Source organism: Camelus ferus, chromosome X (genome assembly GCF_009834535.1).
Source record: "Camelus ferus isolate YT-003-E chromosome X, BCGSAC_Cfer_1.0, whole genome shotgun sequence".
Taxonomy (NCBI): domain Eukaryota; kingdom Metazoa; phylum Chordata; class Mammalia; order Artiodactyla; family Camelidae; genus Camelus; species Camelus ferus.
This window is the reverse complement of record NC_045732.1, coordinates 24,429,704-24,553,143: the sequence shown is the minus strand read 5'-3', so window position 1 is coordinate 24,553,143 and position 123,440 is coordinate 24,429,704. Positions and strand designations below refer to the sequence as shown.

Sequence of the window (123,440 nt, the reverse complement as noted above, 5' to 3'; positions counted from 1 at the left end):
ACAGTCATGTGTGTGAAGTGAGTAAAATTTGGTCAGTTTTTTACTGTATGTCTTACTATAGGCAATTTCATTATCAATATATAGTGAATTTTTTTTACTTAACCAAATTTCTTTTTCTGTCATGAAAATCAGTAATTTGTAGGTCTTTGCACAACTGTGAAGTTTAAGTACACTAATTTCTCTTATTAATTTTACTGTGAGCCATTAAGTATAAAGAAAGTTCACTAAAGCAGTGCTCTAACTTCTCATCTGTTCCCTTAAATCCTTTTTAGAGCAAAAGCATAGATTTATTACATACATGTATAGATGTACAACATTAAGAAAGGTTTTTAAAAAGTTTTACAGCCGAATAAATTAATACGTTGAGTTATTCAGGGGCTCATGATGTGAGTACACGTACATACAGGCACAGACACAAATGTGCACACACTTACATACACAATACATGTATCAGTTCATTCTAATGCAAAGTTTGTTTTTGGTTTGTACTTTTCTTAGTCCAACTTTATTTAATGTATTCCATATAGACATGTCTAATAAATCTTCCTCATTGATGTAAGGGCCTGCTTTCATATCATTATAGTAAGCAATACGAGTCCTTCCCATTTTCTGCCACAGGGTGTATACATATAAATAAAGCATGGTGAATTAACTAGGGCTGAATCACCCTCTGATCTCAGCTGCATTAACATTTATGTCACAGCCCTGATAGAAATGTCTGCCTGTTTATACATAGGCATAACTTTACTCCAATACCTCAAGTTCATTAGGGCTGTTTCCAAGTTAGTTGCAGTGTCAATTTCTTTTTGCTAGAGGACTAACAGTAACAAGTACTAGGCAATTTGTTCAGGAAAAGTTTTTAGCTAGCCAAAAATAAAGTTCTGCCTGGATTTTGTATCATTTTCTTTGTGTTGCTTAAGAACTAACTTTTATAGTTACAACTTGGTAATAAGCAGTAGTTTTATTTAAAAAAAATAAGAGTGAATGGCAGTGTAAATGGCAGCCTCACTTTGTAATTAGTTAAGTACATAAGACAGCTTGCTGATTCAGTCCAGAGAATGTTTTTTACTGCTTTTGACATAATTCAAATAATAAGAATAAAGTTCTCTTCATTTGAACAAGCCCGATCTAGACATTTGCGTACCAGTACAGAAGTGTAGTATACTATAGTATAAAAATACAGTATTTTTGCTGAGCTGAAGCTAGAATTAACATTAGTTTTATAAGCTCATCTCCATCTGAAAAGACTCAATACGTCAATTAAAAATGTTATTTTCATCCCTCTTGATATAATCAGTTTATTCTGTGGATTTAAGAATTCAGTCTTGGCACTTGTCATAAAATTAAATTATATCTGGTTTGATAGCATTCATGGCACTGTTTAGGATAGAACTGGATTTAAGAACTAGGAAGAAATAAAGTTAATGATACACAAGAAATGTTGCATTTACATTCATAGTCATGTTCTAGAACATGAGCTTTTCTAACAGAAATTTCATAGCCAGTCAGTGAAATTATTGTAAAATAAACAAGGTTGATCTTAACCAATCCTAAGTGGAATATTTCTACCAAAATTCCACTCTTATGGGCCCAATCCCCTGGGTTGTGTGAGTAATCCTATGTGAGAGTAACAGTTTTAGGGATCCCGTAAATTATTAGATTTTTCTCTTCAGAATCCTTCAGAAGAAAAAAATTAATTTGCCATCACCTTAAATCTCATTCTTAAACTCTGTATATGATTAGGTTTCTCCACCCTCTCCACAGGAAGTGTTGCTGATGTATAATGAAATTTTGATACTTCCATTTAGAATGAGCTCCATGAATGTATCTTTTTTACTATTAAATAGCATACATAAAGTTTAGATACTGAGAGTAATTATTTTCATTAAGGTGTATTTTAAATTAATAACAAGCTGTTTGAAATTCTTACAATATCAGTTTGTATAGTGCTGATTTGGTTCTTAAGCTCACATTACCTTCACAGAGGTGGTAGTTCTTAAACACATCTTTGTTTTTAAGCAGTGCAGATATTGTTGTGAATGAATTAGGTAAACTGACAGAAGAAAGGTATGTCATTAGCATTGTTAACATTATGCCTATTGTCTTGAGTACTAAAAGCAATTAACATGCTGAGATGATTTCTTTTATATGACATAGTATGGTGAAAATGGACTAGAGCACAATTTAGAAGATCAACGGCCCATGTCTAGCTGTGTAACCTTTAGACAAGTCATTTAACCTCTCTGAGCCTTTGCATTTTTTTCTGGAAAAATAGGAAAAATTAAAAATTGCCCTATAAACCTCCAAGTTTGGAAATATCAGAAAATATCTTATATGGGAAGGATATTATTACTGTTTGAGACCCTCTCTGCCATTTTACCACCCTCACACTTTCCTACATCCTTCTCCTTTACCCTTTCTTTAGAGATGAAAAAGGAAACCTTCCTTGTGAAGACCTCAGAGGACATATGGTGGGCAAGCCAGTACATAAAGGATCTGAATCTCCAAATTCATTTCTGGATCAGGAATATCGAAAGAGGTTTAATATTGTTGAAGAAGATGCTGTCTTATATTGCTATGAATATGAAAAGGGAAGATCAAGTAGTCAAGGAAGACGAGAAAGCACCCCAACTTATGGTAAGAGTTCTTCTCTCATGTTGATATAAGAACATATGTCTGGCATGGGAATCTTAACTTCTTTTCCTAGACTTTTGGGTTGTGGAAATTACTTGATAGCTTTTGAATCTTTATGATCTATCTGTGTCTGTCATGTGCTTCCAAGTGGAATCTCAACAGTATGAGGCATATCATTAAAAATTATTCTAACTTTTCCCAAGATAAGCAAGAATAGTAGGTAACATTTTAGCTCATTAATGATTTTTCAAAACCTTTTTGAATCACATGTAATTTTGTGTATCAGGTGTTGCCAAATTGGAATAGTTCAAGGGGTTCCCCCAGTTTTTTTAATGAACACTTACTGTTGATATGACTTATTTAAAATAAAATTTCCTTATATCTAATGTATTAAAAATATTTAGATGGATTTTTCCAAGGAAAATCTCATCTCAATTTTTATTTTTTGTAAGAAGCTGCAAAATTTGAGTGGATTTTAAATAGGAAGGACATACTATATCTAAAGCAAAGATGGGCCTAGAGCTACCGTGTCACAGAATTTTTTATCTTTAACTCCTGTTTTTCCATGCATGACCAAGAAAGTAACCCAGTCACAAATACTTTAAATTGACATAGTGTAGCTGAAAGATTTGCAGATACAGTTGCCTAAAGTAGTAAAACCTATGGACCTGTTGCAAGAGTGCATGGATTTAATTGGAATTCTGTGCTTATTCCTTTTCAGTTTGGGGGGAGGGAAAGGATCCTTGCTGATTAGTCCAGACTCATTCAGTGGGAGCTGAGCAGAAGGAAAGTTGTTTTTAGCTTTCTCTTTCCTCCTGCCTCCCTTACTTGTCCACCGTGGTCATGTGCCTCCCTCCTGTGGTCCCAAAAGATTGGTCATCATGTACCTTATTACCCATGCCTTATTTCCCCATAGCTCTTTGGTAATAGTTATGTATGAAAAATTTTGACCAAAATGACCCTAAAGAATAGGAACCATACATGTCTTGTTTTGTGTCATTCTCTGTACATGTGCTGTTTTATCATAAGTAATGATATTTTTTAGCATAGCTCCACTGTTGTACTACTCTGGTGGCGCTTATGTTGAACTGTCATAAGTGAAGGCATTTGCACCTTTGCTTTTCTCTGCTATTATATTGTAAACCTCTGCAGTATGGAGGCCTGCCATCTTTGTTATCTCTGCCTCTGCCCCATCACACAAGGTTTTTATTTTTGTTCACTCATTCTACAAGCACTTATTGACTACCTATTGTTGGATAGGCAGTAATGTATATCAACTCTTCTTTTTTATGTCCCAGAATTTTCTGGCTATTTTCTACTTGTGTTGAAGTAAATAAGAATGTTTAATTTAAGGGGAAATTATAATCATCAGATGAAGTGGATTATTAATAACTTTATAAAAAATAGCTTATAGGGTCTTAGTTAAATGTCTGTGAATTGTTAGTTCCTTCAGACTACAGTTTAAAGCACGTAGTGCTGTCATGTTCCACAAATCATATCTCTTCCAATAAGATAGATTACTATTTAAATTTTAGAGAATTTAGATATCCTATAGATACTTGATATATTTTTATAAACAAGTTAGGAGAAAAGAAATATATATATGTATATATATGTTTAAAAGAAAGCTAAGGAAGTTTAAAAAGTACTTTACTTTTGATCCTGAAGGTTTTTTTTTTAACTTTTGAACTTGAAATATAGTTTGAACCTTCAATAGAGATACTTACAGATACTTCAGTGTAGATTTCCTAGCACACCTTGAAAGTTGTTCCAGGTAACTAGCAGTTTAATATATTTACCTTTTTTAAATCAGATCTTAAGTAGTAAAACCTACCTGTCACATACATGAATCTGTAGCCATAATTTTCCCAAAGATTAATTCATTTGTTAACCTCATTCAGCTAATATTTGTTGTGTACATAAAGTCAGCCAGGCACTGAAGATGTAAAGATGAATAAAATGTAAATCCTCTGTGGAATGCAGTCATACCCCAGAGGGAAAAAACAAAGAGATGCAGTGCAGCCACTTTAGATAAGTAGGATGGTGTGAACAAAGTGCTCCAGTAGCCCAGGAGCTGAGGCTCCAGAGTCTTCTTGGGAAGTCACACATCAATGCTGAGTTTATGCTGAGTTTTAAATGATGAATACTCATCAACTGGGATTTCTAAATGCTAGTTATCCCCACCAAATACCTGGCACCTTCTCAAACCTTCATCTAAAATCTGAGCATTAAGTTAAATCTCCAAGTCTCCCTAAAGGCCCCAATACGAATAACTTCAAACCTTAGAAAGCAAGAATGGATAACAACTTCTTTATTTAACCTATAAAATGGCCCCATCACATGGAACCCCAAGTGTGACAGCATTCTCTTGGATTTAAAAATAATAATGAACATACTTGCTCCTATTGAAGTATATTGCAAAAAATACTGAAGTTACAAAAAAGTTCACATTTGATATTTTCTGAAAATGATAGTAATTTAAATTGTTAGCACTTGTGTGATTGCTTCAAATGCAATATGTAAGTCCTTTAGCCTTACAATGTTCAACTCTGTTCTTAGTTGCAAATACCCTTATCTTCAAGTATGTGAACTTAGCTATCATTACTACCTATTAACTTCCCAGATTACCTGTTTGGTCAAAAAGATTTAGAATTAAGATTATAAGAGTCTAGGTAGGATTTTGAGAAGCAAAGGAAAAACATGATACAGTTTTTAGTGTGTGCTTTTGGTTTCATTCATTTTAAACTTAGGTATATAAGATGAAAATATTTAGGGAATCTCTGTTATTAGACACAATGGTAAAGAAACAGATGTAAAGAAAAATTCCTGAAAATATCCTAATTGTGAGCTTTAAAATATATTGATTAATCAAGGTTCTTATTTTATATCATGGACCCACTATTTGTGGCTAAGAGTGAATTAAAGAATGGTTATTTTCCCTATGCTATGAGACAAATATATGGATAGAGAGTGGAAAGCCCATCTAGAAAGAAAGTAAATGATACCTGTTGGCCTTTTATATATGCCAGGCACTCTTCTAAGCTTTTAAAAGGCATTAACCCATTTAATCCTGACAACAACTCTGTAAGGTAGATACTAATAGAATCCTTATTTTACAGATGAGTTAAATAACTTACCCAACTAGAAAGTGGTGAAGCTAGGATTAAGTACCCATGAATATTTGTTGAATCTACCAGTTCTGGCTAACTAAATATTATGAAAATAATTTGGTAAATTGTAGGAAAATAATTCTAAAAATTGCATTACTCCTTCCAAATTCAAGCATTTGATTTCAGGCAAGCAGAACTAGGTCTGATTTGTATGTTCTTTTATATTTTTTATATTTACTGGTACTGTAATAAACATGCATTTACATAGACATGGCCCTGACACACTTTAGGAGAACATAGCTAAATTGAGGGGTAAAGTTAGCAACAAAATGTTATGTCTTTATCAGAGAGCATAAGATAGGTTTCACTGTCCTAAAAAGATAAACAAGAGTGATTTTTCAGAACACAGATACAGTAGGGAAGGCAACCTAGATAGGTGATTGCTACCATTGGGTTTATCATCAGCCGTACTTGGTAGTCCTGTCTGCCACCTCATTACTCCAGTGTGACCTTAGGAATGTTACTCTAGGCCTTAGTTTTCTCATTTGTTAAATGAAGTTGATAAATATCTGCCTCATAGACTTTTTTGAGAATTTATGACAACACACTGTAAATTGCCTAGAAAGTCCCCAATATGTGCTAGATATCTCTATTCACTGTTGTCATTATTATATAAAGACATTAATGTTGCTAAGAGAATAAATCTTAAGGGTTTTCACCACACAAAAAAAGGATAACTATTTGATATGATAGATGTGATAAATATCTTGACTGTGGTTATTCATTTCACAATGTATACATATAATGTCAAATCATCATGTTGTGTGCCTTAAAATATACAACTTTCATTTGTCAATTATACCTCAATAAAGCTGAGAAAAACAATAAAAGAGCTGAACTATCTCAACATGTAAATAATAATAATAATATCAGCCATTTAAAATTCTTTGAAGAGTAAGATAGAGTGAATAAACAGAAAGTTCAGAGGAAAAAGCTTCAATGTGAAAATAAAAGAGGGGGAAAGGATAGCATTAAATCACTTTAACTATTTGGTCTCATTTGCTCATTCTTCAAAGGCAAAGGTTCAGATTTGATGAGATCAGTTGCTTGGCAACTTTTCAGAATGATAATATTTCCCATCAGCTTTCCCTTTTCACTGTTCACAGACTCCTTCCCCTTGCTCTTCCATCACAGCACATTTCTATGTGTAGAAACCTGCTAAAAGGTAGACACGGTTGGCTGAGTCCCTTTGTAGTCATGAATGGTCAGATTTTATACGAATAGGAGGAAAACATATTTTTTACAATAATATTATAGAATAGTATTTGTTTGACAGAATTTGGACCTTTTCTGATTTATTGAAAATCCAGCACCTGACAAAAAGCACATGAATGAATGTAAGGCTGATATTTTACAAGTGCTCCTCATAAATGTTATTTGTACACAGTGTGCATTGAAAAAATTAATTTCTGTAACATTATACGTGAACATTTTCCACTTGAGTAGTTGGGACAAAAGAAAACCAAATACCATGTCCCTTTTATCCACATGAATAGCAAATGGGTTGAAGTGACTCACAGCAGCATGATGAAGGACCTATGGGCAGTGATAATATAAACTAAGTTTCATCAGTGTGAGGTGAGGATATAGCCTGTAGGTTGCAGGGTCTCTCATCATATTTCAACATCACCTTTCTCTGTCTTACAACTTCATTCTATCTTTTGGGGCATTGAATTATAATAAACAGCATTATTTCAAACATTTCTTAAAGGTATTCACATTTCTTTATTTCCAAATACAAGCCTGTTCTCTTTTCTGTGATTTTTGAATATAAATTATCTTCCTTATCGGGTAAAAGTTCAGCTGTCATTCATCAGCTATGCTAGAGAGAAAAGAAAATGGGATTCTAACCACAGGAATTTTCTGTGTTCAAGTAAAATGTACTACTTCCAAAGCAGAACTAACCATAGAAATAGAAGTTAGTGAGTCAAAAATGCAGAATTATGAGATATGTACTATACTCATAGGAATTGTTATTCCTTTGGACTTATTTAGTACATTTCATAAAGACAGCATGTTGGTTAGCTTCACAAAATAATTTTGAATATCAAGCTAATGGTGATATGAGACCATGTAACCGTTGGAAAAGTAGTTCAGCAGTATTTTGGCATAGAAATAGAAAATAGTCTGTTCCTAATGTAAAAATTAGAGTAATCACCTAGGGAAGGCACTCTTCCTTAGTTTGTATAATTTTACTGATAGAAATAGCAGAGCATGAGTTTTGAGGTCAGCTAGACCTGAATTTGGTGCCTAGCTTTGGCCTTTAATAATGGATTGACCTTGAACTTGAGTCTTAGCCTCACCATGCTTTTGTTTCCTTATCTGTAAAATAGGATAGCAATACTACTCATAGTGTTTTTATGAGGATTAAATAAGATAATATATGTCAAGTGCTGAGCACTGATCTGCCTCATAGGAAGTACTCAATAAATGGTGCCTAAATAGCATAATCAACTACTGCTGCTCGTAAACAGTGATGTCCCAAAGACTGTCAAGTGCTGATCAATCAAATTAACACTTCCTCCTTTCCTGTGGAGGGATTTAATAAAGAACAAAAGGATTGGAAGTATTCCTTCATTTTGGTCCCTCTACCTACCCAATAACCAGCCATTTAAATCATAGCAATTAAAAGAAATATAAATAGAGTTTGCTTGTTTCTTTTGGTTTGGTTTTGAAAAGTAGAAAGAGGAGTATTTAGATAACTCCTAACACTAGAAACTGCCCTGATCCAAGTCTTCTTTTAAATTCCATTACTAAAATCACTAGCTCATGTGCTGGGCTGAAGGGGGCCTCATTATAACCTTTTCAGCATCAGAATTTTAAAAACAATTTAAACTCCACGCCTTGCTCTTCCATCACAGCACATTTCTATGTGTAGAAACCTGCTAAAAGGTAGACACGGTTGGCTGAGTCCCTTTGTAGTCATGAATGGTCAGATTTTATACGAATAGGAGGAAAACATATTTTTTACAATAATATTATAGAATAGTATTTGTTTGACAGAATTTGTTTGACAAAAACAATTTAAACTCCACGCCTTTTTAAAGTTTAATATTAGGTGCTTAAAAAAAGGATAGAGAAAATAATACATGAAATAAATTAAATAGTTGGAGACTTTCAAAGAAATGAAACCTGGCACGAAAAGATCGTTGGGAAAGAATTGAAGGAACTAAGTAATAGATAAAACAGTAAGTTTAAGAAAAAGGAACTTTTAATAAAGTTCCAGAATGTTAATATGTGGATAAAATGGAAGGATTAGCAAACCAAATAAACAAAGCTGATGCAACGATTAGAGGGGGAGAAAACTCTTCTAATGAATTAACAGAAAGAAATGAGCTAGTTTAAATAGCACTTCCCTTAAAGACAAAATGGGAAAGCCAAGAATAGGAACAGTCTAACTCAATGATTCTTAACTGGGGTCAGTGTTGCCTCCTAGGGGACATTTGACAATTTCTGGGGACATTGTAGTTTTCATAAATGGAGGTGGAGGTGCTACTGGTATCTAGTGAGTAGAGACCCAGGATGCTACTAAACATCATACAATGAATAGGACAGCCCCCAACAATAATGATTCAGTCCAAAATGTCAAGAATGCTGCTGTTGAGAAACCCTAGTTAAATTAAGAAGAATCAGTTGCAGACATATTGTATACAGAAGCAGATATATATGACTACAAAATCAAAGAGCCCTTGTATGACATAAGGCCAATTGCCTCTTTTTTTTTAATTCAAAGAATCTGGGAACTTACTGCTCTGGAAAGATAGACCTGCACTTTTTCACACTTAGCATATTCTCTGGGCAGAAGTAGTATAAAGTTGTGAGTATCTGGGATGACCTACCCTGCTCTACAATAGAAAACCTAATCATGACATCCTCCGGAGCAGGAGGGAACCCACTGTCCCTAGTTGAAATCAGAAAGCATTTTCCCCTATGGGAAAAATTGTAGTAAATGGCAGCTAAGTGAAATTTAAATAGAGTGGTTAATGTTAGTTTTCAAATCATAGTGTGGCTTTAAGTAATCCAGCACTTTCCTAAATATGTTTTTCAGATCACTAGTTCTGAAAGAGAATCTTTGTAAAAGAAAGAGGTTATGTGGTTAAATAAGATTGGGAAGCTCTGCATATTTTATCCACCTCTTGGAGATTAATAAGTATAGATAAGCATACTAAAGGCTTTGAAAATCTTGTTGAACTTGAGTTAACTTATTGTTTCCCAAATATATTTGTACATTGCATCTTCTTTGGTTTTGGTCACAAAATACTTATTAACCTCTCAATGGAACTAATGCTTGATGGAATGTATTTTGGAAAAGGTTGAAATAGACTTTAACAACCCATATACCAATGATAAAATTTGTTTTAAGTTACAAACAGCTGACTTAACAGATAAGCATTTGGAAAAGATTCTATTCTTAAGTTGAAGCCTGCCCTAGCAGACAGCTTGTTGAATGTCATCTTCATTTTTATCTTACAAGAAAGCCATTTTCTAGAGTAAATCTTAATTGTGATAAAAGTTCAAACTGAAGTAATAACTGCTAACTGAGAAGAAGACTGCATGGTGTTCTATACTCCAGGCTCCTTGTAGAATTACTGGTGTAACTGCAAAACAGTTTGCCAGAAATCACGGAGGAAATAGATCCCTGGGGTTAGAAAATGTCAAGTGTTATATCCAATCTTGTTAAGAGAGACGAGTAAAAATTATACACTGATTACCTTAATGACTGGAGAGTTAGAGCAAATAATTAAAACAATAGGCAGCCATTTAAAAGGATACATATGACAACCTAGCATTGCTTTATAAATAACACATCATGTCAAATCAATTTATTTTCCATCTTTGTTAAGGGATGGACAACAAACACAGTTACATCCATAGTTTATGTTCTGATCGTCCATTAGTTCTTTACCTAGCCTTTAAGAATTTCTTGCAAGAGTTGCAAACTGGCTGGGAAGATACTTAAAAAAAAAAGCAATAATCATACTTGTCTGTGAATTATTTTTGAAGAAAAATTAATTGAATTTTTGTGTAATGCAATGGTCTTGAATTCATTACTGAGGCAATTTGTAGTGAAAAGAGTACTGAGATAGAAGTTGAGAGTCTATGTTCACAGGCTGACTTTAGCAGTGATTATCAGTGAAATTCTAAGAAATTAACTTTGGTGTGTTTGAAGTTTTTCATCTCTACCTTTCTTGCTAGCTTCGTTGACTAATATGATCCCATGGAGAAAAATATTGTGAAAGGAGTTATAAAGTTATAAGATGTCATTTTGTTTATTTCATGTGAGTGTCTTCAAATGATGGTCTTAATCATTGTCCTTTTTGCTTTTCATGAGAAAGGGTGACTGTCTTACACATTTTGATAACATTTTGAAGACTCTACTAAGATTAAAAAAAAATAGATTGCTTCAATTTGTAGTTACTTAACTTGAAAATGGGGTATTTTTAACCAAGTAATATTTACATGCCCATGTAATCTTTCTTTCCCACAACTATATTTCTGAGCACAGGAAGAGGCAAAATCATTTTAGCATAGCTCTTTTTTTACTCACCAGAGCCTTCAGAGGAGAATCCAGAACTCTTTTGCTATTTAGGCAGTATTTAAACCATCTGAATCCTGCTCAATCCTCCCACACCTCTCTAAATGCAGAATTGTCTTTGCACAGTGGCAACATTTCAGCTGAAAAAAAAAAATCTGTCTTTCTTAACCCCAGTGTGTATAGCACATTTGCTCTCTTAGTAGAATGTAATTTGGTTCAAAATTTAATTAGCCTTGGAATCTAATGTTTAAAGTTCCCTATAATTTTTGATGCAGTTCAAAATTTTCTCCTCCAACAATTTTTGTTACTCCTCATTTAAAGTCTAGATCACTTTTAGGAAGCAATAGGAAAATTCACAAGCAGATGTAGCTTATTCTTTGAAATGAGATTTTAATTATTTTTGTTCTTCCTTAATGCAACTGAAAAGATTCAAGTTAATAGTCATTGGGTTTGTGTTTGGTTTATACTATTATAAGGCATTAAAGCCAGTACTTAAATAATCATCACATTGCAATGTTTACAAGCCATTTTTTTCCCAAACTCTTTTATCCAGAAATGAAATTTTAAAAATATGACCCTAGAAATCAAAGTGTCCATTCTTACTTATTTTATTAGATCCAGATATGTTGCCTTTATACTTAAAAAAATTACTGACTTTCCATTTAATTGAGTTTTACTCCTCTATAAGTGTGTGATTCTCTACCTCAAATAACCTCAGGATGTTTTCCTAGAAATGTAGTCAACCATCCGAAAGTAATTTTTCTATCTGGTATGTGGGGAGTCTGATGGGTGTATGTGGCATGCTTATAGCTTAACATTCCTTACTACACTCATTTTCATCAAAATGTTGGCTAAAATATTCAGAACAGATGTGTACATGTGTGTGTACGTATATATATTTTTTCTCCTCAGACTCTAGAGAAAGTTTTTTTTGTGAGCATTTAACAGGTACGTCAGACGTTGAGAAATTTCTCTGCAGTCTTTTTTTTTTTCCAACTCTTTGGCAACTGTAATAGAAAAAATTCTTTCTCAGGTGCTGTTTATCACCCTGGAGCTTAATATTTGGTGACAGTTTTTTTTAAAAGGTTAGGGGAATACAATTGGAAAAGGCAGCAATTCAGTAATATTTCAATAGACATCATGGGTAGCTTATTACGTGAAGGTTTCTAGGTAAGAAATCAGGAGGCAGGACTTCTAGTTTTGGCTTGATTACCAAACTGCTCTGTAAGGCTCAATTTGTTAGAACAATAAAGGGGTCAATCAAGTTCTTTAGAAGGAAGCCAGGGAGGGAGGGGTAAGGAAGGGAGGGGAACGTAAGAGGGAGAGGAATGGAAAGTTGACAGGAAGGAAGCAGAAGGAAACTTTGAAAATAGAAACTGATAGTATAGTTTAGACTCTTTTCAGTCCGGTATATGAGGAAGGCCCCCTGTTAACTTTTTTAACAAGTAATCAGTCAACAAACATTGAGCTGTTACTATGTTTAAGGCACTGTGCTGAGTGCTGGAGATACCATGGTAAAAACAACAGAGATTCCTGTTCCCTTGTGAAATTTACATTCTAGAATGGGGACACAATTCAAGCAAATAATTTAATAAATACTTACTTGATTATAACTGGCATGCTGTGGGAAAAAATTGCAAGAGAAAATAAGAACAATACAGAGAAACCCAACCTAAATAAGGTCAAGGAGAGTATCCCTAAGGAAATGACATTTTTACTTAGTTTTGAAGGATGCATGTGAGTTTAGGAAGAAGAGACAAAAATCACAGGAAGACAGAGTCCTGGGTGCCAGGTAAGGAAAGTGTTTCAAGAAGAGAGTAATCCCCTGTGTCAATTGTTGCAAATAGACCAGAAAAGTCAAGGGTTCTGAGAATTGTCTATTGGATTTAGCAACATGGAAGCACTAGTGACCTTGAGAATAGTAGTTTTGGTGGCGTTGAGGGGGCAAGAGCTTAATTGGAGAAGGTTCAGGAGAAAGGAGGAGATTCCACATTATTTGTCTTTCTGTGGCTTATTTCACTTAGCATAATGTCCTTTAGTTTCATCCATGTCTTCACAAATGTCAGGATTTCCTTCTTTTCATGGCAGAGTAATAGTCCATTGTATACATATACTACATTTTCTTTATCTATTCATCTATTGATGGACACTTGGGTTCTTTCCAGATCTTAGCTATTGTGAATAATGCTGCAATGAACATGGGAGTGCAGATACCTCTTTGAGATACTGATTTCATTTCCTTTGGATGTATACCCAGAAGTAGGGTTGCTGAATCCTATAGAAGTTCTATTTTTAATTTTTTGAGGCACTTCCAGTATGTTTTCCATTATATACTTGAAATTTGCAAAGACAGTAGATCTTAAGTGTTCTTACCACACATACATGCACGCACACAGACACACACACAGGTGGTAACTATGCTAGGTGAAGGATGTGGTAACTTGATTGCGGTAATCATTTCACAAAGTGTATATATTTATATCTATATTAAATATATTTAAAGTCACATTGCACACCTTAAAAATCATGTTGTACAGCCTTAATGTATAACATTTTTATTTTGTCAGTCATACCTCAATAGAGCTAGGGAAAAAAAGAGAAGGAAGAGAGAAATTGGAGACTGAGAAAAGAAATGAAACTTTAGGAGTTTCTCTGTGAAGAATTTCAGAGAAATAAAGTGGTAGTTGGGTGGGTGAAGAGAGGTTCTTTTTTTTAAGATTGAAGAAATTGCAGTATATTTCTATGCTAATGGGAATCATTGGGTAGAAAGGGAAAAATTGATGCTATAGGAGAAAGTAAGGGAGGATTGCTCAAAAGATGCTCTTGAGTAAGAAAGAGGGAGTAGGATCCAGTGAACAACCCAGTAATTTGGGATATCCCTAATGTCTACCATCCTTTCATTCGAGCATTCAAAAGAAATTTAATGACTACTTGGTCTGGGTCGGAATCTTTGCCAGGAACTTTCATAACAAAGATATGTAAGACCTAGTTCCTGCCAAAAAGTAGAAAAACCTATAAACAGATAGCTACAATATAGTATAATTAAGGATCATATATACCAAAGACACTAAGAAATAGCTAAGGAAGCTCAAGAGAGTAGGCAGTTACCTCTGCCAAAGAACATTGTAACATTTGTAATAGCACTGAAAATGCTTTATTATCTAAGGAAGAAGTTGGTTTATTTTCAAGCAATTCTGTACACTAGTATTAAAACATAGCAATTTAACATTAAAACAGATTGTTAAATCATTATAAGGAACTCCATCATTGTCAGTAGTCTTTAATTTCATATTCTCTTTGTGTTTAATTACAGCTAAATATAGTTCATCATTTTTAAAAAGCTACTTGCCATTAATTTCAGAATAAAATTCAAAATCCAAAAGTATTTATCTTGGACCTCTTCCACATTTATTAGAATACAGTAAGAAACACAGGGCACAATTCCTGCCACTATAGAGACCCCAGTTAGAAAGCTCCAGATGTGCAGCAGATATGAAAAGTCAAGTAACACAAGAATAATTTAACTATGGGACTCTGGCACAGAGATATCACAAAGCTTATGATAGCATGTTATATGAACTCTATGATTAATAAATGTTTTATCCCTAGAGGAATAAAAATTACTCTAAGAGGAAGCAGTCAGCAAAAATTTTAAATGGGCTTTTTATCTTCATGTTTTTACTATATTTTTGACTATTATTAATTTTCATTATGAATTAGTAAATATAAGCATTACCACCTAAAGAGATACCTTAAATTTTTCCAGATTATTTCTCACAGATTTATTATTACTTTTTGTACAATTACATAGGAATGAGTCAGATGTGTTTAATAAGCCCTAAAAGGTCATACAAGCATAAAAATACTTTACATGTATTAATAATAGTGTACATTTGATTAAAATCTAACAATGATGCTTGTAGAACTTTTTCTTACCAGCAACACTACAGCGTCAAGCCATAAAGTTCTTTTTCCATTTGAACTTTGCTGTCTTATGAAATTAAAATGCAGCTATACACATGCAGTGGCAAACATTTCCAAGCTGCAATCAAAGATCTATATTTTTGGAGTTAGAAATAATTTAAGCCATTGTCTATTTTTCAGTTTGCCAAAGACTGCTTTTTATATAAGAATGTTACACTGTGTTATTACTTTAGCTATTTTATTAGATCTGTTTCAATATCGTAGCATAATAAAAAATTTATAAAAGCAATGTTTATAAGCAACATTATTTGTTGTAACTAAATAAATAATGCACTTTACGTTTAAGAATACTTACTTTGATTTGCATTGCTAAAATTCATAGTTTTATAACTAGTAAAAGCAAAAGCTTCATGTCCTATAAAAGTAAATTTTAGTTAGGACTTTATCTCAGTTTTTTGGTCTACTTCAATATATTGTCCTCAATTTTGTATCAGTAATATACAGTATACGTCTGTTTAAAAAGATCACTGTATAAAAAAATCAGTGTTTAAATCTGTAAATATTTTCCCATGGTTAATGATATAACTAGATATATCAAAGGCTTAATTACATTCCTCAATGACTTAGTTCCATGGGAATCTTAGAGAAGATGACCTGAAATATAATGAATACAATTATTTATTTCACATTCTATGTGTGAAGTGTTTCTTGTTGGTTTTTATGTACATATATTTGACTCCAGAAAACAATCAATTCTTCGAAAAGTTTCAAACTATTTTCTTTTATAGAGAGAGCAAGTAAAACAGCTGCTTATTTATTGGATTTTTCCGTTCTCAAAAGACTTTCTTGGTGACGTATGGAAACAGTTTTAGAACAGTTAATTGTTTCAGTTTCAGTGCCCATGCTGAAATGAAGTTTATCTTAAAAAACCAGATTCTAAAGAAGTAAGTTGTAGATATTTTTACAATATAGAATTCATAGCATTGAAAATCTGGAGAGCTGATTCTGCAAAGCAGTTGAACATACATAACAAAAGGAGACCTTTCCTGAAACCTTTACGCCACCTGTATAGGCAGTCTGTATTGACCTGCGTCGGCTCACCCAGATTCCCTCTGCAAAATTGCATAGATATACCCCATGAGAATTTTGGAAAATGGGGTGATTAAAGTTGTTTGCACACCTTGAAAGGAAGTCATTAAATAACACTCCATTTTTTGGCTCATTATTAATTTTATCATGTCTGGTTCATCCTCAGACTTTCAAATAGCTTAGGAAAATTACTAAGTAAACTATATCAGCATACATAATAAAATGCCATAAGGTTGGCACATTTTCCTTAAGAACACAATGGGAAAGATGTAACTTAACAGATTTTTTTTAAACTACCTGGAATGTTCATAGCAATCTGATTGAGAAATTTATCTGGGCGAGGAAGAAAGTGAAGAGAGTGTATGGTGACCTAAAGGTGTTGGAAAGTGGGAAGATGGGTAGATAAAGGAAGAAGGATTGTTGGACTTGAAGTGCTGTAGGGAGTGTGCTGAAAATACAGAAGGTGGTAGTTGGAAAGTGAGGGTATTGAGAGGGATTACAGCTTTTACAAGTGATGAGATTAAACATAAGACCATAAGAATGGGTGGAGGAGGGAACATCAAGAAACTGAGAGTCCAGACTATGGGAAGGTGAATTCACCAAAAATCATGGCAGAGGTAGTATTTGAGTGCTTAGGTTTGAACCCTGCTACTACACACTTACCAACTGAGTGTCCTTGGGCAAGTTACATAACCTGTCCCAGGTTATTCATCTGGTAAAATGAAAGTAATAGTATATTTCTCATAATTATGAGAATTAAACAATTTAATACATATAAAACCCTTAGATAGTATGTGGCATATGTTAGTACTATTATGATAATCATAATCATCATTATTATTATGATCTAGTCTCCTGTGAGTCTTTACTTTTCATTCATTCCAAACTTACTAGGCAACTATTAAACGTCAAGCATTGTGCTAGGTATCCTTTTTAAACTTTTGTATGGTTTTCTTTTGGCTGTTTTGTGCTTCAGAAATTTCAAGTTGGTCAGAAATAGTACATTGCAGCCTCACCAAAAAGTTATCCTTAAAGTCTATGCCATGAGTTCTGCTTGCTAAATGCTGTTAAATAAGAATACAGACCCAGAGGGAAATGGGACAGACCAAACTAGTGATTACTTGGATCTGGAAACTAGAGTTTACAACAGCAAAAGTGATGCTTGGGGCAGACCCAGTTATAGGCCAGAAAAGCAAATCTAGCCATACTGCTGAAGCATGGTGGTATCCAAAATGTAGGAGTTAGGAGGCAGTGAAGATGGGAAATTAGTATTGTAGTGTTCCAACATGAAACAATGGGTTACTGTTCTGGCAGGCAGGTTAAACACAAGGGGCTACTATCTTGGAGATTGGCTATCAAGATTAAGACTCTTGGGCATTGGAGAATAAGATAGAGATCCAGTTATTGAAAATGATGTCACTAAAATAATGATCCTCTTTGTAAAGGACCACACTCTTAATTAAAATCTGGGGCTCCAAAGAGAGCAAACCTAAGCTGTTCTTTATTATTTATAAAAAGTGCCTTAAGTTTGCATTATAACCTGGCCAATTGCCACAGGCAGTTTCACCTTCTGGCTCAAAACACACATTTTTCATCTACACAAATGCCAACCATAATGTTGCATATGAGTGAGTGTGTTTTGCAGACTGTAGCTAAAAGTCAGTTTAAGTTTGAGCGGACATGGGGAAGAAAAACAATGTGATGTGAATTTTGTTCTCTGTGTTTAGGCAAGCTACGACCTATATCTATGCCAGTGGAATATAATTGGGTGGGGGACTATGAAGATCCAAATAAGATGAAGAGAGATAGTAGAAGAGGTAAGTGTTCTAGAATTTCAGTGTAGGCTGGGTTGTTGAAACAAACAGCAAATTTAAATGTTCTTTAAATAGGATGTTATGGCTTCAGTGGAAAACTTTTCATTCTCTCTTTGTCTTTATGGTACGCCCAAACCAACTCAGACCAATCTTTTAACTATCTTGATCTGTTGTTAAGTAGATATCTTCCCTGAATGCCTTCTCAGGGATTCAGGGTAGATAAGTAACAGTGTAAAAAATTAATATCTGATTGTTATTTGGAAGTTAATATTTGGAAAACAAGGTCAGAAGTGTGAAACTGCATTAAAGAATTAAGTTCAGTGAATAGGAAGACTTTGTGATCAGTCCCCATTGGTCCGCAATGCAACCTCACTACTTTTGTATTAATATAACCTTGAAATGAGTTTTGAAGCACATGGGTAAAAGCTAATAGAAACTGGGCCAGTGAATCTAATGAAAACCACATAGAAATGGAAAAAAAAACTGCTTTGCTTTTTTTTCTCTTCTGTTTGCTGTTCAGGGTTATCTTCTTACTTGGGGGTGGGCTACACTTGAAGTATCTACCAAAAGTAAGTTTTTATGTTCACTTATCCTATTGAGGTGAGCAGTGGAGAGAGCAACAGGAAGTCTCACTACTAAATGGGATTCAACCAAGTGTGAATATGGTGGACCCAGTGGGTCATGCTGCTACTTCCATTTTCTGAAATGAGATCCATAAGGTTGTAGATGGAAATAAAATAAATCAATACAAAGCAAAAAACTCTTCATAGAACCTAAGCTCATTAAGCTTCCTTTATGTTTAACCCATTTGCATGTTATTTCTAGCCAGTGTACAGAATTTATTTAATGCATAGATCCACAGATTACACAGGGATAAGCAAGCATGGATATCTGCTTCTTTAGTCTTAACATTTGTTTTATAGAGTGAGCATTTCTGAAAATGTTGGTAAATATAGGAACATTGACAGATTCCTTTACATCTGTATATTAGCTCCATTTCCCAAACTTCAGTTTCTAACCTCATCTGTTTTATAGAATTAAGAAAAAAATAAAAACAGAAACACTTATGCCACTCTGAGTCACTTTTTTGGGGCTTGATATGATAGTGACATCTTGAGGAAAAAAAGCCCTATGAAGTACTTACTGTAAGTGCTGGCTATCAATTTAAGCTTAGATTTCATAAGCTAAGTTTCCTCACTATTGGTCCAAATGTGGGCTTTAACTTCTACAAGGATGCTCCCTAGCCTACCACAGGTCAGTGTTTGTCATCCTGTGTGTCATTTTAGCAGAGTCTCCCTGGGGGTGCTTGTCAAAAGTTTTATGAGACACATACACAGAACTTTTGATTCAAGTTCTACAGGTGATTCTGATATAATTGGTTCAGACCTAAACTTGGAAAAAGAATCTATAGGCTATCTATTTCTTATTGCCCTATGATCCCAAATAATTAAGATCCACTATATTTTCACTATATATTTATTTTATAAATTAAATCAAGTTACATTTCTGAAATGAAATCTAATAGCACAATTAGGAAAGAATGGGAAGTTGGGAATATTTGCATATTTACATTGGTGTATTTATCTTTTTTTATATAGAAAACTCTCTACTTCGATATATGAGCAATGAAAAAATTGCTCAAGAAGAATACATGTTTCAGAGAAACAGCAAAAAAGACACAGGGAAGAAGTCTAAAAAGAAGGGTGATAAGAGTAGTAGCCCGACTCACTATTCATTGCTACCTAGTTTGCAAATGGACGCATTGAGACAAGACATCATGGGCACGCCTGTGCCGGAGACTACACTATACCATGTAAGTAAAATTTCAAAGACTCTGTAATAACAGTTTTATTGGCAGACTGGCATATAACTCTTTGGGATAAATTCCAAATTACTTATTTTTATCCTCTTGCCAGATTTTTGCAAAAGATCCTAAACTGAGAGTTCATGCCCTTAAAAAAATGATGGCTATTGATTTGTTCTTCAGTTCGTATATTCAATGAGTTTATATGTTATAGCAGGTTACATTTTTAATGAAACAACTTAGTATGCACAGAATTGATGGAAAGTAATAATTAGCTGATTAATCATCAGTGTGATAATACACAGTAAATGAATAGCTATAAAATTCAACATTAAAGAGGATTTTTAATATATTCATGATTTCATTTAAAAATGTGTATCTACTATGCAGTAGACTTGGATCATGGTGCTCGAGGTGAAAATGGGAAGACGTAGCATACTGTTATATGGAAAGAAAGAAACACCAAGAGTCCCAGTACAATTTGGAATGGGTGGGTGCAAGAAGTGTAGAAGGAATGTAGGAGAAGGAGAGTCTTGGCCTTCTTGGGAAGTGAGAAAAGGCTTCAGAATGGGGAGCATTTGGGCAAAGAGTGAAAGATGAGTAGCCGTATTTTTGTGAGAAGACATATGGAGGTGTCCCACAAATGTGTGCAGATAAGACATGTTCCAGGGACTTCATGTGGCTCAGAATTACTTGTTCATAAAAAAATTGAAGGTCGACTATACTTCAGCTGAAAAACACACACACAGAACATTGTAAACTGACTATACATCAATTAAAAATATTGAGGGAAAGCATATGAGAAGGGGTAGTAGATGGGCCTAGAGGGGTAGGTAGGGCTTAGATCGGGAATTTTATGATAAAGTACTTAGGCTCTTGCCTGCAGTGATAAAGAGCTATTGAAGAATTTTGACCTGGGGACTTACGGGATGTGATTGGTCCGTTGGATCTCTCTGGTGCAGAACATAGATCAAGAAGCATGAGGCCAAAGGCAGGGCCATTAAGCCCAGGCAGATGGATGATGAGAAACTAGGACAATGGCATTGTGGAGGCTGAGAATCCTGTTATCCAGGACATTTAATTCACACAATAAACCCATTTTATGACATTTTGGTTAAAAGAGAGTTTTTTGTGCCAGTGGAACTATAGCTTCTTCTTAGGAGCCCTTCAGAAACATGGACTACAGGTTTTTAAGTAACTTGAACAACTATACTTAGTGCTCAAGTATCAAAAAAATTTAATCTGTTACTGCTATCAAAAGTAGACCATCTAGATATACAAGGTGTGAAAGATATAATAACTTATACTTGAATTGTTTTTCTGAGTAAATCTTTTAAATCACCTATTTACTTATTCTGTAGCTCTCTCATAAAACTAAAGTGTAGAAAAACATTTTCATTTATTTTGGGTTGAAGTAGGAGTGTAGTTAGCACTGTTGGGGGCTCTTTCTCTACCCTCTCCTGTCCCCAGTTAAATACTCCCAAGCCTCTTCCTCTCCAAGAGAATAGTATCCATATCAAAAACCTGCTCCTTTAAATAACTGACAAGTCAGATTATTCTTTTTTTCTACAGATATTTGCAGTGATTCTGAAATCCATACTCATGGCTGTATGATAGGGGCCACTTTTGCTATCACTAGTCAGAAATGCTGTCTTAAGGCTAAGCTCCCTCTCTAATCCAGTGTTTCACTCAGAAGTAATAGCCTGAATGGAGATCTAAACATTAGACAGCCGGCCCATTCGAGAGCGAAGATGATAGTGAGAGATCAGGCTAGAGAGGGAAGAAGAGGACACTTTACCTGGAGTGTGTAAACTAGTAAAGAGTTTGAATTTATCGTAAGAGGAGCCGTAAGCCATTGAAGACTCATTTAAACATTCAGCCTGTACCATTCTGCCATGCACATCTGGACAGGAGTATACTGTGCAAAGAGGAGAAGTGGATGAGTCTTGTGTATTTAGAGTTATTAAATTATGGAAGATAGTAAAAAGTGAAACTGGTAATCAGGAATATTGTGTGTTGTTGAGGAGTATAAATTGTTACCATCTTTCTGAAGGGCATTATTTAGTTACATATATCAAGAGCCTGGTCTAGTAACTTCACTTCTAGAAGTTTATTCCAAGAAAGAAATCTGAGGGCCTACTTTTGTCTCCTACTTTTATTCTGTGTCCTGAGTCTGTAACATGGTATTTTCCAGATAGATGATATTTATCTCAACTAACTTTTGACAGAGGGACAGCACAGGGTAAGGAATATTGTTATTCATGGGGGAAGTCTCCCATGTAACACTGGCCCACTAATTTCAGAATGGAAGGCTGAACATTTTCTAACTATTCTGTGGTTTAAGAGAAGCTAAATAATTCTTAGCCCCAAAGTGCATGTTAGATGCCTGTTAACTAACCAGTGTTCAAAAAGAAAGAACTTTCATTGTTGGGTTTTTTATTAGACTCTTTAGTTCCTTTGAGGACATTACTTGCACTTATTTAGTACTTTCACAGTTATCAAGGGAATTTCCACATTTGTTATAGCTTTTGAACCTCACAACTATATTTGCAAATGACGAAACTCAAATTCATTAAGTTAAGTGGTTTACCCAAAGCTGTGTTGCAAAAAAAAAAGTGTCAGAGTAAGGACTAGAACCCAGATCACCTACTCCAGGGGTCTTTCCACTCTCTGTTCGGTCCTCCATGCATAGTAGGCATTGCATACACAAAAAAAATTGTGCTTTAATGACTAAATGAGTGAATTTTCAAAAAGTTTGACTTGAAGAAACATGTGCGCTCATATGTTGATTTTAATAACATTTTCAGTAACTGGATTGATTTCTACCCAGGTTTCTCTGTTGCTCTATGTTACTATTTTTTATTAAGTTCATAAAAACATACAGAGCTGCAGCTGTTATAAAGCACAAGTAGTTACTCAGCGTGATCTATTGCTGAAACTACAGAGTATTATAGTTAAAACTACCTGGACCTTGGAGACAAAATAGCATATACTTAAATGATTGCTTTTTATATTTCACAGGAATTTTTGTTTTATTTTTTATCTGTATATACATACTTATTTAAAATAAAAGGATGTTTCCTTATGTTGATTTTCCTAAAACACCAGATCACTATCAATATGTAATGCAGTCACATTCATGGCAAACCATTAGTCTTCTTTCTTACCATTAATTTTCATTCTTACCAATTATTCCTTTGGATAACACAACTATTTTTGATAAAATGGGACTTAAGCAGAAGAGGACTATAAAGATTGAATACTCAGTTTCATAAGCTGCTATTTCTGCTATAATACTAGCTTCATGTGGTCTGAGTTCCAATTTAAACAAAATCTAGTTGAATTTAATAGAAGGATCATATCAGCAGTAAATACCCTTAAACAGTTTACTAAAGGTGTGTATGTGTGTGTGTGGAGAATATTTCTTCTAAGCAGATATAGATTACAATCCCCGTTAGTCTGTTCTGGAAAGCAGCACAATGAAGATACACAAAGCCAGGCAAATACAGTTTGACTTCAGTGTGACTCATTTCTGCTAGCAATTATAGCAGAAATGTTTATATAATAATAAAGAAGATTTTAAAGTTTATGGTATTATAAAATACATAATTTTAAAAATTAACCCCATGTATCTGTTATTCCAGTTTATGTATTTTTCTTAAATTTATTTGGAAGGAAATTGTTCCCTATGTGCTAACTACCCTGATCATCCACCAGTCTATGCCACCTCTTTTCTTTTTGACATGTTCTTCCCTCTACTGACAGTGTTTCTATCCCTTCTTTTTCCGTGGCTGACTCCTTAACCTGAAATTGCAGAGAGACTTTCCCTGATCACTACCCCCTAAACTAAATCAGTTTCTCCTATTATAGTCTCTTAGCACCCTGTATATTTATTCAAAAACTTTCTTATGGTTTGTAATTGTCTATTTATTTGTGTGATTATCTGCTTAGTGTATTTCTTCACTGTACATGGCAAGGAGGGAATGTCCATGGGAGGGAAAGGATAGTTTCTCCATTTTGTTCAGCACTATGTTTCAATACCTAGTCTAGGTCTGGTACCTTATAAGTGATTAGTAAAAGTGTGATGAATAAATGAAAAAGAGAGAGTGAATGTGACAGGAACATCGTTGCCTTCGTCTGTATCCCTCAGTTGTTGTCCTCAGCCTGCAAAAACAGAGCCACCTCCATATCCTAGACCAGCCCTGCCTGGCACAAGCAGGCCTTCAATTGGAGTGTATTCATAGTGGGAATCACAGGGAACTTATTGCCATAGGCTCCATGTCCCATGTGCCTGGGGAGAGCCTAGGGCTCTGAATGTCCTCTGTCATGTTTGTCTAGTCCACATGACTAAATTCTATTTTCTTTTATCAATTAACTTTCCATTTCACTCCAAAGATTGGAGCCCTGCCCTTATTGGCCCCTCCTCCAAGGTATTTGGCTGATTTACTGATACTGATGACAGACCATGTGGAGCCTAACTCTGACCACCCACCCACTTAAAAGAGTATTGGAAGCACCTAGTAATTTACACTCACCATGTTGGGCTCCCTATCAAAGCAGGTCCCAGTTTGCACCTTTAGTCAAAGTGATATACTTCTCTGCTCCGCAGATGTCACCAGTGCAACAGGATTAGCTCCCCCTCAGGCTCGCCTCTGCTCTAGCTCAGAGCTTCAAGTCCACCTAGTTCTTGCTCTCTTCCTGTCACTGCCCTCTCACTATGGAGATCCCAGTATGCCTGTCAGCCAAGCATGTTATGGTATTTTGCAAGAGTATGAATTTGTTATACCTACTCACCGATTCTGTCTGAAAATGTGGGAGTTGTTAGCTGCCAGAGCCCTCGTCTGACCTGAGAGCACATGAAGAAAAAGCAGACAGCAGTGTCTGTGTGCGTGTGTGTGTTGTGAAATCCAAATGTCGTGATAAAAGCCTTTAGATAAAGAATCATTAGGTTCAGGATTCATTTTTGGCCTTATTATGATATACACATGACACTTTGCTCTCACATTAAAGCTGATGAATTAAATCCATAAACAAAATAATAATTTATTTTAAATCTACATGTGGAGATACCAGAAAGATAAAATGTGATAATGGATACAACATGCAGGTATACTATCATAAACTGAATAATGTAATTTTAGGTGGCTTATTTAAAACAGACTTTAAGTAGATGTTTAAAAATCTGGATAATTCCTTTCATAACATTCCAACATTTGTGTGGCTTGTCTTGGTTAATTTAGGATATAACTTATTTCTGATAAGTACTTTTAGCCATTCTTATCCAATTGTGAAGGGATTTTGGTGGAGGTTCTAGAGGGAAAAGGTGGAGAGCTGCTAAAAGACATCTTATTTTGGAAATTTAACAAGTAAATAAAGATTATGAAACAAAGACTATTCTAAGTACTTTGCAAATTTTAACTCATTTAATCCTCATAAAAAACCTATGAGGAAGGTGCTGGTGTTATCCCTATTTTTACAGTCAAGAAAGCTGAGGCACAGGGATTAATAAGTAGTTAAGTGGTGGAGCTGGGATTTGAACATTGGCAGAGTTTCTCTCTAATGTACCAGAATGGGCAAGACCACCACCAATAGCAAACTTGTTCAGTTTTATGCTGTTATTTCGAGCAAATGGAAGATATCTTAATTTAATGTTTACTCTCGTTACCATTTTATTCCACTTGATCATATTTAAACTCTTTTTCTGCCAACACACAATAACGAGAAAGGAAGGGAAAATACTTTTCTTTGTGAAATATTTAAATCTCAAAGGCTTTCATTTATTTGTTTATTTAAAAAAATTAAACATGTGGAAGTAGTTATCATTTGTCCAAAGTGTTTCAAATTGCCCCTCAAAAAATAACATACTTTAGCAGAAACTCAACGGTAATTCTAGTAGTGCCAGCCATCTTCAAGACCCAATCGAAGTTTTGTGGAATATATTATAAATAATAATAATATTACCACTACTACTAATAATAATAGCTAATGTTTACCTATCGCTTACTAAGTTCCTATGCTAAGAACTTAAATACGTTATCTTATTGAATCCTCAAGTTGACTTTCTGAGGTTGCAACGGTTATTATGTCTATTTTGAAGAAACACAGAGTTTACATTGCTCATAGTCATACAACCAGAAAGTAGCAGACTTGAAATATGAGTCCAAGCAGTCTGGCTCCAAAAGTCACATTTTTAGATGAATAAAGCCATTCCTGGTCATGAGTATTTTACTATCTGTTAGAGAAGCCAGAGATATTATTATCACAAAGGTGAAAAACATGCTATATTGTCAGCCTATAAACACTTATAATGAAATTTATCTGCAGTTATAAAAGTCAATTTGTCTAATATCTGCCTGACTTAGCGGCATTATTTTAGGATCAATGTAACTAAAACAAGAGGGCAGTTAGTTTCAGTGCCTAGATAGCCATCTCTGAGCTAATAGTTGTTTATAATAACCACTTGCTCCACATTTTTACTTTACTCACCTAGATGACAGCCACGGTACAGTATGACATGATGTTTCTCCTCACTGGGGTGCATGCCGACATGCTAGATATCCATTCTAAATATTCTTGTATTCATGTATTCATACTGTATTCTCTGTATTCCTGTGAATTCCTGTTATGTCTAGAGTGTTCATGCCAAATTCATAGTAGCACTGGCAAAGCCCTACATGGGAACAGCCTGGACTGTGACAAGTGTTTCCCATTGGGGCACTTCACTAGAGCAGTGATTCTCAAACTATGGGCTGTCCTTGGCAAACGGCTCCTGGTGGCCGAGCCCTGAGGCAGAAATGGCGGTTTTTCCTTTGATTCTAATGAGAAAATAACATAATTTCATAGGCTTTCATTTTCACTTATGACTGGATATTGCTTACTAGTAACCTACTAAATGACTTTAGAAGGTTATAAATCGAATAGTCATTAAATAATGCATTACTCGAGTTTACTGAGTATTCTGATTTACTGTCTTTCCGAGAAGCCTGATAGCCATGCAACCGACAGTGCAGTTGTGCTCTTATTGCACAAGCCCCAAGTGTAGATGGTTCTGGTTCCCACAGTTTCTGGGAGGGATGCTATATTGGTACATCATCAGGATTTTTTTGTTACCTGTAGTTTTGAGTTGCTGTTTTTTTCATTATATATTATCATGAGACATCATGAGTATCAATTTTAGTTTGTTTCAGGTTGCTTACTCTGCCTTCTATCATGTCATAATTCATATTACCCACAATCTTCTAAAAATGATACTATGAATCGTCCATACTCTACTAGTACTTATACAGTCATATTCTCTTGATATAACCTAGTTAATTGTCCATTGGAAACTGCGGACGAATGGACCTATTTGTCTGTTGGCCTATCTTAGTGGGTCACAATAAAAACCTGTTGAGACCCACTGTCTTAAATATAGATATGTGGTTCTTTAAAAGTAGAAGAAAAGAAAAGAAATCATGGCTTTACTTATCTATAAATATGAAACAGTTTTATGGAATGCAAGTCCATGAAGAAAAGTATGAGGAAAATTCACTTGTGTTTCCTAACCCATTTATACTGATAGTTACTTTTGCAAAAACCGTGAAAAAAAATGTTCCTCCTCCACCACAACAGGTATAAAAAGCGTCCATTTACTGAGAAAACATGACAGCCTTAAATGTATATGCATCAAACAGCAGAGATTCAAAATACTAGAAACAAAGTCCAATGGAACTGAAAAGAGAAGCTGACAGATCTGTCCTTATAGTGGAGATCTTCAACATCCCTCTCTCAGTAGATAGAGCCACTAAACAAAAACTCAGCAAGGGTGTAGAAGTGCTGAATGACTACCCACCGGTGGTATCTAACTGACACCCAAAATCAGAATACACATTCTTTTCAAGTGTGCATGGGACATTCATCAGGATAGACCATATCTTTAGTCATAAGATAAACCTTAATTTTAAAAGAACGAAAATCATGCAAACTATGTTCTCTAACCATAATGGAATCAAACTGGAAATCAATAACAATTAACAAATAAGTTGTCTCCAACCACTTGGAAATTAGACACTTTTAAATAATCCATAGATAAAAAAGGAAATCTCAAGGAAAATTGAACTGAATGAAGATGAAAACACAACATATACTTAGGGGAAATTTTATAACACTAAATGCTTATATCAGAAAAGGAAAAAGGTGTCAAATCAACAAATTAGAAGAACAACAAAAAATAAGCAAGTAGAAGGAAGACATAGAAACGAAATTTGAAAACAGAAAACCAGAAAATCGGTCAAATCAAAAGGTATAGATTTTTTAAAAAATCAAAAAAGAAATTTATAAACTTCTAGCAAGACTGACAAAGAAAAAAGGAGAGAAAACTCAAATTACCAATATCAGGAATGAAAGAGAGGTTATCGCTGCAAACCTCATGGACTTTAGAAGAATAATAAGGAAGTGCTGTGAACAGCTCTGTGCACTTAAGTTTAACAGTTTAGATGAAATGGTCCAATTCCCCAAAATGTACTAGCTACCCAAACTCCCAAGGTGAAGTCGATGATCTAAGTAGTCCTATAACTATTTAAACTAGTAATCATTAAAAGACTTCCAAAAGTAAGTAGAAATACTGAAAAAAGAGCCAAACATATAACACTTTTATATTGGTTAAGTGCAGCAGTAATCCGTTTGGCTTTCATTGTTATGTGGGGCTTTTAAAGTGTTGGCAGTCTGTGAAATAGTTGAAGTATAGGGCTTGTGACTTAATGGAATTCCTAGGAGACTGATTAAATTCATAAATTTTATTGATTGTGAAAATACTATTTTAAAATGTTTGGAAAATGTTTTGTTTTATAAAGTTTTTAAAATTTAATAAATTAAATATTTTGCAAAGCAAATTAAAAGATTCACTGATATGCCCTCACTCTTGAGAGAGATTTCTGCTCACACTGTAAGAAACAAATTATTGAGAAACTGAAGTCAGTCCTTTTGAACCAATGTGGGCCACATTCTGCTAGTTCCTAGTAAGATAATGGCTGCCAGGAAGCAAAACACAGAATCTGGCTTAATTAGTGAGGCATCATGCAAAACAGGACAGAGAAAGATTGAATTAGGAATTTATTAAGTTGAAATTCATTAAATTTAAATCTTATTACAAATTCCTTGTTGCCTTTAAAAAAAATAAAATAAAACATAAATTCTGATGAGAAGCCCTTGGCTTAGTTGCTATGGTCAGTAATTATGAACTATTTGGGGACATACCTGCCTTGATTGGAGAGGCTAAAGAAGCCTCATTCTCTTTCACATTGTAGGCTTGTGTCTCCCAGCCTCAGAAAACTTCCTTAAGTTTTGTTGGCAATAGACCTTTTTTGCTCCCATAATCACCCTACCCATGTTACCTCACCACCTAAATTCATTTAATCAAGCATCTCAAGTTTAATGAAACTCCAGGTACAATTATTTTACCCCTAAAACTGTTTAAAGCCTCTTCTGCTTGAAGGACGATAACGTACATCAAATTATTTTCTTCACTCAACTCCTAAAATACATTACTTCCTTGATGGTTTCAGCATCCTCCAATTCCACAAAACTATAGGCCTAATGATTTGCTGTATGTGCACAAATCTCATCCAAAGACTCTTCTTTATTATCTACATATCTGGTCTCTTGGCCCAGATCTTATGTGAGAATGAAGTTTAAGGCGCAGTTACTGACTTCTGTTACATCCTGGTTTCTTGAAGATAACTGCCCAGAACAATGTTAAATTGTTTGAAGCCTTCATGGATTCTTCTTTGGCTTTTGGATCACAGCAACTGGCAGTGGACCAAAGTGCATGAGCTCAATCTGAACTCTCAGTTCTAAATGATATTGCTAAATCTGTTTCTTAACATCTCTACATGTAACAGGCTAAGTGAAAACAGTTTCCTCGTAGACTTGAACCCAAAGCAATCTGGAATGTTGAGAAACAGATCAGTGTTTCCATCCCTATTCTTTATTTGCAAATGATTTTAGATTAACTAGGTGCAAACTTCCCTGAAGTAGGAAACAGGAGAATAAGTAACCTTCTCCTTGATTTCTTTTATTACTGTAAATTTAGAGTGGCTTCATTAGAGCGCTTGAACCTAATCACCTCCAGGTAAAAGGGTTCAACATTAAAGAAAAGAATTGTCTTTTCTAATATTCAAATGGCCAAGAATAATGTTGTAGTTAATAGAACATGAGCTTTAAGTCAGCTGTATGAACTTAGACACATTTCTGAACCTGTTTCTCATCAGTAAAAAGAAGATAATAATACTTCACTCGGCTATTTCAGAAGTAAATCATACACTTTGTTCCACATACAGTTTGTTCCACTGTGCTGGGCTCAGAGTAACTATTCTTAACACCATATAGAAAAGAAGTGAATTCATTTACTTGGAAGGGAATTTACTTCCTGATGAGCAAATCAGAAAGCCTTCTAGGACTAAAACATCTGTCCTCTTTGAGCATTAATCAATGTGTCGATTAGGGTTCAGTCAGGGAAGCAGAAGCACTAAGTGGCACGGATTAAAGGGCTAGATCTTAGCTGAGCTGGTGAGGACACCTCAGCAGAGCCAGCAGTTATGAAGAAATTCTGGATGTGAAGCCAGGGGGAGAGCAAGATGGACTAGATCCCTTGAGCACAAACTCAAACCCTGCCTCCAACTTCAACAGCAAAGCTGGTACCCTCTGCCTTAGAGATTTGTGGTCTCCTGGTTCATGACTTAGAGGAGCTGAAGGAATTGCAGGCCTGGCTGCTGACTCATACCAGCAAGGTGAGCCAGCAGAAAGGTAGCAGTATGTGTGAGCTGCGGCAATGACTGACCCCGCCTGCTGACCTTCGCAGCAGAACGGCTGCTGCTTCATTTGTCTTCTCTAAAAGTCGCACCGATGTATGTCCTAACTAGCACCATACAGGGAAGGGAATTCTGAGAGAGTTTCAGCTTTGCCAAGTTGATGTGGTCGGTAACTACCACGCTGAGAGTTCCTTTTCTGTGGGCATTGTAGGCACCTATCAGGTAAAGCCTGCTTGAAAATTCTAGTGACAGTCTCTGTGAGGACAAGTTGCAAAGTGAAAAAGCCTAAATGATCATAAATTTGATGTGGACTCAAGGTGCAGCCCACCTCTATGAAGGTATCATCCCTATAGCCCACTTATTTAATTTCCCAAAGCATGTATTAGAAAATATGACTTTAAATTGTTTTTTATCTGTCTTCAATCAAAATATTAACTAATGTAAATTATAATTAGGATAAAATGTCTAATTTACCTAAAGAGTTTTCTACTTAATAAAACGTATTAGGCAATTCATTAAAAAATTTCATACTCTGTTCGAGGAAGAGTACTAGAAAGTTATGTACCTAGACCATGTTATCTCAGCCAATTGTTGAATCTCCTTCTTTTAGTTGCATTTTAACATCATGACTTCAATTTTTATCAGAAGGCTGGTACAAGAAACAGCCATATGAAGTCCACTTCTTTGTTGGCTCATAAAATATTTTTGAGGATATTGTATTTTCTACTCCTTTGTGCCCCCCATATATAGTTTTATAATTGGGTAAGAGCTTTGGCTCCCCATGATGACAATGTATAAAGTATCTGATAGAATGTCTAGTACCATGGTAGTGCAGAAATATTCTTAGCATCCTTCCTTCAACCATACTACCAAAATGTCCTCACCAGGGGGCCAAGAACAAGCGAAGCCTAATCTAGGTGCATTTGAGGCAACCAGTTCTGGAGAGGTGGCAGCAAGCATCAGGCCCTGCAGAAATCTAATTTTTCGTAGCTGAGCTTGCTGTAAATTGCTTTCTTTCTCTTACTCAGTTTTCTCATTTTCACGACGAGCATAGCACTGCAGAGAGGACTATAGAAAATGCCATCTAAATTGACAGCATAATGATAATTTGATTCCTGCTGCAAACACAAATTTTTTTAAAATCTTGCCATCAAGTTCTTTTTTCCCTTCTGTTAGATAGAAGCAATTTTGCTTTTGCAGTCTTAAAATCATGTCCTACTAGATAGTTCAGTATGGAAGAGAAGGAAAAGTATATATGATTTATGTCTCTTGGTTATTTTACTATCATATGAATTGCATATAGTGACTTTTAAAACTTTATAAAATTGACTTTTATTTTTATCCAGCATTCTCTTTGAAAGATTTTCTGTTAAGGAAAAAAATCTCTGAATCAGGAGAACTGCAGCAAAACTAACAGATGTAGAAACATGTGAAGTAGTTGTCTTGGAGAGCTTGTCTTCCCTATAAGAGCAAAATTCTCAGAATAAGAGCTTCATATAAACATACTCTTAGCCATAAAGGTATTTAGGTAAAAGCTAGCATTCTTGGAATGAATTACACTGACATGGCAAGAATTCCATGATGAGAAAATATGTACAATATATCAGAGCAACAAACTTTATCTTAAAAAAATAAAGGTAACCCCAAAAAGGTGTTTAATTTCAGATTCTTTAAAATGAAGCCATTGAGTCAATAACCAGAAATTTTTTCAGTAATTATGATTCAGTCATAAAATTGCTGATGAAATTATCATGCCATATATACTGACTTTATTTGAAATTCTTAGGTTTCTTCAGTAGAGGTGATTCTTTTAGGTTATTTATCTCTCTCTTTTCTTTTACAGAGTATTTATTTCCTTATCATTGAGTAGCCTTCAGGAAGCATATCTGGTTCTCTTAATTTTGTCTGGTCATAAATGTTTCTTTGTCATAAAATTTGGGCAAGCCCACCCTGATTTCTCTGACACCCAGATGTCGTCAGTTTGTGAAACAGAAGTGTCAGGAGCAGGCACTGCCCTAGTTCTGCTTTTCATTTGTTAAAACTTCCTGCCTCTGTCTCATGTTGTACACATTAATCAAGCACCCAAAATAGCTGTACCTAATATGGCTGGTGATGAGTTATTTCCATACATGGTGGAGCTTAAACATAAACTAAGTGCCTTTCAGTGAATAATCTAGCATTAAATGTTAAGACTGACACTGAATACAGGAATATGTAATTCCTAAAACATCAATAATTAGATGTATATTGGTGACTAGCCATTTTTCCCTTCATTTTAAAGTCAGGATCATGTACAGTTAGTGCTCTATGAGATCTTCTAAGAGCATCCGGCCCAAATCTCTAATCTTGCAGATAAGGAAACTGAGGTCAAGATTAGTTTCAGTGACTTGACCACAGTCATAGAGCTGGAATATGGAGAACTAGAAGTCAAGTCTCCTGATTACTACCATGCTATGTTCTACTGATACTGTGCATTCCATTCTTGCTGAAATACAAACACTCAGAGTGTATCACCCCACCTAGTGTGTTGAGAATAGACTGGAGGGGCTGGGGGTAGGTGTGGAAGCAGGAAGGTGAGATAGGATCTGGCTAATTCAGGTGAGAGATGATAGGGGCTTAGCCCTGGGTGCTAAAGTGGAAGAGGTGAGAAGAGCTTGGACTCTGGATATATTTTGAAGGGAGAGTGGACAGAATGTGCTGACAGATTGCCACTGAGGCCATAACTCATAGCCTCGGTGTCTGCACACAGAGGTGGTTGGTAGCTGTTTGATTCATGCTTTTGGTAGAAAATTATATTTCAGGTCCAGTGCTAGGAGTTGAGTATAGTGTGGTAAGCTAAGCAGATGGTCGTAGAAACTAATGAAATGGTTAAAAACCACATCTTGAGAAAATGAATCCAGTAATTTTAAGTCATTGCATAATAATCAGCGGTGTATCGGGTGAAAAATTGCATAACACAATGAATCAGCTCCAAGAGATTTCTCCCGTGTAAAGAATTAGTGGCGAGGCAGGCTTGCCTTATTTGGATCACTGATTTTCTCATCTGTATTGACATAGGGTTTTTTAATTGCACGGAGTTCAATTAACATTGTTAATAGGTTTGGAATAAAATGTGACTGCAGTCCCATCCTTGTCTAACTTGGCTGAGCTTTATTACCTTTCTGTACCTTAGTTTCTATCTCATTTGCAAAATTAAAATGTTGACATGAGCCCTCCTCTCATGAAGATATGATTAATGGTTGCCCCAAAAAAGTTGCAAATCTTTTTTTTTAACCCACAGATCAATATAACTTGCTAATTAAAATAAAATTGACAAAAGCATGAAAATTAGAGATTGAAGTTACTGGTTTGAATTATCTCCATTAATATAAAAGTGTTATCCTTAATATCTGTGTGTTTTATAGAATGTTTCTACTTGGCAGGGTGCTTACATCACATGTCATGGGAAGCTTTCATAAGTGGATGTCTTCCTGTCAGAAGCAGTTTTTCTTTTCTTTCACATGGTTACTATGACTACAGAATACTTGCTTGAGAGGCAGTATTGCAGGAAGTGAGTGGGAGAACAGGTTTAGGAGTTAATAGGCCTGGGTTTGAATTTTGACTCTGCCACTACCTATGTGATTCTGAGCAAGTTGTTTACTCTGTTTTCTCCTCTTTAAAATAGCATTAATGATCGCCACTTAAAAGATTTATTGTAAGGATTAAGATTAATAACATGTAAAGTGCCTCATACTGTGCCTGACACCTAAGCCCTCAGTAAGTGATAATTATGATGAGCCAAGAATGACAGTTCCTGTTTCCCAAAGGTGATGACTCTTCTTACCCTTCCTGACTATTCACCACTTATCATTCTTCTTCCCACCTTACCACTTACCACCCCATTAGGAAAAGAGGAACCACGTTATGGGGTCTTGTGTAAAATTCACTTACCTCCTTCCTTCAGAAATGGATATGCATGATATTCTTTTAAGGAAACATTGACTCTGCCCAACCAAATGAGTTTGACCTTTTCTAGATCCCTCTGTCCATTACTGCGTTTTTGTTCTTACTTGACTGATAATTTATTAGCATGCTTATTTTTGAGTGCATATAGAGCCATTTTCAGTTACTTTAAAATCAGATTAACTATTGACAGAATCCAGAGCAACTTCACCCCACTGTCCTCAAAGACCCAGCATGTGTGCAGTGCCTCATTTTGACACCATTCAGCACAGAGTTTCTCTCATGCACCAGAATGGGCAAGACCACCACCGACAGCAGACTTGTTCAATTCTATGCTGTTACTTCACATAAATGGAAGATTTCTTGATTTAATATTTACTCCCATTACCGTCTTACCCTACCTGCTCATATTTAGACTTTTTTCTGCCAACACACATTGAGAAAGTAAAGGAAAATTCTTTGTGAAATATTTAAATCTCAAAGGCTTTTGTTTATTTATTTTAAAAATTACATATGTGGAAGTAGTTATCTTTTATCCTGAGTGTTTCAAATTGCCAAGCACCTTTTCTCGTGTATAAGAAATAAGCTATTGGTTTGACTAGTCACTGAAGAAATCTTGGAACTTTGCAGAAAATTACAGTAAGAGGAAGTTGCTATATTGCAACAAGAGAGTATTTTGATTGCAAATTTTTCCATAAGTGTGGCAATTTGCAACTTGAGAAGAATTTAATAGTAGCTGAGCTTTCAAAATGTAACACAGAAACTGTCATTTTCTTCCACAATTAAAGTAAGTGCTTCTGAAAGTTTCAGGATAAGAATGACCCAAATTACCCTCCCCCATACTTCCTCATCCCAAAAAGGGGGGAATGGAGTTTGAACAGAACATCTGTGGACAAAATGAAAGACAAATGGTCTTTTCAGGCAAATGTCTGAAAAAGGGATCTTTTATAGCCAAACAGAATACTGTTGCATGCATCGCCATGGTTAAGAGGATCAACAATGCTTTCATAATGGCCTTTTATTTTAGCACATTCTATTTTTATGGATTGAATTGTGATTTGAACACATCCATTCATAATTCATCATATAATTATTTGCATAAATATCTTTTGACACAGATTTAATGCACTCTTGCTGGCCACATCTTGAATTCAAATTTAAACTGTTAAGTGCACTAGGACAATGTCAGTACAAGTAATGCTAAAGGAGGTTGGATAAAAAGGATTTTTTTTCTTATCTGTCAAAAGGAATAGCCTATTAAAGAACAGAACTTTCAGTAATACGCTGGACATGGCTTACTGGAGAAAAGACACCTGGCTTGTTTATTTCCTGCTGAAGGACTTCAGGTTAAAACAGTCAGTATCCTGTGCTCTTTGCTGGTGGTTTGTTCAACTTTCATGCACTCAACCAGTATTTATTTAGTATTTCCTCTGTGGTAGGCCCTGTTCTAGTCAAAGAATAAAACAGTGCATAAAATAGAATTCCTCTTCTTTCATGCAGTTTATATTTGGAGAGAAGGCTGGGAAATAAGAAATATAAGTACTTTTGGTAATGCTAAGTTCTAAGCAGAGAGAAATCAAGCAGAGAAGGAAAACAGGAAGTTTTGAGGACAATCAGGATAACAATTTTAGATAGGGAAGCCTGGGAAGAATTTACTAAAAACAAAGCATTTGAGTAATGATCTGAAGGAGATAAGGAAGCAAGCCACAAGGGTATCTGGGCAAACATTTCAGACAGAGGAAATAGCAAGGGTAAAGGTCCTAAAATGGGACTCTACTTGACATAATCTAGGAACAGCAAATGTGCCTGGAGCAAAGTTAAGAAGGATCAGGGCAAGAAGCGAAGGTGACAAGGCCAGGTCTGAAATTCAGGGCCTTCAAGGTCAGTGGAAGGATTTGGACATTTATTCCAAGTGAGATGAGAAGCCATTGGAGAGTTTTTGTGTGGAGGAATGACATGACTCAAATCATATTTTAACAGGATCACTCTGGCTCTTGTGTTAAAAATAGAAGAGCAGAGGCAGGGAGAACAGTGAGGAGACATTTCAGTAATCCACGTGAGGGCTGCTGGTGGCTGAGGTCAAGGTGGTAGTAGTAGGAATTGTAAGAAAAAGTCATATTGTAAATGTATTTTGAGGACAGAGCTGATACAGCTGCTGGCGGCTTGGCTATGGGATGTAAGAGAAAAGAAAGAGTTAAGGTTGACTACAGTATTCTGAATGTGAGCCACCGTGGAGGGAACATGGAATTGCCATTTACTAAGGTATAGAAGACTAGGAGAGGCACAGGTTTGGTTGACAGGTGGTGGGTATCATGAGCTCAGTTTTGTACGCATTGAATCTGTTGAGTTAGGCATCGTGCAGCTCAGCCAAGAAGTCCTGATTGATTATATGAATTCATGAGATTAGATAGAGTTCTCAGACATTCTTAGAACTTTCACGCATATGCTCACTAGAATAAACAGAAAGTGCTAGTGAGGGCATTCAAAAGATTTTATTGAATGATGATTCAGAATTTAAGGTAAAAAATATGTTTTTTAAGAGAATTGATCTCCACAAATGTTTGCCAAAGGAATCAACTTTTGGTGGTCCCTAAACATTATGGGCTTATACTTTAAATTCACACACACACCCTACCCCAAATACAAAAAAATAACAGTCATGGTCCGAAATGAGATCTAGTCTCAAAGGACCAGAAAAAAGAACAAAATTGTGCAGTAATAAATGGGAACTAAAGCCGTATACATTGTCGAGAAAGAGCTAGAGATGAGTGGGAGTCTATTTATCAGAGAGCAAATGGACCACAGCTATGTCGGGAAACTGAAGATTGATTCACTGGGTGAAACCAACTGGGAAGGCAAGAGCTTTCTCACCCATGAGTAAAGAGGTTAAATAAAGATACAGCCATTGACAAGAGCTGAGACTTGTGTAAAGGGGATTCTTTCCTTACTAAAAGGAAATTACAGGAAATCCACAAAAGCCTTTAAAGTAGATTTTGAAATAACAGGATGATTAAGAACACTGGGTATTCACAAGCACTAATAACAACTAGATATCCTGGATACGTAAAGTATAGTCAGTAAAATAAATACTCTGTAGATAGGATAAACTTCAGACTGGATAAAATCAGAGAAAGAATTAGGAAATTGGAAGACAGCAGAATGAATTCACTGAAAACGCATTGCAGAAATATGAAAGATACATGGATCCTAAATTGAGAGATGCCAACATATGTCTAGAGAAAAAAAAGAGGGACTAGTAAAGAAGACCACATTTGAAGAGATAACATCTGAGAATATTCAGAATTAAAGAAATAATGTCTTCAAGTACAATATAATGAATGCAAAATAGGATTAATTAAAATCAGTTATAATCTAGACACATCATAGAACAATTGCAGAATCTCAGGGATAAAGAGGAAAGTATTTTAAAAGCTACAGAGTGACTAAAACAAATTATAAGAAATGACAGAGTAGCTATAGATGTCTTAAGAGCAACAATAGATGTCAAAAGAAAATAAAGTAATATATTCAAATTGTGGAGGGAAAATTATTTTCAACTCAGAATTCTATACCCAGCTCTTAAATTCTATTATTTAAGAATGAAGGATTTTTATATTTTCAAACATAAAAATCTAAAAGAGTTTGCTACGCATAGACTGCTATGAAAGAACTTCTAAAGGATATACTTTCTTTAAGCATGAACCTGGAAGAAGAATAATCTGAGGCTAATAAGAAAAATACAAAAATAAAATACATTACAAATTTTTGCTCTCATGAGAAAAACATTCATCATCATGAAAGCAAAGATTCCAGGTCTCTTTTTTTTTTTAAGTTGGTCATAATACCTTTTATGATCCGCTGTGTTATCCATTATAGTCGTGTCTGTTCTTAATGTCTTGCTCTTATTAAATATTTCCATTAAAAACTGGAAAAAAGGATACCAATTAAATACCTGTCACTCAGAATGAATAATTCCATAAGTTCTACTAGAAAAGACTGTGTAGGATTATAAATTTGCACCTCAGGGGTATTTAATCACACTTGCTTGATGACATGAGGAAAACTTCAATATCAAGAGCTTATCTGTGTATATGAATAATGAACAATTTCTTATATAAGTTTGTAAGGAATCTTTTGAGAATGAGACTGTTTCAGGGGTCCCCAAATCACCCACATGTTCACTGATTCACTAGGACTCAGAAGACTCAACATATAGTTCTACCCACAGGGAAGATTTGCTCCAGTGACACAGCAAGCGTATACATATACAGCCAGATCAGTAAGGAAAAACGATACCCCTGGAATCTGGAGAAATCCATATGCAGACTTCCTGTGCTCTCTCCTTCTCATGACAGATCATACAGACTGTTCTCCCCCAGCAGCAAAAATGCAGTCACATATGCATAATGTCTCCGCTCAGGGGAGCCCATTAAAGACTCATCACTCAAGGATTTTATTGGATTGCTTACACAGGTATCTTCTGCCTAGCAACTACCTAAATTCCAGACTCCCAAAAAGAAGGCAGGCATTTAGTCCCCAGCTGGGCAAAATAGTCTTACTGCTTAGAGAACCTTCATGTCAGTATAGGGTATTAACTCTTCTGCACAGCAACCTATTTCCTTAAGTGTGGGTTTCATTGTTTTTCCTGTTAACTTTCAAAAGCATATAATTCAGTTAACTTTCATTTTAGAAAATGTCATGTTATTTTCATTGGAAAAATAAGAAAGTCTCTCTTAAGAGAATTCCATTGTAATACTAACATATATACAAAAGACATCTAAAGCTTTGCTTCTTTGAATGATGGATACATCTGTATTTTGTGCCTAGGAGTTCTTAGGTTTCAACAATATGTATACTGATTATATTCTGCAATCACAGTTGGTACGAGAATATCTATTTATAGGGAAAGAAAAGATAATCATGTTAAAAAGAAAACCTGGAGAGCATAAGATATATTTTTGTGTAGATTTTCAAGTAGACCTTCTGGTTCTAAGGAACAATGTGCAAAAAGCATAGGAGGTACATTATATAACAGTTCTTTCAAACTGTCTGTTATCCATGTAGCTTCCTAAAAACAAACCACCCCCATCTTTGTCATTTTTAAAAATAATGAGCTATAAAATTATAATGATTACTTGTGGAAACACAAAAGGGGAAAAAAAAACCCAATCACTAATTTTACAGCCAAACAATTTAGGGAAAATAACTATATGTAAATTAACTATACTTAAGCACACTAGCCTGAGTTATTATTTGAGTTATTATTTTGAAGCAAAGTGCACTCAAGAAAATCAACACAGCATAATGGGTTTTATCTTTTATGCTTTCTCAAAAATTGATTGTGAATTTCTGTAGCCATGGATCCTGCAAAGTTTTATACACAGACACATTCCCACATACATATATGTATTTATATTGCTTTGACAATTGAGTGATTAGTTCTGGGTTACACTAAATGTCAGCAAATTATCTAATCCTTTTCTTTAGGGCTAATATCCATCCATAATATTATATTCATGAGAATTTTGTAAACCATGTACAGAATGTGAAAATTGTTGTATAAGAATGTTATTTTACAAGCAAAGATACTCAATTTAAAAGTATGTCACAGAATACAAATTGATTGTATAAAACCAAGACCAGCGAATTTTATGTAGACAAAACCCAATTGTCCCTTACAGATATACCTTTGTAAAGAAAAAGAAGAATTTGTTACCAGAAATTCATTTTGAAGGATTATCTGTGAATTAAAATTACACATGCTGTCTCTGTACCCTGTTAGTTAGCTAATCATATGAACATAATTAACCTTATTTAGAACAGTGAATAATCTAGTTTAGTAGACTGTCTGACTGGAACCAGTGATTTATAGTCATAAATTAAAGTCTCGACCAGTCAGTACAGTTGTGGATTTTTCTGTTAAGACATTACACTCTTCTGGTCCTTAACATGGAGTAGACTGATAGGTGAGTTTAACTGGGATGGTCTTTTAGCTAGGCAAGTATGATGCAGGGAGCATAGCTCAAGGGAGTGATAATAATGATGTCCCATGGAAACCAAGTGGAAGAAAAGAAAAAAAACGGCACAAAAGGGTGGTAAAGTCAATGAACTGGATGTCTCAGTGGAGATTTTCTAAAAGTTGCTGGCTTGGGGGTATTGTACTATGTAAAATGGAGATAATGGAGGCAGTTGTTGGAGTATGCTTAAGAATAACAAACATAGGGTAATGGGGATGGGTAGCTGAGGAATTAGAGCTGAGGGACTGAGGAGCCAGGGTACTGACATCACATATATGAAGATTAGTTACCAGTAGTAGGGACAGAATAGGTTTGAGAAGAAAATACTGATTCAAGTGCTGAAATTGATAGCAACTGAGGGGGAGAGCCTAAGGAGATCAGTAGGTGATGGTGGTTTATGGAATAGAATGAACTTCAAAGGAACAAGTGATAGTCGTGTTTACTTGATTAATTCATAAGATTTTGGGGAGAATCAAATGAGATATTGCCCGAGAAAGCACAATAAAGTCCTTAAAAAGGTACCCAGTAATACTATACATAGATAAGAGCCTTGATTTTCACCACTACTCTGTGCCCTGGTTTCTCTGCCTGCAAAATCAGGACAAAGATAATATTATCCTCTCTTACTTCAGGAGAGATTAGGAAGTTTAGTGGCATGAGACATAAGAATTTGTTTTGAGTCTTTAGAAAAGGGGTTCAGAGTCATCGTTCAGCTATTGAGAGTTCTGTGCCTCTCGCTGGATATCCGATAGCACCTTGAATGTCAGATAACATTCTTCCCTATCTTTGATTTCAGACATTTCAGCAGTCTTCTCTGCAGCACAAATCAAAGAAGAAAAACAAAGGTAAGAAAAGAAAACGAAGCATTTAGCAGCTTAGTTTGCACTGGGATAATCACCAGCACACTTTACCCAGCCTCTCTTGCCTGAGCCCAGTGTGGTTTGGAAGAGCACAATCCCCTAGCAGAAGAGCTACTAAGACCAGCTTCTCCTTCAGGTCGATTATAATACAAGGTACCTTTTACAGCAAATGGTCTCAACAGGTTTTGAGACTGGGATCGCACACTTGTGATTAAATTATATGTCACTTATGTGGGCAAAAAGGTATTAAAGATTTCCATATTTTTCTATTCTGTTACAATAAGAAAATAAGAATGTTAAAGGTTGTTTAGTACCTAGACTTATTTTTATGATCTATTAGGTTATTTGTCTACCCTCACACCTATACAGAATTTAAAAAGCATTTCTACCCACTATTATCTTTAGGTCCTATAGCTGGCAAGAGCAAAAGACGAATTTCTTGCAAAGATCTTGGCCGTGGTGACTGTGAAGGCTGGCTTTGGAAAAAGAAAGATGCAAAGAGTTATTTTTCACAGAAATGGAAGAAATACTGGTTTGTCCTAAAGGATGCATCCCTATATTGGTATATTAATGAGGAGGTAAGACAAAGCACATTTTGTTTTCTCATCCATTTTCTATCTTTAACCGAAAGAACCACCATTTTTATACTTATATTTTAAAATCATAATAATCACCTTAAGGCTAATTCAGGAGACTTCTAGTATTTTTCAGTCTGCCTTCCTAGAATGAATGCATTGTGCGGTTCTGGGAAGATAGTTGTCTCAGTTATTCTAATGTAGAAACATCTGAAACACAGATAAAGTATAATTAAATTCTCTGTATTATAAAATTCTCTAATCAAAAATACCAAATTAATTCAAACAATAGCTTAACTGAAAGGATTGCACCTGGAAATTTGGTATCGATTTTTAAATGTCTTGCTTTTGTTCGAAGTTTCTAATTTTGTTTCTGTTTGCTTTTCTTGGGAAGTCTTTTAGTAAGTTAATTAATGTCACCTGTATTTGGTTCAGTTTTTCTTAAAGAATAAATGAACTAGCAGACTAGTTTTGAAAATCTGCAAGTATTCATTTCATTTGGCCCATTAGGGGCAGCAGGGGAAAGATATGTAATCCATGCAAATTGCTCTTATGATTTACTATTTCATTTGTAGTATATAGATTTTATAACCAGAGTAATTATATAACCTATCGCATATCACAAGATACACAGAATATACCTTATTTGTTGATATTCCCTTGACTCTACATTTGCCTTGATTCCTTTGCTATAGCCATCTATCAGTTCACCTTAAGTTTTTCTTAAACAACAATTTCTACTGTTAACCTGTTTTTTCCTAAAAATGTACATGGTTTAATACAGTGTGCTGGCTGGATACTTTTTACATGCCAATCAAGTAGTATAAAAAACATAGCATCTGTATGTTTCTCTTTATTTTAAGATCACTTGTAGATTTGTCTACTGTGCAGTATTCTGTCTTTGAACGTTTAATGGGGAGATCATAACTACCCCAAAAGTATTTTAAATTGTTCAGAATTTTAAATTTTAACATTAAAGATATCAAGGGTAACATAACAGAAATCAAAGTTGAGAAAGAGATTTGATACTATTGTATTTATCCCAAGATTGGACGAAAATACTCAAATATTGATAAATATTTTTAAAAGTTATAATATTGCTCTTTTATATAACACACATTTCAGTCACTATCATTAGCGTCAAATTTTTTAATAAGTTTTCAATATATACGTACACACACACTCTAATAGAACTGAGAGTTTCTATTCGTTTTCTTTGAGATAGCAGATGAGTATTTAATCTCACTTGAACTTGATATATAAGGAACCATGAACTGGTACAGCATAGATCAAAGTTTGGGAGAGTAAAAGTCCGAGGAGTTGGCTCATGAACTTCAAAGGGACAAGAACAATTAAAGGGTTTAGCCAAAAATAGTCTTATCCTAGTTGGAATAACTTGTATCTAATGGAAGATTTTGGATAATTCTCCTATCTTGTTTTCCAACTCACATTAGAGAGAGGGATTTTATGGATTTTGTTCAATTTTCCAGGTGAAAAATGACTTTTATATATATAGCCTGTAAAACGAAGTCAGTTATTTGAAAATTAAATTAATCTATTTCATTTTTAAGATCTTGAATACACAAAATAATTATTTAGTTTGGGCTTGATAAGAGATTTTTGGAGGCAGAAAAGGAATTGAATTAGTAAACATCCCTATATTTTACATCTGATCATTTAAAATGATAGAAAATTGTGAATTGCAAATGTGGACTAAAGTTCTTTTATGTTATAAAAAATGTATATATATTCTAATGAGAAATTACTTGCAAAACGTTTCACTTTGAGAATTAAAATATTTTCTATTTTCCTTTTAATATAAAAAGGCTTTTTAAATTTCTATATATATTTTAGTTTGTAATATTCTAAGTGTTCAAAATACACCTTCAATGTAACTATAACAGTTAAGAGTGAAATTCTTATCTCTGAAATGTTAAATTTAGGGAATTAAATGAACAGGTTTATTAGTATAGATATTTAAGGCATAGTTGTATAGTAGCATCAGCATCAAACCTTTGTATATAATACCCTAAACAAGAGTGTTGCCTCTTTAGGATGAAAAAGCAGAAGGATTCATCAGTCTGCCTGAATTTAAAATTGATAGAGCCAGTGAATGCCGCAAGAAATAGTAAGTTGATTTTATTTGGGGAGAGAAGAGAAGGGTTTTTTGGTTTTTTTTTTAATTTCTAGCTTTTAAATTATAGGTTGCTTGTCTAATGCTTTCAAATTGAGGTAATAAGAAAGCAGTTTTGTGGGCAGAAAATTGAATTTTTTACTGATTTCTGTCATCATGGCAGAAGTATTATATATGTGAACTCAGGTTAGATGCTGAGGTAATTTTATCCATAAAAAGTATTTGGTTTTAACTTACTTCCCAATTTGAAATAAAGTAACTGTACTCTGTTTCCTTTTGCAGTGCATTCAAAGCCTGTCATCCTAAAATCAAAAGCTTTTATTTTGCTGCAGAGCATCTTGATGATATGAACAGGTAAAGTGTTACTTAAATTGCAAAATACTTAGAAAGTCGTTTAGAATTGTAAGTTTTCCACATTAATGCTTAGAGAATAATGTCACTGAAGTTTCTAGACCAATCAGTTTAAAATAAAATGAACGCAGCCATAGCTCCATGTAACCATATACCTAATTTTAAAAAATAGCATTTAAAAAGTCAAAATAAATAGACTTTTTGTCAAGTTTACCAAAAATGTGCCAGAATCCATATATAAGCCAAAAAAAAAAAACCAAAAAACTCCACTGTAGAAAAAAAATATATATCTTTTAGAAGTCCATATTGGAAATATGTCTTCAAATTTATTCCCAGGTGAGAAAAAAAAGATACCCACCAAAAATGCTGCCTTTTCCAAGTACTGAGTATTTATGACAGAATATCCATTTCAATAATTCTGGCGTAAGCAAAGTTAATGTATCCTTCTGTCACCTTTCTTGTGTCCCTGGACAGGATTGTACAGCCAAGTGACTAGATGGTACATGGTTATTTGGTAGCTCTGGGAAAATCTCTATATATTTTTTCATCATCTACAACATTATGCTTCATGTTTCCACTTTAGTTCTTATGAGTTTGATCCTTTCTTCTTTTTTCTTCTTCTCCTTTCCCTTTTCTAGATTTGTGGAAATTAGATTTAAAATTTTCCCCTTTACATGTCTTCAGCAGACAATGCATGTTACTTACATATATAATGTGCCAACAGTTAGGGAGAGGCAGCATAGCATAGTGGTTAAGAGCATGGACTTTGAAACCAGGCTGTCCAAATCCCAGCTCTCCCACTTACCAGCTGTGTGGCCTTGGATATAGATCTTAACGTCTCTATGCCAGGTATTGACTCTTTTTTTAAAAATGGAGATAATAACCATTTCCATCCATAGGACTTTTATAAGGAGCAAATAAGTACATACAAAGGGCTTAGAATAGTGCCTGCTAAACTGTAAATAAATGTTTGCCATCAATATATATTCCTTTTGTATACTTTGAGCTTTTACCACATATAACTTTCTTTGTGTATCTGTAAAGAATTAGTATCCATATACTTTAAGCAAAGTTGTGCCACTTCATAAATGCTGTTTGAACACACAAATAGACACTTACTATGCTTTTATAAATAATCTTGTTCTTTGACACTTTGGAGTACAGGCATGGTTTTTCCAAAGCAAGGATGTGAATACAAGGAAAGGGCAAAGAAAAGTGTTGAGAACACTTGATAAAATATTTTATTATTAGTAAGGGAACTGAGCCTTTCATTTAGTTTCCATAATCTTCTCTTGATTTGTATGTTATCATTCTTGAAATTTCACACTAGGCAATCAGAATTTGGGGAGCTTGTTCTCAGAATGAAAATGTTTATGTACTCATGGGGGAGGGATGGTACTCTATTTTCTGTTTTAATAATTTTATAATCCTACTGTTGTGGTTACTCACTATCCATTTTGCCACATATTGAGCTCAATGCCTTGGGATAAATAGGAAAGATTTACATCATGACCAAACAGGAAATAAGTGGTATTTATGAGCGTATCCTCTCTAATAAGCTGGTTCCTCTAGAACACAGTTACCTCCATTCAAAAAATTAAATTAACATAATCTAATCATTCCTTACACTTGCTAATCAGGGTCTTTTTAGGTTTAGAAAATGGCCTGTTCAGCAGTGCATTTTTATGAACTATAAAATCATTCTTGGTCTCCATTTTCTACCCTGTGTTAGCAATAACTTCACAAGTGTATGATGTCAGTACTCTTCCCTGATATTCCGATGGATGTATCTGACTCAGGGTATCAAAGAAGCTAAACCAAACCCATGTTTCATTTTGTTGCTTTTTCTAAGGAATGGGGCAAAGAAAAAATAAATCTGATCAAATATGTCATCTCCACATTGTACATTTAAGAGTGCTTTTTTATGTAAGTCTTGCCATGCTGTACTATAGCCTTCTGAATTAAGTTGTTCTGAAATACTGTATCTTTTTTAAAATTTAAGTATAATGGGTTTTACTATTTTGCTTTGTTTTTTATGTTTTTAATAACCATCTTCCTAATGTCTACTTTCAGTAGGCAAGTTTTTTTTTTTTAAAGTACTTGTTAATAGAAAGGAGAGTCAGTGCTGGCAATATTCACAGAGGATTGGTGATGGGGAGAGACATACTTCAACAATTTTATTATAAATAACCTGATTGTTACCTAACAGCAAGATGATCTAGGTTCTGGTTCATTCTATATGTAATCCTTTGAAGGCCTGTACCCAAGTCTTCAAAAGATGATATCGTTACTAATAATTATAATTATATTATAATAATTACAAATAAATGCCTTATCTGGTTATTTCATAATTTCTAAAGTATTATCATATATTTTTATCGTAGATTTTTTTAAATGTAGTGCTAGTTTTTGGAGTGAAAAAGTAATCCTTTAATTTTGTTCTAAAAAATCTGCGTGTGTGTATATACACATACATACACACACTCATACATACACCCAAATATAAGTACATATACATATACCTAAATATGTATAACAAGGAATATTAAAGTCTCACCTTCTATATTTTGAGTAACTTTAAGTTCGATTGTGAGGTAATTTACAAAAACACTTTTGAGCACCCTACCACCAATCCATCTGTTCCCTCCTCAGAAATGAGCATTGAAACAGTAAAAAAAAAAAAAAACTTTTTTACCAGTCTGTGTGAAATCTGTGGGAAGAAAACAAAATATCATGTTTCTCGAGTATTCTGAGACTTATTTACTGAATTCACTTGGCCTACATATTCCTTATCTTGTCAGCACATATGTCCTTGTAATTGTGAGAACTGACCAACTTTTATTTGGTAATTGTTATTTGTGCATTTCTTCCATAGTTCTTACTCTTTTTTCCCTCTCAGTGCATTATTCTGTGTCAGTTATTGACAACTTCGTTGGAACGTTCACTGTCAGCTCAATCCTATTATCCCTATTTGTTGTCTGTCTGCCTCACAAAGATATAAACATCACAAAGACAGATACTCTTTCATTTATCAGTGTATCCTCAATACCTAGAACATGAGCTGGCACACATAGGCTCTCAATAAGTATTTCTTGACTCATGTCAAGAAATGCATATCTATTTGCTGTTCATAATAGCATATACACACCAAATCATAACTGCAGTAAGTGTTTAGATAAGCATCTTTTGGCTGAGGCCTAAGGACATTTATCTAAGACAGCAACAACTATTGTATAGTATTCAGCCTTTTGTGTCTGTACACACTGGTCCAAGTTTATGCACACAATTTCTGAAGAGTTTGTACCGTGAACAGAAATTTTCCTCCTAAAAGTAGTTTAACTTTTTAATTGTCTTATGAAATTTAGGAATTCTGGAGCTCACTGAAGGGAGGAATTCTGTCTTACTCATTTTTGGACCCCCAAAACATAGCTCATTGTTCAGCATATAGCAGACATTTAATATATGTTGTTGAACTGAAAAATGGAGAAATCCCTTTTTAGTTTCCTGATTCATCTCATAAAGACCTCATTGTTCCTTAGACTTCTGGTAAAATGAAATTTCAATGATGTATTAAAAAGTAATAAATATGAGGTACTGGATTAAAATTCAGTAACAGATGTTCCTGTAGTGGTATCATCATTTTCACCCAAAAAGCACCACTCCAGTCTTTCTGAAGAATGCTTAGATTTGCCTTGTAGTACAAATTTGACCCCTTTTTACTACAAATGACTTACAGACTAGATTTTAATTTTGACCTTTTACTAATGATTAGAATCATTTTTAAAAGGTTATTTGTCATAAAGTTGACTTCTTGACTTACAGTATATAATTTTCTGGATTGTGTGTTTGTATACCATGCTACTGAATTCATTTGACCAATTTTTTTTTCATTTCTGTTCCAGTTCCTTCTTTATTACCCAGACACACTTGAGGTGATAATTACATTGTAGGTTTGGTCAAAATAAAGTTGAGCTTTAAGTGACTTATTCTTAAAACTAAAGCTTAAATTTCCATGGCTATGATTTTGTCCATTAGAGAAACAACTTTCCTCCCTCCCTTTTCAAGATATTCTAAGTATCTGATGCACAGTTAATACCACTTGGCAAAAATGATGAAATATATGAGTCATTTCATAGAATGTCATCTTCCACTTGACAGGGGAGATAAAAATCTCTTAGGAGAAAAAGTGTTCAAACACAATTTTTTTCTTAAAAATGCGTCTCAATCAAATAATTCCACAATTTAACAATATTAGCTATACTAGCAATTCCAAGTGTACTCAACCTAGTTTGGAAGGTGGGTTCTTACTTACTTTCTTATTTGTTAAAATATATGGATCATAGCTCAAGATTGACCTATGGAAAATTGTCATGTTAGTTTAAAGACTTTGTGATTTTGATAATCTGATGCAGTGTAAACAGGTGACATAATGAATACAAGGAGAGACCTGATGGGACAAAAGATGGAGACTGAAACAGTGCTTTGCTTCAGGCATTCCCCTCCATTGGCAATAGCAACACTACTGAAAGAGGACAGAACTAAGATTTATTTTTAAATTACTGTTGTTCATGAAAATAAATTTTCAGGATCTAAACAGAGGTTAAAGTTGTATGTGCTTGTTTTGTTTTTGGAAAACCTCATACCCTTGTATTTAGAGACACATTTCCAAAGTACTACTGAGATGTGGTTCCCCTTGAATCATTAAACTTAAAGGAACTTCATTAAAACTAATATTTCATAGTAAAACTTATTTTGACAAGCAAGGTCCATAATTTTTCCCCTTCTTGGAGCAAAATATATATGATATTGTTTAAATATTTCTAAAGGAGCATTGGTTCTGAAGGAACAGAACAGCAAACATACTTGTAGTGCTTCTACATTTAGAGCAACAGAATTAATAAGGCTTTGGTCATCTCAAAACCCTTTACCTTACAGATACTAACAGGTTTGCCAAGACTTTTCTATTGAAATAGCATCTTCAGTATGAGAACGATTTGTACAACAGCAAATTAAAGCTCATTGAAGACTGTGTGTGAAGAGTAGAAAAAAACACCTTTTATGTAGGATCATTCAGTATATTCTTACACATTTTAAAATAAGTATTTCCAAGAAGTAAAGTATAAGAAATACAGTTACACTGTTACTGAATCTAATATTTGTTTTTTCAGGTGGCTTAACAGAATTAATATGCTGACTGCAGGATATGCAGAAAGAGAGAGGATTAAGCAAGAACAAGGTAAAAGAATACTTTTTTCACTATCGTATCATACCTTTGTTTCTTGCTGTTATCCTATACAGTGATTCACTGCTATCACTTGAGAGAAAATGTATATGTCAGACTATGGTTATTTCTCTTCTGTGTACTTTGAATCCAAACCATAGCATCTTATGGGTAGAGTTTAATAAGTTAAACAGGGAATAAACTGTCAAATTTTGGAGCAGCTAATGTGGAGTTCTCTCCTGTTTGTTGCCATCTCCCTCAGCCTGTTTCCTATGGAGGAAAAAAAAAATCTTAAAAATTAAAAAGCCTAAAATTGGTCCTATATATTGACCCAAGTCCATGTCCTTGGTGGTGAGTTACTTTTTCTACTTTGCATTTTCACATTTAAGTAGTCTTTTAAATGCGAAGAGCTCAGATAAATGATCCCTTCTTCCATAAATTATCTCATTTGGTTATGTTATTCAGTTCTGTTACTGTGTTAATTCTGTGGTCTTATGGAACTTGCCTTGGTATTAACCTCACAATTATGAAACAAAATATCCTCGTGCGGAATTGAAATCTTGACAAAAGTTGTGATCACCTTTATAAAATGTCTTCACATTTCCCAAAGAATGTTTGTTGTACATCCCTTGGAAGCATAGTTTCTTGAAAATTTTGAGACATCCTAAAGTTAAAAGAATTCCACAGGTTGATACACATACAAACATATTTCTAGTTCTGTCTCCAGTGGGCATAGCCTGTTTGTTGATGTGAAAATTCTGAAAACCTTCTGTTTCCTCTCAGAGTAAAACCTCAGAGCAAAACTTTTTAAAACATCTAAAAACTAAAGATTAGAGAGATCTAAAGGAGATACCAGATCCCAAAACCAATCTGTCAGCAAATGTTTAGGTCAGGGGTCAGCAAACTCTGTAAAGAGCCAAATAGTAAATGTTTTAGGCTTTGCAGGCCTTAAGAGTTCTGTTTAAACTATTCAACTTTGCTGTTCCAGTACAAAAGCAGCTGTAGACACATGAGGGGGGTGGAGATTCTGTACTTCAATAAAGCTTTATTTATGGACACTGAGATTGAATTTCATGACATTTTTCACATATTTCTTCTGACTTTTTTTTTTAATCCATTTAAAAAGGTAAAAACCATTCTTGACCCACAAGCTTTATGAAAACAGGCAAAAAGCCTCCTTTGTCCTGCAGGCTATAGTTTACCAACCCCTGGTTTAGAGCCCTGGGGTGAGAGAATGGGGGTGGGTGGAGCACTGAAGGGTGAAGAAATAGAGCAGAAAGATTTCCAAGAAATAGCAAAACATGGTTATTGCCAATGGGAATTTACCATCTTGTTGAGGATCTCAAAAATACACACTTGAAATTGCTTAGGAAAAATTAAAGAGCCACATAAAGTAAATGAGTACTAATTTTTGCACAACATGCAACTGATTAAAAAATTTGTCAAGTGGATGCAAAATTTTTTTTAAAAACCTGAGAAGGAGGCAGAATTAATGAGGAAACACTTGCTAGAGAATTGGTGAGCTTGATGTAGATTTAGCAGTGAAGAGGGAGAGAAGAAATTTTATTAAAGTATTTCTGTGTAAGGCCTTCTGTTAGCACTCTCATTGTATTAAGGTGAAGTAGGCACCCATCCTGCCTGAAATTACATTGAATTCTAGTAGAAAAGACACTCTTAGTACAATCCAGAAAGTAAAACATGGGAAAGTAGAAACCAGGGTCAATGGGAATGAGGCTGGAGAGATTCCTTCCAGGAGGAAAATGGGGAAAGACATAATGTTCATAATGTTGACTCTTTTATCTAAACTGGTTCTCACAGGATGAGAAGGATGTGGAGTCAAGGAGATGATAAAACATTACTGGGAGTAGAAGCAGCATGGATACTTCCACAAATAACGTGGAAACCATCTCCATCAAATCACTATACACAGCAAGTGCTAGCCAGGACAATGAAGTGTCAGGCCAGTTGTTAAGTCACATTTCTTCATTGTTAAAATTATGCTCCCCACTTTCATACTTGAGCTTAAATTGTAGGCCTAAAATTGTAGTAAGAGCTGAATACACACACACGTGCACATACACACACCAGCCTGCCTTTTCAAATTTCTTTAAAATGCATAAAAACTGTTCTTTAAAGGTGCATATAGATTTCTTTCTCCTTTTTTAAGATACAGGAATTAGATGTGTGGGCAATGTACTGATAGGCAAATTAATCTTTAAAAAGGTCAATTTGCATGAATAAGGAACCTTGGATTTTCAGGCTTAACTTCTGTATTTTATCACTCGGCGTTGCTTTGAAGTTGAGCTTGGCCTTGATTTTAGTTGATTTCCTTTCCTTTGTACTTGGTATTATATAAACAAATTTCATTATGGGTGAAAGAACTGGTAAGTTACATTATACATGCAAGTTCCAAAAAGTATTCATTCCATGGATTCATGGTCTGTCATATGAGTATATATTTTAGTGGCTACTGGAGCGTGGTAGACAATCATAGGCAGAAGTTAATAGTTACATTTCAAGTCTCTCTTGCTAATACAGTGCAACTAGAAATCTCTGAAATAATTTGGATTTCCACATGGAGTATACATTCATCAGGCACTGGAACACAGGTCAGAAACATTAGACTTCCTACCTTCTGCAGGACTAGGTCTCAGGGTGTTCTATGTAGAAAACTACTGGGTGCACGTGTCCACAACACCCTTCTATAGAATTGTTTGACATCTGAGTACCATTCTTAATACTGAAGTTAAACTTGATACAAAATATAGCTCTCTGAGGGTTGAGAATATTTCACAAAGATGCAAATGAATAACTGCTAACCACTGTTTCTATTTAAATAGAATACCCAGTGCAGCTTGGAAGTGACTCTTTCATTGACTTAAATAAAAGTTTAGTGAATTGCTGTCTTTAACTACAAAAGTATAAAGGATGTGGGGTTCTTTTTCATTATGCATTGTTTTACTTAGAGAAAACAAGGTTACACTAAATTCTGCCAAGAACATAATTTGGCTAATTGTCTACTAATCAATTTTCTATATTCTTCTAGCTTCAAATCAGACACTCATGACACATTATTTTCAGTCATACATAAGGTCTTTTAAAATTTTAATTACATAAAAATGAATGAAATGCATTGTATTTCTTTGATAGTTCTAGATGAAAGTCAATTTTTTTAAAATTATCCTTTTGTATCAGCATGAGAAGTAAAGTGGAAATTTTCCTCTTCTATTGATGGCACTGTTTATTCATGATTAGTTACTTGTAAAATTGAGTATCACTGGGAGAGATGTGAAAAGTATCCATTTATTTTGTGCTAAATAAAGAGCTAAGAAAAATAAATTAATTTGCTCTTAGAATGAAAATCACACTGGTTTCAGCCTCTGGGAAGCAGTTTGCCTGTAATTTTCCACAAAAATCCATAAAGGCCTGACCAAATTTTCTGTATAGCCTCTTCTCTGGCCTTGCTTTCTCAGAGACACACAGCTTAGTGTGAGAAATGAAGTTAATTTGCAGAGTGGTATTTCAGCCTTTTCTTAGGCAACCCAGGAAAGCTTTAGTTTGTTGGTGCTTTTTAATAAACGAAGAATTGTATCAAATAGTGGGCTAGAATTCTTCCTAATTTAGCCAGGGATAGGAGGGAGATAGAAAAAGTAGAGAGAGAATCTCCCAAATCTGTCACTTGTAGTGATAGCTGTAAAGACATCTTGATAAAATATGTATCATCTCCTTCTCAGTGTGCTGACAGGACCACTTGAGGTGCTGACTCCTTGAAACCCAAGGTCTCAGTGCAAAGGTGAAGGAGAAATTCAGCACAGGTGCCATAGTTTCTGGAAATAGTGAGAAGGGTAAGAACAGAGTGATATTGATAAGCCCACTGCTCGGGAGCAGGTTGAGGGGGGCTTAGTCCCTTCACCTCCAGAAATAATTTCCCAGTAGTATTTCATGCTCCCACGAAACTACCCAACCCAGGCCCCAGAGCTCCAGAATGTACTTTTTGTCGCTGGAACTTGCTATAAGGAAAAGCTAATGTCCAAGAAGATGAACACCAGGCATTTATCTCCTGTGATCTGGGTCAGACTGTCCTGGCATGCTACCTACAAATCCACCCAAGAATATCAGGGATCCTAATATTTACTGAGTGCCTTCAAGGTGCAAGGTGCTTGAGAATATATTACCTCATTTAGTACCCCTCACACACTCTGAAAGGCAGTTATTATTAGCCCCCTCTTACTTACAGATGACAAAACAGACTCAGAGAGCTTAAGTAACCATCGCAAGAGCACAGAAATGGTAATTGGTACAGCTGAGCATTGAACCTACATTTGCCGGAGTATATAGCTCATGTTCTTCCCACCAGTGTTTACTGGATCTATTTCTGGGCAACTGCGTCAATTCATATTTGAGGGGAGATTTAGTATACTGCCCGTCACCGGTGTGACCCAGTGTGAAAACCACATATCAAATTTAAGTTAACTAGTCTTTGCTTATCTTTTAGTCAAGGGGAATAATTAGAGTAGAATTTTCAGAGACCTTGTATTTTGAGGCCCAAATATAATAATCTCCATTACTAAAAAATTTCTGTTCACAATAGCCAGAGTTATAGGGCAGCAGGAGGAGGGGGTGCTCGAAGGATCGTAAATATATGTCACATTAAACTCTCCCACCAAGTCATACAAAAGAGTCCCGGTGACTTAACCCTTCGAGTTTTAGAGCAAGGCAATTTCTTAGTTCAAATCCCAGCTCTTCTGCTCTCTATTTGACACATGGTAAATACTCAATAAATGTTAGCTGTACTTAGTAATATTAATCAGCACTACAAGGAAAATATATAAAAATATTACAATATGGGAATTCCTGGGAGGAGAGGGGTTCCTATAAAAATATGTGCCATAATTTTTTACCGAAATCTGAGTATCAGTTAAGCCTTTTGATGGTTCTTTGATGATTTAGATTTTCATAAGAGTAAGGAACCTTCTGTTTTGATATCTTTTCTCTTCTTTTATCATCTGAAATTCAGATGGGTATCACTTCTTGGTTTTTCCCTGTAAATCACATAAAGAATTAACCCAGCAGTTACAGGGCAGTTGAGATATTAGTAGAACAGATTCTGATTATTGACCTTTGTGCTGTATTTTACTTACTCAACTAATATATCTCTCAGAGTTTTTCCCCTTCCCTCTTGCCTGAGGTCTGCCAAGTCACTTTGTCTAGCGGCTTACATTTTCTACCCTTTTAAGTAGTTCTAGAAGTTTGGAACTTACAGCCCACATCAGCAGATTTGCCCTTTTGCATTTGGCAAGAATCAGGGTTTGCCATGTGTTTCCAAGTAGAGGTGGGAGTATGGTGTTATAGAGAATCATGTCAGCATGACTCTGGAAACAGTGATTGTTAGGTAACCAGTGAACTGAAGCCAGAGAAGAGAACTGGGAACATTATTTTTGGAGCTGTTTGTATCTGTAGAGATCCACAGCAATGTATATAGTTCTTCTTTGAATGTTCATCTTTAGGATAAAATGATATACCTTTAAGAGATATCATGTGACATCATTCATTAATTGAAGCTTCAAGTAGTTTGATCTGGAATCTAAGATTACCCTAAACCTGATTTGGCTCATGCAGCGTCTTAACTCTTTAAAACTGCGGCTATGTGTAATTGCTTGCTTTAAAAGGAGGTTGGAGTTAGGTGATTGTACTCCTCCTTCCTCCTCAAAACCCAGCTGAAAATAAAAGTTGGTGGGCCTGGGGTAGGGAGTGCTGGGGAGCATGGAATTTAAACTTCCTTTTGTTAGCTGGTAGTGTGTGTTCCTGAAAAAAATGGCTAGAAACTTTTAATAGAATGTTGATGTATCTATGTGTGTGAATTTTCAGATTACTGGAGTGAGAGTGACAAGGAAGAAGCAGATACTCCATCAACACCCAAACAGGACAGCCCTCCACCCCCCTACGATACATACCCACGGCCTCCCTCCGTAAGTTGCCAACAGGAATGTACTCAGTATAGCATCAGATTCTTTGATCTGAAACATCCCTTTGTATGTTAAAAAAAAAAATACTTAGTGAATTGCATGGCAGACTTTGGGTTTTTCAGAGGGAAAGAAAATAGGGAGTCTAAAAGCAATAAGAGGGAAAATTTTAAGTATACAAAGAATATTTAATCAGGAGAAACAGTCACCACAGATTCTACACATAATAAATATCTTACCAGTTTTAATAAGAAAACATACCATTTGTGTCAGGGTAGCCTTCATGGAAATATCAACAACAAAAAATTTTTTCTTAGGAAAAGATGTATAAATTGACCTTATCTATTCTACACTAAAAAACTTCACTCCTACGTCTTTTAGTAGCAACTCATAAAAATTAATGTTAAATCTGTATTGAACATGTTTTGGCATGTAGCTTTTTAGACAGTCACGAGGTCTGGTTTAATGTGTATGTGTTTATGTGGTGCTCTTAAGACTTCTTAAACCTACATAAATTACTCTGTGTATAGACTGTACTTTGATCTCTTAGTAGAGTAAACAACTGTTCTGGTTTGCTTGGTACTATCCCACTTTATGCCTATTTCCCATGAGAATTACCAAAAGTGTCTCAATACTGTCCCAGTTTAAGCAATCCATTGCATGGTCGCAGTGCCTTAAGAGTCAATTCGGCCTATCTTGGGACTGAGTCTTCCACATAAGAAATGGAAGCTGGATTTAGGTGACAGTAACAGCCAACCTAATTCTACCTCCATATTACTCCAGGGGATTTTTAACAAGAAAAGTGCTCTGTAAGATGTCGATACAATTCTAGGCCACTTCTTAACCTTGACTGTGCATGAGAATCACCTCTGGAGTGTTTTAGAAATGCAGATGCTCAGGCATATTAAATCACAATATTTGAGACTGCGAACAGCTCATTGGACTGTCCTGTGAACTTTTTGAGAACAGGGACCCTGTTCTGTTCATCTGCACATCCCCATGGCCTAGCACAGCACTGGCACTCATTTATTAAGTGCTCAGTATTTCTGAAATAAATAAATGAAGTAAATGAATGAATACTTTTGGCTAATGACTAAAAGGGAAGTCACATTTTTAATTAAAATGTTTGATGATATATCTCTTACCTAAGGAAAACGGGAGAGAAGTAGAAAAAAATACAGAATTGTTCCTACTTATATGTACATTTCCTTAATAAATGCTACAGTGTACCAAGTAAAGCAGAATGCAAGGATGAACTATAGAAATGAAATAATGAAGTCAGTAACAAGATATAGTTTATGTCATATTTTCCCGCTTTCCCTAAAACATCAGAGTCCGAATAATTCTTTCAAAATATTTATAAAAGTAGAAGGAAGAGAAACTGCAGCTTGACTGAACTGCTCTTTAATCATAGCAACTTGTAAATTTCAAGAAGGAAACTCTTTGCATTTTTATTAGCATATGGGAAGAAAAACTGCCCACAGAACATGCCACTTAAATTTTCCTTTACCCATAGGGGCAAATGCACTTTCACCTTAGTCAGGCTGTTTGTTCCTGGCCACAACCTCAGCCCAATTTGCGATGATCACATTTAACAAATCTGGCACCTGCCAAGAGGAGGCTTGGGCTGGTCTGTGAGCCTACAGAGCTCGAGTAAGGCTTGTCCCGGTAGGGGTGCCTGCAAGTCTTTTACAGCATCCACTTGATACCAGTCCTTTTCCTTGGTTGTGCTCTGTGCTGTAACATATATTCCCAAACTATAAATTCCAAGGATAAAAATATTCCATTTTCCTTTTGTGTTTATGTGACATGAAGTGCCTGTGCCCAAGGCAAATACTAATCCTCATCAGGGTGTAATCATATCCTACATTTTTAACTCTCTAGAAAGTGCCACAGAATTGACAAGACTATAAGAAAGCTTTTCCTTGACACCATAGGAGCAATCATTCACCTGAGAAGAAGAGGAAGCTTTCTGTCCCATTATAGGCACCTTGTTTTCACATCCAAAAGCCTTGCTCTCATCCCCAAAGTCCATAAAATCTGGAAATATGTGTTTGGCAACAATTCTTCAGAATTTCAAATGCATAGAGATTTTAAAACTTTGGGGTTTTTTTCTAGTTGCTGAATATTTCTTACATAGACATTCACATTTTCTTACACTTTGATTGTTGTAAAAGTTAACATTAGTATGTCAGATTTTTCATGAGAACCCAGTATAGCTGCATTTCAGTCATCCACATCTGAGTCTCTTAAAATGTCAGCTGGGGCCTAACTTTGATATGTCTGAAAACTTGACTAGTCATTAACTCGAGTAGTAAATGTTACCTGGTGAAAATTGAGTACATTCCTTGGTGATAAGAGTGGTCTGTTATTTCTGTGGAGACTGATCAGAAGCTCCTTTTCACAGATGAGTTGTGCCAGTCCTTATGTGGAAGCAAAACACAGCCGGCTCTCCTCGACAGAGACCTCTCAGTCGCAGTCCTCCCATGAGGAGTTTCGCCAGGAAGTGACTGGGAGCAGTGTGGTGTCCCCCATTCGCAAGACGGCCAGTCAGCGCCGCTCCTGGCAGGATTTAATCGAGACGCCCCTGACAAGCTCAGGATTACACTATCTTCAGACTCTGCCCCTGGAGGATTCTGTCTTCTCTGACTCCGTGGCCATCTCCCCAGAGCACAGGCGGCAGTCCACCCTTCCAACTCAGAAGTGCCACCTACAGGATCACTATGGGCCGTACCCCTTAGCCGAGAGCGAGAGGATGCAAGTGTTAAATGGAAACGGGGGCAAGCCTCGAAGTTTTACTCTGCCTCGAGATAGCGGGTTCAACCATTGCTGTCTGAATGCGCCGGTTAGTGCCTGTGACCCGCAGGATGACGTGCAGCCCACAGAGGTGGAGGAAGAGGAGGAGGAGGAGGAGGAGGAAGGGGAGGCAGCAGGGGAAAACATAGGAGACAAAAGTAAGTATGTTGATGGAGATTCTTAGCCTGTATACACGGAGTCCTAACCTTTTCAAACTTCTTATTTTAACTAAGTAGAATTTTGTTTCCCCTTTTTCTTAAAATAATGGTCTTGTTACATAGGAAGTTAGGTATCCCTTGGTGTCCTACTTTCAGAACTTGAATAACTTGGGGAGAAAGAAAGATGAATAATGACGCCTTTATCCCAGGGCACCCACAACTAGAGCAGATAATTTTTTTCTTTAATTACCCATTTGCCTTGCAAAGTTAATGGTATTCATTTGGTTTTTTCCTCCTCTTATCCACTTTCTTCTCAAGTGCATGCATCATCCCTTTCGTCCACAGTTGTTGCCCCCTGAGTTTGGGTTAAGAAACTATAAATGCTTTAAGCAAGGTGTAAGCAGAACCTTGATTGAATAAGTAGGTGAATACACATACACACACACATACAATTCCCTTTTCCCTATTAGAAGATTGAAAGGAAAAATCCCGAAGAATTTTTCCCGAAACAAATTTTACACAGCGTTTCTATCAACTCCAAATAGCAGAATCTGTTTCTAGAAACCAGTTTGCCAAAAGCGTCCATTTACTTTCTTGCTATGTATGTTGATTGCAAAAGTCAGTTTATGTGAATCAGCTCTTGAGAGAAGCAAGTCAATTAAGTAACCCTCTGTCTTGTTGGCATTAAGAATATGTTTACTAGTTATCAAGTTATTTATCCAGTGTGCCATATCAAACTTCTGTTTATAACTAATGTGATACACCAGTCCAGAAACCCAGGCTCATTTAAGGGAAAGGTTATAACTCAGTTATTTTATTCAGAAAAAATCTAGCTCTGGCCAAAAGACTTGAATGTAAAATACCCCAAAAATCATATAGAAGAAATCATATAAAATCATTTGCATCTCTTTATTCAAAATGAAGTCTGGGTCAGTTAGTGCAGGTGACCCAAGCCGGTGCTGATGAAACCACAGTTACTGTTTGGTCCCACTAGGGCATTAGACTTCTCTTTTTAAAGAATACAGACTGTATCCTTCAGCCCATTTCACAGAGTATATGAGACTTTGATTAAAGGATATATTAGTGTAAGTTCTTCTTCACAACTGAAAAAACAACTCAAAGCTTATAGGTTACCAGCAGATCAGGGACCTCATAGCAATGTCTAGCTTGGCTGATTTAAAATGTAGGTTACTTCAGAGATTATTAACAAGAAAATACAGTGAGCCTCTTCTACTATCAAAATATGAGTTGCTTATAATAAAATTCATATATTAAAGCAGTTTCCATGTAAAGTATATTTTAGCCATGATCTCCATGAGCGGCATTATAAAAGGTATACTGTTGGTTCAGGAAAGGTGATTACCTGCCAAGCCCTTGCAACATTCATATTTATTAGAGATTATTGAAGTGTCTTGTGGAGGAAAGATCTAGGAGCTGTGTTAGACCTCTGTAGGAGTTCTGGAAAGCACAATAATACATTTTTAATCTTAAGATGATTAATAAATTATTTTCTAAAACCTAACTAACCCTAAAGAAACCTCCTTTTGATTGTCATTCAAGTGCTGCACAGCTGCTCTAAGTTTGTGAGGTTTATTCTCTATTCTACAAACATCTCTGCTATTTTAAAATAAATTGTGCTGAAATTAGGCACAACCCTCTGAAATAGAGAATCCTGTTCAGAACACATTCCGTCATTGCCATGGGCAGAAGTCATTGAAGTTGTCTTTTTCACTTAAGCTGGATACTTAGCAGTTCCTCCTGGTCATTGTGTAGGGAGGACTAGAAAGAAGAACATGTGTCCTCGGACCTGGACTCGCCCTTCCTTCAGGCTCCAGTAACCCACAGAGCATCTCTAGTTAGATGGCTTTCAATTATTGTTTCCTTGAGTGTCTGTTTTTTCTGTTTTGTTGATTGGGTGTATTTTTAGCCATACAGGTACACTCCTAAATCGGTGGCTTTTTCCTTCAGGTTCCCAAGTGAGTCAAGTGGACAGTTATTCAGTACTTTCCATCTTGTTCAGCAGACTCTTTGTGGAATAATTGCGATAAGGCAGAACAGCCCTAGGAAGTATGTCGGTGAACTTGGTATTGCACATTTTGTCTTTATGGTTCAATATTGTGGGGCAGTTCACACTGTTTCAGTCGGATCTGTTTCACTAATGGTGGCCATGCACTGTCTTTCAGGACCCCATTTCTTTCTGGGTATTTTTCCATAAATCTTGCCACTTGATGTATTAGTGTCCTTTAAACCATTCTCAACAGAGCAGTGCGTTTCATGCTTGCCTAGAAGATGCTTCTTACTTAATGGAATGTATGTTTGCCTTCCTAATGATGGGTTTTCTGCATTACTGTTTCTAATATTTAGGAATGTGCAATTTGATGAACACTTCATTTTGGAAACATCAGCTCTAAAATCAGTGTTTTCAAAAGAATCTTGAAGGTCTAATGAAGGCGTGTCTTGTTCATGACTGCCCTGTTGGCCATTAGGGATAAGTATTCCAGGCTGCTTATTCAAATCAAGCTTCTTGGTGTTATGTCAACAGAGCAAAAGTTACACACGGGTAGGAAGCTGTGGCTATCCCATCAGCCCCAGGCTTACAGAGTGCCCTCGACACGGAGCGCTCCCCATGCTGCTGCTCGGGTCAGCAGGCTGCCGTACTTGTTAGAATCAAAGTCTGGCAGCAGTGTGTTACTGTGTGTCCTGCTCAAGGCCAGCATGCAGTGTGACCTACTAAAATGAATTTTTGCTAATCAGGTACAGACCTGTAGAGGAAATAAGTTTCACGTCTGTAGCTTCAAACATTATTCTCAGTTTGCCAAGAAATTAAAAATAGGAAGTATCAGGCATGTGAACAGATGGAACAGTGGGAGAAAATATGAAAATATAGCCTATCTCCTGCTTTAAGGGTGAAGAATTATGTCATCAACCAAACCCCTTTCATGATATCTATATTGTATATAGTGCTTATGAGTTTATAGAGCACTCTAGGGAGCAAGATGTACCTAAATCTGTGACATAGATGTTTTTTCACTTTCTTTGTACATGTGCAATTTGGCCCTGCATATGAGGTGTAAATTTGGTCTTCTTTTGAGCATACTTCAATCTATGTTCTCATGGCTGAACTACCTTTTGTCTTATTTTGAAATTCTGTTATTTAACTGAGTCATACTGTGATTTTTCTCAGGCTGAACTCATTTGGGTCTAAAATGGATGATACTGAAAGTACACAGATGAGACCTGTCTTGTTTTCCTTTGACTGAAAAGTCAGCTTGCATGTTAATTATCCTGACCTACTTCACTGGCATTTGGGAGAAGACAAGTAATTTCCTATTATCCCAATTAGCAGTTTCGAAGCTTACTGAGGTATGAGCCTTATAATAATACCTCAGTGAAATTAAATTATAAATTATGTCAGCCTATGCAACTTTCAAGGAGTGTAGATCATGAAAAGTGTGGGACAAAATATAAAGATATTGTATTTATTCTTTATTTAGAAATCATCAGCCGTAAGACTAAAATATGGTTTTGGTTAATGCAGCTTGAAGTTCTGCTTCTAATAGCTCTTTCCTTTGCCATGCTAGGCAATTTAGATGAGGTTTTTGAAAGCTTTATCCCTTAATCCTGCTGATTTCCCTTTTGGCAGACATTCTTGTTGCCTCCACGTACTCAATGAAGTTACAATGTGCTCTTTTTCATTGTCTTAGAGATAGCCTATCAGTATTCTTACTTAATTTACACCTTTATTTGCTTGGTCTTACAAATCTAAAGCAAAACCTAGGGGTTTTTTTAGGAGGCTGCAGATGGGGTGGCTAAAATGTCACCTAATAGCTACAATATGCATCAGGTTATCTGGCCAAGATACTTATTGATAATTTCAAAATGCGATCTGCCAAGAAATGTGTTTTGAAGTTATTTTTTAAAATCTACCATCTTTTGCACACCGTTGGTAACTTAAGAGCTGCACAAAATATGCAGCTCAGTGGCCTAGTATCTTAAATTATCTAGGCAGAGAGGCAAGATAATGACTACCAATATCGTGCAGAAGATAGATTAATCCTCTTCAATCATTTTAAGGGTCCTAGAGTAATTTCCTGAAGAGTTTCTAAAAGCCATGAATTTTATTTTTAAGAACATTCAGGTAGGAAGTGTGTGGGCAAGGGGAAGATATTCCCAGAATACAAAATGTGTTAAAGGAAAAAAAGGAGCAAGTTGAAAACAAAGAAAAATGTGACAGCACTTTGTACTGTTTTATTTATTGTCAAGATAACTTATGCTCAAACACAAATAATTTAGAAGAGCATAATCATCAATAATATCTTAAATTATAGTTCAGGTCTAAGGAGAATAGATGGAAAAGATATATAAGCAATGTGAATAAAAAGACATGCACTGAAGTCAGAGAAGGAATAGCAGAGAACCTTAAATATGTCACTTTTGTGAAGTTTAAGGACAACATTCTTGGCTGGTTATGTAACAAGTATATCTGGAAAGTAGTAAACAAATATTCTCTTACTGCCTTATTGTCTGATTTTGAAGAAAGACTATTAGGGAGACATAAAACACTAAAGATTGGATAGAAAGTAGAATGTAGCTATAATTCTGATACTGGTTATAGGTTGAATTTTTAATCACACCTCCCTCGGTTTTTGGCCTAAATAATGAGGAAAAGTTAATTATCTTAACTTACAGGAACTTCAGAGGTTGGGTTGTTCTGGTATAAATTTCATGGCTCTGCAGTATCAGGATTTAGTTAGTTTTTCTGTAATGCCAGCAGCTCCAAGCATCACTTCTTATAAGATAGCATCCAAAGAGCCGAAGACTAGGTCATATTCTTAGTCCTTTTTGTAAAATCAAAGAAAACTCCCTGGATTGTTCCAGTAGACTTAGCCCCAGATTTCATTGGCCAATGTTGCATCACAGGCCATGCCTAAATGGCAGGGCAAATGGAATGACTATGAGTAGTTTAGACTAACCTTGATTTGTTTGTAAGATCATAAAGAAAAGAAATGTGCCAAACTGCTTAACATTACTATCTACGTGAGCCTCTCTACTATTGTGTATATCCTCAATATATTTGTTCAATCAGTGTTTCACTCTTTCAATGTATATATGCAAACACACACCCCAGATCACATCACATCATTAAAAATCTTGGCCCTAATGAAATGTTAGATATCAGAAAGGGAATAAATACTATATAGCCCTGAAAATATAGCAAATTAGGTATAATTATTGATTTTTGAAATGAATAATCATGTTTTCCTATAAGCACTAAGTGGTCAGAGATTAGAATACAGTCTCCGGAGACATTCCTCGATTCACATCCTTGCTTTGTCAGACTACCGCTTTCCAAGTGGTGTGACTGATGAAGTTATTTATCACCTCTAGACCTCAGTGTCTCCATTGTTAACTGATGTGGTAACAGTACCTACCTTTGGAGGTTGTATGAGGATCAAATGAGGTAATGCCAGAAAGTACTTAGTTTCCATTTGTGACACACTGTAAGGTTATCCAATAAAAGTTTTATAAGTATATAATTTATGTAGATTTCATTGCAGATTTGGATTTAGACAAAGAGGGCAATTACAATACTTAAATAGTGAATTAGTCTTGGCAAACCTCACTAAATAACATTTATCTGACTACATGACCTAACTTTGCACAGTTCCAGCTATTGAGTTGAACCATATGAATTGCTGTTTTTGTAGGTCAAAATAATGAAATATCAGCAATTTTGTATATCTCAACACAATATATTAGCTGTACTCTGGGAGCTAAAATAGAAATGTCCTTCATTTCACATTCTTATCACTCACTATTCCTTTCCTTTTTGACTTTGGACATTTGGGAACTCAAAAGAAACTTTGTATTCCAAATAGCAATAACCTTATATATGTTTACTGAAACATGTGTTTATAGATCTTTCCATTTGGGTTCACATATTTTCCCCTCAGAGAGTCCTACCCTGAAAACCCAATCTGACCCAGATGCCCTTCCCCAGCATACCATCACCACTCATCCTTGGGTATGTTACTCTGTTTTATATTCTTCACAGCTTTATCACTATGAGTACAATATCAAATATTGTTCACTGATTTATTTTCCATCTCTACCCACCAGAGTATAAGTTTCTTAAGAGCAGGGATTTTATTCCTGTCTTGTACACCCAGTGCCTAAAAGAGTATATGGCCCATAATAGGCCAGGCACTATTGGATGAATGAATGAGTGAATGAATGAATAATCTAAACCCTTTTATCACCAATTCTTTTCCATTTTATTATATAGTAGTTAAAACTAAGGTTATTGTTTTATTTATTATGTGACATGAGACAGGAATCAAAACATTGCAATATTCTTCATTTTGGGTATTTTATAAAGGGAAGGACAGGACTGCATTTATTCAGCATACCTTCTTCATGCTGGGCACCACAAAGCTAGGATACTAATACCTAGATTTACTGCTGTTTATTTTATGACTGATTTATAGTCACTTTCTCTATGCTGAATCCATTCTCTTCCTATTTTCCTCCCATTTCAAAGATGAAGGCTGCAAGAATATGACATGTGAGATAAGCAGTTCTTCCAGCACCCCTAGACAGATGATTTTCCTACCAAAATCTGCTGCCTATAGAAGGAAGATCAGCCCCCTCAGAAGTCACCCACCACCTAGCTTCATCCTAATTCATTTGTAAAACATGTTGAAATTGCAACTTGTAGTTTAGTGAATAACCAATAGCCTGCATCAGCCAGGAAAATAGTCTCAGATGTGTTATAGTAAGTAATAAAGCCAGATTCAAATGGTGGAAGAATGAATTCTAGATGTTGCAGCGTCATACCAGCAGAAGATGTGGACAGATAAGAATTAAAGCTCACATAGAAGGATGACAGCCCCTCACCAGTATAGGTAAGATATGATTTACAATTTGTTTTACCAAGAAAGATAAGTAGTTTCAACCACACTGCTACTTGTTACTATTTTCACACATCAAAAAAAGCAGAACAGTTTCTTCAGATCAGTGGTGGCCAGTTTCTCAGTGGAGTTACTTCTAGCTTATTTTATGAGACCCTGTCATAAAGGAGTCTCCTTTTTCTCCCTCTACATATGAAATCTTCCTCCTATGGTTACCAACTACTGGAAGATAGTAGATTAAGACGTAATAGCATTGCACCATAAAATACACTTTAGAAGTTTTTAAATTTCCATACATGTTTTTATTACTTAACTGAAAAGTAGTAACTTGCTTATTGCCAAACTTGCCAAATACATACATACATACATACATACATACATACATACATACATAAAATGATGATGAAAGTAAAAAGCAACCTTCTCTCCTTCTTAGTCTTCAGAGGTAACTTTTGTTAAAAGTTAAGGCTTTAAAAATTCTTGTATTAATTTGTTTTTTTCATGTATCTTTTTCCTGATACTCAATGCAAGTAGAGAGGTGAAGTATGATTTAGTTGGCTTTCAGTAAGAGAATTGCCTCAGAAATTTTCATATTGTAACCTTAGTTCATAGTATAAGCAGCAGTCTCGTGAGATCACTAACCTCAGAACCCAGCCCCAGTCCCAGCATATACCACCCTAGAAAACAGCAGCAGTTACCTGTTGACCATTTCAAAAATGGTAGAGGGAGAAATGTGAGAGGAAAGAAATGACAACGGCTATAAATGAACACCTACACTCCCCACACACACACTCATACTCATGTGTCAGAAGCTCCTTGCCTACCTGCCTAATGCCTTTAGTTCTGGATCACTTTTGCCCGCCCTTCTTTATGGGAATCTTCCAATAATGTCAGCTTACCCCAAAGCTCTGTGATGAAAACAGCTAAGCCAGAGCCAAGTGGCTAAAAAACATAGCAAGTCTAGCCTTCAGAAGCCAGGATGTAGAACTCAGAGATGGGTGTCTGGTGGTCAGAGTTTTTTACCTGTGGCTTTGGCTTTAAACTGTCTACTAAACCATCTCCATTACTTCCTTTTTCCGTTGTTCTCACTAGTTCCATTCTTCTGGTCTCATAGACTTTCTTATGTTTAGCCATAGGCACCTGAGCCCTAATATTTGGTCTTAATAGCTCAATCTATTACACTCTGAAATTTTTCCTTTAATGCAAAAATACATTAATATGTCATCCAATAAGAAAAAAGTACCTATTACTATATATTTTAAATATATAAGTGAGAGTTGGTCATTAAAATTATTTTAATATTTAAACCTCATCCTTGAAAACTTCTAAAAGATTCTTGTCTCAGGTATGTAATAAGAAAATTTCATATATGTTTGTTTCTATTACAAACATGGAGTATGCCAATAAAATCAACTTTCTAGGTTATTTCACAGAAATTGTAGAATAGTTGAAAATAAAAGTGACAGTTATTAAACTCATGGATTCATTTTCACACTTATAAATTCTTTAACATTCTTAGTCATTCCCTAATATTTCAATTTCTAAATTTATTTAGCCTACTAAGATGTAAACTGAGCCTCCATATTGTACTTTGAATTTGCTATATCAGTATATAGTCTAATTAGTTCTAAGCATGTATTCATTCATTCAACAGACACTTATTGTTTGTTTACTACATGCCAGGTAATATGTTAAGAGTATATCTGGCTCTTCCATAAATCTACTTTACAACAAGAATTTGTAAATTATCTTTGAAAAATAAGAAAGATCTTTCTGATAACATGATACAGAGCAAATAATTCAAAACATGCATCCTCTTTGCTTATACCAATAATTTCCCCTAGTAACCAATTGATAATATTATTAAAATGATTCTTTGAGAGGTAGCACAAGATACTCTGTGTTCATTTTAAGGTGTTTATCACTTGTGCAAAATTTATAAAACTGTTTAAAATCAGATGAGATTACTTTTAGAGCTATTTCTGATTTCACTCATTCCTTAAACAATATAGTTGGGGAAAATATGTTCTGGTTACTCGGATATACTGATTAACTCAAATCAGATGTCTAAACTCTCCATTGGACCCTTTTTTGGAGTTTCCACATTGGTTCCGTGGCCACTCTGCTGGACTTTAAGCTCCACGAGGACAAAACCTCCTTTGTTTGGGACCTCACCCTATGTATCTGGCAATTGGTTCATATCCTTTAATAACTTTTTATATAAATTGGTAATCTAGTGAGTGAAAAATAAGTAAAAATAAATAGATAAGTAAGTAAATAAATAAATAATAAATAAAAATCTCCATTGATTTCTCTGAAATTAGGAAGTATTTTCTCATTCATCAAAGAAGTATTAATCTATGGTCAATATAATATACAGGCCGTAATATTATACTGACATATAGTATCACACTGAAATAATACTATGCTGACCACAAATGAATATTTCTTTGGTGACTGAGAAGATGCTTCCTAATTTTATAGTACAACTAATACAGTATTTGATTGTCAGAAAAACCTATTAATGTTAGCAGAGTACCAAATATGGAAAATTATACTGTTTTTAATGTCTACTTAGGGAAATTTGAACTTTAACATTTTAAACAGTTTTTTACTTCCTTCCACATGTGTAATACCATATCTTCCATGATTTTGAATCTGATATATTTATTGTGCTATTTCTCTCAGTAAATCATCTATAGAATTTATTGACTTAATACTTAAGATCCATTCATTTAAGACCTTGAAATTTTCTTATCCATGACTTTATTGGTTCCTTTAGCTTAATTTTTTCCTTAAATATTGTTGTTGTTGACCTAACTGAGAGTCTATTCTGTAACCTTGTGAAATAGATATTTTAAAGCAGTCATTCACTTTAGGATTCTTAGTGAGAGAAAAATAGCCCATAACTTCAATATCACTGAACTTAAACTTTACCTTTTTTCCCCTAGCATCTCTGCTGTTTTCTCCTTGTTCTTTAACAATGCCAACACACGGGGGTTTTCTTTCCTTTTCTAAAAAGAACAGGGAGGAGGGACAACTTGGAATCTGGGCTTCAGTACCACCCATTGCCAACCCTGGCAGCAAGCCCCGCCCCTCACTTTGCACTCTATTGTCTTCTTATACCCTATGTAGTTGCTGGGCAGCCATCTCTTGATTTAGCCTTGTGGTTCTAAGGCTCATGATGATCTTTTATTAACCTAATTAGAAGGATTGTGCCTCAACACTGGAGGTAAGAAAGATGTTTACCATTCCAAAAATAATTCTGTACCAATGTTGAACATCTTTGCTGAAAAATTAAGTGAACTTAATTTTGAAATCTTCTTTAAATGTATAACACCTTTTTTTTGTTTGTTTGTGTAACTGAGTGATATCTTTCTGGTAAATACTATAGAACCCATTTTAAATGATATACATTAAGGTAAAGAATTCATTTAATAATAGAGAAATTGTTTTTTATTGGAGGAGGAATATAACATGTGCCATGCTGTATGTAAATATGCATAATAATTAGCCATCTCACCACAGAACTTAGAGTTTTAAGTATTTGTCCTTTTATTCACTTGAAGAATTTTTGTTGAGACTCTGCTTGAATATTTTAGAAACTTATAGCTTACTGCCCCCAAAGACAGGGCATTCCATGTTGGACAGCTCTAGTTTAAGAGTTCTTCCTTATATTGATACAAAAGCTGATTTCTTATAAATTTCCTACTCATTACGGATCTTGACATTGCAAATTAGAAAAATACAGAGCAAGTATTTGAGAGACTGACATGCAGAAGAGGTATGAGATAGTCGTTGAAATTCCAGAGGACATAATAGGTACAGGGAGGCTGATTTTTAGATTGATTCGGGGGAAGCATTCCAGTGATTGCATTTACCCATGAGTGAAATAACTGTTCTTTGTCAGTTTAGAGGGCTTCCCGTTACTCAGTGTTTAAGAAGGAACTGAAAACCAGCTACCAGACAGGGCTCCCTGAGCTAGCAGGACTGTTGAACCTGATGGCTTCTTCTCACTCTAAGGTTTTATGTTTCTCTTCAGCATAAGGGCCTCACCTTTGTTCTGTTATGTGCTCTGCACAATGTACATGTTCAAAGCTATACAGTGGAATTGTGTTATCAAACATAGTTTGCGTTCTCATCTCTGAGCTGAATGCATGTAATCAGCTTAACTTTGTAGCCTATGACATGACTAACAGACAACTTACTATCCTGGTTACCCACACCTGTACGCTTTGTTTCTTTATCGTGTCCCCATGCCAAGTGAACTGGAACTGTTACAGTGATTGGATACCATATTTTTGTGGACATGATTACATTAGTTTTAACCTACTCACTGTTGACTCATATGATGCTTTTATGTTATCAAATATCTCACACTTATTTATTTCTTAACCTAAATGCAACTATTTATATTTATTTCTGTTTAAGTTTTAAGTTCTCAGCTTTTTATCCAGCATTGTTCAGTCCTATTAAGAAAGTTTGAACTCAGAGCAGAAGCTGCCACCTCTGAATCTGTGATATTAATATTCCCTCCTATTGTTGAATAACTCACCAAGGTTCTAAGTATCCTTTCTATGTTTTTAACTGCTTCATTGAAGAACATTTTTAAAGAAAACATTTTAAAGAAAAAAGGAGCAGGGACAGAGCTGCGAAGCATTTAATCTGAAATTTCATACATTAAACTCATTCAGTCATTCATAATCTTTATGCAGTCCATATTATAGCATTTTATTCACAAGGACAGCATGCAAAATTTCATCATATGTATGGCACAGTGCCCTTGGCTTTCCTCTTGTCTCCCAACCTAGAGATACTGTCCATGGGGGAAAAAAACAGTTTAAAATGCTTCATTTTTATTGAATACATATTGGTCCTTTGATTAAAATTTAAAAATGAAACTCCTCCCAATAATAGTCTGTTCTAACACTTTACTGTGTATCTATATCAGATTTATCATTGTGTTCTCCGTACAACCCATGCTGGCTTTTGTTTGGATAAGAGAACTCTCTCCTTAAACGGAAGTCTCAGGGCATTCTGATAGTGGTCCTAAGATAATTTCCAAAAGGTTCATTCAGTCCTAAAATTATTCTGCTAGTTCAAAGAGACCACAAAGTGGATCTTATTAGTCCCTTATCTCAAGAAGCATGTCTTTTAATTTCCTAGTGTGAAGACTTCTTGCAGGAGAAATATCATTGAAGCCATATGCTTCTACTTTTTGTCATTATTTTTCCTTTAAAAAAAATTTTTAAAGCTCTTTCTTCAGCATTTTTACAAGCCTCAGCTGAACACTTGGTTTCCTGGCACTCTTCTTTCAAGCAATTGATATTATTTTCCACTTGTTCATTTCTAGTAGCCTCTTCTTCCATCTTTCATAGAAATCCTCCTTAAACTAAAGCTTTTTCTAAGGAATCTCCCTGTAACTATCTTCACTTCATTTGCATTTCCTTACCCTCTTTCATTGGGATAGTTTGTGTTTGTATGACTAGAATTTAATTTTCTAAAACTACTGATGAGTCCAAATTTATATTTGTCTTTCTAAAGTTTCAAAACCATATTTCTTACCATGTAAGGACCATATCCAACTATATGTTTTCTCTCCTCACCACTAGAAAAAAACAAAAACAAAAACTTCTTCTAGTTCCCTTCAGGTCTAGATGCCAGTTCCCTGTTGTTCAGTGTTAAGAGTCCAAATAGATTTTACTCATTTCTTTATATTTTTGAGACATGGAATTATCAGGTTTTTAATGTACTCAACGATTACTTACAAGTATTAATCTCATTTTTAATGAGTTAAATCCTATAGTTAGTATATTGGTGACAAGCAAAAAATATTGGAGCTCAGGTTATATGGTTTTATATCTTTTTATTTTCAGAAGATTTCATAGAAACTGATCCATCAGGTTTTTTTTTTTTAATTCAAATAATTGGAAAACTGGAGCTATAAAAATTAGGTTACTTCATTAGGACAGTTTGCAAGATTTTTAACCCTTTGTTCTTGTATCTCTCAGTCAATACCAGAATGTGCCAAGGTAGAGTATTAAAACCATACAGACATTGGCTGCTTGTAGAATCTAATAAGAGTAAGGAAATAAGAATACCAAAGATTTCTAATAACTTCTTTTTTTGGACTGGAGTCCTATACCTGATCAGCCATATTCCTTGGTCAGTTGCATTCAGTGGTTCCTAAGAACTAGTATTTCTATACTGTAACTCAGCTCACGTCCCCTATCAATTGTAGCTTCAAATTATAGAAACAAGTTGCATTAAGACCGCTTCATGTTAAGCCTGTTTATATAAAATAGTAATGTCTTGGTAGTTAAAAAACTTTACTACCAGTTTCTGCTCTAAACAATTTATGGGGTGACCTTTTCGTTCTTCTTTTATTAAATTATGTTGTTATAATGTATCCAGGGCTAGACATGTGCTGCATATGTATAACAGACAAAGATATTTCTTGAAGGTGATCTCTTTTATTATGATTTTTAGAGAATACATGGTAAGATTTCATAATATGTGGTTTAATGAAAAATGGTATTGAGCTACCTTGTCCATGTTCCTTGAGATTTTTCACACGTAGCCAGTGATATACCTCTCTCATCTGAATAATTAACATAGCTGATGCTAAAAATTAAAAAACAAACGAACCAGATTTAGCCCTTTGAAAATTACTTTGCTGTAGTTCACTAAGCACATGTGTATTAAACAAGGTTTATAGTATATACTTCATTGTCATGGAGCCAAGATTAAATAGATGCTAAATGAAACTATTTGGGGGATTTATAGCTTGCAAAATACTGTATACTGTTGGAAGAAGAAGGACACAGGTGTCCAAAAATTGGTTTCTGGTCAATTACAATATGGAGAATAAAAAAGAGAGTGGAATAATTATTCTATAATTCCAGCTAAAATTTAGCAATTCCATCTATTACTTTGAGCAGTGAGTTGATAAATGACTTTTGGGCTTTTAGAGTTTAATATGTATACCCAACAACTATAATGAGACAGTCAAATTAATGAGTGACTCACTGTTCAAGCATCAGTAATATTTCTGCTGGCAACTTCAAGTCAGTCTTCAGTTTCTGAAATATATAAGGAAGTCCTATGCATTACTGATATTCAGAACTATCTTTTTAGTTTATTGAGATACATAATTGACATCAAACGAGGGGCTTTAAGCCAGTTAAACTATTTTCACAGAATGCAGAACTATTCTGTTTCACACTGTGTCTTAAGTTTTTTAAAAAAGAAAAAGAAGGGGAAAAGACATAATGCAGTTTGTTTTACTTGACAATCAAAAGCCTGCTAAGCAGAGCTTGGTTATCATCCCAAAGGTGAATCATAAAAGCAGTCATAAACTGGGTGTTTTTAACAGGTCATATATCTGACTAATGACTAAACACTCAAGAACATTTTATTGTATTTGAATTTGAGTTTAGTGGCATTAAAGTGATGAGAATTGTGCCTATGAAGTTATAATTCTTATGGTTAAAGAATAGGAGCAATCTAGAATCCTTTTCTGATGTGAAAAGGAATAGACTGCCCTTAAGTTTTCCATCATGGCTTATTCCATTCATTTCCAAGTTAAGTAGAATTATGATGTATTAATTTATCTCCCCAACCAAACTTTTATTCTATTCATTGATCAATTACTAAAACCAGAACTTGTGTTAGATTTCAGATATCTGACATGCTTGTATATTACCTCCAATAGATCATAACTGAAGTGGTTATTGCCCAATAAAATGAAAGTATGAGTGATATAAGCCATTAGATTTGAGAAAGGTAGAATACTGATTCCTATGTTATCATTGTTTCTAATGAGATGACTGAATCTTTAGAAAAGCCATTTAATTGATCCAGTGATACTATAAGAAATCAGATCTTTTTAAGGGTTGGAGAATGCTTTTTATTCATTTAGAATTCACTTAATTCTAAATGAATTTAAACAATCTCAACTAGGTTTTCTAAAAAGATTGTTAAAATAAAAGCATGATATATTCTAAAAGTTAAAAAAGAAATTAACAAATGAGTGAGTCATTGAAATATTTGGGTAAATTTTGGCTATTTATCTGTTTATTTTTCAATATTTCACCAGAAATATAGAGATGAATAGATAACATGGCATTTTTAAGTGTTAAAATAGTAATGAGTAGTTATGTTATAATGGCATCTATTTTGCCTGATCCATGTGGTATTGAAACCTAGTGATACAAAGTCTTCTTAAAGGACTAAGTTTTGAACAAAGCAGTAAACTGATACTTTGATAATTTGGTTGCAGCCCCTTCCAACATCTCTCGAAGGTAGCAAGGTGATGAGATTTTTATGCAGTAGTTCCTACTAATCAGCCTCTATCAACAGAGGACCTTTTGAGAATGTAATTATAAGCTATATTTATAATTGAAAGCTCATCCTAAGTCTTAGTAAGATTTTAACTCACCTCATCTACTCTGAATATGAATGACATGTGAATAACTTGACAATCTAGGTCATTCAAAGAAAACACCCTTTAGCAGTGGTTAGGCTATCACTTCATATAAGGTCTAGATCATTCTTCTCTGACATAGCAATGCCATAAATAGCATTCTTTGACCTCAGTGGCCTATTTTCCTAAGGTTTCCCCCTCTTCCACATAGTTCACATCAAAGACTTGAGGTAGATCTTACAAAAATGGAAGCTCTAGTGAGCTAAATCATTTTACCTGGTTGTTTAATAGAACACTTTATTCAATATTCAGCTTGCATGTCATATACTTATACATTAAATTAAAACTATTTTAGTGATTTAATTCAATGTAAGAATATTTATGAAACAACCACAATTTCCTGAGTACCTACTCTGCTAAGTGCAAGAGAAAAAAATTTTAAATCAAAGAATCAGTAAGTTTGCCATCTAATAGGAGAGAAGGACATCCACATGTAACAATACAGTATATTGAACTTTTTAAAAGATGGCACATGTTAACTTCCACAGCAGCACTTACGATGTCTTGATGGGATCAGCAAAGACAGAAATGAAGAAAAACAAAGAATGATTTAGAGAAATATGGCATATAGTATAGATGAGTAGAGATGAGACAAAAATTATGGAAGAACTAAATTATAACGGTCCTGGTATTCCATGCCCAGAAATTTGGATTGTATCCCAAAAGGCATGGTGGAGAATCTTTGGAGATCTCCGTAGGAAGGTGATGTAATCAAACATAAGTTTCAGAAAGGTCACTCTCATGGCAGTATAGAAGATGTACTGGTGTAAGAGAATGCACGTGATAGGGAGACCAGGTAGAAAAACTACTTCAAGAGTCCAGATGAGAGCTATTATATCCCTCTACAAGTGTGGAGGCAAATAGTTTTCTGCTCAAAGGAAGATCCACAGGTAGAGAATAGGGTTTGAAGAATCTAATGGAATGGAAGCTTGGAACACTTGAACATTCCCCAGTTGGGAATTGTAAATAGATCTAAGTAAGCACTATTAAGAGATCTGCCAAGTAGTCCTGAATTACTAAAAGGCAGAAAACACAAATTTAGAATGGTGCCAGTCAGCATGGATATACAATTTTCTCTAGCAACGCTCAGTGGCCAGGTAGGAAAGCAGGCAAGCAGGAGTAGAATATTGGAAAGTTTATGAGTAGTACATATCCAAGAGGGTGCGGGAATTGAGGGGTCTGGTAAGAACAGTCCAGGTTGGATAAGGAAGTGAATTCAGGAGGGGCTGTGTTCTTAATTAGATCAAAGATTAGACTAGTGGGAGAGACAGGAGAGGAAGCTGTTATCAGGAAGAGCTGTAATATGTCAGAAGTGACATTGTTCACCATGATGACAAGCTAAAATATGTGGTGTTTTTTGGTTTGACAGCAAGAATCCAACACAGTGGGCACTTATTTCAAAATAACTCTTTAATATCCCTCTTTTGTTTAAACCTTGAAGAAAAAAAATTTTTGGAACACTTTGCCACATTAGTGTATAAAGTAAGCTGTCTGATGGCAAAAGGGAAACACTCTTTGATATGGGAAATAAATACCATTTATATTAATATTATTATTACACATTTCATTTGTTTAGTGAAGTATATTCAATGAACATAACTTGAATTATAAGGAAGTGAAAATTGAAGATGTTTTAACTTGCTTACATCCCTTCTAAATAAATCTCAACTCATTTCAGTCAGGTTTACAACATCATTAACTGGTCAGTCTTTGACCAAAATTGTGAGTATGATATCAGGAACATTCTGAATGGAATGACTGAACTACATGCATTTGTCCTTTTACTTTCACTGTTATCTCAGGAAAACTCTTTTCATCTTTCCTATGGACTATACCTGTCTGTTGAATGAAAGACATTTTAGTGATTTATCTTTTCTATAAAGGTATGCTACATAGTCTGGCCTTGAAATGCAATCTGCAAAGCCAGGCATGCCCATAAATCTGAATCTTTCGTTCTTTTCTAATGTATAGAGAAAAGGTATTTTTCCTCATGGAAAAAATACTAAAATAGAGTTGCCTCCCTAAGGTAAAGCCAACACATCTATAATATGGTACATTTTCTAAAAAATTTTATAGGTTTATTGAACACATTAATCTATCGCAAATAATAGCTAACATTTTTTAATGAGTGCTAGCTATTCTAAGGCACTATTCTAGTGTCCTTGCATAATATAACCCACTTAATCTTCACAACATCTAAGAAGTAAATACTTGTATTACCCTTACCTTCTAGATGAGGAAACTGGGTTTAAATAACATGATCCAGGACTCCCAGCTAGTCAATAGCAGATCTGAGATTCAGACTAAGACATCCTGAAAAGAGAGTGAATGCTCTCAAACACATATTGCTCCTCATATCTATCATTTTAATTTAGATTAAAGTTTAGCAAAATGTTTCCTTTTTCTGTGTATACATATATCACATCTGTATAAAAGAAACTAAAATGTTTAGGTTTTATTACAGTAAGTCAAAATCACCAATAACATGCTCCATCAAGTAAAGCAAAACCCCACACACCACTTTACCTTTTATTACAAAAAATTGTAATTAGTGTACTTTCCAATTTTAACTAATCAGTGTCCAAAATCATGTACCTCAATATGTATAAACAGTGAAACAATTCCACCACTTGAGTCAAAACTCTATCTTGGTATTTTAAACTTTGACATGATTCTTTTTGTAGCTAATTTGTGTCAGGTTAATACTGAGATGTTTAAAAAAGAACTGCTTCTGAAGAATTAAGTCTTGAGACCAATTTGAAAAGTTACTTCACATGGTGGCCAAAGTTAACTTCAGTTTTTCCTTCCAAGTTCCAGTTTATCCATCTTTGGAAAAATCTGAATCCTTCTGCCTTTTTTTTTTATATCAAGTAAAGGATCTTTTTATTTACATTTTTTTAAATCTTTTGATGAAGGTAGAGGGTAGAGAAGCGACAGATTTAAAAGTAAAATTTGAAGGTGTCACTGATCTTTCCAGTTCCTACTCACAGGTACCAAATTGATGTATTGTGGATTACTATGTTTTCTCTCATGATGAAACATTACTTTCTGTCACCTGTTACAAATCTGAAATTTAATTCATGTGCCCTGAAAGGAACTATTAAAGAACACACCATTCACACTTTCATCTGCTTCCAACTTCTAATTTCTCTTGCACTATGCAATATGTACTATGAAATGAAAACTCATCACAAAGTGAAATCTAGTGAAATTCTAATATTTTCCACATCTTCTTTCGAGACATTGCATGTAAAAAAGCACTTTATAAGGTGGAAAGCAAAATACAAATGTTAGTATAATAATTGATTTGTTTTCAGAATGTTTACACTAAACTGAAGAAGAGTAAAAGTTGTTCAGGGCTATTTCTTAGAATTTCTTAAAAATACTAATTAGATTATATGAATTTGCAAAAACAATAATGCCACTATTAAACCCCTAGATCCTATTTAAGAGAGCCAAATTCAGAACTAGTAAATAAATTATTGCTTTTAACGCATATATTCTGGCTCTTAATTTGATGTTTTAGTAGTAATAGATGTAGGTATCTGTAACCCACCTTTCTTAGCAAATTGCCATGGCAACTCCTGAGGTAAAGTACCAGTTCACTGGAGCTTCAGGGTTTGTCGATGCTAAATACAGAAGCTGTATTTGATTTCAGCTTGACTGTTTCTATGGGGAGCAGTGTACCACAATTCTTTCCACTTCCCAGGCTGACTTTTTCATCACCATGGAGACCAGATCTGCCCACACAACTAAGATCTGAAACCATTCCTAGTATGGCTAAAACTAAGGCCTTGGGAACCAAGGCCTTCTATAATTAAAGTGTATTGTTTTGTTAAAGAAGAGTTCCTGCTTCTGCTTTTGAAGTATTTATTGATTTTCCACAAAGAGAAAGCAGGCTTTCTAGTGCTGTGCTGAAGATTTATAATAAGGAGAAAGAAAATGTCATCATGACATTTTCCTTGGTCAGGTTCTGGTTTTGTATTTATGGTATATACTCTGCATTGTCAATTACTATAGAGTAATGTTCCCTTTCAAATTATGTGACAGTTTTCCTAAATAGTAGTAAACACATTTAATGTACACTTCATGGTGGTCTTAAAATGCTGATTTTAATTTTGGTTTTGGATTGTCTAACTTTGTTTCTATATCCAGTGCTAGTGTCTTGTAGATTAGTTCTGTACTTGTTCACCGTAAAATCAGTATGAGAAAAGTTACTCTGGAACCTTGATCATAGCTATACATGAATTTAACAAGAAAGGGTTGATGTAATTTATCACTGTAAATCCAGTTGTAGTACATCCAGGTAGAGCAGATCAATTGTCTATGAAAGATCATATACACCAGTACAACTGTATTCTAATGTGTTATCTTTTGTAACATTTTTATTTTATTATGGTAGTAATGTATTCTTTTATATATATAAACCAGTATCACAAAAAGGGCCAAAGTTCTGCACAGTTGTCTGATGATCACATTTGTTAGGAAGATACTAATTACACCACAGCTACTATCATTGTTTCCTCCCCTCCTCCCCACGTGGCACCAGTCACAAGAGATGGTAAGGAAGTCTTAGGTGGAACTTGAGAATCCCAGATTCACCCCTTGATTTGCATATTCTTACAAATTCACGTATCTAGTTTGATTGTTGTATTTTTTCACCCTAGAGAAGGCAGCATGGTCCTTGTTTAATATAAATAGACTAAATAGGATTTCCAAAAAAGCCTTACTTTGATGAAATATGGAATTGTCCTTAATTTTTAAAAGATGTTATGAATAAGCTAGCACCATAAAGCTGCTGAAAATTAATTAAATTATAAATAGAAAACAAATTTGTTAATATAATTGGATTTTTTGTTTTGTTCACTAGCAGGAAGTTAGCAATTCATTGCTATATTGAATACAAATTAAGTTGTACAATATGGAGAACCTTCTGACATTCCAAACAGTTGAAATTGCAGAACAAGCTCTCACCCTAATGAAGTCCCTGTATGACTCTAGTTTTCTGTAATCACACTGGTGAGTGTGAAATTCAACATGTGATGCTAAATGTTAAACACAGATATAGCTGGAAACCTTTTGCCACCGCTATAAAGTCATTTGTATTTTTCCCTAAGAACACTGAGAGTCAGCATATCTCTAACTCTTTAGTAAAACTTTCTTTAAAAGGGCAGTGCTATACAATTTTGTCAGGAGGGGAAAAAGTGAAACTCATATATAATAGGATGTTTTATTTAAAAAAAAAAAGTATGTCTTAGATTCCATAGTTTTCCATTCCAAATGTAAAATGAGTTTGTTGGTCCAAAATGTAATAACCAATGATTTTGAGACCAAGACTGGGTATGAATATTATTTTAACATCTGAGCTTTTTGCTAAGATGGATGTTTGTGCTGATTTGTTTACATCCGTGCTATATTTCTAATAAGCATGATTTTATGGTGGTTTTTACCAAAGTAATCTTTTCTTCTTAATCATGTACATAATAAATTTTAAATACCTAAAAATGTAATAATTTAAATATAATATGTAGATGGCTAATGATGGGGATTTATGAGAATAGTCTATGATATAATTATAGATTAATAAAGAGAATATGAAAATGTTCTTGATTAAGGTGAGAGATTAGATTTATAACAGATGTGAGGTAGAGAAAAATATGAATTCTGATAAGTAACTGTTAAGATAAAATTTTAGGTTATTACATCTTTTGAATTTTCTTTTCACCTTTCTTGGCACTTGCTTTGCTGGGGAAGGTATTTTTGGTTGTCTTTATTGCTGAGAAATTCAGCTGGCAGTGCCCCCAAAACAGCTGCTCTTTGCCAGAGTTGTTAATGAGCAAATGATCCCAAATGTCAGGCTGGTATGCCAAGAAGGTTAGTAATAAGGCATCAGCATTTAGAAGTTATAAAGAGGGGAAATCAATATTGTAATTTTTTGTAATATTATAAGCTCAGCCAGAAAAAGTAAGCAGAAGTCCATTTCAAGCTTCTATAATCATGAACAGTGTTATAGTGTGACAGGAAGTAATGTCTTTAAATTTTTAGCATAAGAATCACTCCTTTTATTATTCTACTCCCAATCCATACACATGTGTGCACATACCCATTGTTGTACTCTTGTTGAAAAGAATTTAGTATTTCAGTCACTTTTGCAGATCAATACCTCTTTTTTCCCTTCATTTAGTTTGGAGGGATATCATGATACTGGAGCTGACACTGAATGATATTTTTTTTAAAAAGTAACCTCACCAAAATCAAGATGGCAGTACTTTGAGGATAATATATGAATTTAATATGAGAATAAGAAGACAGTAGAACTCCATAGAGCAAAAGTTCACAAAGTTCACATTATTGTTAATTTGAAAAATATATGTACGTATTTATTTTAGATCAAATTTTCAAGAATTAAAAGTTTTTCCATTGATTGTCTACTTATTAAGGAAGCTAGACATTAAAAGCACAGTTTGCATTGCATCAGAATTTACAGATCATAGATCATGTTTGCTGATCAGCAACTTGGAGGAGGACATCATAGAGCAAAGGTCCTTTGTTTACTCTGAGTAGGTTCTGATGGACTCAACATACTAAATGTATCTTTACAACTCCCAATTCCCCAGGTACAAATACCCTTACCTGTTAGTCCATAAGAATGTCCAGTTTGGGGAATTCAAGTCAAGTGCAATAGGCAAATGAAATAGTTTGGATCATAGAGGTATATAGTCAGTGTTCTGAAGGTATTTTTATCTACCTAGTCGCATAATTGGTTCAAGGTTCAGATAACATTGGAATTGCTTTTTAGAGTGATTATCAGGTAGGAAAGAGAATGTCCTAGTAGGGTTGGAAGGACCAAAGAAGAATCCATTGAAAGAAATAGGCAGGAAAATGACTGAAATGTAGTTGGTCCCAATTTACCTTTTCATTTTGGCAGACTAGACGTAGTCACAAATGAAGTGTTGTGTTACATGGGTTTTATCTGTTCGCCCCATTGGCAGTTCTCATCACTGAGTTACTTCACACTGATTATTGTCTAGACTGAATATAATCTATTTAATTGCATCCTTTTACTATAACCATGTAAGGTGGTGGTTATGGTTAAAAATTCTCATAAGTTAAAAATATGCATTGTTCATCTCTAAATTACTAAAGGGTAAAAAAAAAAGTCTATTTCTTGTAATGGGTTCATGTCTCAGACTTCAGCTATGTTGCCTCTGTAGGTATTTAATTTGGAAATGAGAATTTTAAAGAGTTTATTTTAAAATAAGTAATTATTAATCATAAAATAGGTTGCAACAGCAGCTCATTCTGCCAGTAAGCTGCCATCTATCCACATTGCTTAAAGTTATCTCAAAATAACCTTACTATGAAATATATGTATTTCATATTTAAATATGAATATGTCATATTAAATATTTCATGTTTAAATGTTTTGAATATAAATATTCTTAAATATTTTAAAATATGGATGATTTAGGATAGACTGCTTTAAGAGTTGATTTAAATGTTTTATAGAGGAAGAACAAAACTTTTCCTCTATCCTGTTAGGTTCTTTACTTGGAGCCTGTGAATTAAACTGGCAAGTGACAGAAGAACAGGAGAAAAGGCATATTTTATTGCATTAATTGAATTTTTATGTGCACAGAGGCCTTCATGGGAAAGAAGTAAAAACCCAAAGAAGCAGTGAGACCTGGGGTTTATATACCATCTTAACAAAGGGTGATAAATTATGGAGAAGTGACAAGATAAAGGGAAAAGAGTGGTAAACTTTGAGAAAGTTTATATATAGAGGAAACTAACGGAAAATAAGGGCTATTTTAGTGAGATTTGTTTGTGGAGACCCATCTTGATGCCAGCTTTCTGTCTTCAGTGATAAGAGTTGTTCTTCCAGTATGGAAGAGGGGAGGAGAAACACCTTCATGGTGGGAAATTTATGTCCTGCTTTTAGACAGATACAGGGATGGCCAAAGATCTTTCTATGTCTGCTGCTTCTTAATTACCTTCAGCTCAAAATAATCCTTAGGCCAAAGTGGCATATTGTAATCCCCTTCAGTTTTAAAGTCTATTGTAAGCATCAGAACTCAGCTGTTTTATATCATATATATACACATACATTATTTTAATGACCTTCTTTAAATTTGCTCCAAATTTAAAATATTTTTATTTTCTATGTATTCCAAATTAAAATTAGTATATCTATATAATATATAATTAATGTAATTGCATATAGTATAATTGCATATAATATACATTATTAGGGTAATTGTATAATAACATTATAGTCTTACAATTTGATTTGTTATTATGTATGTGTGTATATATATATATATGTTTGTACTTAATAAAGTAGAGCTTTTTATTGATAGTCCTTTACTATAAAATTATAAGACAGAAATGGGAAAGGTGTTGTACAACTATACCATGAACTCTTTGAGGTCAGACTCTTATCTTTGTATATTTATCCCTAACATCTGATATAGTATATATTCCCATAGGCACCCATTAAGTCCTTATTGAACAGTACTTGTCTGTAAAAATGAATTCCTCCTATTTTCTATTTTAAAATCTGAAAGGGGACATTGAGATGACAGTATAATAATGCAGGATTCCTTAGTTCACTTTTCTGATGTATCTGTAGACACTTCCTTGAAAATAAAGTGTTGGTAAATTGAATTAACATATTAAGTACTTCTGTGACTATTAAATATAAAAGACCTTTTCAATTGTTGCTAATATGTAGGCTTCATTTCAAGTGTACTTTAGGTGTGCCTTTATTTCAGATAGTGGTTTTAATACAGACAGAAAAAGCCAGAGTGTGTGGTATACTCTTATATAACTAAGTCCTAACTACACTCTAAGGTCATAGTATAGCAGTAGGTACTTTGAAATGAGATACTACTTTCATAAGAAGATACTCTGTCCCCAGTGAATCATGCACAGAGGATGGATTGTGATTTGGCAATTTAGAGGAACATTCTAATCTGGAAACATTCTAATCTAATCTGTTTTGCCTGTGGCTAGATTCATCAGATATTTTTATTTTACCTGAAATTGCTAATTAAAGATCACTAGAAATGTTATAAGGCATAAGCACAAACTGTATTACCTTCTACAATTTATCACTTTTTTGAAAAAGAAAACTTTATCATGAAAACTGTACTCCTCACTTAAAATAAGACTTCAGTTCCTTTCCCCCTATGGTATTAAAAATAAGCAAACACATTTTTGAAAATCTGATATTCTGTCTATTTGAACTCCACCTTTACAAGAAAATAGGCCCTCAAAATTTGGACAGCTACTACTCAAGCCACAGTTAAGTCTCTCTCTTGACCCGAACATTCTGAACCAAGTTTTCAGGCCACTCTTTCCAATACTTTCAGTAAAAGAAGTAATTGTCACTGACTGTCAGTTCATGGGGTTAGATATTCCTGTTTTACAAAAAGAAAAACTTAAGTCTGAACATGTACATTTAGAAGAAGGGGGAGATCCAGATAATTGTGTTAAATAATTTTTTTTAAGCACACAAAACAGTTCTACTCTCCCTGGATCTCCACAAGTGTTACTATTGGTAGGTGAGGGTGTCTGCTTTGTCATCTGCAAGCAGTTTACGACTGGAGACTGGTAAGCAGTGACTTTGCCCTCAATCCCACTGATAATTCAAGAGAGTGGAAACAGTTTTCTCTTAAAACTCTGAAGCCTGAATCTTTGAAAGTGATGTTCTGGCTTAAGCACTTCTTATTTCCATTTGCACATATTTTCTTCTATTTCATTCATTAAGGGAAAAAAATTTTTTCACCTATTTTGTATTCAAACTTAATCATTCTCTTGCAAATGTTTGTGCCTCCATCCTTACCTTATAATCTAATCGTCAGGATTTGATTGAAGGATCATCAGCTACTCCTAGCAGGTATACTATTAGAAGCCTGATTACATTTCTAAAACTTATGTTCCTAGAATTTCTGTTTCTGCTTAGTATTTGAACGGTCCTTAATGGGGAGATTTTTAAATTCATAAAACAAAAAAGGAAAGGAACATCCTCCTCAGCATATCCTACATAGATTCAGTCTGTGAAGAGCTTGCATGGGAAGTGGATCCGCACTGCAATAAGTCATCCTATACATGACTCGACATAGCATTGCATCTGGGTGTATCATGCAGATCACATCATTCAGGAAAACAGAATCTGTTTCTTTATATCCAGCTGGGCTTGTAGCCTCACAGTTGGAGGTTTCAGTTATGAATGGAAGCTCAATAAATATTTAAGTAATATGCATAACAGAAGCATTACTGATTTTCTTGGGGTAGCATAGATATGTTGCTATTGTTTCAAAATGTACTTGATTGAAAGCTTGGTAAATAGTGAAGTTTATTTTAATAGCAGGAAGTAGGGAATCGTTTTTATAGTTAGGATATTGGCCAAAAGAAAACAAAACAATCAAGAGCCATACAATTTTGAAGTTTTGGTTGTTTTGTTGTTGTTGTTTGTCGGTTTGTTTAAGGAATATGCAGTTTCCACTTATCCTTTTAAAAACAGGCATAAAATTAATGTCACTATAATAAGTAATTTTAACTGGTTTGAATATTTTGACTATTTGAATAGGGATAAATGAAATTATCAGTTACAAAAGAGAAGAGTAGAAATAGGGAGAGAGAGAGGAAGCCCAATGAAAATACAAAGGGAGAGAAAAAGAGAGTGTTGAGAACCAGAAAGGGACTTGCCATTCCATCATTTATGACCCTCCTGGCCTGCCACTGCTGTTCATACTTGAAATTCAGAATGCGCATACCAAGATGTACAGTTGATTCAATAGGCTTGAGTCTGGAAGTGTCTATATAATTGTTCTGTTTGCCTTGAAAATAAAGAGGAACTATTTAACACTACCTAAAAGTATAGCCTTAAAGAATTTATTCAAGCAGTTTACCAAGGCCTCTTTAATTTTGCTGTATTCTCAGTAGAGCAGAATATTTCCATCAGATTCCCCGGCAAAAACCTTGAAATTGTTTGAGTTACATAATACAAGTTATACTGGTGACGGAACTAAAAATAAAACCCTATGTGACATGCCCAACTCTAAGACTTCTGACTACAAGCTACTTATATGTGTAGTACAAAAATTGGCATGACTCCAACCAGCCCTCCCCACGGTGCAGCCCACCACAATGTGACTGGCTCAAAGCAGGAGGTCTCAAACTGCAGTGGCACAAGAATCACCTGGGTTCCGTACCCAGAAATTCTGATTTGGGTAGATTAGGGGCAGGGCCCAGAAATCTGTGATTAACAAACCTCCACCCCTGAGATTTGGTAGTCAGTGGTCTGTCTGACCACTGTGAGTTGAAGAGACACCTTGTCCAAGAGTGTTGTCTTCTCTTATGCTAATACATACAGACTAGAACTAGCTGTAGCCATTTTGAAACAGCAGTCTGCTCCCCGCGCCCCCAACCATCCTGCCCTCTGGCAAGGCCTCAGTTTAGGAGGTGTTTCCAGTCTCTTGAAGTAGAATTTAGCAGTCCTATATAAACAATGTCTTAAATGTAACTAAATGTGACTTGATTACCAGGGCTCTGGTTCAGGTTCAGTATGGGTTAAGCACACTAGAAATTAAACTGTTCATGTAACCTTGTTTCTGAGGGGAAACTGTTCGAATTACATAGATAAACTAGGAACCCTTTAAATTTAGGAATGACCTTGTGCCCAACGTTAGATTGCTTTTGATTTTGCTGTTTGAAATTCCATGACCTTATGGAACAAAGTAGTAGAATCCAGAACTAGCATTCCAGTGTTATAATTTTCTAAAAAATGAGATATTGTCTTTTGTTTCATGTAACCTACCTATGAAGATTACTGAGTTCCCAGCCCTTTTCCTGCAAAAGAAGAGTATATGATCTGATAAACAAAAATTAGCTCTGCTTATTTCTGGACCATGCCACATCCCCTTTTCTAGATACTATGCTATGGGCAGCACAAACCTTTCCCATTTTCTAAGGGAGCTTGTAATGAACAACACGATTTCTTTGTTCCCTCTCCCACTTTGTTCCTTTTTCTTGATATAACTCAAAAATTACTACAGGATGTTGCAGATAAAAATCTGCTCTAGGCTTGAAAAAAAATACTGCTGATTTGTGCCTGGTGACAATATTTGTATTCCTCAAATTCTAAAATAAAATGAACTAAGAGACTACAGTTTCTTTTACACCAATTGTTCTTAGTCTCCCAACTCATTCAGAAACTTTAGTCTCTTCTAGTTTCTCAATTCCTTGAAATGTGGCTTGTGCTCAGGTGTCAAGACACCCTTTCATCACGTTGACCCTGTTAGAGCTTTTCACTTCAGTTTGTATTTGTCAGTATTCAACCACCTCCTCGGAGCCACACTAACTGGGCTTTTCTCCCTCACCAGTTAGCACATGATAGCATATGAGTCAGAGTAGTTAGACAGCAGGTAGACAGGAAAACTTTTCCTCATACTTCTTGATTGGATGAATTTGAGGAGAGATCTTGACAGAAACACAGTTTAATTTCCTTGAAGGACTGATCATCTTACATGATTCTGGAGACTACTTTTAACATAAGCTTTCCTGATTAAAATTACAGAGGTGCATATACAAGTATAGAGGCGGGAAAAGATGTATCTGTGCTGTGTATTATTTTGTATACGTAAGATTGGCATTTCCAAATAACCAAGCTTAAAACACAAAGTGTCCCATTTATGGCCAAGTAGACTTGCATGCCAACAGAAGGACATTATGGTATTAAAACCATATGCAATTCTAGCCATATTTTTCTCTTTTCTCTTCATGGGTGTATTGCATGAGAGTATTTCTAATACAAATACTAATGTGCTTTGGGAATAATGGCACTCGCAGGTCTTTCATCATATTGTATCACTGCTTTATCATATTAGGCTAATACACTGCGAGAGTTGGTAGAACCTCTCCATGCCAAATCGGATCCACTTCTGTTGGCACTCAACCCATTGGACTGACAGATTGATAAGCTAATGTTTAGAGAATTTAGATCGGAGCGAGTCAGCACGACGCAGACTCAACATCAACCTCTTGCAAGCAACTAAAATGGCCTCATCCTTGCCGTTTATAACAGAAAACAGACTTTTAAAAAGCTTAGATCATCAAGTGTTGTGGATTGGGGGCCTCCCTAAAGGGATATTAAGAGGGGCAGGCCACTCTTAAGAAGAATGCAAGCTTTCTCCACTGGGACTAGCATAAGATCAAAGCCAATCAAGATGGAGCACAGTAACAGAAAACTGCCGTTTCTGTGGGAGAACAGAGGGGAAGGGCACTGACTGGGGAAGGGCTCTGTGTGGTGACACCTCAGTTGTGTTTTCCTGACACCAGGAAAGGAGAGGGATCAGCTCCGATAACTAGAAAGCCCTGGCTGTTTAATGGACTCTTTGGTGGCCTCTTTAAGGCAAAGCAGAGGAAGCAAATTCTGTGTATTAAGTGTATTTTGCATTTTTAAAACTTGACGTGCTGTATTGTACTGAATTCAGTGTAATCTATTAAGGCAAGGTATCCACAACCTGCTCTGAAACTTCCTATGTTTATTCTATTATAAAGTGTATTCAGGTGTAACACAGAGACTGCTTTCAGTGACGCTAATGAAGAAAATTCCTCATGCCAGGCTTTATTAGATTCCTCAGCTAAAATCCTAACTTTCTCCTTATTTCTTGGCACTTGTATACAAATGGTGTTGCCTCATAGGACAGGCATGAGCTATTCTTTTCTGTAAAATTTTCCAAATCTATATAGGCTGTGGTTTTCACTTTGGAAAAAGTATTTTGTCTGGTTGTCTTTCAAACTAGCTTCAGATATGATTTAACACTATGTAACTGGGTCCCTTATGGCTCAATATTGCTTATTTTTCTTCTGTAGTGGATGTGAAATTTCATTCATTTAGTTGGATAAGATACTCTGTAATAATTTCAATGCTAATTAATGGATATTTCATACTGTGCAATGAACAGATAATTTAACATTGTATTTGGAAATGTTTTTTTCTTCCTGTCGCCGCAGTGTGTGGTATTGCATAATGTGAATACCTGTAAAAATATAAATTACGTAAAAATAAAAATATGACCAGTTGGTATCAGATCTTTTTAGAGAGCTAAATAATTTGCTAAGTATGCTTGATAGTAAATCTCTTTCTAAAGAGAAGTAATCTATGCTTCTTTCTCATAAATGGAATTTGTGTTGTAAATAAAATCACATTGATCTGCCTTACAATTGCCTCTGCTCTAACCATTTTAATGTTTTTTAAGAATATATAAAAATGATGGTTCTAATATGTAGAAATGCATCAAAAAGCTTTTTGTTGGCATTTAATATTAGTGGGATTGTCTTGGGTCATTCTCCCTGTCTAAGTCATAGTAAAATGTTATGATATGAAGAATTTTAGTTTTTTCTCATTAAGGAATATGGTGACTCCACATTAATTTATAAATATAATCATCCCTTAGTTTTCATTTTAAAATGTCCCCTTTATGAATTCCTGCCTAAGAACCAGGTACCTTGACCTCTATGTCTCTATTAATTAAATTTTCCAAATTCTGTGGGCAAATATAGAATCTGTCATTTGTGTTTGCAATTGTCCTTCAAAGAACCTTCCCTTTGGGTCAATAAATCATTGCGAGGACACCAAGATTTTGCTATTTGAACTATTTGTCAGAAAAACTACCGTAGTACCCTGCATATTCCACCACTGTCATATATTTGTGGCAGTAAACCACGTAATTTGGCAGAATTTACATGCTTAGAGAATGAAGTGTAGAATAAGCTTCAGCTCTGTCTCTTTTGTCACATCTTTATGCAAGTAAGCTTTACTGTTGCGCAGAAGGGAGTGACAGACACTGGGATGGGCTGTACTTTTTTGGTGAAGCGCAGGGTCATTCTTACAGGGCTGGGTTTCACATGTCCTTCTTTAAAAATACACTTGGCGATATTGATGGATTCATTCAAGCTGTCTTTTCCAAAGAAGGGATTTTCCTCACTAAAATCAAATTTTTTTTTCATCAGAGAAATTATTTATTTTGCCTAAAAGAAAATTAACCAATTACTTAAAATTATGAAAAGGGTAACTGATTACAGAGCGACAAGTGAAAGCCAGCTTTTAAAATCTTAGCTTTTTTTCAGATGTAACAAACTACCCTCTCTCCAGTGGTACAAAATGCAAAGCATAGTTAGTTGACTTACTTATATAAAGACATGAATGAAGAGAGCTAATATTTAATTATAGAACAATTCAAGTTACAGTATAAACTCCTGAATACATAATCATCTTTAGCATAAAACCTACAAACATTAAACCCATCTATATTAAGCCTGTTAAAACTTTGTCACCTTACATATAAATAAGTTGTTCATGATGGTACACTAGTAAATTAACATTAACAAATGTTAATTGCCTTTCATGGTGAGAACAGTGCTTCCCATACGTGACACCCTTAGCCTGGACGCCTTGGAGCACTCTGCGGCCCTGCAAGAACGAATGCCTCTCACATTTGACTGGTGACTAATGCTACTATGTCCAGCCTTCTCTCCCACTTGTGACTTAGCCTTTCCCAGCCTTCTGTGCTCATTACCCAGTTGTGCTGTGGAAGGAACAACTGTTTCCACTAGGACATCATTGTCCAATTTTAAAAGAGCACAGTTCCCTTCCAAAACATGTACCAGAACTGATTATTCATTGTTGGCTTAGTTCTTCAAGAGCCCAGTTGGTATATTTGTTCTGTTTGGTTTTGTTTTCATTTTTCTCTCTCCTTCCACATGGTCATTACAGAGACAGGGAAACAGGGAGGACTCCAGAAAGACATTTTCAGGTCGCCAAGTTTGTATTATGCTCTCCTTAATTTTCAGCAAAGAAACTTGAACGAAATTACACAATAGACTGTGATAAGTTACACAGTCACCTGATAGGGAGCCCTCTGTGCAGTACTTAGTGTATAAAGTAGAGAAAACCATCACTCAGTTTAAACGTTGGCTGCGTGAGACAATGTGCCAGATAGAAGATTGGGAAATGCCAATGAGAGCGAGGTCTGTAGGCTCAGGGAGAGGCAAAGTGCAGGTCTCTGAAGGCAGGTACACGTGGGGCCATTGAGGTACAGGAAGAAAAAACATTGGGATTTCTCCTCAGGTTTTATATGTCATTCTTTCAAATTTCTTTTCTGTGTCTGTAACATGCATATCTATTAATATAGAGTAATATATATATATATATATATATATATATATATATGTTATCGATAACAGAAGTCTTTTACCTGATAAGGGTGAACAATCAAAAATATTTTGAAACCACTGGGCAGGAATGTAAGGGAATATATCAACCAAAGACCTTATAGTATTTAAGAAATGTATTAGCATCTGCTAATAAGCCATTTGCAAGAAACGTTCAACCAACTATTTTTTGCATTAGCTAATCTTTTCTTTAAGCTTTTCTTTATCACTACCTGGAGTTCATATGCAACCTGAAAGAACCAGACAACTGTTGTGATGCTCACCACATTCCCAGGGTCACAGTGTTTCATAGTGTAGCTAGACTATAAATGAAACAATCAGAGGATCTTCTTCCACCGCCCCCCCCCAACTTATGATGCAGCCAGAAACGACCCTCCCTGGGCTCAGAATTCAAGTTAATTTGTCAGTAACTTCATTGTGATCCTCAAATCTATTAATGAAATTTTGCATAGGAAAGAGAACTTTGTATGTATGTTCTCTTTGCTTTACTGAAATTGGAATAGAAAAAAGTGTCATCTGACACAGGACTAATTTATATGTTGTAAACATAAATGTAATTTGAGAGGGAATTTACTCCTGCATAGGCCCAGAATTCATGAATACGTTAGATACAAATTAAAATGTCATTGTAGCGGTGAGACACTTCCTCATTAGGAATTACAGAAGGTCCTATACATGTCCTGTAGTTTGCATGTGGTCTTCGACACTTTGCCAAACTTTCAGAAAACATTCACTCAAATTACCAAAGAGCTGAGTTGTGGCCAGTGCTCCAATGGTGAACTGGTGCATTGAAAGAAAATCAATCAGGAAGCAGACCTCACCAAGTGCTTGCCTCCTCTTCCAAAGCAAGTCTCTTCTAGAAGAAGAGAAGCAAGGGTTTAAAAAAAGAAAGAAACCAGAAGAGAAGTGAGAAGGAGACGAAGAAGAAGAGGGCAGAAAGAGAAGAAGATAAAGGTGCTTTCACGATTTCAGTTGCAACAGTAGCCCCAGTTGACTTAATTGGTATTCATCTGAGAAAAAAAAAAAAGGCAAGGAAACCAATTGAAAATTATAAAAGAAAATAAAGGTCTGTTTTTGTCTTGAATGTTGAGTTCTGTGTTGTTTTGACTGTAGAGCACAGTGAGTCAGATTTTATAATGTGACTCTGCCCCTCACCCCTCTCCTTTAAAAATAAAAGGACTCTTTGTCTAGTCTTAAAATGTTAAGTAATTGGTGGCATTTTGTGGTAGCCTGGCATCTCAATCCTTCATCCTTCCTCATCCCACTGCTGCGTCTTGTGGTGTTGCCTATGTGTATGGTGTGCAGGGCTGGGGGAAGGGGGCCTTACTGATCTCTGCTATCTCTAGTCCATTACTCTACTTGGAAGTGTTTCTGTGTTCCGTCTCATTGTGATTCCTTGTTCAAATGTGCTGCCCAGAGATAAATCCATACTTGATTCTTCTAACAGCTGCCAAACCAGATTCTTTGTAGAATTATGTCATCCTTTGACTGAATGCTTCCCCCTGCCCTTAATGACAAGAAAGAAAAGAAAACTTTCAGTTTTTAGTTCTGTTTGTCACTTTTTATATTAAGTCTTTACTTACCCTTGAAGTAAAATTACACTGAAATTTTATTAAAAAATCAATCATCTGGCCCCGTATTCCACAAACTTTAAGAATTGGGGAGAAAGGAAACTGGGTAAGAATGTTTTTTTTTTTCAAAAAAATATATACTCCCTACAGTATTAGGTAATACAGAAGGGTATTATAAAATAAAAATTTACTATGTGAAAATACTTCTGCCTCCCTTAAGTCCTGAAACTATAATGTGAATCGCTTTTTTTCTTTACTTTCCCTCAAGAACTGAAAAACTAATAATACATTAGGCTACCTGATATCTAAACTACTCTAATTCACATCTCTTAGGCCTCTCATTTCTCCCCTACCCTCTGCTCTATGAAATTATATCTGGCTTTTAGATGCAGTCTTGCCTTGAGGCAAAAAGAATGATAACTTCTAAATAATTCCTCAGGGTCCTTTCCTGGCCTGTGATTTTATGAAATGGAATTATGCTCTTCAAATGAATCCTCGTTTTTACAATTCCATTTAGTTACTCTGAATGACCTTATGATTTTGTGCCTTGCTGGCTCCAAACCATTCTCAGTTAAACTTCCTTATCTCACTTCCATCTTCTTCTTAGCCCCTAAAGCAGTTCCTCCTTTTTGCAGTCCTCTACCCTGCCCCCACTCCTTAAAATCCTCTAGGTGTTGCAGGCATTGAAGGATGAACCAATAACAGAGAATTAAAATGCTGTTATTTAAAGGGATTTTTGTATTTTTAGATTATAGTTCTAACTTAGATATATGATTAGGAAGCTAAAATTTGTTATAGAAGAATTAATGCTAGCATGTGCTGATAACAGTCATACTTAACAGTAGTTGCTAACCTCAGCAGCAGAGCCAAAAATTGAATATGAAACTTAAATGAAGCTACTTTTTCATCCTAAAGGTGATACCCTCAAGTTAAGGGACTGTATTTGGGGCTCTGGGGCCAGTTTTAGGTACCGTCTTTAAAAAAATTTTTTTAGAATGCTACATTTAAGGGAGTCTCACAAATTCATTAACACGTACTGGTAAATATATAGCTCAAATGATTACTGACAAAATTGGCAATCTAGAATTTTTATTAAAATCCTGGATTCTTGAGCCAGACTGCCGGGTTGGAATTCTAGCTTCACCACTTAACTAAATGTGACCTTGAGAAAGGTACTTCCCTGCTATAAAATGAAAATCAAGTAGATCTACTCCTAGTATTGCTGTGAGGAATAATGAGATCATGAATGTTAAGCATTTACCCTACTCCCTGGCACATATAAATGCTAACTACATTGTTACCAGTTAGGGAGGGGTTTTTTTGTTGTTTTTTTTTTGTAAGTACATCAGAAAGCCTAAAGTATTCACATGGACCATTGCAGAATGAACAATATTCCATATTTACTTCTTGGGCCAGTGTAATTAACTTTCCTCAAATGGGACTCTTTGGCTCTCTATTAAAGGAAATGTGATAGAGCCCTAATCCTATCTCCCAATCCAAGCAAAATCCAAGTTCATCTTTGTTTATCATTGTTGAGAAAGATATGACATCAGTATTCACACAATTAAATAATAAGATGGGAATTGGATTTGTTCAAATAGATCTAAGACCCTTTCCTGAACCAGTCTCTTAATTTTTTCTTTCAAATATATTTAATTGGAGTGTTTTCTTCCCAGGTCTTACAAATGCTAAGTAGTTTCTTTTAGATCGTGCCAGATTTCCCCTTACATTTGCATGTAAATATTCCCATATTTCATTCTAATTAAAGCAGTGTCATTGATGATAATTTATGATCATTTACCATATTTACAATGTGGCAGGCATTACTATGGCAGTCACATGAAACCTAATAATGCTCTACAACACACAATTGGAAGATTTTTACAATCATATACGCCAGTGAATGTCATTCCATCTTATGAAGTCTGGAAAATTGTTAAAATCAGTTCATTCAGTATTGCTAAACCAGGAGAGCTCTGTTAATCAGCACTTCTATGCTTGTCAGTATAATCATAAGGGATATTCATTAATGTTTTAAAATATTAAATTATGTGCAGGATTGTTTCTGTGTTGTGTACCTTTTGTACTCTAATTCTTTGAACTTAATGGACTCAAGATCTGTACGGTGATTTGCTATTAAGAGAATATTTTGTTAATTAAAGCATCCCATAAATTGATCATTCTAAAACAATTAGCTGCCTGTAGCTGATCTTACCCAATATAACTAACAACTGTGGTTTTGTTGGGGTTTTTTTATAATATGAGTGTTTTCCCAATCATTCATTATCCCGTTTTTCAGATAGTTTTTTTTTTTTTAAGTAGATTTTTGGAGTGTCAAATAACTGTTTATTACACAGGATTCATTTCTCTCTTCTTTTGGACATTGCAGGTGAAAGTAGGGAAGAAAAGTTAGGAGACTCTTTGCAAGATTTATACAGGGCATTGGAGCAAGCCAGTCTGTCACCGCTGGGAGAACACCGCATTTCAACCAAGATGGAATACAAGCTATCATTTATAAAGAGATGTAATGATCCTGTGATGAATGAAAAACTACACAGGCTGAGAATTCTCAAAAGCACTTTAAAGGTAAGATATGAAATGGAAGGAGAAATTCCTGTCAAGAGATGCATTCCTGAACTCAAAGTGGCTTATCAGATACTTGGATGACAAAATACAAAATGAAGGATGGGGGTGGCAGAGAGTAAACAGAAAGAACTCGAAGCCAAGTTAGAGGAATAAATGTATTTGGCAAAGAGGAAATAATCTTAACTTTTCATTAACATCTCAAAGCACTGACTAAATGTTATGTGACTTGGTTCTAGCAGAAAACAGGATGTAATTAATTTTTCCCCCAGAATGCAGGGATGGTGTTATTTCTCAGTCCTTTGTTTTCCCGAGATAAATATGCCATGTCGTGTAATTAATATAGCTATTAAAGGAACACAGCATGCATGCAGAATGCAAGAGTGGGTGCTAACAGAGTTTGAGATATTTTGTGACTATCTCCTGCAGCACATTTGGAGTGAAGCTACTGTGATCATGTTCCATGTAGACATTTTGTAATTGTTCTGTATACACTATCAGTTCCCGTGATCATGTTCCACGTAGACATTTTGTAATTGTTCTGTATACACTATCAGTTCCCAGCTCACATGTGCCTTTCTTATTACACATTTCTGTAAGCACTTACATTGTCTCCAATCTTCTTTTGCCACTCCCAAGCTGGGGAGGAGGTGGTGAGGAAAGGGGAGCCGAGAGGCAGGAAATTGAAGAAGCCAGGAAAGTCAGCCCCTCACTGTGTGTGTATTATGGAGAAGGCCTGCCATACAGACCCTCCCTCAGCAGGCTCTGCACCCTTAAAAACTCAGGAACAGAAAAGAGGAGGGGAGGGTAGAGGTCAGTGGTAGAGTGCGTGCTTAGCATTCAAGAGGTTGAGTTTGATCCCCAGTGCCTCTATTTAAATAAATAAATAAACCTAATTACCTCCCTTCCCCCCCCAAAAAAAAGAAACAAAAAAAAAGCTGTCATACAGCCTATGTGATGCAGTAATTTCAGAAACCAAAAGGTCAAAGGGCTCCTTTGGGAAACATTTCTGATTCATTGTAGGCTGCTGAGGTTTTGTGATTTTGAAACAGAGGTGAGTACCAAAGAGATAAAATAGGAGATGCATGATTTGGAAAAATTTCTGGTAGCAAGCAGCCAAGTGTTCAGAGTCAATTAGCTCTCATTGGTATTTGTGCAAGGACTAACGCAAATCCAGGGGACAACTTAATGGCCTTTTGGTAACTAAGACCAGAAGTTTTTAAAGAGCTGTAATATCCAAAAGAATAATTCTGGTGTCCAGCCGTACCGAAGATATCCTCACCCTCCCACGTTTCAGAGCCATACACCCTCCCTCACCCCCAACCTGCGCCCCCATTCAGGTCCAAACTACCTGGTTGCAAGAGCAGGCAGGCATTGTGAAGCAGGTCAGGCTCACCTATTTTAAAGACCTGCTTCTGTCCCTCTCCCTCTCAGCCCCTCACCCCTGCCTTTTATGCTCTGTAGAGCCCCCAAAAGCGTTTACTTCCCAGGAGCAAAGAGTAGGAGCTCCCGCCAGTGTTGGGTTCAGTGAGTACTGATCACCAGGTATGTGACCCGGGGCGCCACTCTTCGCGGGCAAGAAGACCAAAAGTCAGTGTAAAGAAAAGCCCCTCATTGGTAAAACGAACTAAACAGACCTGTCATTTTTAGTGTGAGAAATTAAGAGGGACTGGAAATCTCCCATTAGGGGAGGAGGACAAGGACCCAAGCAGCCCTGTGTGCGTAACAGGCTCAGCCAGCACAGGGTGACTCATAAACGCCATCCTGGCTCTCAGCCCCGCTGTCTTGGTCTGGCCCCGATGACCAGAACCACTGCTCAGGGCACAGTGTTGTCTTCCCCTCCCCAGCTCGGGCTGCCCCAGAGGCGTGCCTTCCCACTTGCTGGGCTCATAAAGACAGGACCGAGCCTCTCAGCCTGTTCTGCTCCCACCTGGGAGACTCACTGCTCCCACAGGAGATAGCTGCGCTGTGGTGAGTTACCCCATCAGGAAGCTTACTGGGAGGGAGCTTATTATTTGCTGCAGTGCAAAAAGGGAGGGCCACTTGGTATTGCAGGCTCTCAGCGCTACAGGATGGGAGCCAAAACGTGACCACAGCAAGAATGATGTATCTGTGGTGACCCAAAGGGCGTGCTCTCTGTCACGCAAGCGTGAGGAGCTAACTGACCCTCTAGCAGGAGAACGGACAGTGCATAAGTAACTCAAGACGTGGAATGTCCACTCGATGGCAACAATCAGGTGTTATAGGGACTTATATGAATGAGGGAGAAAACATTTTTTCCAGTTGTTGAAGGAAGACTTCAAGAAGTGAGAGGCTTATGAACTGGATGTTAAAGAACGAGGAAGGTTTCCATAGGCAGAGATGGGATACAGGATGGGCCAGAAGAAAAACTAAACCACACAGAATGGGCAATACGACCCATGTCGCGTGTAGAAAAAAGTACACTAGGATTTGAGTCTCAAGTGCTGAGTTTGAGGATACCAGAGCTGTTTCTTGTGGGTTTCTTAATATTTTGCCTATTAACGTTTTATTTTAAATTTAAAGAAAAGTCTGTCCCTCTCATAACTCTTTAATCCGTTTGCTTTTCAGGCCAGAGAAGGGGAAGTAGCCATTATTGATAAAGTCCTAGACAATCCAGACCTGACATCTAAAGAATTCCAACAGTGGAAGCAGATGTACCTCGATCTTTTCTTGGATATCTGTCAAAATACCACCTCAAATGACCCACTAAGTATTTCCTCTGAAGTAGATGTAATCACTTCCTCTCTAACACACACTCATTCGTACATTGAAACGCATGTGTAAGTGTATTCTGCCCTCCAGCCATCTGGTACCTTCTGGTCCTTTGAACAAGTATATAAGGTAGATTTTATATCAACGTGTGGGACACTTGACAAGCTATACTTTAATGTTACCAAACTATATGAAACAAACCATATATGGTCATAATACCACTGTCTTTAATGAGCATTTGTATATTTTATATGCAGTTAGTGCTCAGCTTATGTTTACCATGTGCAAAATCAACTGTCTTCAATGACTTAAAATTAACTTTTACAAACAACTCTGAAGACAGGTGGTCTTCAAGTAGAGAAAACACAAAAAGGCAGTTTTCTATCTAAGGTCATCTTTTCTCCCTTTAAGTTAATTTTATATAAACAAGACTTCAAATCTAAATCACATTTTTTCAGGTGCAGACATCCTTGTGGGTGGGAAAGAATTTAAACCTTTTTTATATTTATTAAATGTTCTAAGAATTTTCTTAAACATTGCACAAAGTTTAATGCTGTAGTTTTATTTTTGTGAACTGTAGATGCGCACACAAGAGTTAAGCAAAATAGAAGAGCATCAACATAAGAAAAGTTCAGGTATCTAATATTCGTCTTAAGAGTCTATTAACTTGTGAAAGCTGGTTAATGGAAATACTATTCCAAATCCATGGGGACACTTAATGGTGTATCAGGGCAAAGCTTTGTAAGATGTTTTTGTAACTGAGACCAAAATTGAAGATAGAGCTGCTTTATTTTCTTGGTTTAAATCTTCCTTTATTTTTGTAGTGATGAAATGCTGATTGTGTACAGAGGAATTTGAGAGTGGATTTTTTAAAACACACTTAACTCACCCAGAAAGGCAGCTAACACACATATATATAATTTCAGCCCAAACTCATGTTTTTAAACTCAAACTTCTAAAAAGCTATAAGGTATAAACTGAAATGAATTAATTTTCCAGTTGGTTTCCAATTTTCCCCCTAGTCTATTAATTAAACTTATGTGATTATACTTCACACAGGGAAGTAAAATATGTTTAGTTACAGGCTGATATGTGTTCTAATATAGAAAACAATGTTGAAAAATAAAAATGTACCTCTCCTGAGGAGCAAGAGGAGGGTGGTCATTCAGATGTATTACATTGAATTATATGAGAGAAAAATTTTAGAGGTTTTTTTCCTAGCTTCATTATTTGTTGTGTAAGAGTGGATGAAGTCTATGAAAAAAATCCTCATCATATTTCCCTTTTTAAGCATCTCGTTTTTGAAAGTGATCACAGCATGATAATGACTGTGCTGCTTTTTAGTGTCTGGCTGCATACCGTACAAGTCAATTTACTGGGGTTTTTGTTTTTTGTTTGTTTTTGGTTTTTTGTTTCTTTTTTTTTTTTTGAGGAGGCGGAGGAGGAAGAGACCCTCCTTTACTATTCTATATCCTAAAATCTACTTCTAATCAGCTTTATACTGTTGCCTGTACAGCTCAGTGAATGTACTTTCATCTCTAAGAGTTCAGATATCTGTCAGTGAATATTTTTGCTGTAGAGGAGAAAGTAAAAACTCCACAGCGGGGATCTTTTTCTTTGCTTTTGAAACCACCATTGAATCACTATCGTTTTGCAAACTTTGCACAACTGTACAGGAGAGTGGCCTTTCTACAGCACATTTTCAGTAATCCTATACTTAGTCAAAATGGATGAGAAATCATGTATTAATGTTTGTATGGAATTTTGGGTCCAGTGTAATATTTTTATCATTTAAAAAGAACTATTTGTAAAAACATTTATTTACTGCATGGATATTGAGGCACATTAAATTTGTGGCATTTTGTACATGTTAAAAAACAAAAAAGCAAAAAAAAAAACCAAACAAACCCAAAACCTCTTGTCCTAAAATGAAGTGTGCTTGTTACAGGTGTTTAGACTTGTTGATGTTTACTTGACCAAACGTGTACATTCACTTAAAAATATATGTACCTGATGGATGTGTCGTGGATACAGTGGCCAGATTGTGCCCTGTAAACAGTGAGCAGTTGATGGAAAGACTAGTTAGCTGTGTTGCTACTAAGCGGCTTTTACTTTTGTAAAGTTGGCTCTGTTGTTTTAAAGGGTAAAAATTAAACTAATGAATTTTAAAAGACTTGTGGCTAGCCTAGCATGAAAGAGACCTTTTAACACTATATATCTGTACATTTTATTGCATTAGTTTCAAATCTAGGAGAGAGGCAGCACTGTAAACTGAAGTCAAATAAATTCAGCTCTTACTGAATCCTTATAAAGCACCTATTTTATTCATGCAGAGTCCTCACCACATTTCTTTGTTACCTAATCACACAGCCATCTTCTCCCCACTCCCCACCCCCCAGTTTCAAGTCATTGGTAGGACAAACCAGAAGAAGCATCTGTCCAGTGTATATAAGAATCTTCTCTGAGATCCTACAAAATCAAGCTGGTTTCCCACTTACCTGACACGAACTTTAAAATTTCACCTACTCCTCTTTCCTTTCTCTGTGATTCCTTTGGGAAGGTGGGGCAGAGGGTAGGGGAGGGGTACCACCAAAAATAAGTTTAAAAAACTTTTGTACAAATATTCCTACAACATGTCGGCTGAATGAACATTTAAAGAGGATGAAAGAAATGGGATTTTGTTTCGCTTTTGTTAGATGATCCAGTAAACCAGAGGAGTCTGATGATTATGGCTGCTGAAATAAAACTTAACCAGTGAGCTGCCTAAAGCCAGGGCAAAAGCAGACTAGGGTAAATAAAGATAAGGGACAGAAAAACTTGTTATTTTCTCCAAAAATAAGGTGCTGTTTTAGAGATTTTTTTCCCCTCTCAGTTGGATATTTATATTAAACCATCAGAGCAGAGCTATAACCATGATTCTGGATCATAAAATCATAGTTCTCCCTACAATGATTGCATGATGTTTAACCAGGGCACTTTCCCTTCCCTATTTATTGAGATAATGTCATCTTCTAGAACTATTTATCACACTCTTTATAGCTAACAATTTTCTGGGTGTTGTATACAACTTCTTATGGTACGTTTTTTGGCTGTTTGGCAGAAAAATAATCACTGGTTAACACCTAGGAACTACTTTAAGAGGGAAGATAGGGTCATATTTTATTTTCGAAAGTCCATCTCTAGCCAAGCATGAGAATTTCTAGAAATCCCCAGCTCACTGGAGCTGATTCATATATCTTTCTAAATTTGACCCCTCTTGTCTCCCATTCTCAGCTTTAGGGAAAGTGTTCCTCTTAGGCCAAGTCCTTGTTTGCCTCGTTAACCTTCAGAAGCCACTGCTTTCAGAGTCCCATTCTTGGGAAAAGCCCACGTGTTGCTCTGTAAGCCTGGTCAGGCGTGACTTGCTCCTCCGTGGCCTGGAGGCTGCACTAACCTATTAAGCCCAGCACTAAATCTGGAGCCTCTCCAGGCTCTTCCTCCCTCTCCTCGTCCCCACCCTCGGCCAGTTGCAGGACTGCGCACTGCAGGCCGCTCCAGGCCCAGGGCAATGCGCAGCCAATGTCCTCCCAGCGGTCCAGGTCGAGGTCATAGCCCACCACGTTGCGGGTAGGCACCTGGCGTGAGGCCCGCCACTTAAGGCCGCCCAGCAGCAGTACGGTCTCCTCCACCACCGCCAGCCCGTAGCAGAAGCGGTCGTAGGGTAGCGGCCGCAGCCGAGTCCACTGGTCGGTGCCGGGATCGTAGCGCTCGATCTCGGAGAACGGCTCGTAGCGCCCCAGAAAGGCGAACACCGCGCCGCGCAGTGCCGCCATGTGGTGCCCGAAGCGGGCCGTGCCCATGGGCGCCCTCTTGCTCCACGCCTGCTCCCCGGGGCCCAGGGCGAACACGTCCCGGAGGCTGCTCGCGCCGCCCTCGCCTCTCCCCGCCTTGCCCCCCGAGATGTACACGACGCCGCGATCCCCGACGGCTCCCGCGTGGCCGTGCAGCGCCCGCGGCAGCGCCCCGGCTGCCGTCCAGCGGTCCCGGCGCAGGTCGTACATCTCCACCGAAGCCAGCGCTTCGCCGCCCGCACCCAGGCCCCCGACAGCCAAGAGCCCCTCGCCCACGGCGCCGCACCAGAAATGGGCCCGCGCTTCCCGCATAGCCGGCACCGCTGTCCAAGCGTGGAAGCGCGGGTCGTAACGGTGCACTTGTGCTGTGACAGCCGGCGGGCTGTCGGTTAGTGGGGAGGAGGCTTCGCCCGACGGGCTCTCCCCGCCCAGGACGAACAGGAAGTTGCCTGCGACGCACACGCTGTGCCCCAGTAGCGGAACGGGCAGTCGTGTGAGGCTGCGCCAGCGGTGGTTGTACACGTCAAATGCTACCACGTCCTGGGTGAGCTCCCACTCCTCCTCCTCCTCCTCCTCCTCCTCCTCCATCTGCTCCTCTTCCTCCTCTTCCTCGGGCGCCGCCGCAGCGCCCCTGCCCCTGACTGCCTCCCGGGGGACCACGACCTCCTCGGTCACCGCCTCCCGCCCCCTGCGCCCCCCAACCAACAAGATACGGGTTTGGGGGCTCCGGACGCTGGTCTGCTCGCCCTGCATGAGCGGCTGGCGGGAGGGCGCCGTGTGGTAGTTGAGGGCCTGAATGATAAGGCCTTTGACACGGGTGGGCAGCGTGAGGCCGGAGCCCGAGTACACCCGCCGAAGCACGTCGGTGGGCACCAGGCCGAAGCGGACGCGCTCGAGCAGCGCGGCGCAGTGGGTCAGGCGTTCGGCCTCGGGCTCCTGCCGCAACCAGGCTAGCGCCAGGCCCAGCAGTCGGGCCTCAGGCACCCGCGCCACGTCGGGGGCACCCAGCACGGCCCTGAGAGACGCGGGATTGAGCTCCAGCAGCCCTGCAGGGCCCGCGCCGCGCGCCAGCAGCTCCCTCAGGTGGCGCACGATGCAGCGTTCCGCCGCGTCCAACGTGTGCGCCAGGCCGTAGCGCGCCGCCATATTGGCGGCAAAGCAGCAGTTCTCCGGGGCCAGCTGGCGCTCCAGGTAGCGGCCGCACAGCCCTAGGGCCTCAGTGACCTGCAGGTAGCTGGCGGCCTCCAGCGTGTCCTCCACGGTGTCCATGGAGAGCGGCAGCCAGGCGGTGTAGATGAAGTCTAGCAAGCGCTGCAGGCCGGCCGCCGAGGGCACATGCAGGTGGATCACGCGCGCCCGGGACTCCCTGGTGTGGCTCTTGAACAAGGCCCTAAAGTAGTCGCTGGAACACGCGAGGAGCGACCTGTGCGCCGGAAACTCGCTGCCCTCGGCCTCCAGGGTCACGTCGCACAGAAAGCCCTCGGCGCGCAGGGCCTGGTAGCCGGTGAGCAGCGCGCCGCCATGAGCTTTGCAGTAAGACAGGAAGTAACTCATGATGCCCAGGGCGGGAAGCGGCCGGGCGGGGGCTGGGTCCAGTCAGGCGTGGCCGGAGGCATCCCAGGACACGGCGCCCCCGAGCCCCTCGCGCGAGCCGCCGAGCCCCTAGCAGGGGCCCATTTTTGTCTGCTCAGCTTAAATCCCAGGGCTTCTTCGCCCAGGTCCGTAGATCTCCCCGGGCCCTTCTCAGAGCAAATCCGGTCGGGGAACGGTTTCCAGAAGCCCCTAGTAGGGGAGGGCAAGGAGTTTGGAGTCTTCCGGGGGATGCAGAGTTTGGTTTCGGCGACTGCCGAGGCTGCCAGCGCGTTGCCCAAAACCCCCTCCCCGGCCCAATTTGGGGAGCCCACAACAGCGCGCCAGAGGCCGCAGTGGCGGCGCACCATCACCTGGAAGGGCGGAGCTGCCGGTGGACTGACTCCGGCGGGGTGCTGGATCTCCGACGGCCCAGATGCGCAGATGCGGCCCTGCTCGGGCCGTCCCGGGAGTGCGGGGCAAGGGCTCTGACCTCCCAGGGGTGGACCAGGAGGGTTCTGCGGGCACCCGCGAGGGCCGAGGACAACTGGCTAAGGGGCAGGGGTGAGGGTGAGCTTGTTCCGCGCGGAGGATCAAATCAAAGCCTGGGGGATTAGGGAGGGAGGGCGCCGGTCAGCGCGGCGGGTCGGAGGCGTGATTGGGCGCCGCACATAACATGCCGGTAGCTCACAGCGACAGGAATAGCGCGCGGCTTCGGCCTCCCCAGCGCGCCCCGCCCTGCGCCCCGGCTGCTGGCCGGGAACGGAGGGCCGGGGCGCGGGAGGAAGCGCCCAGGCCTGGGACATGACTCCGGTGACCTGACAAACCGCCGGCCACCAGGGGGTCCCGGGGACCTGGCCGGCAGTTCGGGGGCGCTCACTAGAGGGGCGCGAGTCACCGGAGACCCTGTGCCTGGTGGTGGGGGGGGAGGGGCGCCCAGCTGGCCGGAGGAGTGTTGACCCCCTCCGCGGTGCCCCTGCACTTGGGAAAGAAGCCCCTGGCTCGCAACTTTCTGCTTTGAGGAGGCCCTAATTAATCCGGCGGGAGTGGGGATTAAGTGGCGGTTTTGCGCACTGACACCCAGGAGGCCGCTGCGCTCAGAGGAGCCACTGGCGGGAACCGCGCCCGGGCGAGAGACGTCTCCCCGCCAGCGGCGCCACGGAACACGCCCCTCACCTGGACTCACCCTTGCGAGATGCTGGGCCTACTCTGCGCCCTTCCCGAGACGGCTCCGTCTCCCTGGCTTGTCTCACGTTCCGCATTCGAGAATTTACTCCCACCTTGCCCCCGACCCCAGCTGAGTTCTCCCATCCTGTCCTTGGACCCGGCCCAGCTCATCCCTTGGCAAAGTGGACAAGGAAATTGTCGGTGACTTGGGTTTTCTGCCTTTGAATGACCAGTTCTTTTAAGAAAATAGTTAGTTCCAGTTTCTCTCCCTGACTTTCCAGGCTCTGGTCTAATTACTGCCTGCAACATCCTCAGTGCCAGGACGAGATAGTGGGCAGTAAGGCTGCAAAGCTCAGTAGAGGCTGGAGTTTCTAAGGGCCCCTCCTCACGAAGTTATTTTTGTAAGATGCACCCAACACAGAAATGACTAAAACCACCCCAATCTTGAGACATTAGGAAAGCATTTCTCCGTTTCCTCCACCCTGCTCTTAAATAACTAAATGATTAATATAGCTCTTCTTTCTTGCCAATTTGGAGACTTTCTGTGTGTTTTGCTTTTCATCTAGAATTGATTTTTCTGTTTTCTAACGCAACCCCTGTGGTAATCTGTTTAAAGCGAACCTTTTGAAGGCATCTGAAATAACTTGCATTTCTGACACTTGGGGTTGTATTTCATAAAAAAAATAATCCAAGGAAAGATAAAATTCTTTCATTTTCTGCCTGGTATGCCGTTGGTACTTACAAGGTCTCCAATTAGAAGTAATTCTTGAAGTTCATAAGAATATTAGTAAAATTGTTGTGCTTTGTTGTCAAAAATGGAACTGCCTTATGACTTAAGTTAGCCAAATTACAAAATGCAGGCAGGGACTCAGGTTAAGGGCCTGCTTAAACTCCAGAGGCTAAAAATACTCCAATTTGAATTCCTAATGTTAGAGCTACAGATAGGGGGGCTGCTGGTTAGTTTGGGTTTTTCTTTTTTTTTTTTTTAAGTACTAAAATTCTTAGTTTAAAAATAAAATACAGGTTTGGTTCACTGTGCAAGGATCTGTGCAGTGAAATAAAGCGGCCTTTACTCAATCTGATAGAATTTTGCTAGAAGGGATATTTGAGATCATTTAGCCAAATCCTCTCCCTTTCCTCCCCAATTTCTTGTTTCTCTTTTTAAACAAATGTGGCAAATGAGCCCCAGAGAGATTACGGTTTGTCTGGGTGACTTGGATATTGAGTTACAGAGTCTGGACCAGAATCCAGGGCTCCCTCCCTACTATATTATGTGACCTCATGTATGATAAAAATAAAATAGTGCAACACACAGTCAGTTTATTTAAACCAAATTTCAGAGTGATAAAGGTTAAATACAGTTTTTTAAACAGCATATTCCTAATCCCTAAATTGGATCACATCCCATCAGATCTGTCCATCACCATGCATTCAGTTTCGATTCAAAATATCACACTTCCTTGAGAATAAGGATGCTGTGGAAGATTTTAAACTCTTGACATCAAAAGTTCAATTTTGTATACAAGTATATGCTCACTGCTGGCCCAACATGCCACCTTAACATATTTTGCCATTGAGGATAATGATGAGCTGTTTTAACTGAAGAAATTTTCATATTAGATATGTTTGCAAGTTCTTGTTTAGAATATGTAACTATCAGTCCATCCAAAAACATTCTTGTCCTTTGAATAATGGTTATGGACAGTATCAATATTTTAATTTCTTTGCAGTATTAAGTAGGATGTGATCGTTATGTTGAAAATGATCTGCTTACAAGTTGCCCTCCCCCTTCAGACTATAAACTCCTTGAGGGCAGGGGCTGTTTCTTGGTCTTTGTATATCCAGCTCCTGTCTTTGGCATAAGTAATGCTGAGTTAAACATTTATATAGGGAATGGCACCATCAGTGGGAGAAGTAAAAGATTTTTAAGAGGAACTTGGCTGGGACACTTCTTTCTCTCTGCTTCTCTTTCTTCCCTTCACACAGCTGGGGCTGCAGACACATCCTGGTCTGGCCATGAGCTAACAGCTCTAGGAATCAAGCAGCTCACAGTGGGTGGCCCTCCACTGAGGAAGGCGGGACCACTTCGTCCAGCCTTCTGGAAACTCATAATACCAGAGGCCAAGCAGCCAGGGAATGTAATAGAGCAGTGGTTTTCAGTGGTCCTCCTGTAGCATCACCTGGGAACCTGTTAAGAAGTGTAAATTCCCAGGTCCACCTCAAACCTACCGCACCAGAAACCCTGGGAGTGAGCCCAGCAATCTGCTTTAACAACCCCCCTGCCCCGAGGGATTCTGATGCACATGGAAGTGTGAGAACCGCTGTGGTAGAGGCTTGTTAATAATTGCTGCTACAGCTCGAATTCACTATTCTCAGTAACAACTTGTTCTGGATGTGATGTCAACATTTTCCCAAAAAAAAAAAGAGGAAGCCCATTAACTCCAAAAAAGTCAGAGGTCAGAGACTTAGACGGGAAAAATTAGCAGCTGTGCTAAAAGTCACCATATGACTTTAAAATAGATCGAGGGTTTGCTTACCCTTTCCGACCCCCGACAAGATGATGTTAACAACCATCAGTGTGGCATGAGATGATGATTTGGTAACCAACACACTTTCCTAAACAACACTTGATTGAATACTCAAATCAGAAGGTAACTGGAGCCAGATTTCCTATCTGGATGCCACATGCTAAGAGGCCCTTTGATAAGTCAGGGAATGCCCAAAATGACCAGCCAGAGAGAGATGCGGTCTGGAAACATTCGTCCTCCTGGAGAAAGGTGAAGCAGCTGGAGATTTTAGACTAAGAGGAAAGAACCCTCTGGTGGGTTAAATAATTGCTGTTTTCAACTTTCTGAAGGGCAAGAGGGACAGAAGGCAGGCCCAGGACCAGTAAGTCGAAGTTACAAAGAAAAATTTTGCCAGAGCATAAACAAGAACCTTCTAGCAATGTAGAACCTTGAAAGAAAACATACAAGTAGAAGTAGAACGTGCCAGGCCATAAGAAGAGTTACCTGAAGCTGGAGGAAGATAGGGAACTCATCCAAGGTGACACGATTTAGCAGACCCTGTCAGAGCCCCGCCCATATCCCCTCCACCCCTTTACCATTTCTGCGCACATCAGTCCCAGTGGCTTTGCTCCCAGCAGCCAGCACCTTGTCCCTCTGTGGGCCGGCACCCTGGGGCTGCTGGAGCCCACCTTGCCTGTGCACAGGAAGAGAGGCAGAAGTGCCTGCAAACTTACATCTCCCACGGGCTACCCTTGACCAGCGACTGACTGACAGCCGGAGGGCATCTCCCTTTCCAGGCCCACACTGGAAATTTCTCCAGTCACTCACACCTGTTGAAGGAGTTGCAGCACTTGGGACTTAAGATGCTTTTTTTAAACCAGTGCTATTCTATAGAAATATTCTACTCTTTCCTGAACTTTTCCTGTGTCTGACACATGGCCAATATGTCAACTGTGCCATTTCTGCTATTTTCAGAATCTCTCTCTAACGATGCTGGTCAGTGACTAACGGAAAGATTCCACACAAGATCTCGCCAGCACTGGGAAACCTACAGGAAAGATAGTTCACTCTCAACTGCTTTTAATTGTCTTAAAGATGTTAGTTATCTTAACAGCCTGAAAATCTTGTCGCGTTTGTCCATTTGTTAAGAAATATTCTGCAACAGTATCTGCTAAGAGTTACCTATATAGTCATGGGCAGGAAACAGCCGTTAAACAAGTGGCTGGTCTCTGAGTAACATTTAATGTCATCACTCAGGACGTTTCACAGTTTGAACCCCAAGCAGAAGACATTTCCCACTAAAGCTGTCAGATGTGCCCTGCCCTGTCACGCTGCAAAGAGCACAGTGCCACCAGAATATGAAGACAGTGGCAAGAGCAGTGTTTCCAGAGACTGCCCACTGTAGGAGGGCTGCCCACCACCATTTGGCATACAACAAGCATAGCCCCTGCCTCAGCCACCTGGCTGGCCCGAAACCTTCCAGCTGTCTTTAATAGTTCCGTAAAAATGGCGCCAGCCCCTTTCCCATGGGTGGTGGGAAAAGCCAGCATGCCCCCAGTAGCTCTGAGGAAGCTCCTTGTTTCAATTCCTGCTTCTGTTGATGCCCCATCTCACTCATGTTTTGCTTCTTGGGGTTGTTCCATACTCTCCACTCTGCACTCACCCAACCATGGAACACAGTCCCTAAGCCTTTATTTCCCTCCCTGCCTTGATTCCCCATACAGCCAGTGATGGATAAAAAAGCCTTTCACTGAAGATTTGGGTAGGACAGGCACAGAGAAGCAGCAAAGTGTAGAGTAGCAGACAGAACTCATAGCTGTTCTTGTTTTTAAAATTACCCACCTGTCCGCTTTTCCTCCTCAGGGGCCACTATGCCATGTTGCTGGCCCCGTCTCTTTGCCTTCTCCTCTTTTACCCTGCCCTAACCACCCCCTCCTCCTAAATTGTTCTCGGAAACCCCAAACATTATGCCACTCCATTGTTTAAAACACTTCAGCTTTCTCTTCCCCTGGGCAGTTTAGCCTGGCCAGACCATCGTGACCATGCTGTGCGTGTGGGAGAGGTGGGGTATGTGTGTGGGAAGGGTGTATTCTTTGGGCTTTCAACATAGGAGATCATTTTATCTGTAAACAGAGGTTACTTTACTTCCTTTCCAATTTGGATGCCTTTTTTTCCCCCTTGCCTAATTTCTCTAGCTAGAACTTCCAATTCTATGTTGAATAGAAGTAGAAAACCTGGGCATCCTTGGTCTTGTTCCCTGACCATGTCTTGAGTCTCCCTTTTCATACCCAGAGGAGCCTTCAAGGCATTTTTATATGCATGTCCCTGACTGACAGAGCCTGCACTGTGCAGGGGAGACGTAGGAGTCTGGCAGAAAGTAACCACAGCAGACTCAGAAGTGGACTGAACTTTGAATATACTCCCAGCGCATGGAAATGATTTTCCCAAGGAAAACCACTATCGTAGAGGTGAAGGGGGCGGGGAAGGAAGGGGCTAGGCAAGGGTGCAGCAGCCACCAAAGCCCACGGAGGGTAACCTGGGCTCAGTCCTGAGGGCGCTCTGTGGACAGTGGAGGTCACACCTCAGGGGTCTCCATCGGGAGCCAAGGGACTGGAGTTGCTCCTCCTGGACTGTCAGTCATTGGTCAGGGGCTTCCCCTGGGGACACCTCCAGCTGTGTCTTTGCACAGGCAAAGCAGGTGCCAGCAGCCAGGGGCAGCCCTCCAGCAAGGAGATGCAGGTGTTTGTTTTGGGGAATGAAGGTACCTCCACCAGAAGTGGGTGGACACAAAAATGGTAAAGGGCGTGAAGGGATATGGTTGGGCACTGACCACATCAGCTGGGCCCACACTAAACTAACAGAAAGTCATCAAATCTACTAACATCTAGGGAGGCTCTGAGACCCCAGAATTCCCACTCCAGGAGAAGGCTGGATGGGTAGATCCGTGGTCCCAGCAGCATCAGCTATGGATGATATCATGAAGATCAGACACATTGTACCCAGATGATGCTTGACACCAATGCTGAGTAGACCTGTTGCCCATTAAGCAGTAAACAGGCTTGTCCTCAGGGGCTGCATGACTAAGCACTGGTGACCCAGACACTGTTCAGTTCCCAAAGATCAGTAAACAGCCAAATCACAGGGTCAGGTTGACAAGTGCTGTGAGGGAGGTTGGAACATGCTCATTTTCGTTCTTCTCTGTCCACCACTAGGACGGCAGTCATCTAGCATCTCTCAACCCTCACCCTCCAGGTGGACATTGTAATCCAACAGAAAGATGGCAAGCTCTGAGCACATTCCTATCCAAATAAGACTCCTGAGGGTGACTACATGGACCTGCCCTGCTCTTTCTCTCTCATCCCAATCTGCCTCTATCTTCCTCATTGATATTTTTTTAATTCCCTTGAGCCTAGCAACCAGTCATGATTCCATCAGCAACTCTGTGCTTTTACCTAAAGAAAGAAATACATTTAGTACAATGTTAGAAGGGTGGGTTCTGGGGCCAGCATGCCCAGGTTCAAATCCTGGCTCTACCATTCTCAGGCCATTTAACACGGGACAGTTTATGTGACTCCCAAAGTTCAGCTTTCTCATCCTAGGACTACATAGGACAGGGGCGAGGGGTGTGTTAATTCATAATAGCACTTGATACATTATAGATAGTAAATATAGATATTATCCCTAAGTACCTTAGGGAAATATATATAGTCCTGGAAAAAATGACTTTCAGCGAGGAGTTTACATATATTGTTCACTCTCCCTCAGTAAAAATAGGCAAGCACCTTACAGAAAAGCATAGAGTAACCCTTGAACTATGGTATTTATAGCAAGGATTGAGTGGCACAATATATTGACGTATTAAGCCACCTTTCATTAGTAATTTATACTCCTGTAGAAAGGAAACATCATTACACGGGAGGGATCAGTCAGTACATTCATGCCCTCTGATGGGATTTTACCCAGGATCTCCCCATAATACTTGCTCAAAAGCACTCACATTTACTTAGGGGCAGAGTAGGGCCTGGAACTCGGGTTTTCAGAGCCCCAGGAGTAGGACTCTGCAGTGTGCTAGGAAGTATGCAACATGAAAAACAGCAGCAAATGAGGTTACCCTTGCAATCATGTCTTCAGATTGAAATAAGCAGCAGAAAGGGATTTCTCAAAGCATTTCTTTCAGCCAAAAATCCTGAGGAATGAGTTTGTATAGTACAGATGTTTAATAGACAGTAAACATTGAATAGTTTTACAAATTGACATTGTAAGCAGAGTACATCATATAAGCCTGGGACTGTTAATTGGAGAGTGCACCTGAAGCCATGGTGACCTGGTAATGAAGTTCTGTGTCAGTGTTCAGCCTAAGGATTACATAGGACATATTTTCTCCTTAAATAAACTATGTTGTTAATTTTCCCCATTTCTTTTCAAAGATACAGAAATTTCAAAATCCTGACCAAAACAGAAAGGAGTAACAAAGAAAGCAAAAATGCCCTAAGTCTTTCCACTTAGTAGCCACTAACACTGGTGGGATCATACCACATGTGCTGTTTCAAAACCAATTCTTATTTAATGTTTTGAGGATATTCTCAAGTAAATGTATGTAATTATATATACCCTTTCTGATGTTTGTATAGTGTTACTTAGATGAATATAGCAAAGTTTAACGAATCTGCTTCTGATTTTCAGATTACTTCCAGGTTTTCACTCTGATAAACTAAGCTACAGAGAACATCCTTACACAAACATCTTTGCATTCCTGTGTGATTATTTCCTTAGGAAAAGTCCATTAATGGAATTCCTAGATTAGAAAGAATGCATTTTTAAAGATAGGCATATATATAAGCACTTGAATATAAAAATAAAAGTCTAGAAGGGTATGAGCCAGAATATCATCAATAATTATAACTGGGCAAACTGTAGGTAATTTTTTCTCATTTATATTTTTGATTTTCATATTTTCAGTACTCATAAAGCTATTAGCTAAAACCTACTTATGACTATAGAGAAATTCTTGGGATAATCATAGGAATATAGATGAAAGGACAAGAGATAAAGACAATTAAAAGGAAGTGAATATATGTGAGAGACAGATAATGATGATCCAATATAAGGACAACTGATAACCCTGAAATAAAGATGCCCGCTAGTGCAAGGAGGTATGTTTGTGAGTATTATACAAGAATAATCCCTGAAAGAAATAAATGAATTTTCTGATTGAAATGCTACACTTCATTCTAGGGAAATATGATACAGAACATTAAACATTGAGATATATTCTGTTTTTAAGTTTTTGAACTTTGAAAAAGAAAAAATTCAAGTATTCAGGAAGTTGATGAAAACATCTACAAGGGGGAAATAATTGGGCTGCCTCAGACTTATTCATACCCATTATCCCACGGTTCTATATCTAGGGATTTCATCTAAGGAAATAGTCACAAGAATATACAAGATTTTCATATAAGGATGTTTATTATATTATTTATAAACATTTTTAAATATATGAAATTCAAGAAAGATCCAAATCCTAGAATACTAGGTAACCTTTAAGATTATTTTTAGTAAGATATTTAATGATATGGGAAAATGCCCATAATGTATTATTGTCAAGTGAAAGGTTACAAAAGCATAACTTCAATATTATTTTAACTAAATCTGCACACATAGAAAAAAATAGCTGAAAGGATATACATTAAAATGAAGAGTAGTTACATCCAGGGGAATATTACAGGGGATATTTTTTTCTCTTAGTGCTTTTCTACATATACCAAATTCTCTTACCATGACACTATTGCTTTTACAATGGGGAAAAATGGTCAACTTTATTTAAAATATTATCAATGATAACAAAGACTCTTGCCTTGATATTACTGTAACAAATCAGAAAGATTTAGTGTAGAATTATGAGATTTGGCGATAGCTTCTTTGACTAGGCTTTTGGAAAACTCAGCTGATCATATTTGTGAGCAACTAGCCTGCAGGTGTGCTCATAAGAGGAATAAAGCTTTGAAAGCATCAAGTTCTGTGCCTGCTCCAGGTCATCATTAACCAGCTGTACTTGGATTATGCATCAGATGAAACTTCAGTCTGGCTGTAAATTTAAGCAAGCTTTTAGATGGGAACATGGAACATCACTGTACACTTAGATAAGCACCATTTGCTTCATAAGATAACCCTCTTTTAAAAAAATCAAGTTTCTAACCATTGTCAGGACCCATACCACTAGCAACGCATGGTGCAAGAAAAAAAGTTGCATTTATTGAAGGAAAATGTATAAAAGAGGAGGAAAGCACATGCAATCCCCCCGAACTCAGATTGTCGCACTGCTGACCATAGCCAGCATTCCATAGAGGATCCTTCCCTTCCCATGATGCTCCACGTACTGTAATTCTATAGTCAGGGGGCCAGGAGATGCGACTGTGTAACATGGTGGAAGGTTCCTGGGTGTACAAGGGGCCTTATTAGAAAGGGGAAGCCTCCAGACCTAGTAGCTGCTATCAGCCTGTCCTTTTCTCGAGTTAACCGGACCTACTGAGCCAGATTGTCCCTAAGCTCACAAAAGTTGGGAAGAAATCAGCCTTCAGAGCCATTGGGATAGGTCTTGCCTCACTGATGTTTGGTGCCTTTAGAGCTGAGACCAAGTTTCTCAAAACTGCTAGATATCTGGATTGCCCCAAGTTTCCTCCACCAAATAGGAAATAAGAACTATTCTTCTACTTGGAAACTTGTTGCCCATTATGTGGAAACCGACGATTTCCCACAAGGCCTTGCCCAAAGGACAGCCTGTCCAAAGTCCTCTTTTCCATTCGCGGCTGGAAGTGACTTCTCATCCTCTGTTATTCTGCAGGAGACTCTTCCAGCTCCAGTATTCTGATGGGATGACACCAGTGACGGCGTGCTCACTCCCACTCCTTAGTGGCCTCTCCTGGCGCGCCTTTAAATTTCCAAACCATTTAGTCATTTAGTCAGTCCTTGATCTGCTGTCATGAATCTGCTGGTTCTTTGATTTGAGTCTTGGGATTTTACAAAATAATTTTCCATTTGTTTAATGCATTTCATTTCCTTTTTTAACTGATTTATTCTTCCATAGTGAAGCAATGTGCTAAACTGGAACTATACACAAGGGCTTCTTTCTCAGGATTGTTACGCCCTGAAATCTGTTAAAGACAAAAGCCCCCTGATAGCTCTAAGTGGCCTCCCAAAGACAGTACAGAGTTGGGTTTTTTCTTCTCACAAGAATTCCTTTTATGATAAGCTTAACATTTCTCTAAAGAAAATGTTACAATACCAGAAACTTCTAAGTTGACATTTACTTAGTTTTTACAAGAGAGATATTTAAAATTTACACAAGGCTTACATCTGAACATCTTCAGGTTTTGCAGGTATAAACCTCAAAGGGTAACTCTAGAAACAAAACTTAAAGCCACTGCATTTTCCCAGGTAAATAGAAGCATGTTCGTATGACTAGTTCTAAGTCAACATGCTCAAATCCTTAGAGCTTCACTGGGTTATCGCCCTAGATGGCCACCTGCTTGCCAGGAGAAGTATACTGAGCGAGCCATGTACCCAGTGTAGATTCACCCACAAGAAGCAACACATGTGAGCAGTTAATTATTTATATCCCTGTCCCACAAAACTTACCCCAGACGCCCTCAGGGATTCAGCACAAGTAGTTTAAAGGAGGCTGTGCCATTGACTCAGTCTCAGCCTTTCGTTAGGAAGCTCTCTTCGCAAAGTAACGTTTTACAACCCCTCACTTAATAGTCGTCCCAGTCTTCAAATTGTCCTTTGGGAGAAAAGAGACCAAAAGCTCCCATGTCCTTGGCAACACACAAAACTGCTTTTGAAAATCTAACAAAACAAAACAAGAAAGTATAAAGGAGGTAATAGAAATTGTCCACATTTACACATCCAGAATAATCTGCTGTTAATGTCTTGCCATATCTACTTCCATGGTTTCTCTCTCTTTCTCTCCCCTCACCCAATTGATGCTTTCTTCCCTTCTCTTTATTTTTTTCTTTTTAAAGAAAAATTAAGTCTTCTTTTATCAACATAATCCATGTTTATTTTGAAGAATTCAGATCATCTAGAAAAGTACAAAGTAAAGGAAGTTGACTGTCACCTATAAAACACTATCCAGAAGCAATTATCACTAACATTAGGAGAGTTCCAGACAACTACCTAGATTCATGGGAAAAGATAGATATATGGACAGATACAGAGAGGGAGGCTTTTAAGAAAATGATATTTCTTACTCTAATTCGAAAAGAGACATGCACCCCAGTGTTCACAGCAGCACTATTTACAATAGCCAAGACATGGAAGCAACCTAAATATCCATCGACAGATGACTGGATAAAGATGTGGTGTATATATTACAATGGAATACTACTCAGCCATTAAAAAAGAATGAAATAATGCCATTTGCAGCAACATGGATGGGCCTGGAGGTTATCATAGTAAGTGAAGTAAGCCAGACCAAGAAAGAAGATATGATATAATATCACTTATATGTGGAATCTAAAATGTGATATGAATGAACTTATTTACAAAACAGACTCACAGATGTAGAAAACAGACTTATGGTTACCAAAGAGGAAAGGGGGTGGAAGAGGGAAAAATTAGGAGTCTGGGATTAGCAGATACAAAACTATATACAAAATAAACAACAAGGTCCCATGGTATAGCACAGGGAACTATATTCAATATCCTGTAATAAACCATAATGCAAAAGAATATGAAAAATAATATACATGTATTACATGTATGTGTACATATATATATAACTGAATCACTTATCTGTACACCGGAAACTAACACAACATTGTAAATCAACTATACTTCAATAAAAAAAATTTTTTTTAAAGAAACAAATGAAAATGCTAGTTCTTGATTAAAATGAGAATAAAATCACTAACTGCTATTTTTACTATTTTATTCAATGCTATTTTATTTTTACTACTTTATTTAATGCTAGTAAATGCCATTTTATTTAATATTAAAATGTTACTTTTAATTTTACTTGAATATCACAGAAAAAAGAATCTGAAGCGAAACTGAAGAACTCCTAATTGCTATTTCTTTACTATGAGATACTATTTTCTAAGAGATTTCTGAGTTTAAGAAAACAAAAGATTCTAAAGTATTGTTAAGTGGTTGGAGTTGGAATTTTTAAACTACCTGTTCCAATTTTAGACAATATTGACTCTCTGCTGTGAACAATGAGGTGCTCATACTTTCACACCACCTCACACCTCTCTTTCCTCACTTTCTGGTGTTTGATGGTTATATTAGGCTTTTCTCATTGGCGGTTTAGAGCCTTCTCATCCTACCCTGTGATGGCTGAAGAGGTGCAAAGTCTTGTAACTGACCCTTCCTGAACTCCTGTTAAGAGAGGTTTCTGATGTTCCTGGTGCTCCTGGCCCGGGTCCTGGGCTTCCCACCGTCTCCAGTGTGTCACTGAAGCCCCCAGTGTTTATGCCTTTGTGCAGTCCTCTCCCCTTGAGTGTGGGTGGGACCTGTGACTTGCTTCTAACCAAAAAAATGTGGCAAAGGTGATGGGATGTCATTTCCATGATTAGGTTACAAATGACTGTAACGTCTGCCTTGACTTCTCAGTTTGCATGTTTTGATGGAGCAACTGGCCATGTGGGAGAAGCTGAGAGCAGTCCCAGCCAACAGCCAGCAGGGAACAGTGCATCCAGCAATCACAGAGTGAGCTTATAAACAGGCCATTCCCCCACTGAACATTCAGATAAGACTGAGACTCTGGGCCACCAACATCTTGGTTGCAGCCTCATGAAAATCCATGAAGCAGAGGACCCAACTAAGCCATGCCTAGACTCCTGACCCACAAAACTGTAAGCCGTAAATATGTGTTGTTTTAAGCTACTAAGACAGGGGTAGTTTGTTACACAGCAAGTATAACTAATACACTTGGATTCACATATACTAATACACACCTCTTCCAGGCAGTTCACACTCTTGGAGACTCACTGAGCCAAGACAAAGCATGTGAGAATGTCAAGAGTAGTTATGGGGAGTTTACAAAAAGAGAATGAAGTTAATGTAGATCACATTTTTAGTTTAAATGGCTATGACAAACCACTGCCATTTAAAATTAATGTTCTATCTCAGTAATTTACACCCTTTTTCTACTCCTGACTCTCCTCACTCTATTTTCAATACAGCTCTTTTAATTATTGCTGGTGTTTCTTCATGAATTCATTGTAAAACTCTCTACAGATAAATGACAAGTCCAGAACAATTTAAGACAGTTCTAGCTTTAGATTGTAACATGTGGATGCTCTTGGCTTTTTTGTTTTGTTTTGTTTTTGTTTTTGTTTTTGTTTTTGTTCTTGTTTTTTGGGGACTAAATTTTTTTTATTGAGTTATAGTCACTTTACAATGTTGTGTCAGTTTCCAGTTAGAGCACAATTTTTCAGTTATACATGAACATACTTACATTTGTCTCATTCTTTTTAGCTGTGAGCTACCACAAGATCTTGTATATATCTCCCTGTGCTATGCAGTATAATCTTGTTTATCTATTCTACATATGCCTGTCAGTATCTGTAAATTTTGAACTCCCAGTCTGTCCCTTCCCACCCCTCTGGATGCTCTTGTTGATTTGGCTTCTTGAAGTGACTTCCAAAAAAATTTATTTGGGTATATTTTTCTACTTTTTTTTAACTTGAGTTTTCAGTACATCTTTTATCTTCAAACAGTTCAGTTCTAATACATGTTCTTATAACGTTTACTTCAAATTCTCATCTTTCAAATGAGGAAAATAATACATCTCTCAAACATGTCAAGGATATTAAAGATGATGCTTAAAGTACCATGGAACTGAAAAGTGCTATTAAATTCATTTTTATCAAGTCTGCTCTTATAAGCCATTATCGCATCACACTTACACAAGCTCTGGATCATCTACTGCCACCCAGAGAACAGAGAGTTCAGGCTTATTATGTGAATCATTTGGTGCTTGTATCAATCAAGGTTCTTGGCTGCAAGCAACAGACACTCTGGCTCACTTAAATGCACAAAGTATGATTAACTGGTGTCTGGTGGCTCGTAAAATACCCAGTAGGGCCAGAAAATAAGGTTTGGGAGGTTATGGAGCCAGGAAAGATGCACCAAATCACACTCCAGAGCTGAAACCACATAGGTATCATCAGTGCTTCCCTAGGCTTGGACACCTTGTGCACTACTGACTGCTGGATGCCACCATTAAGACCACTGCCCTCCTTAGAGAAATGGCTGGTTCCAGGCATGGGGCAGGGAAGGTACAAGGTGATCCTGGAGCATCCTCTCATGCAGAAAGCAAGAAAATGTTCAAACAATAGGGATACACCTAAAGAACAATGGGGCTGGCTGGAAGGGACTCCCACTGGCCAAATTTGGGATAATTTGAGGGTCGCAATGATTAATCACAGTAATGGATTATAACAAAAGGAAATCAGTAAGTCCACAGTAATACTATATAGAAAGATGGGAAGAGGAAAAGTTCTTCTTTACAAAAGAATGTCAGTTTAGACATAGAGGGAATGGTGGAATTCAAAAATCACCATTTTGCAACCAACAATGTAATAATTGATTCTGGCAAGAATTATCAATGAATACTAATGAGTAAAAAGTTATTGGGTAACAAGATATTCATAAAATCTCAAAGTACTACCTCACAGATTACTTACTAATTTCAAAGGGGAAAAGATACCTTTATGCTAAAGAGATTTGGTGGACCCCACCTTAAACAAATGATTAAACTTAGCACCTCCAGTAATGGGACAAACTGATACCATGTTCCTCCTGATGTGATGCAGTAGAAAGACACAGTAGAATTATGTAGAACTCTTGTCAAAAATGTTTGACCGATATCTAATAGTGAGGAAATATTTCAACAAATCCAAAATTTCAGTAGTCATGAGAGATGATTAAAGAGGGAGAGATTGTTCTAGATTAAAGGAGACTAAAAAGCCATGATAGCCATAAGCAATTGCAATCCTAGACTTGATCATAGTTTTTTTTAAAAAAGATACAAATACTTCAGAGACAGTTGGAGAAGTTTGAATATGAAATGTATATTAGATAAAATTATTGTACCAACATTAAATTTCTTGGGTGTGGCAGTGGTCTTGTGGGTATATAGGAGAATGTCTATTTTTAGGAGATGCATGCTGAAGCATTTAGAGGTAATGGTGCCATGATATCTGCAACTTAATTCAGTGTCTCCAAAAAGAAAACAAAATAAAACATCTCTGTGTTGGAGGTGATTGGGGTAAAGATTAAGCAAATGTGACAAGATGTTAAACAATTAGTGAATATAGGTATAGGATATATGGAAATTTAGACTATTTTCCATTGCCCCACATTTCATTTATTCTGTTCCCTTTCTTTTCCATTTAATAAAATTCCAAAGAGAGAAGAACTATTCCTAAGTGACCAGAGATCAGCAAGTGCTTTCCTCCCAGGGGGCATTTGCCAAGGGTGCATAAGGACTGAGGATCAAGCTTGCTGTATGCAGAGAGACGTTGTCGGGGTAAAAGGAAATGAGGGACGCTTCTAACAGTTGTATGGGCTGACATGACTGATGGGAATCAAGCAGGGCCCCAGACATATAGCCAGTTTTCTCCAACAGGCCTTTTTCTGAGTTCTGGGGCAGTGAGGGAGACTGGGTATAGAGTCAACTTGGTAGACTTAAACCCAACTGTATTATAATTACATTAAATGTAAATGGACTAAACACTCCAATGAAAAGACAAAGGCGGCCCAGGTGAAAAATCCAACACCCAATTATAAGCTATTTATATAAGACAAACCTTAAATATCAGGGAACAGAAAAATTAAAAATAGAAGGATGGGAAAGATACACAGAAAAGAAAATTCTCTGGCTACATTAATGCCAAAGTAGACTTTAAGGAAAGAAGTATTACCTAAGGTAAAGAGGATGACTCATAGTGATAAAAGAATGAACTCAACAGGGAGGCATAATGATTCTAAATCTGAATGAACCTCTAATAACATAGCTTCAAAATATATAAAGGAAAACTTGACAGAACTAAAAGTGGAGATAGATCAACAATTTTAGTTGCATACATTTAAACTTCTCTCTCATTAAGTGCTAGAACAAATAGGAAAAAATTAGCAAAGATATAAAATTTTTAAATACACCAGTAACCAAAGTGATCCAATTGACATTTGCACAACACCTGTGAAAATTTCATGGACCATCAACCAAAATAGACCTATATTCCAGGGCATAAACAAGTCTTAATAAATCAAGGATGAAAGTCATACAGAGTAAGCCCTCTGATGACAGATTAAACCAGATTAAACCAGAAATCAATAACAGAAATATACCTAGGGGAAAAAATAAGCAAAAACTTAGAGTTGATGAAAAGCATTTGAGTCCCTCATGCTTCTCCCACAGACCAGAAGAAGGGAAGCTGGTTGAATGATGCATGTGGGTCATCATTTTTCCTGCCTGCAAGTAAGAGTAGAGTTCCTGAAATGGGATACATGAGTAGCATGACAAGATACGTGCCTCCAGAGCAGCCTGCAAAGAGGAGACTCCCTAAATAGCACCACCAGGTAACTTTCTGTTGTCACCGTCTGAGAGAATTGGGAGGAAGAGTGGGGAATTTCTTATCCAAAGATAAGAGCCCTCTGCATTCTGAAATATTTATCAGTGAAGTGGAATTTACTTCAGTTTTTTATAGGAGGGGAGATCTGAATGGGTAGATAGATGAAACAAGATCAGCCATCAGCTGGGAAGGGTAAAACTAAGTGGTTGGGTATGTGGGGGGTTGTTATTCCTCTCTGGTACCTGTTTTAAATGTTACCATAAGTTTTTTTTTTAAAGAAAAAATAAAAATCACAAATAATTGGTATGGGTAACTGGTTTGAACCATGGGGATGATGTGTCTCCTAAAACCTGTTCTGGGCAGAAAGTTAAATGAGAAGGGACAATTCCCTTCTTCCCTTTTCCACATCCAGAAACAGAATCCACAGGAGGATGACTGGAGAACAATGGAAAGATACCAGCTGGTTCCAAACGAGAATATATGGGTTTCCCTCTGGATGAGATTGATTTCCAATTGATTTAGAAATTGATTCCAGGGTAGGGAGTTTTAGAAGGAGCACCATAAATAACTTGCCTAGTGGAACTGGGTGTAATAATCACTCTTTTGACATTTTCTCCTTTCCAGTTTTTATTTTTAAATGTATATAAAGTTTCTCAGCCGTGGGCCTAATGTCTTTTCCCTTCCTGCATCTGGTGCTCATGGTACTTAAAAGGCCAGTTCTCTATTTTTAGCTTTTGTGGGTTTGAGCAATACTTCCAGGTTCAAAGGATAAAGATTGCTCATTAATATTTGTTTAGAGGATGAGGTAATTTCACATAGCAGGCTGTGAAAATCAACAGTGTATGGAATCTGATGAAATTATGAGTATCAACTCTAGTGAGGAAAAGAAATTCAATAGAATTATGCAAAATTATGGTGACATTAATATGATATAGTTCATTAATCTCTTACGAACTGCATGAATTATTGGAGCATGGATATAGCGTGTGGGCCATGCTTTCATAAGCAGTGTTAGAGGCATAAATCAAAATCAAATAATGGCGATTTCTCCACTTGTGTTTGTGAAACCAAGAGATGCATTCAGCTTAGTGACTTTCTGAAAAGAGCCTTCTATTTATTCATGCTTTTGTGCATTTGATAAATGATAAATGTTCATGAAGTCTCTATTACTGAGCCAGCCACTCTATTTTTTCAAATTACTGTCCAATGTGCAAATATCTCTGATACCCTTCCTTGAACCCTAAAAAAATCAGTAAAGGGAGTAAAATTTCACCTGTGAAAAACCTGAATGTTAGGATTCAATTTGGGAGCAAAGCCATCACCAGCATTTGCTGCCTGCTTGTCCTGCATTTAAGTCTTCAGTGGGTTCACTGGGGAGGGTAAATTGTAGCCTGATCCTTACAGAAATTGTGATCTAAAAATTGCCCAAACTCTTAAACATGTTTTACAAGGTCCTTCATGATCTGGTTCCTGGTGTCTCATCAGTGATGCAGAGCCACCCATACCCGCCATCGGTTGGCTTTCTGTACTTCCCTCAAGTCACAGAACATTCCATTCTCTTTCTTGCCTCCTAGACTTCACACATATTGCTCCCACTTGCAACACTTTTCCCACGTCCTCCTTCCAACAGCTGACTTGTGGGTCTCAGTTCCCTTGTGCATCAGCCAGGATAGGTTAAGTCATGCTGCAATGACACCCTCCCAATCTTAGTAGCTTAGAACAATTGGAAGCTGTTTCTCTTTCCCACGAAGTCCTTTGCAGGCCTAGCCTCCTCTCCAGGGCAGCTTTCCTCCTTGGGCTGACGCAGCACTGCCCCTCCATATCAGCTTGGGCCTCCACAGTCCCTGAGGCAGGGGAAAAGGAGAGCTGCGTCCCTCACCAACCAGTGACTGCTCTGGCCTAGAAGTGATATGTCACTTACATTCACAGTCCATTGGCAGAAGAGTCGCAAGACCAAGACCCTGCCTAACATCCAGTGGATGGAAACATAAAATCTTTCCAGGTGCCAAGAGTGACAAAACCTAGAATTATCAATAAGCTGCACTCCCATTTATTACAAAGTCCCACTTCCCACGAGAAGCCTTCCTTTGTCCTCTAAAACAGATACAACTGGTGTGTTGAGGAGTCTAAATTTGTTTGGGTCTTGTTGAATTACTACGTCCCCCTTCTCTACTAGGTAGCAGGTCCTTAAAAACATCTTGACTAGTCACCTTTATCAGGACAGTTTCAACTCACCTTAAGTAGTCAGTCTTCTTCACCCTCAAATTCCTGTCTCAGGGTCAATTTAAAGCTCATCTGATTCCTCTACCCCCAGATCAGGCTTGGAGTAGAGGATGGTAAATAGTCTCTTTATACACAGTCCCTTCCTCCTGCTGTAGAGACTAACTTCTCCATGTACTCAATCATTATATTTTGACAAGACCAGGACAGCTAACTTTAGTGTGGGAAGGTTTTAAGAAAAAGTTTTAAAAGGATTTGAAAGAGATGATATACCTATTTTCAGAAAGAAAATGGAAGATAGTCCAAGTAAGGGAAATAATTTGAGGGGTAAGTGTGCAGATAGAAAAATTCTGTGCCTATGAATAGTTAGGTTTATTTAAATAGAACAAACTGATGATTCCATATGATACCAAGAAATGACAAGTTGCTTTATGGAATATATAGTTTCATATTAATTTTGTGCAATCAACTGCCTCCATTGTATATATCCAGGGAAAATTAGAGTGAGCTGTCAATATCAAGACCTGTGGTCTCAATTGTTATAGCAGGACTAACCTCGACCCACATCTAGAATTCTTAGAACAGGCTGACTTTTCAGGTAGAGACAGAGTATTGCACTTCGTTCCTTACAGCTATTGATGCAGTCAGTTTGCTCAACAGTATAATCTCCACTTTAAAGTTATAATTTCTTTCCTCCAGTAACTCAATATATGCTGAGTGAATTCTGAAATTATTTAGGGCCATACATTTGGTCATGAAATAAATGCCCTGACCATGGTTTAGAAATGCCTGTTTAAAAGCATTATTCTTGCAGAGAATCTCTGTATACCTGTGTTCATTGTTACATATCCTGGGTCCTTTTGTGAGTATTCCACATCGGATGTGATTTACCTAAACTAGATAGGCATTTGTAAATTATTCTTACAGAGATCTTCCCAGAGTTAAGGGAAACGTGTATGTGTTGAACTATGTGTATTAGAAACAGAAGGGTAAAGCTGATTTTCTGGATGACCTGTCTCCACAAGAAATTCTCTTCTTGGACCATTCTATGCTGTTTGACTCCTTTTGAACTTTACATAGTCAGTAGACTGCTTCGTGACTGTTGGGAGAAATGGCAAGGCTTCAGTATAGACTTGGTGAATGGCATCCACCCTTGGAAAGTTGCCGAGTGTGCTCCACTAGGAAGAGAGTTTTCTCTTAGAACTGTCCTTGACTGGTATGGTTGATAGTGACCTGCAGAAACAGGTTATTTGAAGAATCTGGTTCA

The 123,440-nt window shown here is 37.0% G+C and overlaps 2 protein-coding genes across 2 annotated transcripts; one reads left to right on the top strand and one right to left on the bottom strand.

The window, feature by feature from the left end:
- Positions 1 to 2,401: 2,401 nt before the first annotated feature.
- On the top strand, positions 2,402 to 99,471 carry CNKSR2 (connector enhancer of kinase suppressor of Ras 2). The gene is made up of 11 exons (XM_032474604.1): positions 2,402 to 2,637; positions 19,766 to 19,980; positions 41,514 to 41,562; positions 41,983 to 42,155; positions 44,207 to 44,280; positions 44,569 to 44,640; positions 49,806 to 49,873; positions 55,727 to 55,827; positions 58,229 to 58,775; positions 94,374 to 94,570; positions 97,157 to 99,471. Exons 1-11 carry the CDS (start codon positions 2,469 to 2,471, stop codon positions 97,370 to 97,372), a joined length of 1,881 nt encoding a protein of 626 aa, XP_032330495.1. The 5' UTR covers positions 2,402 to 2,468; the 3' UTR covers positions 97,373 to 99,471.
- Positions 99,472 to 99,502: 31 nt separating this feature from the next.
- KLHL34 (kelch like family member 34) lies at positions 99,503 to 103,281 on the bottom strand. Its single transcript, XM_032474603.1, has one exon. The coding sequence runs from the start codon at positions 102,682 to 102,684 to the stop codon at positions 100,729 to 100,731; it is 1,956 nt and encodes a 651-aa protein (XP_032330494.1). The 5' UTR covers positions 102,685 to 103,281; the 3' UTR covers positions 99,503 to 100,728.
- Between the last annotated feature and the right edge of the window lie 20,159 nt (positions 103,282 to 123,440).

Coding starts and splice junctions, on each gene's coding strand:
- CNKSR2 (XM_032474604.1), top strand. CDS start 2,469: ATGGTGGGCAAGCCAGTACATAAAGGATCTGAATCTCCAAATTCATTT. Junction 19,981..41,513: donor CGGAGACTACACTATACCAT/GTAAGTAAAATT, acceptor CTTTGATTTCAG/ACATTTCAGCAGTCTTCTCT. Junction 55,828..58,228: donor CATACCCACGGCCTCCCTCC/GTAAGTTGCCAA, acceptor TCCTTTTCACAG/ATGAGTTGTGCCAGTCCTTA.
- KLHL34 (XM_032474603.1), bottom strand. CDS start 102,684: ATGAGTTACTTCCTGTCTTACTGCAAAGCTCATGGCGGCGCGCTGCTC.